This window comes from Candoia aspera, chromosome 16 (genome assembly GCF_035149785.1).
Source record: "Candoia aspera isolate rCanAsp1 chromosome 16, rCanAsp1.hap2, whole genome shotgun sequence".
NCBI classification, from domain to species: domain Eukaryota; kingdom Metazoa; phylum Chordata; class Lepidosauria; order Squamata; family Boidae; genus Candoia; species Candoia aspera.
Window position 1 is genome coordinate 2572474 of NC_086168.1, and position 130223 is coordinate 2702696.

General features: G+C 46.6%; 7 protein-coding genes across 12 annotated transcripts; 5 read left to right on the forward strand and 2 right to left on the reverse strand.

The window, feature by feature from the left end:
* The first annotated feature begins 2826 nt into the window (after positions 1–2826).
* Positions 2827–9332, forward strand: SET (SET nuclear proto-oncogene). Of its 3 annotated transcripts, none has more exons than XM_063316243.1 (8): positions 2827–2990; positions 4277–4334; positions 4919–5061; positions 5348–5451; positions 5754–5867; positions 7001–7171; positions 7250–7396; positions 8383–9332. In XM_063316243.1, exons 1-8 carry the CDS (start codon positions 2918–2920, stop codon positions 8404–8406), a joined length of 834 nt encoding a protein of 277 aa, XP_063172313.1. In that variant the 5' UTR covers positions 2827–2917; the 3' UTR covers positions 8407–9332. The 3 variants fall into 3 exon arrangements, with proteins under 3 accessions (XP_063172313.1, XP_063172314.1, XP_063172315.1); XM_063316244.1 differs by having other exon boundaries at positions 7250–7355; XM_063316245.1 differs by having other exon boundaries at positions 7250–7340.
* A 6755-nt stretch (positions 9333–16087) lies between these two features.
* Positions 16088–48746, forward strand: PKN3 (protein kinase N3). The gene is made up of 22 exons (XM_063316439.1): positions 16088–16201; positions 20262–20544; positions 22374–22525; positions 24312–24441; positions 25434–25588; positions 25884–26070; positions 29556–29744; positions 30647–30756; positions 32264–32407; positions 35260–35335; positions 35633–35816; positions 36836–36938; positions 38134–38192; positions 40820–40886; positions 41851–41942; positions 42561–42737; positions 44505–44567; positions 45028–45104; positions 45210–45352; positions 47192–47299; positions 47386–47466; positions 47877–48746. Exons 1-22 carry the CDS (start codon positions 16178–16180, stop codon positions 48087–48089), a joined length of 2817 nt encoding a protein of 938 aa, XP_063172509.1. The 5' UTR covers positions 16088–16177; the 3' UTR covers positions 48090–48746.
* A 1849-nt stretch (positions 48747–50595) lies between these two features.
* ZDHHC12 (zinc finger DHHC-type palmitoyltransferase 12) lies at positions 50596–61864 on the reverse strand. The gene is made up of 5 exons (XM_063316246.1): positions 61760–61864; positions 53830–53966; positions 52578–52664; positions 52008–52174; positions 50596–51435 (listed from the first exon to the last, which is right to left on the reverse strand). Exons 1-5 carry the CDS (start codon positions 61857–61859, stop codon positions 51123–51125), a joined length of 804 nt encoding a protein of 267 aa, XP_063172316.1. The 5' UTR covers positions 61860–61864; the 3' UTR covers positions 50596–51122.
* Positions 61865–62114: 250 nt separating this feature from the next.
* On the forward strand, positions 62115–65546 carry LOC134506292 (zinc finger protein 883-like). The gene is given in 4 exon segments (XM_063316440.1): positions 62115–62165; positions 62251–62706; positions 62857–64081; positions 64250–65546. Coding segments are annotated over 4 exon segments (1830 nt in total). The 3' UTR covers positions 64348–65546.
* Positions 65547–71822: 6276 nt separating this feature from the next.
* ZER1 (zyg-11 related cell cycle regulator) lies at positions 71823–97296 on the reverse strand. Of its 3 annotated transcripts, none has more exons than XM_063316213.1 (16): positions 97139–97296; positions 91088–91387; positions 88851–89001; positions 87318–87748; positions 85510–85686; positions 83686–83800; positions 83451–83597; positions 81595–81768; positions 80452–80667; positions 78693–78734; positions 77017–77136; positions 76078–76193; positions 74742–74930; positions 73459–73556; positions 72544–72646; positions 71823–72022 (listed from the first exon to the last, which is right to left on the reverse strand). In XM_063316213.1, exons 2-16 carry the CDS (start codon positions 91243–91245, stop codon positions 71965–71967), a joined length of 2295 nt encoding a protein of 764 aa, XP_063172283.1. In that variant the 5' UTR covers positions 91246–91387; positions 97139–97296; the 3' UTR covers positions 71823–71964. The 3 variants fall into 3 exon arrangements, with proteins under 3 accessions (XP_063172283.1, XP_063172284.1, XP_063172285.1); XM_063316214.1 differs by lacking the exon at positions 97139–97296 and adding an exon at positions 96863–96995; XM_063316215.1 differs by lacking the exon at positions 97139–97296 and adding an exon at positions 95911–95928.
* Positions 96926–121330, forward strand: TBC1D13 (TBC1 domain family member 13). Of its 2 annotated transcripts, none has more exons than XM_063316234.1 (12): positions 96926–96988; positions 104058–104131; positions 106339–106379; positions 108009–108070; positions 109689–109788; positions 111445–111527; positions 111804–111963; positions 112663–112864; positions 112950–113113; positions 114902–115062; positions 117102–117159; positions 118261–121330. In XM_063316234.1, the coding sequence occupies exons 5-12, from the start codon at positions 109717–109719 to the stop codon at positions 118324–118326; spliced, it is 966 nt and encodes a 321-aa protein (XP_063172304.1). In that variant the 5' UTR covers positions 96926–96988; positions 104058–104131; positions 106339–106379; positions 108009–108070; positions 109689–109716; the 3' UTR covers positions 118327–121330. The 2 variants fall into 2 exon arrangements, with proteins under 2 accessions (XP_063172304.1, XP_063172303.1); XM_063316233.1 differs by lacking the exon at positions 96926–96988 and adding an exon at positions 102197–102346.
* Positions 121331–125152: 3822 nt separating this feature from the next.
* ENDOG (endonuclease G) lies at positions 125153–128980 on the forward strand. The gene is made up of 3 exons (XM_063316166.1): positions 125153–125845; positions 127200–127309; positions 128247–128980. The coding sequence occupies exons 1-3, from the start codon at positions 125201–125203 to the stop codon at positions 128530–128532; spliced, it is 1041 nt and encodes a 346-aa protein (XP_063172236.1). The 5' UTR covers positions 125153–125200; the 3' UTR covers positions 128533–128980.
* The last annotated feature ends 1243 nt before the right edge of the window (positions 128981–130223 follow it).

Genomic DNA, 130223 nt, shown 5'->3' on the forward strand with positions numbered 1-130223 from the left:
GGATGTGCTTTGCCCTTGCCTCCTCCTCCTTCCCAAGGCTGAGAGAGAGGGACTGGCCCAGCTGGCTTCATGCCCAAGGCAGGACTAGAACTCACCGTCTCCCAGTTGCTAGCCAGGTGCCTTAACCACTACACCAAACTGGCTCTCAACAATGAATTAGTTAATATCTAATACTTATAATACCCAACAGATCATTCAGTTGTATTAATCCGCGGATTAATCCTCTCGTGGAAGAACATCAGACGTGGGTGTTCATAAATGAGAGATTTAGATTGTAGTTCAGCATGTTGTGCAGAGTTGTGAGCAGCTTGCTTCTCTGCCCTGTCCCAGAGCCTTTCAACACACACACACAATCTCCCCATCAGAACGAGCGCCTTTCTTTCTTGCAATGGCCTTGGGAGACCAGGATTCAGTTGAAGGATGCGTGTGCGTTTCCTCTCTGCCAGCAAAAATGTGACTTATAATCACTGCAGGAGTACTTTGGTCTTCCGGGGTTCCTCTCGGCCTCTGCGCTGATGGCTTGTCCTGCAGAGCCAGGCCGTGCTGGAGCACAATTTAAGTGCTTGATAAAGGAAGATCACCTTCTTGTTATCTAGAAGAGGGGGAAAAAATCCCCTTTTGGCTCAAGAAGGCTTTTTGCACAAGAAGAAACACAGCCCTTACTCCTCTTGCAGGAGTCACTCACTTCACCCTCGCATTTCACATTGTATTATGACAGAGGAAAGAAACAGCAGAGCAACCCATAAACTCCAGATGTTAATTGCGTAGGTTATGTCGAATTGCAGCACTGTTCTCTGGTATACTCAAAGAGAGATGGGATTGCACCACATTGGACAAGAAAACACATTCAAGAGATTCCAGGATGATCAAAACTCTTAAACGAGTGGGGGAAATGTCATTTTTTGGGACGTTATCTCATCCACTGTTCTGCGAGGCCTGTTCCTGAGCAAGACCCACCGGCTTCAGAGTTGCAACCAGTAGAATTTTATAGGTCAGCCCTACCCGGGGCCTCCAAACCATGATTCTTGCTTATAAGCACAATTTCCAAGATATCTAACTTAGGCAGATTCTGCGATGGGCATTCATTGTTGTGGCCAGAGTTGGCCCCCAAGCATGGTGCAATCAGCCATTTCCCCCTCCCATTGATGTGATATAATAATAGATTCAATTTGTATGCTACCTGACACCCCACCCCCCCCAATGACTCTGGGCAGCCCAATTTAGCTTGAATTCCAGGCGAACTTTAAATCCTAAACCAAGGAATCAGTTCATTTTCATGCCTAACCGGTGCCACGAACTCCCACGGTTATGCTTTCCGAGAAAACTGGGTCGAGAAAAGCAGGGTTCAGCTAGCCACAGTTTGGCGACTGGCGCAAACGCAACCCGGGGGCTGCCTCGTCCTGGGCATCGTGAAGACCATTTTTGCTGCAAGGGTTCAAACGCAAGCAGGGGTGGCACCAGGAAAGGGGGTACCGCTGCTGGTGGGCAGGCCCTCAAGAGCAAGCCCAGGGGGCCTCCCTCTGTGGAATCTGCCCCCAGCGGACCTGCTCCCAGATTGGCACTCCCCGAAGTCTTGATTCTGCTTTGCATTTAATGGGAAAAGAACGAAGGAGCAGCAAAGCTTGAATAATTTCCATTTTCACCAGGGTTCCCTTCAGCCCCCAGAGGCAAGCAGGGGGGGGCTGCAGCCTGGGCATGCTCTGCCTTCCGCTGCAAGGGCATGCCCGCCCCAGGGGTGGCCATTTTGTGAGAGTGCCCATCACTTGCTCTCCCACAGACCCCCCCAAGCATGGGGAGGGGGGCTTTCTGCACCAGCTTGTGCTTCTTGGAGGAAAGGCGGGATGGCTGCATGCAACAGCCCGAAAGCAACCCGAAAGCAGCAACGCTCCCCCCCAACACGCAAAAGGGAAAGTCCCGCACGCTGCAGCCTTTCTCTGCAAACGCATGAGTTCCCCGCCCGCGCATGCGCACCCGCCGCCCTACTTTCGCTCGCCCCTGCGGGCATGAGGCCTGGAAAGAGCCTGCCCGCCCCGCCCACTCCCAGCCCCTATTCTGCATATTCCAACCCTGGCAACCAATCCAGAGCGGAGGGGGCGGGCTCTGCGTCCTCAGCTCCGCCCCTTCCCTTGAAGACGTCGCTAGCTAGGGAAAAAAATGACCCGTGTGCTTCAAGAAGGGAGGGGGAGAAGCAGCGCCACTGCGCTTGCGCAGATCGTTGCTCTTCCTGAGCTGGGCCGCTTGACCTCTCTTTCTTCCATTTCCCCCGTGGGGGAGGAGGGCGCCCGTGCGCTTGCGCAGGAGGCCCGACGGGCGGAGGGCAGGAGGACGTCCCTCCCTCTCTTTCTCTCCCCCGCTCTCTCTGCCGCGCATGCGGGCTGGCTCGGCTTCATCCTCTCTCCTCCTGACACCCGATTGGGGAGAGGGGTTACAGGGCCCGCACGCGCCTGCGCGCTCCCCCGCGGGCCTTCGCCCGCCGAGGAGGGGAAGCCGGCCGCGCGTGCGCACCGACCCCCCTGCCGTCGCCCTGCGTCCGGGAGGGGCTGCGCCTGCGCCTGCGCGCCGCAGGGGGCGGGAGAAGCAGCCGAGTGGGGTCCGGCTCTGCGCAGGCGCCGTGCGGTCCTTCAGTCGGCTGGCGGCCGCGGGAGGGCGAGGAGAGAAAGCGCTTTTCTGCGCCTGCGCAGCGCTCGCTCGCCCCTCGCCTGGAGCAGCCTGAGGAGGCGGCGGCGGCGGCGGCGGCGATCGCGTGAGGGACCCGGGCTCGGCCACCACCGCCGCCTCGGTCGACGCGCGGCCTCGCGGGCGGAGCGCAGCCGAGAGCGGGCGAGCAGGAGGCGGGCGGCGGCGGCGGCAGCAGGAGCGGGGCCGGACCAGGCCGGTCTGAGGCGAGGCGAGGCTCCGCGCGCCCTCCTCCCTCAACATGTCGGCGCCGGCGGCCAAAGTCACCAAGAAGGAGCTCAACTCCAACCACGACGGGGCCGACGAGATCTCCGGTAGGCGCGGGCGCGGCCGGGCGCGCGGCCGGCCTGCCTCCCCCGTCCCTCCCTGCCCTTCCTCCCTTCCTTCCTCCTTCCCTCCGCCGCCATCTTCCCCGGAGGCGCGAACGGCGGGAGGCGGGGGGCGCGCGGCCGGATGTGCGGCCTGCCCGCCGCCTGCCCCCCGGAGGCCATGTTCGGCGCCCCTTTTGTCTGGCGCCGGAGCGCGGCCCGGCCGGCCCGATGGCGCCGATCGCTCCCCGCCCCCCCGCCGCCGCCGCCGCCGCCGCCGCCGCCATGATGGCTGCGCTCGCCGCATGGCCGGCCGGCCGGGGGCCGCGCTCGCCGGGGGCGCCACGTGCGCGCCCCTCGCACGGGGCCGGCCCCCGCCGCCGCGGAGGGGGGGCCGGGGCTGCCGCCCCCCCGCGCGCGTGTGCGCAGCGCCTCCCCCGCCCCCCGCGCGCAAGCGGCGCACGTGCTGGGGAAACTTGGCGCCCGGCAGGTGGTTTGGCGGCGGGGGGCGGCCTTTCCCTCCGCCCCCCGGAGGAGGAGAGGCGCCTTCTGGCTCGGCGGGGCCGCCGCCGCCGCCGCGCGAAATGGGGGCCCCGGTGGGGGGGCGTGAAAAAGTTTGGTGGGGTCGGGAGGGGACTCCTTCCCGCCTTTGGACGGGCCCTGGATGCTGCTGCGAAGTTTATCTTCTGGGGTGGGGGGTTACCGGAGGGGGGATGACCGGAAGCAAGGGGACAGGGCTGCTGCTCCTATTTATTATTATTATTATTATTATTATTATTATTATTATATTTTTATCGCACCTTTTTTATACATCACTCAAGGCAGCAAACGTGCCTAATCCCCCCACCTCCTCTTTTCTCCACAACAACCCTGTGAGGTGGGTTGGGCTGAGAGAAGGGTGGGGACTGGCCCAAAGGCCCCCAGCCTGGCTGCTAGGCGGAGGGGAAGGAGTGCAATAGGGCGGAAAGTGGCTGCCCCCAAGGAGCATGCTCCTTCCTGCGGGGACCCCTTAACAGATTTTGCGGGGAGGCAACGTGTTTCGACTGCAGGGGAGAGCCTAAGACTTCCTGTGGTTTGCACTTCGGTCTGCTACTGGAAGAGGCCCGGCAAGGTGGAAATTGAAAGGGTTCGGATCTTTCAAGGGTGCCGGATTTCAGCCGCTCTGGACGCTCAGTGGAAAGTATTGAAAGTCCAGAAGTATTGATGCAGTGTGCGATACTACAAAACATTGCTTTGCCCCGCCGTTTGAGCCTTTTTTGGGAGCTTCAATAAACTTTCCTTTTTCTCCCCAGACAAAGAGCAACAGGAAGCAATTGAACATATTGATGAAGTACAGAATGAAATAGACAGGTAAACTCTGTCTTGAATATGCTTTTAAAGGAGACATGAACAGTGTTTTATTGAAAGTTTGCCATCCTATAAAAGGACTGTATTGTAAATCTCTTTTCCTTATTTAATAATTGCCTATGAAAAGATGTAAACTAAGGAGATGGTTTTTAATACAGAATTTCAACGTCTAAAACTTAACTTTTATATGGAATTGGTTGGGGGGGAAATCCCTTTTTTCATTGTAACTCAATTTGCCTGTTTCAGTTCTCTTCCCACCCACTTTTTTGAGGATTTGACATAAACTGTAACGTTTCTGCAAAGCAAGAGCTCTCATGCAGAACAATTAAAACAGATTAATGGGAACTCGCTCGGTTTATTTCTTTTGCATACTGTGGAACATTTCCGTTATTGAGCTGAGACTTTCCAGCTAAGGCCAAAATAGAACCTGTCTTTAGTAAATGTTGTGTTTTATGATGAAAGAGTGGATTTGGCATTTCGCTGTGTGAAAACTTCCATGTTGGGTTAAACCCTGCTTAATGCTCTAGTTTTTTGTACTGTGTAACAGTTTTGCTTGTTTTTACTTGTGTTTAAATCTCGTGCTTCAGACTGAATGAACAAGCCAGTGAGGAAATTTTGAAAGTAGAACAGAAATACAACAAACTCCGCCAACCATTCTTCCAGAAGAGGTCAGAATTGATCGCCAAAATCCCCAACTTTTGGGTAACAACATTTGTCAACCATCCACAAGGTAAGCAAAGTTACTTATTTTCTAGAAACTTGCAAAACAAAACAATTCCTTAAAGTGACTTGCAGTGTTTCAGATCATATGCAAATGAAAGTTTTGAAATGCAAAGGTCGGTCCCTTGAGTTAGCTCCCATTTTGATTGTTTTCTTTTAAATTCAGCATTCCAGGACAGTTAAGGAGAAATTTAGTAGGAGGGAAGCATTGGTTTGAGAGAAAAACAGGTCTTATTAGTGGGATAATGGCTCCCTGTGAAATCATTTGTAACACAGATTTCATCTCTCTGTCACAGTATCTGCACTGCTGGGGGAAGAAGATGAGGAAGCACTGCATTATTTGATCAGAGTCGAGGTGACGGAGTTTGAGGACATCAAATCAGGTTACAGAATAGATTTTGTAAGTATGGGTGAATGACGTCAGTTTTGCACGTTTATCCGGTTATGTGATTTTTCTGGCAAATGCCGTTCAGAACAAATTTTCTACACAGCATACCCCAAAATATCCTCCAGAGGGTGGGTTGATCCTTTGCAACCGTTTTGAGGCGCTTGTGGGTGACGGGGGGAACAATCTGCACTGGGGTTGTGCTGGGGGAAGTGTTCAGGGTTAATGTATGGATGGTAGGAAATTTATTTTAGATGCCTTTTTATACCATGTGTAAATTTCAGAGTTTCTATTCTTGCATGTTCCCTTGACTGCAGTATTTTGATGAGAATCCATATTTTGAAAACAAGATGCTCTCCAAAGAGTTTCATCTGAATGAAAGCGGAGACCCGTCATCCAAATCCAGTGAAATCAAATGGAAATCTGGGAAGGTATTTAACACCATTAAATCTAAAATTACCATAAGTAGCAGTAAAAAGCCAGGAGGAGTCTGGTAGCAGCAGCTCACAAAAGCTGACGCCTTTTAATAAAATGTGTGAGTTGGAAAAAAGTGTTCCAAGACTCCTAATTTTTTACCATCATACACTAGCACAACTCTCCTACAACGTCTGCATACGTAACTGTCATTCTGGTTTGATTGTTGATTCAAGTTATTAACGCGGCATCTCTGGCCAGAGTTTGGAGCAGACAGACTGTTTGATTGATGGACTTAGCAGTTGGGAATTGTTTCTTAAAATTCTTGGCAGCATGTCAGATTTAATGCAACCCTGTAATGTGGAGGGGAGGGACTTAATCTGAAGCAAATACCAGCCTGCCAGAGGCGAATGGGAACAATGGGAGTGTGCAGAACCTTCTGTCCAATTGTACTGAGTTGGGTTACTCGCTGATACTGTTACCTTTGTGCTGCCGTCCTTTCAGGGTATTCAGAGCAACATTTGTGATTCTCCTCTTTAACTTCAGAACAACTTTACGTGGCAAAGTTGGGCTCTGATGGAATGTGATGGGCCTAGGCCCTATGCAGAGCTGGTGCGGACAAAAGTTCTGCGGGGGAGGGACCCCTTAAGAACAGTAAAATCTGCATTTTTCCTGCAGTGGAGGTGGGCATTCTGCAATGCGTTGCCTCTGGAGGCAGGTTCAGATCCTTTTTTTCCCCACTCATGGCGAGAGGAAGAAGGTCACGCCAGGCGGCAGTTGCCCCTTTTGTGATGCTTAGAAGGTACACCTGGCTGCCGTGTTCGTTACTGTCCTAAGCAATTCCCACCAGGGAGCTCTGTTTCCCTCCCTCGTTGTTGGCCTTGGTGCTGTGATAGTGGGCCAGTGGAGCTGCTTGAGAGAGAGAGAGAGAGAGAGGTGGAACTCGTCCACATGTTTGAGCAGAATTCAGCTTCCGAATTGTAGCGTAAATACTTGCATAGGTCAGATAGGTCTGTTATGGGGGGCATCTGACTGCTGACTTCTTTATAACAAATCAGGTAGGCTTGTCGTAGCCCAAATAAATGCGCAGGCAGTTGTGGCAGAAGAAAAGCGGACGGGAGGGTTGATTTTCTGTGTTTTCCTGACCAAGGATCTGACAAAGCGCTCTAGCCAGACGCAGAACAAGGCCAGCAGAAAGCGGCAGCACGAAGAGCCGGAAAGCTTCTTCACCTGGTTCACCGACCATTCTGACGCGGGGGCCGACGAGCTGGGGGAGGTCATCAAAGATGACATTTGGCCAAATCCACTGCAGTACTACTTGGTGAGTGGTCTCCACGGAGGCTGCGGGGCTGCCGAGAGGGCGTCGGCCCACACGCTGACCGTCTTTGTGCCCAATAAGGTACCCGATATGGATGACGAAGAAGGTGAGGGAGAAGAGGACGACGACGACGACGAAGAGGAGGAGGGCTTGGAGGACATTGATGAGGAAGGTGATGAAGATGAGGGTGAGGAAGATGAAGATGATGATGAGGGAGAAGAAGGAGAGGTTAGAGCTCTAAGATTTCCCTCTTGGGATGGCAGTTAGTCACCTTGCATTGTCCTGAACTTTACCAAGCTCAGAACAGAACTAGCCGTTGAAGATTCAGCTGGCTGAATACTTCGCCATAAACGACTGTTCTCGCTGCTTCGAAGTTCAAATTCGGCTGGTCCCAAAGTTTAGTTGCAGCTTGACCAACTTACGTGAATAACTTGCATTCGGTCAGTGAGCGGGAGAATGTTAAAGTAATTTTGCAGCTAAGCCCCGTACAATTTAAAATTATATATGCAGGGTTTGATGAGCACACTTAGCTTATTGGTGGCACTTGAATGGACTGGGAGGAAATGTTCCCTTTGCTGCCATGGGCTAATATACTGCCTCCAACTTGGGAGAGAAGTGCCAGTGGGCAAGTTGTATAAGCGCTGATTAATGGTTTCCCTCCTCTGCGTGGTATAACCCGCTATTCCACTTAGGTCTTACTGTGCTCCAGAGTCTGGCTGGGGAATTCTGGGAGTTGAAGTCTGCACACCTTAAAAGTTTCTGAGGTTGGGGAACCTTCTCCAGAGGACCTTTATCTTGAAAATTATCTCAGATTCAGTGAGAATATGACAGTAGTGCTATTTTTTTCCCCCTTCCCTTCAAACCTGTATTGGGTGGAGGTCGTTTCAAACTCAGCTTCATCTTTTAGGAGAATATAGTGTTTGCTGGTGGTGCTATGCCAATGTGTAAGGTTAAAGAAATTCAAACGAAAAGCCCAAGAGCCGATAATACAATTCGTAATCCAAACATGGAAAGCCGCTGAGCACGGTAATAGACCTAGATCACGTTCATTCAAGCACCATCCATCCCCTTATCCAAAGCTGCTTGTTTCCATTTTTCACCAATTTCAGGCTGACTGTTTCAAGAGCTGATAGATTGTTATGTGGAGGAAATTGACAAGCAGATGTTTCACTGACTCAATCATTTATTTGAAAATGTTGCTTTTCTTTCAACAGGAGGATGAAGGGGAAGATGACTGAACACTGACAGATTCCAACCACGGTCTATCCCTCCTTTTCCCTCCACCAGTCCCTGGGAGCAAATTGCTGTCTTATTCCCCCCCTCCCCCCCCATCCACCCTTTTGTGCTCAGTCGCATTGTTCTCCTGAGGTCTTTTTTTCCTCTCCTCTTCGCCATGGTTCACAAATAATTTTGGAGAAAATATCTTGAGCAGAATACAGTGGAAGAGAATCTCGACCCATTTCAATTTTTTTATCCCTGTTTTGAAATGAAAAAAACAAACTGTCAATGGCATCAACACACTGTGTTCTGTGGGGAAGAACGAGAACCTCCTGCTCCTGTCTCGTCTGCTGGAAGCTGAGGAGTGCTAGGCCCCTGTGTGGTAGTGCATAGAATCTAGCTTTTTCCTTTCTCTGTATATTGGGTTCAGAGATTACACTGTGTCTCTATGTGAATATGGACAGTTAGCATTTACCAACATGTATCTGTCTATTTCTCTTGTTTAAAAAAATGAAAAAGCTAAAAAAAATGGGGTTATAGACAGGGTAAGCAAGGGTGGGTTTCAGATGTTGGGGTGGGTTAAATGGGCATTTTGACAAAACATGGCTTCTTCTCCTTTTGGCATGTTTAATCGTGATGTTTAACAAACATCTTTGCAGTTTAAGATGACACTTTAAAACAAAAAGAAATAATAATAAATTCTCTCCTAATCATTACAGTTGAGCCCTTCCACTTGATGGAGAATCAGCAGAACCTGTAGGATCTTATTTGGAATTTACATTCTCTACTGTAATTTTGTTCCTTGTTTTGGGTTTTTTTTTTCCCCCCAACTTTATTTTTTATTTTTTGTTTTGTTTTTGTTTCACTGGAAAAAGAAAGATGCTCAGTTTTAAACGTTAAAAGTGTACAAGTTGCTTTGTTACAATAAAACTTAATGTGTACACAAGGGGGCTGATAGTCTTCACTGAAAAAGCATGCTTTGGACCCATCCCGTTCAGTTTGGTTTTCCACATACAACTTAGAATCGTTAGGGCAAAATATACCACAAGGGACACAAAGCAAAAAGGTTGGTTGTACAAGCAGTTGCAACCCCTCTCCCTCTCCGGTACTGGCTCCTCTTGCAGAGATCTGTTCCGCGCTGGTGGGGTTCAGGCAGAAGAAACAGTCACCCGTCGTTCTTTTCGAAGGAGTTGTAGCTGGCTGTTCCTCCAGGGTGGAAAAACACGGCAGTCCGCACACGAACCGATAGCCAAACTAAAGAGCCGAGCTGGCTGGTTTTCCAAGCAAGATTCCTGGTCGGCTTGCGGGGCCAGGTAGATGGGGGGGCTTGATTGCCAAAGGCTTTGAGATCATCCAGCATGATGCTTTGAAAATGAATTCAGTGTAGGAAGAATTGTGTAACTTTATCTGTTGGTATCAATAAAGATCATCACTGGATTGGTCCTTCAGAGTTGCTTGAATTTGGAGCTTGGTTTCCCTTGGGAAGAGGGGTGGCAGAAGTTCATTGGCATGACTTTTCCTTGGGAGCCTTTGTAGCACTGGACCAGTTTTTAAAGCTCTGTTACATGATGTAGATAAGTTGATGTTAGTGAAAAATAGCTTTAACAGGATGGTTGAGAAGTCCAATTGCAAACGAGACCAACTTTAAGCTGCGCTTGAGAAGGAAGTGTATTGGGCTGAAAAACAAATCCCATCTCTTTTTAAGGAAGGACAGTCTCAAAACATGATGAAGCATCACCTGCTAAAAAAATAAGATAAACTTGTTAACACTGGTGCAACCAATAAAACTCAATTTTATTAAGGCCTTTTCTTTATAGGACCTTTCACCCAGAAAAAACATTTTAAGTTTCTGTTGAAGTAATGACTCTTCTGCCCTCTTAAGAAACTACCTTAAAATAGGCTTTTTATCTGGATCCGAGCTGAAACTAACTCAGACTTGATTCCCAGGAACAGTTCACGGGGCCCAGTTAAGAAATCCCATTGAGTGCAAGTTGGATGTTGTTAGAATGTTTGCATTGTGATTGAACCGTGAGAATAGTTTTTCCCAAGATTAAAACCAGGTTTACAATGAGGATTTAGGTTGCACCAAAAAGTTTAAAGTGGACGCTAAAGAAGGGCCAGGAGCTATAGAAGGGCCAGGAGCGTTCTGACTGTTGAAACAACGAGCAGCGATCGTCTTCAAGGGACACCGTGGATCAAGGCATGATGAAGGGGCAGATTTATTGGTTAGTACTTGATTTCTGCTGAGCACAATCCTCTTCGTGGGCGAGCATCCATCCATTTGGTGGCCTTGCTCAGCCATTCAATTCCACCTCCCTGTATATGCTCTGGTGGGGTGGGCGGGGGCATAGATTTTCTCGATACGTTAGCCGAGGACTGAATTGGCAGGCGGGGTGCTGATTTAAAATAATAGCATTTTCTACAGTCTCTGAGCATCCTGCAAAATCAGTCCCACTCTAAAACATTGTCAACCGCAGCCACTTTTAAGATGGGTGGACTCCAACTCCCAGGATGGCTGGCTGGGGAATTCTGGGAGTTGGAGTCCATAAAGTGGCTGCGGTTGACACACGCTTTAAAACAAGGTTCATTCTGTGCATGCTTTGACTTTAAAAAACCTGAATCCTTCAAAGTTGGTTTCTCAACTTTGGTTTGTAGGTGCCCTACAGGAGGCTCTATGCCTAGTCTAATCTTTTATCAGGGGATATTCATTGGGCAGAACCAGGTGGTTGAATGTTCACAAACCAGAGTTCAAAGCAGCAAAGGATCTGTATGTAAGTGTCCCTGGTATATAATAAAACACTGCAGCAGCAGAAAGGTTGTTGGAATGCTGCCCTTCCAGTATTCGAAGCATCAGTGGCCCTGGACAGGCTCCAATACGCAAGCCCTCCCTGGTCACTGCTGATAGAAGAGAAATCGAAGAGAGTATTTCCGTCCAGCCCGGGATGGGGTGTTAGTTTTGGGGTGGCCCAAGAGTGCGGAAATATTGCGCAGTCTCTCTCCAGGCCTCTGCAGCCTCCTGCAGTTCCAAAAAAGTGGAAATCCTCATCTGGACCATCTTTAGCAAGTTAGGAAGGCTGTGGGGTGAGGGTGGGGGTTACAACAGACCCCTCCCCAGAGCACCCCCTCCAGGCATGCGCAAAACGGGGGAAATGTTGGGCTTTGAAAGGAACAAGCCGTCGCATTCCAGAAGATCTGCAGAGCTGTTTATGTCAGCAGGGGCGGAGTAGAAGACCCCACTTGGCTGGCCTGCCCTCCCTCCCCACCCACCCAGCAACTTCCTTCCTTCCTTCCCACCCACTCGCCCACTCCCCTGATCTTCCCAGTGCCTTCCATCCTCCCAGCTGCCGGTGCCTTTCACTTTCCTGTTCCTCCCCGCAATTTCTCCTTGGCCCAAGACAGTTCTCTTTTAAGCCATACTCACAACTTAAACCAGTGTTTCTCAACCTTGGCAACTTTCAGATGTGTGGACTTCAACTACCAGAATTCCTGAGCCAGCTTTGCTTTGCGGGCTAGGGAATTCTGGGAGTTGAAGTCCACACATCTTAAAGTTGCCATGGTTGAGAAACACTGCTGTAAACACTCCAAACTGGTGTGGGCCAGTTTGGGGACCATCCCTCCTCAGATCAGCTCATCCCTAACCCCTGCTAAATTCAGAACCCACCTTTCCTCCAAGGCAGACCCCACGTTGGAATGGAAGGCAACACCTAACCCAGAGTTATCTCATTCAGCTTTCATGCCTTCATATTTCTCCATGATTCTCTTTTTTTTAAGAAATTCAACTTTGGGGCATGCAACATCCCCATCCATTTTGCCATTTTGGGATGCAAAAATCCCCCATTTCTCCAGGGGAGCCCACAAATTTGGACCCTACAGAGTTCTGGCAAACTTCCTTGACATCATCAGCCCCTTTGCCATTGGCTGGGAAGCCAGTGTAGGGGTGGCCACTTCAGCCAATCAGTGTTTGGGAGATGGGCCTGCAAAACGTACCAGAGAGTTCAGAAGCTTGTTTTTTTTATTTTCAGCCACTCTATTCCGTAGCTCTTTTGTCTGGAGGACCAGATGGGCAAAAGAGTTCAATTGATTGGGTTTAGATGTTCCATGACACAACTGATTGCATAGTTTAACCCATGGATGACCAGGTCAATTCGGTGTTAAATTTAACCCCTGTGGGGTCAGTGTTTCAATGATATACTGGCCTGGTTGTGCTGTGCTATATTATTATTATTATTATTATTATTATTATTATTATTATTATTATTATTATTATTTCTAGTCACTTTATTCCTTTTTGCATTTTGAAGTCAGTGTTGGGAAATTATTTATTTGCACATGTTTTTGCAGCAGTTTACAAAACAACTGACAAAAATACCCATCATGGTTAAAAAGTCTGCGGGAAACATCAATATGTTAACCCATAACCAATCAAGGTTTACATCATGAGGATGAACTATAGAAAATGAAAAATGAAGCATTTTTAAGAAAAGAAAATCAAATGCGATAATATCCACAATTAAATCAACCTAAATCATTCAAAGTACTATCAGTTAAAGGCGGTGGGAACAAACCATTCCACCAATAATGTCCATCTTCAGTGGTTTTGGGAAGGTGGGAAGGGATGGAACACGTCTTATTTATAAGGGGAAGGTTCTTCATTAAAAAAAAAAAGGATGACTTGGCCTCTATTTTTTATTTCATTTCATTTATTTATTCATCCAATTTGCATGGCTGCCCATGTTACAAAAAAGCGATTCTGGGCGGTGTACAATAAAACAATTTTCCTTATTTCTTCAAACCTCCCAGCAAGAATTTCCTGAATGGGCCAACTTGTACCCCAAGTAGATAAATTAAAGATATGAGTTCAGAATTATATGTGAAGACCTGGTATTAGTGCACCCCAACACTTGAGAAGAAACGTTCTTCCTTCCTGGTGCAGGCAAGCCTTCCCCAATACAGGTGTTGTTGTTTATTCATTTAGTCGCTTCTGACTCTTTGTGACTTCATGGACCAGCCCACGCCAGAGCTTCCTGTCGGTCGTCAAGACCCCCAGCTCCCCCAGGGACGAGTCCGTCGCCTCTAGAATATCATCCGTCCATCTTGCCCTTGGTCGGCCCCTCTTCCCTTTGCCCTCCACTCTCCCCAGCACCAGCATCTTCTCCAGGGTGTCCTGTCTTCTCATTATGTGGCCAAAGTATTTCAGTTTTGCCTTTAATATCGTTCCCTCAAGTGAGCAGTCTGGCTTTATTTCCTGGAGGATGGACTGGCTTGATCTTCTTCCAGTCCAAGGCACTCTCAGAATTTTCCTCCAACACCACAGTTCAAAAGCATCGATCTTCCTTCGCTCAGCCTTCCTTATGGTCCAGCTCTCGCAGCCATATGTTACTACAGGGAACACCATTGCTTTAACTATGCGGGCCTTTGTTGTCAGTGTGATGTCTCTGCTCTTAACTATTTTATCGAGATTTGTCATTGCTCTTCTCCCAAGGATTAAGCGTCTTCTGATTTCCTGACTGCAGTCAGCATCTGCAGTAATCTTTGCACCTAGGAATACAAAGTCTTTCACTGCTTCTACATTTTCTCCCTCTATTTGCCAGTTATCAGTCAAGCTGGTTGCCATAATCTTGGTTTTTTTGAGGTTTAGCTGCAAGCCAGCTTTTGCACTTTCTTCTTTCACCTTCATCATAAGGCTCCTCAGTTCCTCTTCAATACAGGTAGTCCTCACTTAACAACCATTTGTTTAGCAATGGGTTGGACTTACGATGGTGAAGAAAAAATGACTTACAACTGGTCCTCACACTTACAACCATCAGTGTCCATGTGGTCACGTGATCACAATTCCAGTGCTTGGCAACTGGTTCACATTTATGACCGTTGCAGCATCCCGTGGTCACGTGATTGCCATTTTCAACCTTCCTGGTTGACTTCTGGCAAGCAAAACCAATGGGGAACTGTGTGATTTGCTTAACAACCATGTGGTTCACTTAATGCCCATGGTGATTCACTTAATGACCACCACAAAAAAGGTTGTAAAATCAGGTCAGATTCATTTAATGAGTACTTTGTATAGCAACCAAAATTCTGGTCTCAATTGTGGTCATTAAGCAAGGACTACCTGTAAGGTTGACTTGGATGGGTCAACAATGAGGTCTTCCTTATGCATCCAAGTTCTCTCCTTCTTTGGTGTATAAGGATTTCTTCTTGGAGAGAAATGAAAATGGTCACCTCCATGGATTTCAGTCCAGCTTTAGGCTTGGTTTAGGGACTCTGGTTGACCTCTCACACAGTGTTCTGTGTCAAAAATTGGAGAAGGTCCCACAATGCCATTTAATTTGTTCTCTTAGCCAAGACCATCAGGAGACTGAGACGATACAATGATCAGTATTTTAATGTATGACATTCTCATATTCTAGGAACTAAACCATGATGTGGCTTACAGCTGAGTGTGATGTGTGAATTCACTCCCATTTTCCTAAAAAACATGGCTTATGCCACAACACAATAAATGCTGTAGGGGGGGAACTGTGTTAATCTATGGTGGCCAAAAATCAGGAGTCTGGTATCACCTTTTCCAGCTAACACCTTTTTTAAAAAAGCAGAAGCTTTTGTGAGCTCCAGATTTATAATAAGATTTGTTAGCTGAAAAAGATGCTACTCCTGACTTTTGGCCACAATACCACATGCCAGCCCGGGATTAACCTTTTACCCCTTCTCATTTTGCCTGACCCAAACATGTGGCTAACTCAAGAGTCTGTGCATTTTATAGCTTGGTCCTTTCGAAGTATTGCCCTCAACTGGAATTTCACTGGATGCATCCAGAGATTGGACAGTTGTCCAGCTTTAATTAAAGCATTTAATTACATTTAATTAATGCTTTAATCCAAATTCCTGCATCGAGCAGGTGAATCTTTCTAATTCTATTAGTCTTAGTTCAGATATAGTGATACTAACATTCGTGTCACAATAGGACAGATTTCCACTTCAAAGTCCTTTAAGACTTGGCTTCCCAAGGTAACCTGGTTATTCCTAAACCTGTATCTTGCTTCGGTCTTCTGAATGTTTACTAACCAACCAGCAAGCATTTGGCGTTTCCCGGTTCCTGTCCTACTGTTCCTCAGACATTTGCCCACCATTTCCTAAATGGCTCCGGGTCCTTCCCGCTGCCCCCGATGGGGGTTAGAACTGGAATTAACATAAACAAAATAAATGAAAGTTTCGTGGTTGCTTCACCGCTTGGCCAACGCGGATGCTGCGAGTTTGGCGCCGTTCCGCGAGGAAGCGTGGGAACGCGGACTCCATAAAGAAACGGCTTTGTCCGAGCGGCTGAAAAAAAGAGGTTCACAAAGCAGGCTTCCCGTGGACCCCGATTTATCCCGGTTTCTGGCTTCACGCGATGATTCTGAATCCCAAGGAGCTAAACTTTGCCCCCCCCACGCACTTTAGCCGCCCCCCATGCGCTGTCCCGCAAACACATCTGGTCGGCGCCGGCTCGTCTGCACGCGGGGGGCGAGCATCACTGCCTTCATACGGACGCGGGTCTACCTCCAAGGGCCGTTGTGGCCGCAGACCCCGAGGCCACGCGGGAAAGCAAGCCTCGGGAAGGCGCGGCTGCGGAGCCCCAAGGGGATGCAAGCGGGGCGGCGGCGGAAGGGCTGCGGGGGGCCGCCGGGGCTGGGCGGCCGGGCCGGGCCGGCGAGCCAGCAGAGGGCGCGAGATCCGCGCCGCTTTTCCCCCGCGGGGCCGGGCCAAGTTTGAAAAAGTTCCCCGCCGGCGCCGGGCGGTCTCCGGGCTGCGGCGATGGCGGCCAGGCAGATCCAGCAGGTGAGCGCGCAGCAGGCGCCGCGCAGCCCCGGCGCGCCTTCGCGGAGGAGCCCCGCTGCCCCGCGCCTCCGCCGGCCGGGGCGGGGAGCCCTTCCAAGCCGGGGGCTGCAGAACGAGCCGCGGGCTCGGGGCGGGCGAGCCGTTCCGACGTGCCGGCGCTTTCGGCGCGCGTGTTGGGGTGGCCGGGGAAGGTCCGAGCCGCTGGCTTGGCTTGTTGGTGGGGCCGAGCGTGGCCGAGTCCACCCACTGGGGTCAGTCGAGCCGAGGCTGGGTGTAGCGCCCCAGGGGCGCCTCTCCGGAGAGACATCCGCATTCGCAGCGGAGGAAGCGATTCGCAGGTCTGAAGGCTGCCCGGGCGCAGCTGCTTGGCTGTGGGAATCTGGCCCGTTCATTGATCTGCTTCTGTATTCATTCTATATTCATTCATTGATCGGGTTTTCTTTGCACAGCCCCTCAACTCAACGCCCGACTCCGGGCTCAGAAAATTGGGGGAACGGGAGTCAGCCCTGTTGGGCAAACCCACCTTAAACGTTTGGACAAGGAACCAGTTTCTGCTGCTTTCCTTCCCCACCGTGGGTTAACTAGGCTTATGCTCTGTTTGGGTCGGCTTCCGCGTGTGTGTGAAGCGTAGCGGGCTGCCTGAATCCGTTCCGTGTTAGCCTAGGCAGCCAGCTGTGGTTCAGGTGAGCAGGGGAGGAATGCAGGTCATCAGGTGTTGGGAAATGATCTGTGTTTACAAGAAGGGACTATGGTGTAATTCAGAGGCTGGCTGGGGGAATTCTGGGAGTTGGAGTCCACCCCTCTTAAAGTTGCTGAGATGAGAAACACTGGCATAATTGAAGGCGGAGACAAATTAATAATAAACTTTCTGATTCTGATAAGATGCATGTGTTTAAAAAACAAAATGAAGCAGTAACTTAGAGAGAGGGTAAATTATGAATGCATTTATAACCACTGTCAAAAAGATTGGAAGCCACTTCTTTATAATCTTTTTTCTTCCTTACTCATTCACTATTCTTTCTTATTGTCTTTGTTTCTTTTCTAATATTTCTATTGTTTTTAGCTTGTTAAAAATTTCCTCAATCAAGTGATACTTAAAAAAACAAAATGGAACAAAACACCACCTTTTCACAAGATTGGGGTGTTGACAACACAAATCTCCCAAGCCTGTAGTGGCCTTCGTGGGTTGCAACCAAAACAGCACAAAATTGTCAAATGGGCAGGGGCGTAACTTTGGGGAACTGCAAGGTGCTTTATCAGAGAATTTGGATTTATTGACGACCTGTTTGTGGTAAATTTTCTTTTCTCTCTCTGTTTTTGTCAATTATGGTTTGCGGTTTTGTTATTTTCATTAATGTGCTGAGATTTTCTTGTTTTTTTTAAAGGGTTAGGAATATACCCAAAGGAGAGGCTTTTCTTTCCTTTTTAAAGAATTTTATTAACTTTAAAATAAAGATTAAAACTACAAAAAAGCAAAAAAAAACCTACAAAAAAGAGAAAAAGAAAAAAGTGAAAGAACAGAAAATAAAAAAGGATTTTTTGAGAAATTACAAGATGACTTGTAATTTCAACAAGAATATACAGCAATTTCCATAATCAATCCCTTACTCTAGATCTAACCAAAATCACATTATTTCCATAAATCATTCCATAAACACATCACAAAAATCACTAAAAACAATTGCCCTTCCCCTTATATATAAAGAAAAATAAACATATAAACCTCTAAATCAGCTTCCCCCCCCCAAGGAACCCATTTATTTAGATATTTCCCTCCTACCGCTATTCTATACATTTCTGGCCACTATAATAAAAATCAGATTGTAAAGACATCTAAATTATCTACTTTTATACTTAATAATGCTATAGCAATCTTAACCCTATTAAACCTAAAACCAAACATTTAAACCTAAAACCAGAGAGGCTTTTCTCAGGGTATTCAACTTCAGAAAGTTCTCCCAAAGTATTATTTTCCTTGGCCTGATAATATCTTGCTGGATCTTAATTGGATCCGGTAAAATTGAACTATTTTTTCCTTTTTTTTATTGGTTTTCCTATATATTTTTCCGGGGAAAGATTGATAATTAATAGCAGCTAATCAACACCATTAATGATGTTTAATTAATTAGTTAATAACAGAAATGGTATGGCAGCCATTTCAATCCTTCCATCCATTTAGTTGGTCATTTAGTTTAGTTCCTTCTTTTTTGGGATCATTGGAAGCATGAATCAATGGAAGCATGAATCGGTTCTGTCTAACCAGCGACTCTCCAGATTAGTGGTCTTCAAGGCCTATCATCCCCAGCCTTTACGAATTTGGACCCTGGCACATTTGAGGGAACCCCTGAGAAAGCTGAACTAGCATGTTTATGACACCTTTATCTAAATCTTTGGATTTTAGATTGCAGGTGACAAAAGGGGTCGTTAGCTTAAAGCAAGTGGAAAAGGAAGGTTACGTACTCTATGAGGACTAGCAGTTTGAGAGATCTGCAATTAGCTAGGCAAGTACAGATTTTATAGATGTTGGCGATTCTAGGAGAACGAAGGAGGGGCTGTTAATTCTGCTTCTTTAGTTATTGATTTATACGTTCTGTCGTGTGCACCTGGTCTTCCTTCATTTTATCCCCCTAACAACAACCCTGTGAGGTTGGTTGGGCCAAGAGAGAGAGCAAGAGAAAGTAGTGCCCCCCAGCCCCCTAGAGAGCTCCATGGTGCACTGGGGGCATGAACCTGGATCTCTCCATACTTAGCCCCACCTCTTGCCAATTCCTCAGCTGTCTTGATCTGCAACAGCAACCCTGCAAAGTAGGCCGGGTTTAAAACCACCTGTCTTGCTGAGCAGGGACTTGAACCTGGGTCTTCTTTGCTTGCTGTGGCCACTATAAGTTCCTTGGCCCAAAGGATGAAGAATGGGATGAACTTGACCCCCCAAATCGCCCTCCCGCCCCGATAACTCCTTTGCCCTCGGTTAGCCTGGCACCTCCAGGACTCGGCCGAGCTGCGTTTCCTCCGAAATCCGGATCCCGTTTCCTTGCCAGGCAAGACTTTCCTGCATCCAGGACTGTTTGTCCAATTTCCAGTAGTTGTTTTTTAGGAGACGGGAACCCTTCCCAGATTTCCGGCTTGGCTGTTTCTGCTGTGGATATCTCATTTCCACACCCGTCCTTTTTTAACTTCTTTGGCCTTAAGAACTAAATAATGAAGCATCACAACAGATCGCAGAGCCTCTGTCGTCTTTCAAAGCCAGCGAGCCATAGCTGCCTTCTCTTAGTTCATTCCGTTTCTCAGGACATTCCAGCATATTTCGTTTTCTGTTCAAGATTTTAGAACTTTTTCCTTTGGCTCATTCACTTTTCATTCAACTGTTGTGCTTTTTTTTTTTGCTTTTTTGTAGGGAATGGGATTTTTAGCCTTTTAAATCAAATCAAATCAAATCTCTTTATTACGGTCTTTGACCAGCCTTTACAACAGAAGAAGAAAGTCCAACAATTTGTTATCAGGGAAAAAAGGAAAACAATAAAACAGTGAAACAACATATCTAATTAAAGTTTTGTGCAATTGTATAACTTGATAAAAATCTTTGGCCACCTGGTGTGTAAGTGTAGAGTCAGCATCCCTTAAAAAGAAATAAACATTTAAGCCATTTAAAAATTAAAAACAAATCTGTTCCTTGGCTAGATTTATATCTTTTTCCTCCGGGAGATTAAGGGAACTTTGCTAATGCTCAACTCCCAATTTTATCTTCACAACAGCCTTGTGAGGTGGGTTACACCAAAAGGGTAAATTAGAAGTTGGGTTCTCTTATCCTAAACCAGTGTTTCTCAACCTTAGCCATTTTAAGATGCCTGGACTTCAACTCCCAAATTCCCCAGCCAGCATATATGAACTTCAACTCCCAGAATTCCCCAGCCAGCCAGATTGGTGTTTCTGAATTTTAAATTTTGTATTTGTGTTTTGATTGGTCTGGGACCATAAATAAAACAAATGAATGAAATTAACTATGGCTCCCTTAATCTGTGCTCTTGGGCAAATGTCTCTGTTTGAACTCGGATGGTTGCAGGGCAGCTGTCTCTACCTGTTGAGCAACGGGCTGGAGGTCCCGGATCCAGGGATCCAGCAGAAACTGGAATCCGAAAAGGACGCTGTCCGCCGGGCCATTCAGAAGGAGCTGAAGATCAAGGAAGGGGCTGAAAATCTGCGGCGGGTGACCAAGGACAAAAAGAATTTAGCCCACGTGGACAATGTGCTAAAGTCGTCCAGCCGGAAGCTGGACCAGTTGCACGGCCAGCTCAAAGCGCTCCAGGCACGGATTGTCACCGGGGAGCGAGGCGGTGGCCAAACAGGTGGGACGGGGAAGTGTGAGTGTAGAGGGAGGGGGTCTTTTGTGCATTGGGGCTAACACTAACTGATGTCAGTGGAGTGGAAGAACAGAAGGGGAGTAGCGCTAAAGAATCGTGGAGTTGGACGGACCCCTTAAGGCCATCTATTCCATCCCCTCTGTAATGGCATGTGGGAAGGACCTTGGGAGATGGGGTGAAGAGACGCTGCCTAGGGAACGGTCAGATAAGAGGGAGCATGGCCCACAACTGGAGAGTGGGCCAGGCAAGAGGCTCAGAAGGGACCCTCCCTAGTTTCTTGGGCTGTAAAAGGAGATGGTGGGAGGATTGTACTTTCAGACTTGCAAGATTGATGTCGGCCGTGCAGGGTAAGCCAGACAGGAATCACAACCAGATGAGCTAATTCTACTTTATTCTAAAGCTACAAGGACAGAATCTTATAAGTGAAACTTATAAACAGAATCTTATAAGCATATAAGTACCAATCGAAGCAAATATTTGTAGCTCAGGGTTGAACTGGGGAGTCCTTGGTGCTCTCTGAGCCTCGTTGTTTTCTTGCAGACGTTTCAGTGCCAGACTTGGCAACATCTTCAGTGCGAAAAGGGAATTTATATACACAGTATATAAACAGAGAGCAAGGGCCACTCCCTTTTCGCCCTGAAGATGCTGCCTAGTCTGGCACTGAAACGTCTGCAAGAAAACAACGAGGCTCAGAGAGCACCAAGGACTCCGCAAAGCATATAAGTGGCTTAAAAAAGACAATAAAACATCAAAAGAGATCTTTACTATCTCCATCCCATCTTGGAAGTGAGATTCCACAAACCTTGTGGAAATTGGCTATCTATTTCAGCCATTGAAACGTTTAAAGCTGTGTTTGGGTCTCCTATGCTGTGGCATGGCTCGTATCCAGCTCCGGGAAAGCTTCCCAAGTCTGGTATTACTGCTTTGAATTTCCTGATGGTGACCAGGAGCTTTTGCCTTGGGAGGCCTGAAAAAATTTGCACATGTTTTATGGCCTGAATCTTGCTTGTTTTAGGAACAGAGGTATTTGAAAAATTCCTTCTAGTTATCACTAGAGGTTGATGTGATCTCTGTCTTCGTGCCTGGAAGGGAATACTCTACTGTACTGAAATTTTAGTGGATGCTTTGCACTACTAAATGCTAAGCTCAAGTCTTAAGGCACCAGATGAACAAATTTGGCAGCAGGTGCCGCACCAAGGAACGGAGCCTTCCTTAAGGGGCAAAATTGCTTTATAATTGCATTTCTTCCAGGAAATAAATCTGCAGGGACAGCGGTGTACCCAGAACCCAAGTGCAGAGGAATAGGAAAATGCAGGATTAAAATTAAATGCTGGGCATCTTTTGTACAAAAACACAGAAAAGAATTGTGTGTAGAGATGATATTATTCTGAGTTTGTTTGTTTGTTTGTTTTGCCTTTTCTGGTTTGGCCAGAAAGTTGGGGAAGGGGCTTTGAGGCGGGAGGGTTTGACATGGTTTTAAAAGGGAACTATTGAAATTTCTGGAGAAGAAGTCTGTTAAACACTTGTAAACCATGATGGTGAACTATAGCCTTTGCAGACAGGGTGTGGTTGAATCTCAGGGCTGTATAGAGGGCATAAGCTCACTTCTCTGGATTTTCCATGGGTGCTGCTTCAGAGTAAAAATATCCTTGAGTTGAGTTTTTGACTTTTTGGGGGGGACTTCTCAGTGTAGCTAGATGACATCCCCAGGATCTCTGAGTGGTCTCCCATCCAGGTCCCACCCCTGCTACAGAAGATTGAGCGGCTGCTGCTTAGCCAGCCTCTTAGCAGATGGGCCTTTCTGTCACCCCCAGATGCAAACGGGTCACCCGATCTCAAGCTTTGGGGAAAGGACCCCAACCACATTTCGAAAAGGCTGGAGGCCTTGAAGAAGCAGCTTCACATTGAGCTGAAAGTGAAGCAGGGAGCTGAGAACATGATCCAGATGTATTCCAGCCCAGCAAAGGTGAGTTGGGCAGCCTTTCTCAGTCTAGGTGGCACGAACCTGGTTCCCGTGGGGAGCTGCGCAGTGCCCGGTCACACCTCTCCGCCTAAGGATGCCTTATGCTCAGCATTATGGAGACAGCAGAATAGAAGAGAACACAATGGGAAAAATCACAAAATGCAAAGACTTGCAAACAGAACTAGAACGACTGGGGTGAAAGAAAGCAAAGATGGTACCCATAGTAACAGGCACCTTGGGTGCGACTCCAAAACATCTGGAGCAGCACTTGGCACTGACAAAATCACCACCAGTCAATTGCAAAAGGCAGCTTTACTGGCACAGCTCACATCCTGTGACAATATATTTAATACTATTAAACAACAACACCTGCCTATCCCAGGTCCTCAGGAGGGACTCGATAGGTGGACAAACATGCCAAATACAGTCTAAACATCTGGCAGACTGTGTGATCAACCATACTAATAATAATAATTCTGTTGTTGTTCAGTCGTTAAGTCATGTCCGACCTTTCGTGCCCCCATGGACCACAGCACGCCAGGCCTTCCTGTCCTCCGCTGTCTCCCGGAGTTTGCTAGATTCATGTTCATTGCATCGGTGATGCTGTGTAACCATCTCATCCTCTGCCGTCCCCTTCTCCTTTTGCCTTCAGTCTTTCCCGGCATCAGGGTCTTTTCCAGTGAGTCCTCTCTTTGCATTAGGTGGCCAAAGTATTTGAGCTTCAGCTTCAGTATCTGTCCTTTCAATGGGCAGTCAGGGTTGATTTCCTGTAGGATTGACTGATTTGACCTCCCTGCAGTCCAAGGGACTCTCAAGAGTCTTCTCCAGCACCACAGTTCAAAAACGTCAATTCTTTGGTGCTCAGCCTCCCTTATGGTCCAACCCTCACAGCCATACATCACTACTGGGAAAACCATAGCTTTGATTATACGGACCTTTGTCGGCAAGGTGATGTCTCTGCTTTTTAATATGCTGTCCAGGCTTGCCATAGCTTTCCTCCCAAGGAGCGGGCGCCTTTTAATTTCATAGCTGCAGTCACTGTCTGAGGTGATCTTGGAGACCAAGAAAATAAAATCTGTCACTGCTCCCATTTTTTCCCCTTCTATTTGCCAGGAAGTGATGGGGCCAGATGCCACGATCTTAGTTTTTTTAATGTTGGGTTTCAAGCCAGCTTTTGCACTCTCCTCCTTCAGCCTCATCAAGAGGCTCTTTAGTTCCTCTTCACATTCTGCCATGAGGGTGGTATCGTCTGCATATCTGAGATTGTTGATATTTCTTCTGGCGATCTTAATTCCGGCTTGTGATTCACCCAGCCCAGCATTTCTCATGATGTACTCTGCGTGTAAGTTAAATAAGCAGGGTGACAATATACAGCCTTGTTGTACTCCTTCCCCAATTTTGAACCAATCAGTTGTTCCATGTCCGGTTCTTACTGTTGCTTCCTGACAGGTTTCTCAGGAGACAGGAAAGGTGGTCCGGTACGCCCACCTCTTTAAGAATTTGCCACCATTTGTTGTGATCCACACAATCAAAGGCTTTAGCGTAGTCAATGAAGCAGAAGTAGATGTTTTTCTGGAACTAGTAGTAATAATAATAATAATGAACTATCGGTTTCTGACTCCCCGCTTTGCTCATTTGCGACATTTGTATGCATTCAGGCCCCCTTAAAAGTCATGTGGTTAGATTTACCATCTGGCGAGATGTGTTGTCCATACGAGAACCATCCTGGCGTAAGAATTGATGCCCCTCTTGATGTTCCTGACGTCAGATCCTCCCATTCCCTCCCCAGGAGCGGAAACTCTTGGCCGCTGCTCAACAAACTTTTCAGGACAGCAAGACGAAAATCGAGCTGATCCGCATGGAAATGGTGAAGCTGTCTCAGGCGGCAGGTGCTGCAGGTGACCCCCTCACTCCAACAGGTGGGCTGCAGGGCTTGCAAACAGCAGGCGGTTCCCCCCTTGTTATCCAGCGATTCCTCCCTGCTTTTCCGAATGGAAACAGGACAAATTTTGAGACTGCTGGTTTGGCTGGAGCAATGCTTGAAGAAAGGGTTTTGCATCCAAGCAACCCGAGACTTCTCCCCCGGGGAGGGAGGATCTGATCCTCGTGCATTTATTCATCCTGGTTATAAATTGTCCCTTATTTGATGTGGCAAGGAAGCATGCAAAGTATTTCAAGGGAGATTAAAACAGATCTTTGAAACTTTTTGAAAGCAAAGGCCTAATGTGCAAATATTCCAAGCATTGGCATAGTTTGTTGTATTTCTCCAGAGGGGACATAAATTAATGTTAAAAGAGCTGTAGCCTACTGGTAGCTAAGTTATAAAATGCAGGCTGTTGACAGATGTTTCTCCCCCGCCCACTGCAAAGACAGTAAAGATGTTGGAGCTCAGTTTCTGGTGAATTCACAGACAAATCTGGGGGATGGAACAGGAGGGTTTGTCTTCTGGGACCTGTTTTTACTTCCCTGTCTAACCTATACCTCGGGGATTTCTTGGTGGCCTCCCATCCATTCCTGATCAGGCCCAACCCTCTTAGGTTTTGAGCCCAGAGAAAGGTGGACAACAGATATTATTGATTGGGTTCACTGCGTAGAAGATATAGAATTTTTTTTTAATCTTCCTCCAATTCTGTTCTCCAATGTTCTCTTTATCAGCTCTTGCCCTTGCAGATTAAAATTGGATTGCTGGTCCCAAGGATCTGCTTTACATACTTGTAGTCAATATGGACTAGATGCTTGCTTTTTTTTCTTTCTCTGCAAATCAACAGAACTGTGTTCTGTGTACGAAAAGGGGCAGGAAGCCTTCTCCACACAAGGTGGCTGTGTTCCTGTTTCAGGTTGCAGAAGGTTGTTCAGAGTGTGGGCTCTTGTGTTGCTGGATCACCTCGATTATCCCTTTCCACCTCTGCAGGGATGGGAGACAGAGGGCCCTTCCTACACCTGGAGCTGCGTCTCGAAGAACTGCGGCATCGCCTGCGCGTGGAAGCAGCGGTGGCCGAGGGAGCCAAAAATGTGGTGAAGATCCTTGGTGGCCGGCGGGTGCAGGACCGGAAGATGTTGGCAGAGGTAAGGGGAGCTTTGTAACTGCACTGAAGAGGTTTGGCAGCCAGAGGGGGTGACTCTGAACGTTACTAGTCCTTGTGGAGGATGGAGGCTGCAATTCAAGGGGTCTTCCTCCACCTGGCACCCTCCAGGTGTGTTGGATTACAATACCCAGTATCCCCAGCAAATGGTAGAGTTGGGGAGAATTGCAAGCCAGCCTGGGAAAGATTTTGAAATATTTATTTGTTTGTTTATGAAATAAATATTTCCAGTCCTTTTATACTTCAAACTTCTTCCTCTCCTTTATGTTTTGCTCTAGGCACAGACTTGCCTGCAGGAATCATCTCAAAAGATCGATCTTTTTCGGCTGTCCCTCGAGCACCTTCTGAGCAAGCTTGCTCCAGATCACCCAAAACGGGGGCTAATCAAGCAAGAAATAACGAACACCTTCTCCCTTGGGGCTCAACAGTTGCCCCCAACTTTGATCAAGCCCACGGCTCTCACAGGTATCTTTTAATCTTTGCTGTGTTCCATGAAGGGGACCAAGAAATCCTGGAAAGAGGGCAGAGAAGAGCAACACGGATGATCAGGGGCCTGGAGGCTAAATCCTATGAAGAACGGCTAAAGGAACTAGGCATGTTTAGCTTAACGAAGAGAAGACCGAGGGGAGCCATGACGGCATCTTCCCATACTCGAAGGGCTGCCACAGGGAAGAGGGCGTCGATTTATTCTCCATGGCACCCGAGGGTAGGACAAGGAGCCATGGGTGGAAGCTCATCAGGGGGAGATCCAACCTGGAAACGAGGAGGAATTTCCTGACAGTGAGAAAAAGCTTGCCTTCAGCAGTGCTCCATTGCTGGAGGTTTTCAAGAAAAGATTGGACAACCATTGGTCCAAGATGGTAGAAGGATTCCTGCCTTGGGCTTGGGCAGGGGGTTGGACTAGAGGACCTCCAAGGTCCCTTCCAGCCCTAGGATTCTATGGTTCTAAGACATGGAAATGAAGCTAAACAACAAGAAGTCATTCTTTCTCTTTTTCAGTTTTAACATTTTATTTTAGACGCAAAAGAGAGGAAAACAGAGGTGTTTACAAACAACCCCCCCCCAAAAGTAAGGGTGGTAATCAAAATTAGTCTTCTTTATAATTCATTCCATAGTAATATTTAATGTGTAAATGACTGTGAGGTGTCTTAACAATATGAAAAAGGGACACTGGATATACAAATTAGAATATGCCAACTGGGACTCTTGGTGATAAAATGCTTGTTCAAATTTAGAAGGAGAAGTAAATCTTTCATATAATTATACAATTAGTGGCAAGCTATTCTTCCTCACTTGAAATGTATATATTTTTTCCATATTTAAAAGGGTGCAATATTATTTATATATTTTTATTTATTTATTTATTTATTTACTCACTCCCCTTGTTTTTCTGTTAGTTTCCACACTGTTGCTAAGGGCAAAAACCAGTAAAGCTTCCAGAACAAAATGGATATATAAAATAATTTCTTTTCAAAAAGGAAATCCCTGTAGCAGAGCCTGCATTTTAACACCACCTCTCCATAAGATGTGCCAATGTCTTCAGTTCTGCTGGCAATTGCACCCAATAATTTCCTCCACTTATTTGCACCCCCTGATTTTCACTAAACAGCTGACATGCTGATCTTATCTCTGCTTGATTTTATTTCAATATTTGTGTGTATGTTGATCAATCTGGCGAATGCAAAACTTGATGTAAGACCTAAGGCCGGATGTAATTATTGGACTGGTAGGGAGGAAATCAATTTGAATGAGAGGAAGTGACATTCCAGAATTGTGTGCATGGAAAAAACTGGACAGAATGAAATCTTAACTCTCATCTGAATTACAGAGCTGTGGATATTTTTAAAAGGAATCAAGAGTTTCCCTTTCTAACAACATACAGACTTTCTGGCAGCTATCAAGATTTAAATGCAAGTGTGTGGATTTGCTGGTGCTAGTTAAAGTCCACTGCATCAGCCCCGTTAAATATGATTTTCCATTTGAGCGTGTGTGCACGCAAATGAAAAGAAAATAGGAATTGTGCAATCAGAGATTATTGAACGCAAAGAATACTGTACAGATTTTGTTGTTCTTACTAAATCTACACTGGCCAGTTACATTAAAGTTTTGTAGATTTTAGACTTAACCATCATTTCACAAACAGTGCTGACAATGAAAACATTGTGGCATTTGTAAACAGATTAACTATGTTTAGTAAAATACCAAAGTTATCTCACTCATCTGCAGAGGGTGTGTGTGTGTGCGTAAACACTATGTTAACTGGCAACAGAGTTGTGCCAATTTCCACTAAAACTTCAAAGTACGCAAAATAAACAGAAGCCCCTTTTGTGAGTGCTGTAACTGGAGCAAAATTAGCCAAGGAGCCGGTATTTCAGTTCAAACCGAGAGAGAGAGAATCTAATTTCCTTTAGATCTACCTTGGCTAATTCATGCTGGAATTTCCCTTTTAAATTGGGAAATGATAACTGATTTGAATTATTATAATCATGACAGTTCTCTCGTTCAGCAATATATTTTGAACATTTTTCCTTACGATCTTGCTGAGCAATAATTTTCCTGTGCTCATTAAAATTGCTCTTGGGTCACTGAGAAATTGGGTAGGATAAGTTAATGCAAAGGATTTTGATGGATTTTAACATTTCCCCTGCAGCGTAATTTCCCATAACTGCAGTGATGTCATGGAAGGTGAAGCCCAAGAGCTTAAACTGTGTTTTGACAACAATGGCCAAACTGCATGCATCTCTCAAGGGGCTTACATAACCATGCACCAATTAGCTATCCAGCTGCTGCATTTTGGAGCCGTTGAAGCTTCCAGCTGTTCATAGACTCCTAAAGTTGGAAGGATTCTTAGGAGTCTTCTAATCCAACCCCCTGCCCAGGACAGAAATCTTCCTACCATCCCAGATAAGTGCTATCCAACCTTGCTTGAAACCCTCCAGTGATGGAGACCTCACAACTCCAGGAGGCAGGCTGGTCCACTGCTTCATTCTGCCTTTGGATCTCCTGTAAAACTTCCACCCATTCTCCTTCTCCTTGCCACAGGAGCTATGCGAACAGAATCATAGAATCATGGAATCCAAAGGGACTTGGAGGTCTTCTAGCCAACCCCTTGCCCTGGGCAGGAATCCTCAGACCATCCCATGCAAACGTTGTCCAACCTTTGCATGAAACCCTCCAGTGATGGAGCTCCAGAATTCCAGGAGGCAGGCTGGTCCACTGCTTCATACCTCTCATGGTCAGGAAATTCCTCCTTATTCCAAGTTTGGATCTCCCTCTGTAAAGCTTCCACCCATTGGTTCTTGATCTACTCTTGGTCATTATGGAGAATAAATCTGCATCCTCTTCCCTGGGACAGCCCTTTGAGGGTTGGAAGACAGCTCTCATGTCCCTTTTCCATCTTCTCCTCTTTAGGCTAAACAGACCCAGTTCCTTTAACTGTTCTTCAGTGGATTTAGCCTCTAATACCCTCAGCATCTTTGTTGCTCTTCTCTGCCCTCATTCTTCTTCCTTGGCATCCTTCTTGTCCACTGTAGTGACCTGAATTGGATGCGATATTCCAGGTGTAGTCTGACCACAGTGTGCAGTGGGGCTATCACTTCTCCTGATCTTGACCTTAGGCTTCATTCTTCAACTCCTTATTGAGTGTCCACCAGATTGGGAATGGGAAGGCTGTAAGCCAAGTGTGCCCTCTAGATCTCCCTCCAGTAATGTGGGTCGGATAGCCTTGCTCCTTCTTGAAACCCACCTGAACATGGCAGACAGGAGCAGGCATCACCCAACCCTCCAGAAGTCGGGACACCCTTTCCTAGGACGTCTCACTGGCCGGTCCCCAGTGTTTCGAGTCCCGGATAGATGGAAAGATGCTGTCTTCAGGGAGAAACAAAGAACTTGAATTGCATGTCTTTTGCTGTGGTTGTTCACACTTTGTGGTTCTCCTCTTTGGCTTGCAGGTAGCCTTCAAGTACGTTTGATAGGCTGTGAAGACCTCTTGGAGAAGACCTCAGGCCGCTCCCGTGTAGCCACTTCTGTTCCCGTTTATACAAGCCCTGATGACTTCAAGCCCTTGACTCGGACATGGGTTGGTGTCAACATCCCTGGCCGGGGGTCTGCGGGAAAACTTCGCTCTGAGGAACTCAGTGGTGAGTGTTGAAGATCCTTGGTGGAGTCTCTCTGGGGAGACACGAGGGGGTCCTGTCTCACAGCCACCTTCAGTCCCCCCCCCCACATGACAGAGAATATGCCCCAAGTGGCTGGTTCTCCTCTCCCACTCCTCCCTTAAGCATGGGATAGAAATCGCAACGGATAGAGCTGAATCACGTTTATTATCCAAGTAAAAATGATCGGGAACCACTTCAGGGTGGTGACTTGGGTAATGGAGTAAAGATATAGAAAAATGTTTTAAATTAAGTGCCCTGCAACCTATCATCTGCTTTTCTAATTAAAAACAAAACAAAACCTAGATGCTTTAGATTCCTGAATGAAATCAGGGCATAATAGCTTCCCAGAAAAAAACGAAAGGAAAACATCACCTGGTAGGTAATTAATACGTGGAACTCCCTGCCACAAGAGGAGGCTAAGCTGTCAGCTTCTCTAGGAGAATGAGTGAAATCTCATGGACGGAGCTATCAATGTTAACAGGATCCTGGGGAAGACATTGCGCTGAACCACATTTTGGGAGCCTTCACAAAGAATTGGATACCATGGGAAGCAGAATTCTGGACGAAACCGAGCTTTCTGATCCTTTAGCGGAATTGAACATTTCTTTCAATTGCAAGAAGCGATGCCATAGGGTTCCCTTTGATCAAGACCTTTTCCAACCCTGCCAGTTCCAAATTTATTTCTGTTAATCAATGGCTGGAGCGTAGCTCAAATTCAAAATTCAAGGAGGAGCATTTCCCTGAGCCAGATCCAAAGGCCACGTGCTCTGTGGCCTTGAGCTTCTGCAATACTTGCAGGGGGCTTGGCAGAGTCTCCCCCCCAAGAAGATATGGGACCCCTAAGATCTGGTGTCACCCCTGTTTCTTCTTTCTTCCTTCGGCAGGCGAAGTCCTTGCGGTCCTCAAGGTTGACAACAAGGTCGTCGGCCAGACAAATTGGGGGCCGGTTAATAGGCAGTCTTGGAACCAAACATTTACTATTGAGTTGGAAAGAGTAAGTGTGTATTTGAGCACCCTCAAAATGTGGGCACTGGTTGTTGCAAAAGGAGGGGACCTCAATAGACTCTCGTGCAAATACAGTTTTTTTTCTACCGTTCCTCTTTCAAGGAGGGGCTGCCCAACCTAGATCTGAGTGGGCTTTCTTTTTAGAGCCTTAAATTTTTTATTAAGAGGGTGGGAGGCTGTCTTGCTACGACGCAGAAGCGAACAAGCAAATGGGCTTTTAAAGGTCACAGGTCCCAAGTGATTTCCAAGATTCATTTGTCCCCGGTTGGTGGAAGCAGCAGTAGCATTTAGCCAGGAGAGTAATTTGCAGTTTGAAAATCTGGCCCTGTTTATCAGGCATTGCAGAAACCAGCTGAAATCCAAAGGAATGAAGAGACTTCTGCCTTTTAATAAAATTTGCAAGTTGGAAAAGGTGCTACCAGCCTGCCTCAGATTTTTTGCCCCTCTAGACTAACACAGATCTCCGCCTAAATTGTGAGGATGTCACAATTTTGGTGATTTGCAATTATACCTGCTGTTTCAGCACGTACTTATAGCAGCATTTATAAGGGTCTGCCTTAATAATGGCCATCCGGGGAGCTAATAGGGCATTTGGGGTGTGGCCCTTTATCATATGTCCCTTATTAATATTTTTTCATTGCTTATTGTTCAGCTGGTTTGGGGCTTTTGAGCTGAGCTGTGGGGTTAAGGGGTGGAGAGTAAAGGTTGAATTCTCTCTTAATTATTTTCCTCTTTCATTTTCATGAAGGTTTTCTTATATCTGTTTTTTTTAGGTTGGATTATTTTCTTGTATTATACTTACAGTGCCCGTACGTCCTTTATTATAAAGGAGAGTCCTTTATTTAAAAAAGCTGTCCTTTAGATTTACTTATTTTTTAAAAACTCACTTTTGCCCTTTATTTTGGTCATTTAACTTTTACTGTACACATACTGTACCCCTTAATGCACAGTCTTTCCCATTCCTGTGAAAAATATGGACATGGAATTGTCTTTTTAAAATACATGTCCATATCCTGTTTGATTTTAGATATCTTTACTCGAATATGCGTTTTTGCACGTTTTTCTTGGTTTTGCTCCTGAATTTTCCTTTGTGAAGCAAAGGGATAGACATAAACAATTTACATTTTTGGTCCTTGTGAACCCCTTTCAGGCTGGTCCCTTTTTCAGGCTGGTCCTTTATTTTCTGGAGAACCCCAGAAAAAATGGTCACCGTTACTATGTTTGATCGTAAGCTGCTGGAGTTGGAATGATTCAGTTGCCTTCAGATTTAGTAAATATAGATGAATTTGTCCCTGGACAAAGGGGGCTGGCTCAAATTCACCGTGTCAGGCCTGCGATTGGGGCTGGACAAGAACCCAGCATCCCCCGTCTAGGGTCAACCCCTTAACCGCATTACTGCAGCGAGCAAGTCAGATGCCATGTCGAGGAAGGCTGTTCTGGGATTGGAAATGGATCCTCTGTTGGCCCTGCTGATTTCTGTTCCCTTCACCCTCCAGTCTCGGGAGCTGGAAGTCTCAGTCTATTGGCATGATTGGCGCAAACTCTGTGGGGTGACGTTCCTGCGTCTGGACGGCTTCCTTGATAACGCCTGCCACAGCATGGCCGTTTCTCTCGAGCCACGAGGGACGCTCTTCGTAGAGGTAAGGGGAAGTTGGATGCTCTCCTTCTACTACTGGGTAGCATCTCCACTGGGACTGTTTCGACAGGGGCAAACCCCCCAAGGCGTTTGCCATGGATTTGGAGAAATCGCCAGTTTCTCACCAGGTGGACCAGGCCAGAAATCAGCCATGTTGGAAAGCTAAAACTACTCTGGTTGAGATTGGCTCTAATAACAGCACCTTGCAAGTCTGTGTTGGACCTCCTCCCTTTCTATAATGTCCGTGGGAAGGACCTTGGGAGACTGAAGGGAGAGCCACAGACTGGACAACCGGCGTGTAAAAGGTATCTCAGCCCACAGAAAGAAAAGGGGTGTGGGAAATGTTTCAGAAGGGACCCTCCCTAGTTTTCTGGAGAGTAAAAGGAGAGGAGGGGAGAAATACTTTCAATCTTGCAAGGTTCTCTTAACATAACCTGACAACAAAGATGGAGCTAGTAATCATTGTTGTGCTTCTTGTCTGGGCTACCTCAAAGGCCTTACATCAGCCTTACAAATGTGAAAGTCTGTCAGCCTTCCCAGGTAGACCAGACAGGAAACACGACCAGATGAGCTAATTCTACTTTATTGTAAGGCTACATTAACAGAATCTAGCAAGTCTGAAAGTATAGTCTCCCCCCGTCCCCTTTATAGCCCGAGAAACTAGGGAGGGTCCCTTCTGAGCCTCTTGCCCCGTCCACTATCCAGCTGTGGGCTCTGCCTGCTCTTATCTGACTGTTCCCTAGGCAGCATCTCTTTGCCCAGTCTCCCAAGGTCTTTCCTGCATATCATTACAAAGCTCTTCTCCCCTCCTCTCCCTTTACTCTCTGGAAAACTAATTGGATTGGATTCCCATTTCCAAAATAAAGTAGTGAATTTGCATTCTTTCATGCACCGCAGCCTATTGCAGCATTGACAGCAGATATCAAAGAACCCAGCCTGACCATTACGTTGCCAACCATCTTTAGAAAATAAGCAATTTGTTTTAGCCAACAAGACTGGGGTAATATACCAATGATAAAACATACCAGTTTTCTCTAGGTAAATTAAATTCAGGGTAAACTTAATTTTCTTCTTCTGTTGACCTTCCCATTGTTGCATGTCTGTTACGCCAACTAAGTTCTCCAATTGTTTAATCGTGCGGTCTTTAGCTGGTTTAGTTGTCGGATCCTATTTCACCCCAATTTATAAACAAGGCCCAACAATTGCTCCAGGTCACCTTTTGTATGATTTTCAAATTCTGTTAAATCTCTGGGGAATCTCATGCTGGCTGGGGAATTCTGGGAGTTGAAGTCTTAAAGTTGCCAAGGTTGACAAAGACTGCTCTAAGTCTTTCCCCAAGGTTCTGTAATTCTTTTAATACGCTACTACTTATTTGAAGATCCTGAAACCAATCAAGTGGACAAAACACTGTGAAATAAGAATCTCAACAGATTTTATCTTTGTTTTATTAATCACCAAATCTCATAATCTGTAGAAATTATCTAACCACTGGACAAATTTCTTTAAGCTTTGTCTTTATGAAAATAAGCAGTAGTGAAGCAAGAAGGGATAAATCTTGGCTACCTCTTTCAGAAAGGAGTATGATCTGGATTTGGTGGTGTCAGGAATCAAACCCTGGATTTGTGGCTCACGGTGTAGATGTTCTACCTCTGAGGCACCAAGTCAAACTCAACGCACACTAGCAGCTTCTTTTCCGGGTTTCTCCTTGCGTGTGCACAAAATAGGGAAAATATTTTGCTGCAAACTCAGAACAAAATCATCACATTCCAGAGGTTCAGCTGGACCATTCTGGACCAGCCACGATTCCAGGATTGAGAAGTGGGAGTAGAGTACACTTGGCCATCTTCTCTTCCCATCAGCATTTCTAGCACAATGTGTTCCATTTGTCAGCCTGGTCGGCAGCCTGAAATTCCCAACACTTTCACTGCCTCCACCAAACTGCTGATGTCTTTAGTTTTTCCCCCCATTCCCCCCGCCTCCTGAAACCACTTCCGGTTTTGTTCTGTGCGGAACCAAAAAGCCTAGAATGTGCGTATGTTCAGGCATGGACCAGTTGTCTCATGCATGAAATAGTTTGGGCACTCAACATTTTGCGAAGAAAACAAGTGCCCTCTTACCAAATCATAAGAACCTAAGCCATGCCATGGTGGATTGGACCCCTGGCCCGTCTCGTCCAGCCATCTCTTCTCGCAGTGGTCCACCGACTGTACAAGGAAGCCCACCAGTCTCACAGCAGATGCCTTCAGAGGGAGTCCCACTACCATAAAGGCTGACAGCCATTGATCCAATGGTAGTCACCAACTCAGACCACCCTGTCACCACTGTCTTACTCAACATTCCCCAGACTGACTGGGAGAGGTCTGATATGGGGCTTCCCAAACCTGATTTGGAGGTGCTGGAATTGAACCTTCCCCATCTTTGCAGAAACCTTTGAGAGCAAAATGTACAGTCTTGAGGGTGAAACAACCAACCAGGGATGTGTGGCACACCGGATTCAGAAACGAAAAGATTCCTCTGAGTCTGCGTATGATATCTATCGGCCCCTTTTGAAAGCAGCTGTGTCTTTCTCCCAGAAAAGACACAGCTGCTTTCAGAAGTTGTCAAGATGCTCCAAAACGTTTCATAACTTCAATTTTAGTTCCAAACAGATTTTTTTTTCGATCTCCCCAGGAACATCCTCATCTTCCTTGCCCTTAAAACAGCCTAGTTTTGAGCCCAGAACACCTCCAGTGAGATTCGAGTGATCCAAACCATTGAAACTTTTGCATATCACTCAAAGCATGGACTGCATCTGGAAACATAGCCTTGCCCCCTGTAAATGTATCATTTAGAGTCTTTTTCTTTCTCCCTCCATAGGTAACGTTCAGCAACCCTGTCATTGAGACCCACTCCAAGCTGCAACGCCAGAAGCGCATTTTCCCCAAACAAAAAGGTAGGAGATCTTCCGTGTAGGACACATGAACAGCATAGATGCCAATACTTTTCCCTGCATTAAGAATTTCCATTGCATCGCCCCATGATGCTGGTGGTGATGGTTGAAAACTGAACAGCTTTTCTTCATCATCAATCAGAACCCAGTTGAGTTCTCAGCTGAACACTTGAGTTTTGAGGGGAAATGCTAGAACATGACATCCAGAATCAAGGATGACACCGGTGGTGGCCAGCCACCAAGGAGACCCGAACAGGCCACCATTTGAGAATCGCTGGCTTTGCCTGTCCTTCCCTGCAGGGAAAGAGTTCCTCCGAGCTTCTCAGATGAATGTCAACATTGCCACCTGGGGGCGCTTGATGATGAGCCTTCTGCCCCCTTGCAGCTCCTTGAACACTTCAAGCCCCCCTTTCCGAGAGTCCCTACGTCCAGATGTTTCCTCTGCAGCTGCTGCTGAGGACAATTTGGGGCCCGTGCAGGCCAGGTGAGCTGATGTTTGAGGGCCTTCACATGGAGCTGTTTGCAAATGCATATGTATACAAGGCAGAGTTTTGTTTAGTTCTGTTTTTTTTAATTTAATACAATATGTTCAATCATTTGCTGGGTGATCTAGAAGTGGAATAATTGTCACACTTTTCCAGGAAGAGAGAATACCCCACATCCCAAGAATACCACTGCTGGATCAGGCCAAGGACCTCTTAATCCAGCATACTGTTTCTCCATTGGCCATCCAGATGTCTCTGGAAGATTCCCAAGCAGGAGATGGAGAACTTCTCCTCTTCCACTGTTAGTCTCTTGCAAGTGGGATTTGGAGACAGACAGCTCCCAACCTGGAGGTAACATGGAGTCCTCAATTGGCCTGTCCTCCATGAATTGATCCAGTCCCCTTTGAAACACATCCATTATGGTCTTGTGGCCATGAGTTCCACAAGCTGATTCTGCACTGCAGGAAGGTTTTCTTTTGTCTGTTCTCCATCTCCTTCCAATCAGCTTCGTTGGATGACTCCTGGTTTTGAACGAGGAAAGAAACTTCTCCCTGTTTGCTTGCACTAGGCATAATTGTGCACACCTGGATCTTCTTCCCCCTTGCTGACCTTTTCTCCAAGCGATTAGAGCTTTTTCCAAATATGGTGGCCAAGTTAGGAGACACGAGAACTCAGATGGTGTGTGGAACACCAGAGAACCTGTTCTTACCTAGCAGAGGCTGGAGAGAAATTTCTTGGGGATGCTTTGATTTGGATTCCTGCCCCGAGTACATGGTTGGACATGAGGACCTATCCTATGTGATTTTGTGATCCTATAAACCAAGGAATCCTAGACCTTTGGAAGAGACCTTGGAGACTACCTAGTCCAGTGTTTCTCAATCTCAGCAACTTTAAGGTGGACCCTGGGAGTTGGAATCCCAATCCACCATCCGAGGATGTTGAGCGGACAAGGCTGATGTAGATGTTTGGAGAGAAAGGGAGAGTTTTAAAAATGTAAAAATGTCTCTTCCAAATTCAGCACCTCCCCGCCAGCGAAGTTGATTTTGGGAAGTCAGCCCCCACCCAAGCCCCCACGCCTCTTTCTGCCGTTTCCTCGCGAGGAGCCGGCCACAGAACCGACGGTAAGCCTCTTTCTGGTCTGTTGGTCATCTGATTCTGAGTTTTCAGTCCTGTTGGTTGGAATTCTGGAAGCTGTCAACTCCAAGCGCCTAAGGGCGTAGAGTTAGTTCATGTGATCCACACAGTCCTTTTCTCAAATAAAGGAAAAACAGAGGGATTCTGGAGGAACAGCTGTTCTGTGGCATTCTCTGGCTTACTCTGCTTAATGGTAGAGCTGGCCTTAGTTAAAAAAAAAAAAAAGAACTTTGTTCATCCCGAGTAGAGCCAAGCACGGGAATTTTAATTCACAAGGTCTGTTAAGGCTTACAGCTCTCTCAAGCAACTGCTGGACCTAAGAGTGGGACTACAATGCCCATTGCTCATGGCCAGTGGTATCCAGAGAGCATCCTAGGATGTGCTTACAGCCTCTGAGAGTGAGAGGTTTTGCAAAAGGGCCGATATACATAAGAATGGCTCCCAGCTAGAAAGCGGTGAGTTTTAAAGAAATCAAATTTCTCCAGAAAGGCAAAAAGCTGTGAATCTCTTTTTTTTGTATGGTTCTCAGGGTTCCCTCCAATCACAGGGCCCAAAATGGAGGCAGCACTGCCTATCAGTACAAGCAAAAAGCTTTTAAACAGCAAAAGAAGTCCCAAATTTCCCCCCCACACCAATTCTTACCCACCATCAGCTCCCAGACTCCCAAACGAGCATATAAAAAACTTAAAAGCTGAAAGGCTGTGGAAGATGGGACTTGTAGTGGGGGGAAAAGACTCCCTAGTGTCCAAAGCACCAGCAGCCACTGGAGAAATAATGCCAAACAAACACCTATTTACTTACATTGGATGCAACATCAGCAAAATCCCAAATCCTTTTTCCTTAGCAGAAGGTTCGGGTTGGATATTTCCTGGTGTTTTGGTCAGGATGAGATAAATTTCAAGGCTACCCCCTGTCCCCAGATTTGGTTCATCTTTTTTTTTGGTGTGGGGGGAAGCCTGCATTGCAATATTTAGAAGCTGTTCCCATCCAGGACCTGGAGGTGAGGTGGAATAAAATTATTTCTCTTTTTGTAGGCTAAAGGAAGCTAGGTGGTTCCTCCAGTTTATGGAGGGAGGGGCTCAGCTGAAGCTACTTCGGTGGTTCCCTTCTGCTCCTCCAAATTGCCTATGCGTTTGTTGATCACCCAGTGGTCTCTCCTTCTTCCTTGTGTTTTGTTTTTAGAATCAGAAAGCTCCCCCCCTCCATGAAAAAGCATGCAACTTGCAAGAGGCTGACGTCAGGTATGAACCAAGGAGTGAGAGAGAATATTTGTAGCTCAGGGTTGAACTGGGGAGTCCTTGGTGCTCTCTGAGCCTTGCTGTTTTCTTGCAGACGTTTCATTGCCAGACTAGGCAACATCTTCAGGGCAAGGAGGGAGGGGGCCTTGCTCTCTGTTTATATACGGTAGTTTGTCCAGCTTGTGTTGGTGGGGGTGTTGTTCTCTCCTTGGGAGTTCCTTGATTGGGCTCAACAAGGCTCAGAGAGCACCAAGGACTCCATATATATATATAATCTATATATTATAATATGTATGTATAATACATACATATTAATATATATGTATGTATGCATATGTGTGTGTGTATATATATATATATATGTATGTATGTATGTATACATACAGTATATGTATGTGTATATATACATACATACATACATACATACATACACGCACCAGGCTAAGGAGAGGCCAAGAGGATAAACACTCTGCTCGCCAAAGAGCCATCCAAGGCGCATTCCCAGCTGCACAGCAACAGCAGAAACGGAACAGCACCAGAGGAACACATAGGAGAAAGAGGAGACAGATAACACCAGTGCAAAGTGGCTGCAGGACCTGAGAGCGGACCACAGCAATCTCCCGGAGCAGGGACCGGTCACCATCACAGTAGCAGACATCCAGCAGCGGCTCAGGAACAGGAAGGGCTGGACAGCAGCTGGGCCGGACATGATCCACACCTACCGGCTAAAGAAACGGCAGCAGTGCATGAATGCCTGCAGCACAGATGAACCAGGCTCCCACCCAGACTGGCTGACACAAGGTGGGACGGTGCTGATCGTGAAAGACCCCAACAAGGGAACAGCACCATCCACCTACCGGCCAATGACCTGCCTCCCCACAATATGGAAAGTCCTATCAAGCATCATAGCCACCGAGCTGCAGGACCTTATGAGGACAGCTCAGAAGGGCATTGGGAACAACACCGGAGGCTCCAAACACCAGCTGCTCATAGACAGAGCAGTTGCCCGGGACTCAAGGCCTAGACAGACCCATCTGAGCACAGCCTGGATTGACTACAGGAAAGCCTACGACTCAATGCCCCACACATGGCTCTGTGGATGCCTGGCACTACACAGAGTCAACAGGACACTCAGGACCTTCCTCAAGAACTCAGTGGGACTGTGGAAGACAACACTGGAAGTCAACTCAAGGCAGCTTGCACAAGTGGCCATCAACTGCGGCATATGCCAAGGTGACGCTGGACTAAAAGACAGCACTGAGGCACTGATCACAGCAGCACAAGAACAGGCACTAAGCGCCAGATCCATAAAAGCAGGGGTCTGCCACACTAGGCAGGGCCCGAGGTGCAGACTGTGCAGAGAGGCCTCAGAGACAGCCCAACACACAGTGGCAGGGTGTAAGAGGCAGGCAGGAACAGCACACACTGAACGGCACAACCAAGTAGCTGGCATTGTGCAGAGGAACATCTGCATGGCGTATGGGCCAGACCCTCCCAAGTCCAGATGGGAGATTCCACATAAGGTTGTGGAGAATGACAGGGCTAAGATCCTGTGGGACTTCCAGATCCAGACAGACATGCAGGTACTGGCCAATCAACCAGACATCGTGGTAGTAGACAAGGACCAGAAGACAGCGGTGGTGACAGATGGAGTGGTGCCAAGTGACAGCAACATCTGGAAGAAGGAGTGTGAGAAGCTGGAGAAGGACCAGGGGCTGAAAGAAGAACGAGAGAGGATGTGGAAAGGGAAGGTCAAAGTGGTCCCAGGGGTGGCAGGGGCACTGGGGGCTGTGGCTCCCAAGCTGGGAGGGTGGCTCCAGCAGATCCCAGGAGCAACATCAGAGCTCTCTGTCCAGAAGAGAGCAGTGCCAGGAACAGCTCAGATCCCTCAAACTCCCAGGCCTCTGGTAGAGTACCCCGGGTTAAGGGAGACACATGCCACCCATATGGGTGAGAAGGGAATTTTTTAAAATAATATACTGTATATAATACATAGACACATACACACTAAGTAACAATACAAGGGAAACTTTAATCAGTAACCAGCTTAACATCAAAACCTCTAGTATATAACAATTATTTTGATGTGAGTCATAGTGGTTCTTTTTCAACGTTATGCTCAACTTTGGATGAAAAAGCCAAATAATGTTATGCGTGTAATACTGACACCCTAAATTGTTCATTAACATTGACAGAATATTTTTTCTTTCTCTTTTCTGTTCTCAGTGTTCTAAGCTATGTAAATAAGTGTTGAGAACTTTGAAACGTATTATACAAACCCCAGTGTGTTGAAGCTACACAGTGTACTAAGACTTATAATAACATTAAAAAAAGGGGGGGAAATGGGTTCATTTTATCCGCAGACGGGCTTATCCATGAGTATATACAGTAATGTTTTTTTTGAAGGGCCTTTATATGGTCACGGATAAACCCATCTGCCTATAAGCCAACCCTTGAATTTTTAACCAAAATTCCATGAAAAATGGATATTCCGTGGATTACCCACGGATAAGTCAATTGTGAAAATTAAAGCAGACAAAAATTTTGAGGGTCACCATGTGCAGATGGTGTTACCTGCAAGTATGTTCCATAATACAGAATGCTCTTCATGTTTTTCTCTTCCTTCCCAGGAGGAGAACCCTGCAGCTTGAAGACTTCTGTTGTATTGCGGTGTTGGGTAGGGGCCATTTCGGAAAGGTAGAGCTGACTGCACATGTGCACACACACACCGCTTCCCTGTCCCCATCCAACAGTGTGATAAAAACATCCTGTTTCTTTTTCACCATTGCAATATTCACCAAAAGCTAAATGAAACTTGGGACCCTTCGGTGCTAACACCATATTCCAGAGTCATCCAACCGTCCTTGTGCCGAAAGAACAATACAGCTAGTCCTCATTTAGCAACTGACTCCTTTAGCGACTGTTTGCAGTTACGATGGTGATAAAAAAATAACTTTGTGACCAGTCCTCGCATTTATGACTTTCACAGGTCTATAAAGCAAAAAAAAGCTGAAGTGAGATCATAAGCCCAGTAACGGTTTCACTTAGTGACCGTTTCACTTAACAACCAAGTTGCCTGTCCCAATTGTGGTCACTAAATGAGGACTACCTATAACTCAGACCATCCCTTGTAGACTTTTTGCGTGAAACAGAAAAAAACGATCTTATGATTTATGGCTTTGATGATTAGAAAAAATAGATAAGAAAAAGAGAGCTTTTCTTTTTGTAACCATTGAGTAAAAGGAAATTTTGCAGTTGCACTTATATTTTCTGCAAAGAAAATTGGAAGCTACTTCCTTCCATTTCTTTTCATTCTTCCTTTTTCCCCTTTTTGTCTTTTGCCTTTTTTCCTTTCTCTTCTTTACTTTATATTAGTTCTTAGTTTTTATCTTCTTCTCTAAACTCCTAATAAAAATTATATACATATGAAAAGAACAATAACGCAGACTGATTTCAGTGATGGCGGAGTGACGGCTTCAAGGCACCAGGGTGCAAATGACCTTGACGTCACTTGTCAGCAAGAAAAGTAGAATTGACGTGAATTATTTGCTCATTAAAAAACGATTTAGTCATTCCAGTCCCGATGGGGCAGATGAGGAGCTGTTGGGGGAAACAGTGTGGTCACAGCCTGATACCAAGAAGACTGGCTCATTATGTTTAGGTGTTGCTCGCTCGTCACAAGGCCACCAAGAAGCTCTTTGCCATCAAAGCCCTGAAGAAACATGAGATAATTAGCCGGGACGACTTGGACAGGTGAACATTGATTTATTTGTGAGATTTGTAATTTGTCCTTACTCCAGAAAGAGGCACGGAGTGGTCCTTCCAACAACCACCTTGTGAGCTGGGGCAGATGAAGGAGGCAACTGGCCTAAAGTTTGTGTGGTTGATGGTGGACTCAAACCCGGGTCTCCCTAATGTTAGGTCACCTACTTAATCATTACAGCCTTTAGCCTGGTGAGATTCTTAACAAAACAGGTGGCCAGCTTATTCTCCTAGAACAGTGTTTCTCAACCTTGGCAACTTTAAGAGGTGTGGACTTCAGTTCCCAGAATTCCCCCTGCCAGCATGCTGGGAATTCTGGGAGTTGAAGTGCGCACCTCTTAAAGTCGCCAAGGTTGAGAAACGCTGACCTAGCACTGTCAGAGTTAAAAACACAGAATAATACAACAAAATAACCCAAAAATAACAACAAGGCTCATTAAAAAAAAACATTAAAAACCATTTTAAGAAAGGTGCTAGTCCTCATGGTTATTAGAAAGGTGAAAGTGGAGGGAAAAATGTACTTGCATGTGTCTGCTGTTTTTATTTAAAAAGTAAAAAAGGACACCTTTATTGTCTTTTGATGTTTCCTTGAAATTTTATCTCTGGTAGCTTGAATTGTGAGAAGCGTATTTTTGAAGTCATCAACTCTTCTGGTCATCCCTTCCTGGTCAACATGTTTGCCTGCTTCCAGAGCCCGAGCCACGCATGTTTCCTGATGGATTATGCTCCCGGCGGGGACCTCATGATGCACATCTGCTCCAGCAATTTCTCCGAGGATGCCACTCGGTGGGTTGATGAAAAATGTTATCTCTTTTAGACAGATAAATGACAGATGATAGATATCCATTCAATCGTGTCTGATTCTCGGAGACTGCCTGGACAAGTCCCTGCAGTTTTCTTGGCGAGGTTTTTCAGAAGTGGCTTGCCATTGCCTCCTTCCTAGGGTTGGGAGAGAGTGGCTGGCCCAGGGTCACCCAGCTGGCTTTGTGCCTGCGGTGGGACTAGAACTCATGGCCTCCCAGTTTCTAGCCCAGTGCCTTAACCACTGCATCAAACTGGCTCTAATAGATAGATAGATAGATAGATAGATAGATAGATAGATAGATAGATAGATAGATAGATAGTTTTAAGAACAATAATAAGAACTACAAACTAAATTAGAACAGAAAAAGTGAAAAAGAAAGAAAAACAGAAAAAGCTAAAAGTGCAATGAGAAAAGAAGATAGAAAAAAAGAACGAGATAAAGAGAGAGATAAAGGCATAAAGCAGCAGCTTCCAATCTTCCTCACAGCAGTTATAAATAAATTATATGTTAATCTCTCTCTCTAAAGTCACATCGTGACTCTGTTCTTTCTACTGTCTATCCCATCTCACTATCAAAGCCACAAATCACAGTTTGTAGTTGTTCATATTATTGTTCTTAGAACTTTTAATAAAAAATTGAGTGTGTGTGTGTGTGTGTGTGTGTAAAAAGTCATCTCTTGGTTCCAAAAGCTGCTTGACAGCCTCAGGCAGGATTAAGTTGGGGTCTTTTAGTGAGGGTGGGCTTCTGCTCAAAAAATGAATTCTCTTTTACACAAACTGTAAATGCTTTAGGGGTAAACATGGTTTCACTCGACTTCTGTGGCCCATGGCAATCTCTTGCCTTCTTTTTCCAGTCGCGTTGCCCACCAGACACGTGTCTCACCTACTCCTCAGTTGTCCCACGGTTGATCCTCACCTTGGCGTTCCCCAGCTGCGTCCCCCGATTTCCCCAGAGCCACTCACACAGAGAGCACCCCCTTTTTCAGTCCTCTTCCAACAGAAGACAGACAGAAGCGATGTTCAGGTTGCATCAACACGGATCAATTTCAAGACTTCCTGGGAAGGGCTGGAAATGCAGCGATGGAGATCACCTGGTCATTTTGTGTCCAGATATCACGGCGTCTCCCCTCTTTGTGGGAATGCTTCCTGCTGACAGTTCTGCCCTCTGAAAGTTGCTGCAGGTTTCCCACTTGTCTTCTCCAGCTGGCACAAACCAGCTGTGTTTGGTTGCTACCAGCAGCTTCTTGAGCAAGGAGATCTTGATCTCCTGCCATCCAACCTGCAGACATTTTCTACTTCTACAACCTTCTGTTTCCTCCAAGTAGACTATTTTTTCCATTCTTGTAAGCCCTCCTTGGCTTCATTTCTGTTAACCTGCCCCACTTGTGTTTCTGTTGCAGGGAAAGCTGTGTTCCCAGTGCACTTGGTTTGTGTTGGTTTATCCCAGAGTTTCTCAACCTTGGCAGCTTGAAGTCATGAGGACTTTGATTCCCAGAATTCTCCTTGCTGGCTGTGGAATTCTGGGAGTTGAAGTCCACACATCTTCAAGCTGCCAAGGTTGAGAAATGCTGGTTTAACCAAAGCATTGGATTTTCTTGAAGTGGATTAGCATTGGGGTCTGAAGGAGGAGGCTTGGCCTCTAATCCTTGTGCTTTTAATTATGCTGTATTTTTGACCACATTCAGTCCCTTCACAGGGATCGATCCCATCAATCCATGTTCAGTCCTTCCCTGTTCAATCCCTTCACAGGTTCTACTCTGCCTGCGTTGTCTTAGGACTTCAATTTTTACATGAGAAGGCAATCATTTACAGGTAAGGCACCTGAAATACAAGAAGAATTGGAATTGGAATAGGATGAGGATGAGGACAGAATAGAACAGAATTTCTCCAGGTTCTGTGCTTGGAGAATTTTCAATCAGTTAATCAGGTTTAAATGCATGTCTTCCAGTTTTAAATGGTAGCATTTTAAGCCTTTTAAGTTTAGGCAGCCTCTCTTCCAGGTGTTAATTAAAAAACGTGGGTCATTCACAGAACAGGGGCTAGAAGTCATTTTTCTCTGGAAGCTCCGGTGGGTCAGGCTGATTCTGGTTGAAAGAAATGGTCCGGCAAGCAGATTCATCTTTAATAGTGAATATTCGTAACCGCTGCGTGGAGCAAGTGAGATGCTTGGCAGCTTTTGCAGAGCTGACATTGATGGCGGTACCTGTCTCCTTAATCACGGAGTGTCCCTTTCTCCCTTTCATCTCTGTTTTTCCTTCTGCTGCCTCTCCAGAGATCTGAAAATGGATAACTTGCTCCTAGACGCTGAAGGGTTTGTGAAGATTGGCGATTTTGGGCTTTGCAAGGAGGGTGAGAAAAAAAAACACCCGCGGTTGGCAGGGAGGGTGCGAGAGCTGTGTGTATTTCCAACCAAGTAACAGACCCGCTTGCTTCCCATTTTATCCCGCGTCCCAGGCATAGGTTTTGGGGACCGGACCAGCACCTTCTGCGGCACCCCAGAATTCCTGGCTCCGGAAATCTTGACGGATCCGTCTTACACCCGGGCCGTGGACTGGTGGGGGCTCGGCGTGCTCATTTTTGAGATGCTGGTGGGAGAGGTGAGCGCAGCATCTGATGTTTGCCCAATTTTGGGGGTGTATTTTGGCACCTAAAATTCTTGGCTTATCTGCGAGTCTATATGAATTCAGTAAATACATTGGGAACAATAGAAAAACTTGATTGTGTTGTCAAGGACTCTTCCGTGTGCTTTTCTTAACAGCAGCACGATCATCCTTGGGTCTTGCCCTGTTAAGGGCTACCTTGGAAGGCTTGCCAGTCTAACCTATAGTCCTGGGAATCACCTGGTGGTCCCCCATCCATGTATTAACCAAGACTGACCCTGTTAACTTTTCTGAGATTTTTGTATCATAGAGGAAGAGTTGATTTTGTAACTGAACTTCTATTTGCCGCAGAGGACATTGGAAGTTTATTCTATTTCTTTTTCTTTCTTTTTTCTTCTTTCTTAGTTCCTTCTACTCCTTATTAGTTTGTCTTAGTTCTTATGTTCTTTGTAAAATTTTTCATAAAATATATATATATAAAAAGAAGAATCTGGGCAACACTTTGGCAGTGATTCAACTGGGAACCCAGTTCTTGGCACAGGAAAATTCCACCCCATCTTTTGTGGCATAATATAATTCCAGAATGAAAAACAGGACTTGGAAACAGAGTTCTGACAATATATACGACGGAGGGAGGGCAGATTTACATCTTTCCAGGAAAGCTGCCAAAATTCTCTTTCAGAAGAAGGTGGAATGAGGCAGTTGCTTTCATAGGACCTGCTTCTTTGTTGTTTCCATTTTTTCCTTTTATTTAATGTAAATCATGATACACTGTATTATTTCAGTGTAATTTCAGTGCAGTAATGTTTAGATAATATGATTAAAGATGATTAACATTCTATTATTTAAAAGATCTTAAAGTATTGAAAATAACAAGAGAAAAGTAAAAATTCTATCAGTATTAATTGCCATTTAGGATGTCAGTGTTACAAACATCAGTTGATTTAACTTGTCATCCAAAGTGAAAGAAAGAACCACTGCAATTCACATCGGATTAGTTAATGTCATCATAGGTTCAGTCTTGAGCTAATTACTTAATACTAAGACCCAATTCTTTGTGGGAGACCAAGCTTCCTGTTTTGTCTTTTAATGTAAAGAAGGTGAAAAACTAAGACCAGGTAGAGGAGAGAACCTGCTGGAGGCCAAGGCACATATAGGGAGACAGGTATCAAATTGCTGTTAGATAAATGGGGAGGTAGTGTGGTGTAGTGGTTAAAGGGTTGGACTTCTTGCCCCAGGAAGATCCAGGTTGAATTCCTCTTAGACAAGAGCCTGGGTGACTTTGGGCCCATCAAACTTTCTCAGCCCAGCCTACTTCACAGGGTTGTTGTGTGGAGAGGGGCTGTTTTGACATTCCTTGGAAAAGGTAGGTGTAATGGTGTGTGGCAGTGACCTCGAGAGGCAAAGGGAAGTGATGCTGCCAGGGGAGCAATCAGGTAAAAGGGGGAGGAGCCCACCGCTGCATAACGAGCAGAGATACTTAGGCGGGAGATTTGTTCTTTCAGACCTGCAGGATTCTGTTAATGTAGCCTTACAATAAAGTAGAATTAGCTTGTGCTTCTTATCTGGTCTACCTGGGAGGCTGCCATCAGTCTTGTAAGTCTGAAAGTACAAATCTCCCGCTGTCACTTTTACAGTCTGATGTGTTATGGCAGATCCTTTTTAAGTTTCTTCCTCTGCCTGTGATGCAGCTGCGGGCTCCTCCCCCTTTTATCTGACCGTTCCCCAGGCAGCACCTCTGCCCTCCGTCTCTCAGGGTCATTCCCACATACCGTTAAGTAGGTGAGAAACCCAATAACTAGACAATCCAGAACTCTGTCCTTCTGTCCTTCCAAGTCTCCATTCCCTGGTGACACCGAAGAGGAGATTTTTGACAGCATCGTCAGCGAAGATGTCCGTTTCCCGCGATTCCTCTCTGCATCCAGCACCTCCCTTATGCACAAGGTAGAGTCATGAGTTCATTGGGGGGTCCCACAGCAAAGTCTGTGCTGGATTGGGACCCAGCCCCAGTTTTTTTTTTTCCTTGACAGCTTCTCCAGAAGTGTCCTGAGCGACGCCTCGGAGCAGGAGCAGAAGATGCAGAAGAGATTAAAGCTCACCCTTTTTTCAAGGTAAACGGTCCATCCACGCCTGGCTTCCGACAACGCGCTTCGCCTGAGTCCTGAAGTGATTCCTTTTCTTTCGTTTCCCATCGCTTGGGAATCAACAGTGGTAGGCTGAGCCCAGAAAGGAGTAAGAAAGAGTGAGCTGAAGAAATGCAAGGCAAGAGATTAAAAAAAGGAAACGGCAATGTAAAATCTTGGATCCTGGATCTTATTGATGCAAGGGACATAGAATACCCAGCAGGGTTGGGGAATGTGGGCAAGACTACTGAAGTTCTCCAGAGAGTGGCTTTTGCTGGGTTCTTGCAATGGTATGCTGCCAGATCCCACGGTAATTCTGGCCAGCGGAGATAAGCAAGTTGGGCGAATACAGCTTTGTGGCTGGCTCCTGTTTGTCTCTGTCTCTTTCTTTTCCCCAGGAGATGGATTGGGGTGCCCTTTTTGCCCGAAAGCTCAAGCCACCTTTGGTGCCCAGCTTGAAAAGCGCCACCGACGTCAGCAACTTTGACAAGGAGTTTACGTCTCAAAGGGCAGTCCTGACGCCTCCGGATGATGCCGTTCCTCTCACTGTGGAAGAACAAGCCCTGTTTAAGGACTTTGACTTCATCTCCCGACACCTCCTGGAGGTCTAACTTGGGCTGAGGCCCTGCACTGGCTGCTAGAGATCCCCCCACCTCAACTGCTGCTTAAGAAAAGCTTTAACCCATCACAGTTTGGGGAAAATGACCTTTCCAAGCACAGTTATTTTTTTCAAGGCAGAAAACTTAGTCCTGAGAATGGACTGGGGCAGCATCTGGAAACTGCTCGTCTAGAAATTGGTTAACTTCCATCAGCTCCCCACTAACTCTGGATCGTTGGGGTAAAATATAGATTTTATGCTGGATAGTTGTGGGTCATGGAAAGAAATGGTGACTTTATTTGCAGCCCCCTGGAAGGCTGACAAGGTTCTGCTGGGAGAGGGAGGCCCGCTGTTTCTGGTTTGCTTTGAAATTTCATCCAGTCCGGAAAGTTTTGCTGCTGCTGCTGCTTCCAGTGGTCTAACGAATAAACTCCCCGTTGGAGAACCATTTGGCTGTTCTCCTACCTCAGCCAGGATGGACCCTCGGAAAAATCGTTGTAAGAGCGAGACCGTTGTATGTTTGGGGCCCTGGGCCCTGAAAGATGCTTTCTGGGTGGTCCAGAAGCCTCATCTCTGCCAGAGAAAGGCCTAGCGACTTGCCTGCGATTTTCAGGCATGTACGGACAATGTTGAGAGCCATGCTCGACGTTGTTTCTGATTGGTATTTGATGTTGAAGGAAGGAACCTGGATCTCCAAAGACGTACCTTTGTTTGAGAAATGTAGGGTGTAGTTTGCACTAACTAGGTCTGCGAGGCACTAGGGTTTCCCGCACACATCACGTGCGTGTGAATGAAAGGATGGGGAATGCCTAAAGCAGCCTTTCTCAACCTTGGCTTCTTTAAGGTAAGTGGACTTCAGCTCCCTGTGCTGGCTGGGGAATTCTGGGAGTTGAAGTCCACCTATCTTAAAGATGCCAAGGTTGAGAAACGCGGGCCTACAGGATGAACAGTTTGACCCCCTTGGATCTCCCCATCCCGCCTGCAACCCCCTTTTCCCTTTTCTAGGGAAAAGCCGGCACACGTTGGCTCTCATGGCTGGAAAGCCTGCACAGCTGCCCGAGCGGTCTGTATCCGTAGGGGACTTCCAGGTGGGCAGGATGCGGAATATCGATGGGCAGGACGCACGCTCCGCTTGGCCCTTTTCTGTGTGCAGTTTGAACTGCATTCTCACACAGACGAATGCCTCAGAAGTCCAGTGTTGCTTCTCAGTTGGGTTGAAAACAAAAAGGTTCTCTTTTCTTCCCATGGCTTTGAAAACAAAGCTGGCAGTCTTCTTGTTCTGCCACCGGGCAAAGGGCACAATGCCCCTTTAGAGAATGTCACCACATCAGCACTCAGCTGCCTGGACTTCCACATCTGTTCTGCCTCTGGAGATGGCCCTTTAGGGGCAGTACAATGAGTTTATGTGAATTCTACTTTTTTTCCTTCCCCTCTGCCAGTCTCTGCATCAGCAAGAGTGCAAATTCCACCTTGTGCGGGAGGGAGGAACAGAAGAGAGAATGCACGCGGATGGAAACCAAAGGCAAAATGCGTCTCACCTTTGAATAATCCACTGTGACTTAATATTTAAAATTAAAGAGTTTTGAATATGAAAGTAGAGCATGAGAGTGTTTTCTAAGGTGACTAGGTTGGAGTTTGGAAATCATCTTAGCCTAGGTCAGCATTCACAAGCGGCATGAAATTTTTTTCCTTGGCAAAGCCGTGCCCTGCCATCCCCAGTCCCGTTGTGGATGATGGGAACTGTAGTACAAACCTGGGAGGGTCAGGTTGGAGACTGCAATGCTGAAGACCCCCATGTGCGTGCTGTCCTTTGAGTTTGATAGGACACAAAAACATTCAGTAGGCTTGAATAGTTTTATTGCAAGGAAGTTGTGGTGCAAACAAGGGAAATTTGTGAGGTTGTTAAAAAAAGGCTGCATCTTGACTTTTTTGTCCTCCCTGCAGATGCCCCTCGTATGGAGGGGGGGTGGGGTTGGAGCTGGGACTGAACTGGTCACCAGATACTTGTCAATCGAGTTTTCTTCTGTTCCAATCCTACCAGCCCGGAAACACAGGCCTTAATTTCATTATTTCAATTAACACTTTAGTGCCAGTTTTACTAACGCCCTAGCAGATTCACGTCACCCTGCACCCCATCGGGGTTTGGCTGTGGCTTGCTGGCAACATGCAAACCCAGCTATTGGGAGTTTACAGAGGGAGTGTGGGAAACCCAGGGTGGTTTTAAACCCATGGTTTACATTCCCTAGCACAGGGTTTCCCATGATACGTGGGAACGATCTTGGGAGACTGAGCAAAAAGACGCTGCCTAGGGAACTGTCAGGCAAGAGAGGGCTTAGCCCACAGCTGCATAATGGGCGGAGAAAGAAGCTCAGAAGGGACCCTCCCTAGTTTATCAGGCTGTAAAGGGGACGGCGGGACGACTGTACTTTCAGGCTTGCAAGATGGATGTCAGCCTTACCAGGTAGACCCCGCCCTCCATTCATTTGCACACACACACGTCCTGCAGACAGAACGCATCCTTCCATCCAAACACTGGTTTTTTATTAAAATTAGTGTTGGATTAAAACCATTTTTCTTCTGGCTCTGTCCCAAGGCACCATGTGAAGCTGCCTTGTTATTTGCTTAGGAAAAACACCTGACTTCCAAGGAGCACCTGTTGTCTCTGGCATTAATTTGATACAAACATCCTGCTAAAATCCACCTTGTAGTATTTCAAGCGGGGGGCTCTGGACCTCTTAATGTTTGGCTGCCTGCAATTTCTTCTTCCTGTGCTGACGCCGTATGCCCCCTTTGGTTTTTCTCTCTAGCAGCTGCCCAGTTGGCTGAAAAGGAGCTAGATCTCCAACATTATGGTTAGGATCCCTGACTGGCTGACCCCAACCCAACCCATCAGATTTTAGGCTTTGGTTAGAAGAGGTGATGGAACAGGAAAAAGGCCCTTCTTTGAATTGGGATGACGATCTGCTGCTTCCGCGTCATCTCCAAAGCTTCCGTTGTGACCTCAGCAACCAAACCGCCCGACCCATCTCTCGAAAGCCTCCTGCCATCACACTAAGTCGCTTTCCTCTGTGGGGTACAGTTTTTCCCACGCCATGAGACGACATGCACAGAAGAATCTCCAGAGGTTGACGAAGACCCCTTGGTCAAAGGGGTTCTCCACCTTGCAGTGTTTCAGGTAGGAAATGCGATGGCGGGACATGAATTCCCAGGTGGTGGTGTTACAGGACACCAGGTACAGGTGGGAGGCCAGCAGCAGCATCGCAACCACGGTGCAGACGATGATCAAGAGGAAGGAGAGGAGGAGGACAAGGTTGCGCTGCAGCCACGCCCAGGAAAACTGCTGGAAATTCAGGCCTGACCTTTGGAAGAGGAGAGAAAAAAGGAAACGTGGGAATACCATGGCCTCACTTCCTGTCAGCCCTCCCAGGTAACCAGACAGGAAACACAACCAGATGAGCTACTTTACTGACAGGCTACATTAACAGAATCTCGCAAATCTGAAAGGAGGTATCTCCCACCGTCTCTTTTTGCAGCCTGCTAAGTTAGGAAGGGTCTTTTCTAAGCTGCTTTCTCTGCCCATTCTGCAGCTGCAGGCTCCTCCCTCTTTTATCTGATCATTCCTTGATTTTTGAGCTCTTTGGTACCTCTAGAGCAGTGTTTCTCAACCTGAGCAACTTTCAGAGGTGTGGACTTCAACTCCCACAATTCCCCAGCCAACCTCTGGTAGTTCACAATAGTAGGCAACCTCTTAGCCTGCAATTGCAGTTTGGATCTATGTATACGACGAGGTTTCCATCGTTCCTGTCATTGGAGTGATGACATCACGGTCAGGGGCAACCTGCCATTTTGATGTCACAGAGAAGCCACCGCCCACTTTTCAGACTTCAGGCAAGGATCCCCGATCCCTGGGCGCGCCTTGCCTGTCACTTACCAAGCCACCTGCAGAGCCCAGAGCAGAACGCCGAGCTGCACCCCCAAATACAGTACGAAGAGGGGGTGATTCCTCTCCCCAATGCAGTTCTCAATCCAAGGGCAGTGATGGTCAAAGCGGTGGACACAGTGCTGGCAGGCCTGGCAATGCTTGGCTCGCAGAGGCTGCTGCAAGACCGCAAAAGGCATTCTGTCACGCTGGTTTCGCCTTCGCTAGAGGCGTTTCCACCCCTCTGGGCAGCCGTCTGCCGGGGATGCCATAGTAACAGGTCCCTGCCCTGGGCCGGGGGTTGGACTGGATGATCTCCAAGGTCCCTCCCAACCCTGGCTTTCTACCACCGTCTGCTAGCTGACTCCCGCTCCTGACCCTGTTTTCCCCATCCGTAAATGCATCCACCCCCGAAATCTCTGCGCAAATTCCACCTTCCAAATTAGGAAGCGAGTGGAAAAGCTGCCGGAATCTGTTAAGTGGAACTCGATGCTTCTTCCCGATGGGACGTGACGATGCCTTTGCAACATTCAAAGTTTCTATCTCGGGCGATCCCACCTGGGGGCTGTTCACCCGGCCCACCTTCACCATGCAGTATCCGCAGCGCCTGAGACGAACGTTGGGAACCTGCGGGAACAGCGTGGCTTTCTGATCTCCGTCCGGTGGGCCCTATAAAAATCACAGGAGGTACCTCAAATGATCCTAATGTTATATTCAGCAATAATTGCATAACCTCAGTAATTACCTGTTCATTCCTAGATACCATTTTTGAAAAAAGCTTTATTTTAAACAAAACAAAAGGATAAGACTAAAAAAATAAATAAATAAAGCACAGAGTACAGTGGATGTACCTTCTAAAAGAGGGAAATGTACAGGACATCCTTGTTTTGCGACAAGTATACAGGCCACCCTCGTTTAGTGACCACAATTATACAGGCCATCCTTGTTTAGTGACAACAATCGGAACCAGCTGCTTAGTCGTTAAATGAAGTGGCCGCTAAGTGACACCACAGCTGTCCTTATGATCTGACTTCAGCTTTCCTTTGCTTTACAGACCTGTGAAGGTTGTAAATGTGAGTATTGCTTGTAAAGTTACTTTTTCATCAGCATTGTAACTGCGAATGGTCGCTAAATGAGGCAGTCGCTAAAAGAGGACTACCTGTATATATCTTTGTACATGTTGTATTACTGCTAAATAAAGTTTTTACTGTTAAAAAAAAATTAACAATAAGGGAAGAGTAAGATGAGAAAAGAAAATGCTTTGGGGTTTGTGCGGTGTCTGAAATAACAGTGCAGAGTATTTTAGATATTCAGAAAGATGAATTCAGTACCACGCTTCCTGTATCTCATATCTTTTGTTGCATAATTAAGCGTGCTCTAACTTTGCAGCCTCCGACATTTTTAGGCTACAACCCCACCCCAAATTACTAGCTACAATAGCCATTCAGGGAACAAAATCATTTGGGTGGAGTCGGTCTTCCAAATCTAACAAAACTGGACGTTGTATGAAAATCTTCAAGATACAAGCTTAGAAAAAGCTTCTGTTGCGTATTTTATATTTCATTTCATTTCATTTCATTTCATTATAAAGCTGTCCATATTTAATAAAAAACCCTGGGTGGCGTACAAAACAGTAAAAACAACACATCCCCCAAAACAAAAAATAAAATCAGTAAAAACGGTATCTTTTTCTGTGTCTGTACATAATACATACACCTTTTTTTGACTGTCCGCTTCAATCTGCTTTGCATCCATCAAGGCTTTCAACTTCATACCCTTTCAAATCCAACAGCGCCCAAAGCATTCCCAGGTTTTCCCCAGGTGACCAACCAACCTTCTCATCCTCGTTGTCCTCAACGTAGCCTGGATTCATGAGAGACACCACAAAATAGAGGATGACAGAACAGAGAACCAGCGAGATGAACAAAAAAGGTTGAAGAAGATCTCCCTGTTCAATCTGCCTCTGCAGATCTGGAAGAGGAAGACAAATTGTAAATAATACAAACAGGAGTAACAGCAGCAGCAGCAGCAACAGCCAGAGAAACCTGGCCAGAACCATGCCCAAGATGTGCATTCATAGCTTGGAGCAAAAGGTTGTCTGTTGTCAGGAAGGGCTTATCGTGGTGAACCATGAGGTTTTCCGTTACAAATAGTCCTCGCTTGATGACCATAATTGGGCCTGGAATTTCAGTTGCTAAACGAAGTGGTCATTAAGAGAATCTGACTGTCATGTTCACTGTTTCAATGTGCACTGTACATCGTAACGTTTCACATGCCATGGCGCTGACATGCGTTGCTGTTGGGAGGGAGCTGCTGGGAGACCTTGTGCCAAGCTCTGTATCTATGTTCGGTTTAATGGGATGTGTTTGGGTTATGTGCTCGGCTCAAGGACTTTTCCACCACATCATCAGAAGCTGTTGGGAGCACCTGGGATTGTGAGCCTGGGAAGATTCTACAGGGGGAGGGACCTCGTTTGTACCGAGGGTTTTTTAGTTTGCATTGGGCGCGCTTTTCCCATTCTTAGCTTTCTTTGTACTTGCATACTATTCTCAAATAAACCAGATTTTACGAAGCTCTTGCTTGTGAGTCTGAGAGTATTTTAGGATAGGCAACCATTACATAAAGCTGAGAATCTCCAAAGTACACCACTAGCTCCTACCAAGATCAATTCTTGTGAGGGAAGCAGTTAGTGATGGCAGAGTCGAAACTAGCTTGAGGAGCTTGAGGAGCCAGCTAACCCATTACCCGAGTCGACAATTCGGAGTAGAGAGCCGAGCCCCCCCCCGAACTTTCATATTACCCGAAGGAGTTGAATTCCAGCCCTGAGCTGGGGGGATCTAGTGATGGGGGAGAGCCAGAGCAACTGGCACCGTGTGGATCACCCGCGGAGCTGATCACCTGGGATACGATGGGAGAGCCCCAGACAGGGACGTCCCAGGCATCATGGAAGCACCGTTTCCCGCTGACCCCAGAGGTGGAATCTACCACGGTAGCAACGGGGAGGCAGCCTGGCGTGCGACAGAGGGAGGAATCTCAAACCCCTGAGAGGCTGCGAGTACTGGAGGCGAAAATGGAATCGGTGGAGTATCTGCTAAAAAACCTGTCTTTGGCGATGGGCGGCCAGGCGAGATACGATGGAAGTCCTAGCTTCACACAACCATCACCCATCCTCCCCCCTGAACCGCCGGCGGAGCGGGGCCACAGACAACTCCGGGATGGATCTCCACCCCGAAGAGGAACCACTACCGTGACCTGGGGTCCCACCACTCGACCTGCCGCCAGTTCCGCTCCAGCAGGAGGGGCGGTGAAGGACTTTTCTGTCAAATTTGATGGGGATCCCACCAAGCTATCCTTTTTCCTAACTAATGCGAAGAGCTACATGGAGCAATTTGGGCCATGCTTCCCTTCCGAAAAGACTAAGATAACGGCAGTGGCCACTAAGCTAAAAGGCAGAGTGGCGGACTGGTATGTCCAATTAACGGAGGCTGACGCCCCTGAGCTCGAGTCCTTTGAAGACTTCTTGTTGGCATTAAAGCTGCATTTTGAGGATCCTCTGGCCAGGGCAAGAGCTAAGGAGGTGCTAAAGGATCTCATCCAGGGCCCCAGGTTGGTAGCCAACTATGCCCTGGAATTTAAAGCCTTGGCAGGCAAGGTCCCCGACTGGTCTCAGTCAACCTTAGTAGAAAGGTTTAAAGACAGGTTCAATCGGGATGTCCTAAAATGGGTGCTATGCAGAGACGACCCAGAGTCGTTGCACGACTGGATCTGTCTGGCCGGGAAGGCAGAGCATGCTCAGTGCACCTACATGCAAGCCAGAAGGCACGAGAGACCACCAACCGCGATGCGAGGACCCCGAACCAGGGCAACTGCTACCCCATCAGGCTACTGAACGTGGGACGAGGAGAGGCAGCGACACTACACGTGAGGCCAGTGTATCCGATGTGGAAAGGTCGGACATCGAGCCGCAGACTGCCCAAAAACCAGGGCTGGAGATCAACTAAAGCGGTGACCAAATCGCCCCCCCCCATCGCGACGGATGACAGCGGCCAAGGGGGCTACTGACGTCAAAGAAGAGATTTACTTCTCAGGAGAGGCTGATGTTGCCTCTACGGAGCTGGCGGGAAACGCCAACCATCTGCCCTGAAAAGCACCTGTGGGCAGGTGGAGGAGGATGGGCGCGAAGACGCTATGATGAGTGCCGACTGCCCCACTCTAGCAGTGAAAGTGAAGTTGAGCTCCCGCACTAAGACTACGGAAGTCTGGGCTCTCGTTGACTCTGGGTGTTCAAGGTGTCTCATCCACCCTGATCTGGCTGCTGCATTGGACTTGCCTAGCTTTCCTCTCCAGCAGCCTTTGATCTTCACCCAGCTAGACGGGTCAACGGCGGGTGGGGGTCCGGCAACTCATTTCACTGGAAATGTAGCAATGCAAATAGGCAGCCACAAGGAGGCTTTAAAATTTATCGTGGCGCCTGTTGGCAATCCCATGGTAATTCTGGGAATTCCCTGGTTGACTTGGTGCAGCCCATATATAAATTGGGAGCACTGGACTGTCACTTTTAAGGATGGGTTTTACCAAGCTCCTACAGCAGAGAGACCTTTACGTGTAGGGGTGGGAAGAGCTGCAATCGCCATGCCGCGCCCCAGCTTACCACACTTAGAAGGCTTGCCCAACCTATACCGAGACTTTGCAGACATCTTTGGGGAAGTGGAAGCTGACCAGCTGCCCCCCCCATCGAAAGACTGACTGTGCAATAGAGTTGGTTCCCAACGCTCAATTGCCCAAGCCGAAAATCTATCCAATGACCCAGAAGGAGCTAGCGGCATTGCGGGACTTTATTGACAAAAATCTGTCAAGGGGGTTTATTGAACCTGCAAATTCCCCAGTTAGGGCCCCTGTCCTTTTCCGGGAAAAGAAGGATGGCACGCTTAGACTTTGTACGGACTATCGGGGGTTAAATTCCGTCTCGGTCTGCAACAAATATCCCCTGCCTCTAATGAAAGACATGTTAGCCCATCTGTCAATGGGTAAAATTTTCTCCAAGCTCGACCTTCGCGAAGCTTATTTTCGCATCCGCATACAAGCTGGGGACGAGTGGAAGACTGCTTTTAATTGCCCATTGGGGTCATTTCAGTACAAAGTCCTCCCTTTTGGGTTAGCCGGGGTGCCAGGAGTCTTCATGCAATTGATTAATGAAGTGTTACATGATCATTTGTTTAAAGGGGTCCTGGTTTACTTAGACGATGTTCTCATTTACACTGAAACCGAGGAGGAGCATGAACACCTCCTCAAACAGGTGTTAAGCAAGCTTAGAGATGCTAAACTCTATGCAAAGCTTTCTAAATGTGAATTTCACAAAGCACGTCTTGACTATCTAGGCTATAGGGTATCTGATAAGGGCATTGAGATAGACCCTGAAAAAATTCAGGCAATTTTAAATTGGGAACGCCCCTGCACCCGGCGGCAACTACAAAGTTTTCTGGGGTTCAGTAACTATTATCGCCACTTTATCCAGGGGTTTGCTGAGATTGCTCTACCACTCACTGACTTGCTACGCACCAAGGGTTTGGGAGAGACACGCAAGGTGAAAAATCCTGGGGCAGTGCTGAATTGGACACCTGAATGCCAGACAGCATTTGAGAGGTTAAAAACCCTCTTCACTGCTGAGCCTATTTTACAGCACCCTGATCCTGAACGCCCCTTTGTAGTCCAAGTTGATGCTTCTGACTTTTCAACTGGGGCTATATTATTACAAAGAGATTCTGACAATCACCTAAAACCCTGCGCGTATCTGTCCAGAAAATTTTCTGAAACTGAACGCCGGTGGCATGTTTGGGAGAAGGAGGCTTTTCTGTAAAAGCCGCTTTGGAAGCCTGGCATCACCCCCTAGAAGGCGCTAAATGCCCTTTCTAAGTGTGGACAGATCATAGGAATTTGGAAGCCCTCCGCACCCCCCGGCGTCTCAGTCCTAAACAAATTCGCTGGGCTCAATTTCTCAATAGCTTTAACTTTCAATTAAAGTTTATTCCGGGGAAGAAAAACTTTCTGGCCGATGCTTTGTCATGTCTGCCTCAGGACTCTGACCACGTGGCAGATATAGTGGGGACTGTTCTCACTGAACCACAACTAGGCTTGGTTGCCGTCACCCGGAGCCAGACCCGTGCGCAGGCAGCCCCGCTCCCAGCCCCGCCTGGGAAGTGGAAAATGCAAGTTCCTTGTCAGTTACAGAAGGACTTTCTCCAGGCACTGAAATCTGACACTTGGTTGCTAGCTAATAGGGACAATGTTTCTTTTGAAAATGGTCTGGCGTGGGTAGAACACTGCCTTTATGTGCCTGAAGATTTGAGGGCTGATGTTTTGCAGCGTTCCCATGATGACAAACTTGCTGGACACTTTGGTTTCGTCAAGACCTTGCATTTGGTTAGGCGTCAATTTTGGTGGCCGACCTTAAGGTGCGACATGAAAGACTATGTTGCTTCCTGTCCTGTTTGCGCCATGTCAAAACGGAAAGGGGGTAAACCACAGGGGCTTCTGCAGCCAGTGGCCAGCCCATCCCGTCCCTGGGAGGAGATTTCTATGGATTTTATTGTGGACCTACCTCCCAGTCAGAAAAAAACTGTCATCTGGGTTGTAAAAGACTTTTTCTCCAAACAAGCCCATTTCATTCCATGTGCTTCCATCCCGTCAGCCCCACAATTGGCCCGCCTGTTTCTCATCCACATCTACCGTCTCCATGGTTGCCCCTCCCGTTTGGTGACTGACCGTGGGACACAGTTCACTTCCCAGTTCTGGAAGTCATTTTTAAAATTGATTGGCACCAAGCAGGCGTTGTCCACATTGTCACATCCCCAGATGGACGGATCTACAGAGGTTTTGAACTCTACACTTGAACAATTCCTTAGAGCATATATAAATTACCATCAGGACAATTGGGTTGATTTGTTGCCCTTCGCTGAGGTGGCTTACAACAATGCTGTCCATCAGAGCACTGGACAGACCCCTTTTCATATAGTTCTGGGCACGACTTTGTTCCCATCCCTGAGCTACCACAAGCCCCTCCCCAGTCTTGTTCTGCCTCTGACTGGGCTGTTCAGCTTGCTGATTCCTGGCTGGTGATTAAGCAGGCTTTGGCTGATGCCAAGGCTGCTTACAAGTTCCAAGCCGATAAACACCGGTCTGTGCAGCACGATTTCAAAATTGGGGATCAGGTTTACCTTTCTACCAAATTCATAAAGTCCCCACAACCCTCCAAAAAACTTGCTCCCAAATTCATTGGTCCTTTCCCCATTATTGGTCTTGTTAACCCGGTTACTGTTAAGCTAGATTTGCCTCACAATTTGAAACGCTTGCACCCTGTTTTTCACTGCAGCTTGCTCAAGCCTGTCCATCAGTCTTCACACTGGCATCCCCAACCTCCTCCTCCTGCTCCTATCATGATTGACAGGCAACAACACTTTGAAGTCAAGGAGGTTGTTGATTCTCGCAAGCTTTGAGGCACTCTCCATTCGCTGGAAACACTTTCCCCACCCTGAGTGGGTGCCTGCTCGCCACGTTAATGCTCCTGATTTAGTAAACCGTTTCCACTTAGCTTACCCTTTGAAGCCTTCTGCTTAGAATTTTTTTGGGGGGGCAGTATGTCATGCTCACTGTTTCAATGTGCACTGTACATCGTAACGTTTCACATGCCATGGCGCTGACGCATGTTGCTGTTGGGAGGGAGCTGCTGGGAGACCTTGTGCCAAGCTCTGTATCTATGTTCGGTTTAATGGGATGTGTTTGGGTTATGTGCTCGGCTCAAGGACTTTTCCACCGCATCATCAGAAGCTGTTGGGAGCACCTGGGATTGTGAGCCTGGGAAGATTCTACGGGGGGAGGGATCTCGTTTGCACCGAGGGTTTTTAGTTTGCGTTTGGCGCGCTTTTCCCATTCTCAGCTTTCTTTGTACTTGCATACTATTCTTAAATAAACCAGATTTTATTAAGCTCTTGCTTGTGAGCCTGAGAGTATTTTAGGATAGGCAACCATTACACTGACCCAATTTTATGACCTTTTTTGTGGTGGTTGTTAAGCGAGTCACTGAGGGTGTTAAGTGAACCACATGGTTGTTAAGCGAATCACACAATTCCCCATTGATTTTACTTGCCAGAAGCTGTCTGGGAAAGTCGAAAATGGTGATCACATGACCATAGGACATCACAATGGTCATAAATGCAAACTGGTTGCCATGCACCCAAATCATGATCACATTAATGTGGGGACGCTTCGATGGTCATAAGTGTGAGGACCAGTCCTAAGTTGTTTTTTCCCAGCACTGTTGTAAGTATGAACCCTCACTAAACGAATGATTGTTCAGCAAGAACTATCTGTATAGATAAAGGAACCCAACTTTTCCTTCTAAGAAGGTTCAGCAATTCTGTTATTCTACCAAGTAACTACCCCATGGAAATCGTAAGTAATTTAGCTTAAGACCAACACCTTTATTATAAAACATACCTTGATGCATCCACTTCCCTCATTTTTTCATTTCAATGTTATATTTAATTTTGAAGAAAAAGTCAAATAATAATAATACTTGTAAAATCAAAAGCTGAAACTATAATTAATATGGAGAGGCTATCCTTTCCTCCCATCTATATTTAATACTCTTCGACACCTAAATGATAGAATATTATGAGTCTAAGTATATTGTAAAAATATCATTGTACTGAAATAACACATTGTACCAAAGCTGAGAAGCTGGAGCAATAGATGGTCTATATGGCTGGATTTAATAATACGTTAAAGGATCGAGCTAGTTCTGTATTTACTTTACAGATATATTTTTAGTTTCTTCAAATGTCTCTCATCTAATCACTATTCTGCATATTCTTTTCTGATTTTTTAATATTTTATATGATTCTTTTCATATCTTGTCATTATACGCCACTAATAAAACATTTTTTAAAAAATTAAGATCATGTTATTCTACTCTACTACAACAGAGCATTCCTGAAATCCTTGTGGTGTCTGTTTCTTGACCTGGCCTCCCTCAAAGGGCGGATGGTTGGTTTGGGGGTGGGGGGTAACCCTGAAATGCAGGTAATAAATAATTGCAATGCATCAATAAACCAATGGCCCAAAGGCTGCCCCCTCCCTCCCCGGTCAAAAGGCAAGATGGCCGAAGATCCAGAGAAGAAAATCAGGGAGGGGGGAAAAAAATAAACCCTCAGAAGCTTTGGGAGAATCTGGAAAAAGGATGTTCTGCCCTCAAATGCTGATTCAGCACTCCCAGGTTGGGTTCACACAACCACAAGCACCCCTTAAGCTGGGTTAACCGAAACACAACTGCCGCTTTCAGGCAACATTCAACGCCCAAACCAGATCGGACCCTAACAGGGATGCGCGGGCTCAAAGCACACAGAAAGATGCCCACAAGTCCCCGGACCGCCACGTCCAGCTCTGCCCAGCCAAGTGGGCAAACTCAGCTACTTTTTGAAAAAGGGGGGGAGGCACAAAGCGGCGCTTCCCACTTGGCGCTAAGCCGTAGAGATGGGTCGCCTGGTGGTCGCTCAGCGCAGCATGCCGATCCGTGGACGGGACTTCGGGGGGACAGCGGGTGGCCGAGCGCCGGGCCAATCACGGGGGAGGCGGCAAGCGGGGCTGCACCGATCGTGGCTCAGAGTCCACAAGCCACGATTGCGCTCGCGGGGACTCGAACGCGGGTCGCCCAAACCTCCCTGCTCGGCGGCCCGCATCATCCCGCCCCGCAGCGTCGGGGGCCTCACCTGTGCCGTGCAGAAACAGCCCCGCCGTGACGCCCCAGCTGAGCCCCGTCTGCGCCGCCCGCGCCGCCCACCCGCCGCCCGCGGGCGCCCAAAGCGGCATCCTGCCCGCCGGCCGCGGCCCCCCGGCTGCCCCAGGCGGAAGCGCGGAAGCCCCGCCTCCGCCGGGAGCAGAGCGGGATTGGCGCGCGAGAGCGACAGGGGCCCGGCCCGAGGCCGCTGATTGGCTGGACGTGGCGACGCTCCGAAGCCGCGCTTCTCAGCCGTGCAGTTCCTAATTCGGAGCTCCGAAGCTACGAAGAGCGCTTCCCCCCCAGTGGATCAGGCGGGCCAAACGGAGAGCAGCGGTCCGGAGCCGATGCTCGGGGCAAACCAAAAATCAATGATCAATACCCCTCCGAGCGGCGAAGTGTGGCCGGCCGGCCGGCCGCCCTGACCGGCGAAGCGGGGCGGCTCTCTCCGCCCTGGGCGACCCGGGAAACCCTCCCGGGAAGGTTCCGGCGCCGCGTCTGAAGGCCGCCTCCCGTCGCTCGCTCCCCGCTCTCCCACCCGACGGAGGCCGGGACCGCCTCCCAGCGCCGACACGGCTCGGCCGGAAGCACGTCGGGAGGGGCATCCAGGCGGGTCGCGGGAAGGCGCCGCCGGCCCTCCAGGGCGCCTCTGCCTCGGCGCGGACGCCCGACCAGCCCCGCGGCCCAGGGGCGACGCGCCCAGGGAGAGGCCCCGCTCCGGCCCCGCCGAGCCCCCTTCGCACGTGCGAGCCTCCCCGCAAGCGCGGCCCCACCTGGGACCACGTGACAGCCCCCCGCGGGGCCAGGCGCAGGGAGGACCCGAGGCGGGAGGGGCGCGGCGCTTCCTTCCTGCTTCCTCGGAAACGGCGCGAAGGGAGGTCCCACCCCCACTTCCGGAATCCGTTCCGCGGGGCAGGGAGCATCGCGGCTCGGCGGCAGGTAGGGCGCGGGGGACGCTGGGAGTCGCAGTCCGGGGCGGCGCTGCGGGGGAGGCCGGGTCCGCCTCCTGCCTGCCTGCCTGCCTGAAGCGGGCCGCGAGAGGCCGGAGGCTTCCGCCTTCCCCCGTGGCGGGCCTCGGCCTCCCCTCAGGGAAGGGAACGGAGGCCCCGCCCGCCTCTCCTCCTCCTCCTCCTCCTCCCCCCCCCTTTGCCCTCTCGCCCTTCAGGGGGACGGCCGCGTCCGGCGGAGGAAGGAGGCGAAGCCGAGCGGAGAGGAGGGAGCCCGCACAGGAGCCCCCCGGTCCGGGCCGCGGCGGCGGGAAAGGCGCGGCCGCTGCGGGGCTGCCGAAGGGCCGCCCAACGAGATGATCCAGAGCGAGGAGGGACCCCCTGGAAGGAGGGTGCCCGGGAAGCGATGCGGGGCGGCGGAATAGGCGGGAAAATTCACCCAGGAGAGAAACCCTATAAATGCCTGGAGTGCGGAAAGGGCTTCAGTCACAGGGGAAGCCTTAATACACATCAACGAATCCATTCAGGAGAGAAACCCTATAAATGCCTGGAGTGTGGAAAAGCCTTCCTAACAAATGGAAATCTCCAAAACCATCGAATAATTCACACAGGAGAGAAACCCTATCAATGCCTGGAGTGTGGAAAGAGTTTCGGTCAGAGAGGACATCTCAGTCAACATCAAAAAATTCACACTGGAGAAAAGCCCTATAAATGCCTGGAGTGTGGAAAATCCTTCCTAACAAATGGAACTCTCCAAAACCATCAAAGAATCCATTCCGGAGAGAAACCCTACAAATGCCTGGAGTGTGGAAAGAGTTTCAGTCAGGGAGGACATCTCAGTCAACATCAAAAAATTCACACGGGAGAAAAGCCCTATGCATGCCTGGAGTGTGGAAGGAGCTTCAGTGAGAGGGGAAGGCTTAATACACATCAAAGGATCCATTCAGGAGAGAAACCCTATAAATGCCTGGAATGTGGAAGGAGCTTCAGTCTGAGGCGAAGCCTTTACAGACATCAAAGGATCCATTCAGGGGAGAAACCCTATAAATGCCTGGAATGTGGAAGGAGCTTCAGTCTGAGGGGAAGCCTTTATAGACATCAAAGGATCCATTCAGGAGAGAAACCCTATAAGTGCCTGGAGTGTGGAAAGAGTTTCAATCAGTTAGGACATCTCAGGAGACATCAAAGAATTTACACGGGAGAGAAACCCTATCAATGCCTGGAGTGAGGAAAGAGTTTCAGTCAGGGAGGACATCTCAGTCAACATCAAAAAATTCACACTGGAGAAAAGCCCTATGCATGCCTGGAGTGTGGAAGGAGCTTCAGTGAGAGGGGAAAACTTTATACACATCAAAGAATCCATTCAGGTGCGAAACCATATAAATGTATTGAGTGTGGAAAAAGTTTCAGTCAGTTAGGACAAATCAGTCAACATCAAAAAATTCACACAGGAGAGAAACCGTACACATGCCTGGAGTGTGGAAGAAGTTTTAGTCTGAGGGGAAATCTCAGTGAACATCAAAGAATTCACACAGGAGAGAAACCACATAAATGCGTGGAGTGTGGAAAGAGCTTCAGTCACAGTGGAAGCCTTTATAGACATCAAAGGATCCATTCCGGAGACAAACCCTAAAAATGCCTGGAGTGCGGAAGGAGCTTCAGTGTGAGGGGGAACCTTTATACGCATCAAAGAATCCATTCAGGAGAGAAACCATATAAATGCCTGGAGTGTGGAAAGAGTTTCAGTCTTAGTCGAAGCCTTTATACGCATCAACGAATCCATTCAGGAGAGAAACCCTATAAATGCCTGGAATGTGGAAAGAGTTTCAGTCTTAGTCGAAGCCTTTATATACATCAATGAATCCATTCAGGAGAGAAACCCTATAAATGCCTGGAATGTGGAAAAAGTTTCAATCAGATAGGAAGTCTCAGGATACATCAAAGAATTCACACAGGAGAAAAGCCCTATAAATGCCTGGAGTGTGGAATCGGCTTCAGTTGCAGTGGAAGCCTTTATATACATCAAAGAATCCATTCAGGAGAAAAACCCTATAAATGCTTGGAGTGTGGAAAGAGCTTTACTCAGACTGGACAGCTCAGGCTACATCAAACAGTTCACACGGGAGAAAAACCCTATAAATGCCTGGAGTGCGGAAGGAGCTTCAGTCAGAGTGGAAGCCTTGATAAACATCTAAGAATCCATTTAGGAGAGAGACCATATAAATGCTTGGAGTGTGGAAAGAGTTTCAGATCGAGAGGAGAGATCAGGATACATCAAAGAATTCACACGGGAGAAAAGCCCTATAAATGCCTGGAGTGTGGAATTGGCTTCAGTTGCAGTGGAAGCCTTTGTACGCATCAAAGGATCCATTCAGGGGAGAAACCGTATAAATGCCTGGAGTGCGGAAAGAGCTTTACTCAGACTGGACAGCTCAGGCTACATCAAACAGTTCACACGGGAGAAAAACCGTATAAATGCCAGGAATGCGGAAAGAGCTTCAGTTGCAGTGCAAGCCTTTATAGACATCAAAGCCTCCATTCAGGACAGAAAGCATAAAAATGCATGGAGATTCAGTCACAATGTGGGTCTCAGTAAACATTATAAACTTCACACAGAGAAGGAAGTTTATAAATGCACAGAGTGTTAAAAACCCTTCAGCAGAAATGGAAATCTCCAGAACCATTTTAGAGTCCACACAGGAGAGAAACCATAGAAATGGATAGAGCGTGTTTGAAATCTTCAGTAACCAGCAAAGTCAGTGCAGTCCTGGATGAGCTGCACAAGGGTTTCTCAAGGGCTAAACAAGTCATTGTTTACACACAGACTCTAATTACAAACCAAGAAGGCACAGGTGTGCATATTTACCCTTCATTGCCATCTCAGCTTGAGCCTATGCTGTGTTATGAGCACAAACATTGCAGGGTATGCAAACTCCTGAACGGGACCCTTTTACTACTTTCTTCGTTGCTGTGGTTTGTGTGATGATTGTGCCATTCGGTGAAGCCTGATAGTTCATTTTCAGTCACATTACAAATAAATATATCTTCTGACTGATTGCTGGTGTTTTCTTTTAAAATAGTCCTCATCTTACAAATTCTGCAAGGGGGTATGTAAACTTATGAGCGCAACTGTATTTAATTCCACATACTAATATCATCACAAATTTATTCAGTCAAAGAGCAGAACAATGTGGTTGTCTGCTGTAAAGCATGTGGGCCGTAACCTTTCCCTCACACAACTTCAGTGCTGCAGGGATACATTCCTTGCCTTGGGTGTGAAAGAGCTCCTCATTGGAGATTGTTTCATATAATCTCTATGGGTTTTCCAAATGCCAGCATCTAGGACCATCCCCAGATATCTGAAACCCTCAACTTGTCCATTGGATTCCCCCTATGGTCTGCTTATGATGTGTTTTAGGCTTTTTAGCAAAAACCTCTACAAGAGACTGCCTAAGGCTGACTAAGGTTTATGGGATAATAGCCATGTCATTGGCATATAGTAGTAGTAGTGCTGGGCGCACAGACTGAGGCAGGTGTAAATTGGAGACACTCTGGTGACCTGTTGCGGGGTGTAGGGACACTTAAGTACAAGTTCAGGGCTTCGATACTGCCCCATCAGACTTTCTGAGCACATGTTGGGTTGGTTAGCACATTATATGAGTTACATGTGACTCTGATAGTAGGATTTCCATACAATCCCTGAACAAGAAAAAGTAAACATCCGAGATTCAGAAGCAGCAGCATCACCTCCATCTTGACTTTTTTGACCACCCCCTGCAGACACCCAATTCACGCTCTTGGCTACAGGGATGGCCAACCACACAGGAGCACCTTCAGGTCCCATCTCTTCCCTGGTGTCTGCATATGCTGGCCCCTTTACTAGCTTGACTGGCTTGAACTACTAATCAAAACGGGCCGATTCCCAATGGAGAGGGTCTGCCTAGTGCTCAGGAATGCGCGCACTGCACGATTAAGGCCACGCTAGCCTTGCTCAGCCCCCATCTGGGACCTTTGCAAGGCCAAAGAGCTTTGATTGAAGCTGCAGATGGTGCCTTCATGCCTGAATGGTAATTCTCTTTCTGCCCACCAGGTGGCAGTAATGGTGCAAATAGCCGGATGGCCTTCATGACAGAAAAGCGGATTCTGGCCGAACGTTTGGAGGAGGGGGGCGGATGGGAACACCTACCGATTCTTTGTCGGCGGAATTGGGCAGCTCTAATACATTTAAATAACTAAATATGAAACAAATGACCCAGAACGTTTCTTTTCATTGAGGAAGCTGAAGCAGAAAACGGACCCCCTGCTGCCTGGGGGGTTTTAAGCTGGGTTCCCACAGGAAGCAGAGATTTGTAAATGGGTGGAAGTATCGTACATTTTGAGTGGAAAAATCTGGAGTGTTTTTACTGGAGGAGTCGTAGGTGTACCAAGCACCCGGGTTTGTGTCTGGAGCAAAAGCAAGGGGTGTCTTGAGATTTCTTCTGCCCAAGGTTTCCAGGGAGAGTCCCTTGGATGAGAGCCCCCAGCCCCTCTACGCTGGAGCCGTTTCACCTGGGAGGAGGATGCGCAGGCTCTGCGGTAGGTAGGATGGACCGGAGAAATGGCTTTCTGAAAGAAAAAGGAATTAAGAGCCACATCTTACGTAGTTCAAAACCAAAGCCAGTGGTTCGGTTGATTGTGAATGCTTGTTTTTGAGGATTAGCCAGACTGCTCTCAGCATCTTAAAAAGGCCACCCAGAGTTGAAGTCCACACATCTTCAGAAAATGAGAATTCCTCCACAGCAGTATTTTTTAACTTGAAGAGGCCTGGACTTCAACTCCCAGAATTCCCCAGCCAGCGTGGAGCTGAAGTCCACACATCTTCAAGCTGCCACGGTTGAGAAACACCGTTCTAAAGGCTGCCAGCTCTCACATCTGATGGACTGGACTGGATTAGATTATAGGGGAGAGAAGGGATTTAATCTTATGGGCTTTATTTTAATAATTCAATTTCTAACTTGCAGGAGAAATGCTAACTGTAATCCTTGGAACTGCCCCCCACTGTATTACCAAATCTGCAAGACATCTTCCGTAATTACTCCCCCACCCCCGGGCTTCACTTCACTTTCCATCATTTGTCAGGTTGGGGGAGACTGGATGGCAAAAGTTTTTTTTCCACCTTGCATTCTCTTTCCCAAGTTTGAACAAGCTTTGGGGACTATTTAGTCAGTCTAGTAGAAAATCTATCTCGTTTTAAATTCTTTATTATTTCCTTAATTTATATTTCACAAAGCTTGAAGTTATCCAACTATGGACTTTTTAAAACAAAATTGCCATCAAGGCCCAATAAAGCTATTATCACACAGTCAGGAATTTGGAAGGGATCTTCATTGTCATCTAGTCCAACCCCAGGGCAGAATCCACAGAAGGCAACAAAGAATGAGTTCACCCCTTGCATAAAACACACTTTTTTTCAACCTACTGGTGACTTCTCAGGGTTTCAAGGAGGGCAATGCAGCAGAACCATCTCCATATAGTGCCTTGGAAAACACATGAAGATAAAGGGAGTTTGCACTCCCATTCATTATTCAGAAATCAAAAACTGCACAGCTGTAATTTCAAGTTATTTTCTGCTAAGCCCGATTCTCTTTACGTCAAGGGAGAAATCCATGTCATCAAAGCCTTCTGACTTGACATTCATTAAAAATCCCCATGAGAAATTTGACTTTTTATTGGCAAGATGTTTAAATGCTTTTAGAGCATCCTAAGGACCTCATAGCTCTTGTTGACAAATACAACAGATATACTATACTTAGCAAAAAGGAAGACCTCTGCATTTCATCAGCTCTCCTGCAGCCAAAGAAAAATTAGGGAGAAAAATCTCTCATCTGACTCTCTTATCCTCAAGATAAGGGAGTGAGATGAGAGATGAACTTAAAGAGTTTTATTTGGGCGTGGGGCACGAGCTGCACCTCTTTGCCTCATCTGGAAACCGTTGCGGCTGCTTTAACAAGTCGCGGTCCAAGGCTGCGTTCCAAAGCACCGCTTCCGAACTGAATTCAAAGTGTCACACCGCCACGCGTAGGAAGTCCAGCTGAGGGGAGACGGCTTGAAAAAATAATGGAGTAAATCAGCAGGAAATAACTGACCGGTTGAGAGCCTTTACTCATACTGGTACCGGACTGCTAATCTGCAGAGCTGGGGTAGCTGGTTCCATCTGGCCCAGACCTGCTCAGCTTCCACATGTATCGGGCTTCCTCGAGATCATCTACCCGGCTTTTTGGCTTGGTGAAGGCAACTATCTTCTGTACCATTGTTCCCCAACTTGGTGCCCACCAGATGTGTTGGATGGCAGTACGCATCATGCTTAGCCCAGTAATACATAAGACTGTTAATTAGAACACGCTACAGGGCTCACTTTCAAGCACACAGGTCAGAAGATGTGTGGACTGGGGGAGGAATTCTGGGAATTGGAATCTGGGAATCTGGCTGGCTGGGGAATTCTGGGAATTGCAGTCCACTCATTTTAAAGTTGCTGAGGTTGAGAAACACTGCCTTAGCGTTCAAAGTCTTCTCTGAAGCCAAACTTTTCTGACTATTCTCACTCTGCCACTGTAGCATTCACAAACTGCATTTTTCAGGGCAGATATTATTTTAATGGCTTCCTATTTATGTGTTATTCATATTTTTAGCCCGTTCTAACTCCAAAAACAGCTCAAGCAGCTTTCCGTAGGAAGCATTTGAAAAAAAGAAGTCAGGAAATATTTATTAGCACGTTCTAATTAGAGGTTTCAGTCGTGGCGAGAAATCAGCTGTTCCTTGGGGCAACATCTGGCTTTCCTGCAGCCTCAGGAAACTACTCAAAAGCAGTTTGCACCTTCAGCTTGTACAAAGTAGCCTCTGATGCATTAATGCTATGCTTTACGGTACATTCAGTCCCTAACTTGACAAACATGCAGAAATGGGCCACGCAGCAGCTGTTGAGAGAAACGGTCTGCCCCTTCTCCACCCTCTCCCTCCAGTCCAATGCAGGCTTCTGAAGTGCAGTTTTTAATTGGGCAAGAGAAATAATGTTGCATGAAATAGCTGTGTCTCACATTTGTCTGCAAAGGGGCTCTTAACCACCCTGTCTCTCCTGGAACTTGTTCAGTTTGGAGGAACCAAAACCGGGAGGGAGGGAGGGACACAAGGCCAGGCTTGGAGATGCACCTGGGCCTGAACCCAGGGCCTTCTGCCCACCACTGCCCTCGGCCTGGCCACCTCTCTTGCTAGCTTTTCTTCCCCAGGAGCTCAGATCAAGGACAGGAGAGCATACTGGGACCCAAACTTTCACTGTTGCATCGAATTCTCTACCACGGCTGTCTGCTTTAAGAAATCCTAGTTGATTCCTTGCATCAGCTGTAGACCAGGAATCAATCAACTGCATTTCATAAAATCATGACCTCAGAGGTCATCTACTCCAACTCTGTTTCTGAATATAAAAAACAAACAAACAACCCACTATGGTTGAACAGAAAAACCACAACTAGCGTGCTCATTTGAACCGAAAAGAGGCATTTTTGTTTGTATGAGAGAGAAAGAAAGATTTCTTTCAAGAAAGTACCATCTGCATACTTGTATTAAAACCATGAACATTTTTTTTAAAAGGAAGCCTGGTTAATAGGGGGAAAGGGTGTTTTCTATGGATTTAAAGTTTGGAAGCCAGTTACCTAAACCTCCCATCCAACTTCCTCCATTTGTCAAAGAGAATGTCTACAAGGTGGCCAACCCACCGGCCCGCCCACATTCGTAAGGACGTTCTGTTTCGGATTCTGCCACCCTGCACGCTCGCTGCTGGATCCCTCCAGCCTGGGATGGAAGGAGAATCTTCTCCTTGCAGCCCAGGGAAACTAAATTTGCAAGTTTTTACACCTGTCTTGGCTTTCTGATAAAGACGCTCAAACAGCTTCTAACCCTGTGTTTCTCAACCGTGGCAACTTTAAGACGGGTGGACTTCAACTCCCAGAATTCCCGAGCCAGCAAGGAGTCTGGCTGGGGAGTTCTGGGAGTTGAAGTCCACCCGTCTTAAAGTTGCCACGGTTGAGAAACACTGCTGTAACCTACAGAAGAGGGAGAATTTGCATTCTGCTGGCCAAAGAGGCCCGTGGCTTCTTTCAGTCTGTCTCAGCAAAGCTCAAGTCATAGGACAGATTTGCCTCAACCCCAAGAGCGTTTTCTTGCCTCATCCATGTAGTGAGCAGCGGCCTCTGTCCTCTCACGTTTTCAGAGTGCAACAGGTCTGGTTTCCAATCCTAACGCCTTTGCATAGACCCTGCTAACACTAACCCCATCTTTATGCCCAAGCATCTGGTTACAGCGTGGAGAGATGCTCTGTCCCTGAAGGACTCACTGCGACGTGATGGGGATTTGGTGCAAAAGGAAGCCATTTCCCCCCCAACCTGGCCTGCTTCTTAAAGCTCCCAAAGCAGCTTCTAACAAACACCTTGTGCTGAGGCCTTCTGATATATCCTAAGGAGGGGAGAGGGTGGATCAGCTTTGAGCTGCTCAAATACTAACCTACCCAAATTCCTCTGCAGCTTGCAGGGCTAAATTGTGAGGAAGAGGGGCGATTTTAAAAAAAGAATCCCTCATCGGGAAAAACAAGACCACCAATTCATCCTTCCGCTTAGTGTTATGACTGGGTTCTCCGAGGCCATTCAGATGGCTTGACCGCACCCATAACCCCCAGCCTGACAGTCCTGCCTGCCTGGCCTGGGATCACCGGCTTCGCCCTTTCTGAATCTTTTCACCCCGTCGGCATCACCAAAGGGAGAACTGACTGCCATCCACTGTAAGGCTGGGCCGTCACGCAGAGGAGATCTTTGCGTTCTGTGTGAAAGGTCCACAGAGACACGTCACCATGGATTTTCATTTTATACAGTAATTATACACGCACACATGCACGCACACGCACACGCACACACAAACACCAATCGGTACATTTTAAACACCGCCCCCCCTTTCCCCAAAACTCCACTCTTTAATGGGAAGCAAGTTCGGTGTGCAAAAACGGTCCCTCAAAGACATCTGTTCAGGTGTGGTTTCTCTAGGCCCCTGCTTCCCGAGCACCTTTCTTCTTGCCAAAGATGCCCACGTACGCATGCTCCTGACACCCCCCCGCACACCCCAGGATTCTTCCAGGAGCAAAGCTGGTGAGAAAGTCCAACCTATGTACACGTGAACTCGAGGGAAGGCGAATGCAGCGCTGGCTGGGCCTGGGGCGCCACAGTCGCCTCTATCTGGAGGTGTCCATGTTCTCGTCCGTGAAGTTATTGCAGTGCTCGATGACTTTCCTAGCACGGAAGGAAGAAAACTGTCTAAGAAGCAGCTGAGGAGCATCACCTGTGCTGGGGAGATTCTTATTTTAGGATAAAGGAGGAAGATGGGGCAAAACTGCAGGATGATGGAACGGTCCAGGAAAAAGGGGCCGATTTCAAAGTTTAATTCCTCCAGCTGGATGGATGAGAACCGACATTAGTAAGAAATGCCCCAGATGGGGGTGTGACGTGGTCCTGCTGCAGCTTTGGGGGCCCCCAAAGGGAGGAAAAGATGGGCCTCCAAGGCTCCGCCCACAATTACAAGCTCCACGGACTTGGTACTTGGGCTGGGTATGGAGACCCTTGGCTCACCTCCCCCAACGGTTAAATGTGTTTTACAATGAGGGAAGGGAAGGGAGTAAATGAACAAAGGAGGGAAGGGAGGAAGGAGAATAGGAAGGGGAAAGGAAAAGCGGTAAATGAACGAGGAGGGGAGCGGAGGGGAGGGCAGCACTCCCTACACCCCTGGGAACACACCTGTCCCCAAGACAGCTTACCTTCCCATCTCCTTGGTTTCTGGCCGTGCTGATGCCATTTGAATCATGTCCTGCAGGAGGAGGAGCCCCCCTTCTTTGATCAACAGGGGGCAGTATTTGTCAGCTGGACGTGAGAGGGAGAAAGAGGAAGTGGTGAGGACTGGAGGTTAACCTGAGAAACTGGCTCCGTACCCCCCACCCTTTGGAAGAAGCCCCCCCCCTTTAGATCCAGCTAACCTCCACTGTGGCGGAGAATGCAGTGAACACAGAGACAACCCTTTGGAGAGGCACCTCAAAGGCCCGCTTCCTATCTGACCTACAGTGGGCTACGTCAAACTTTACTGAAATTTTTGGCTGTTTATGGTTGTTATTCTTTTGATGAGTTGATTTACCAACAATCTCAAGAGGTGGAATTAGGGCAGGACAGAGAAACTAGATATCACTGGTAAGGTTAATAATGCCAAGAGGCATCATTGCCATAAAGACCCAGGCTTTCTGTCCCGATCCAATACAGGTAGTCCTCATTTAACAACCACAATTGGAACTGGAATTTTGGTTCCTAAGCAAAGTGGTCATTAACTGAATCCAACCCGATTTTACCTTTTTTACAGCAGTCGGTAAGCGAATCACTGCGGGTGTTATGCAAACCACGTGGCTGTTAAGCAAATCACACGGTTCCCCATTGATTTTGCTTGCCAGAAATTGGCTGGGAAGGTCGAAAATGGAGATCATGTGACCATGGGATGCTGCGACAGTCATAAATGCGAACTGGTTGCCAAGTGCCCAAAACGTGATCACATGCGGTGGCGGTTGTGTGAGGACCAGTCGTAAATCAGTTTTTCAGGGCCGTCCTAAGTCCGAACTGTCGCTTAACAAATGAGTGTTAAGCAAGGACTACCTGTACTGGACCAACATACTAGGTAGGAGCAGACTTACGGTAGACAGAAACGAGGTTGTAAAGGGCCCACGTTGCCCAGTGTTGGCTGACAGGAGAGATCCCTTGAGGGATGAGTCTCAGAATTGGTTCAAAGGATCTGTTCAAATAACCATAAAAACCCAGATTCAGGTGGAAGCGGGAAGAAGGAAAGAAGACCGGAACAATAGATCTGCTCCTAGGGAAAGGACATCCCCCATTTCCTATCTTCTCCAGTGCCCGATTCAGACATACCGTTTATCCCACCGAGCCCAGCCCCTTTGTTACTAAGGTTATCCGCCCAGCCGTGGCCCGCATTTATAAATGTATCTTCTGGAATTCAAGCAAAATGACGCAGCACTGGCGGAACAGACGGCTTCCCAAAGGGGCATCAACAGCGTTTGAGAGAGGGAGTCTCGCCTGAAAAGCAAGCGGGACAGGTGGCCGTGGACTCAGACAAAGGCAACGACCACCACCGACCGCTATGGGTTGTCATATGATCCACAGGCAGGAAACAGGACACTGTAGGGAAGGGAAGTAGAAGGGAGTCCTGTTGGAACAGGGAGGGTTGTATGGTAGGCACTGAAGACAGGACACTCCAAGACACCCATTTTTGTTGTGGTTCCCGCTGGGCAATGGCTCTTTGCCACGAAATGGCGTCTTTGTGCTCAAAGACCCCAGTTATTTATTTTTCCCCAAAGGCTGGGAATACAGAACTCCTCCAAGAGACCAGCTGCTGTAAGGCAGTTTCTCACAGACACTGCCGCTTTCTGGGGAGGCCGTCCCACCCCCTGGTGCTTTCCAGATGCCCTAGGGATCGGCTGCCTAGTTGGGTTATTAATTTTATCATTATTGTAGCTGAGCTACTCTTTTTATGCTGTAAAGACCAGGAGCAGCAGCAGAGAAGGAGGGTGTTTTAAAAAATAAACACCTGGACGACTGGGAACTCGAGGATGAGCAGTGCCTGAAGGGTTCCAATCTGGAGAAAATTGGCAAGGGGCTGGATACCTTCCCTGAGAGGCCAGTGAAAGCCACGGAGGAGCCTTTCTGTTCTTAAGCAAGCGACACGCAACAAAAAACACAGTTTCCCTTAAGAGAAAGTACCTGAACTGTTGATCTGGACACCCCAAAATGACTAATGAGGTTTTACCTGGGGGGGGGGGGACAGCCACAAAAACAACATAAGCAAGATCAATTTTAAACCACAGTGGGGCACGAGAAAGCTGTTGGGAACAGAAAAGCTCATATTCCTGATCAGAAGTCGAGATGGACCAAGGTGGTCTCTTTAGACTACTAACCTGCTTACCTGTAATTAATGTTTCGCCTGGAATTGACATCCCAGCGTTGAATTGCTGCCCACATTCGGTTCACGACCTCCTCCCGGGGGGGCTCAGCGATCATCCAGGCCTCTGGCCCATCAAACATGATGTGGGAAAGGACCCCGCAGGCGTTGTACGATACTTCGATCCCGTCAGCTTCGCTGTCCAATAAGTTGCTGTCGCAAAATGTGTTCCAGAAGTCAGTATTTCAATCTCCCAACAGAGCCCGGTCAGGATCCCTTAAAAATCATCCCCACGTTGTTGCACAGCCCGATACAATTGCCAAGTTGGAAGGAACTGCAAAGATGGATGGATGTCAACTCCCAGAATTCCCCAGCTAAAAGGCTGGCTGGGGAATTCTGGGAGTTGAAGTCCACCCATCTTAAAGTTCCCAAGGTTGAGAAACACTGCTTTATTGAAACCACCACCAACCACCATTTTGCCTTTGAATTCTCTTTTTTCCTACCTGCCCTATCTCACATTTAGCTTCAGTTGGTGGACTTCAAAGCATAATAAAGGGATAAACTGAGAGCTTCAGCCTGAATTAGTTTCAGGAAGAGAAGGGAAGGCCAATAGCCTTGAATGTGGCACAGGATTTCAATCCATGCTATAGGTAGTCTTCAATTTACCACCATTCATTTACTGACCATTTGAAGTTATGACAGCGCTGGGAAAGGAGACTTGTGACTGGTCCTCACACTTATGACCGTCAGTGTCCCTGCGGTTACGTGATCAAAATTTGGGCGCTTGGCAACCAGCATGTATTTACAATGGTTGCAGTGTCCCTGGGTCACATCACTACCATCTGCAACCTTCCCAGCCTGCTTCTAACATGCAAATTCAATGGAGGAAGTCAGATTCACTTAACTACCACCGCCGCAAAAAATGTAAAATTGGGTGTGGTCGTGTGATTCCTCGCTTGATGACTGCACCACTTAACGATGAATTTTCCAGTCTGTACTGTGGTCGTAAGTCGAAGACTAGCTATACATAGGATTTCTGAAGTGCTGTAACTGAACTGGGCAGTGAAAAGAAATGTAGGAAAAATAATTGCTACACCCTTAGCCTTTGAAACGTCCTGGAGGCCGAGTAACATATTCAAAATGCATTTTGAACTCTTATCTCAACATAGAATGTTTAGATCAGCGGATGGTGTAACTTAAAACTGCATCCTAAATGCCTTGGCAAGGAACCCCATCTGAGGCACGCTTAGAATTTGACCATTGCAACACTTCTGGCTACGAATTAGCTTCCCAACTCATTTTAAGCCCTCGGATGAACAGCTGCCTTTTCACCCCACCGCGACACAATGGACGCCATCACCTGAAGACACTGATGAACTGGGATGTCATAAGCTGAGGACGGAGCTCCTGCACTTCGGCTACGTTTCCCAAAAGGCCCAGCATGTTGCGATGCAGTTCCTGTTTGTTTGGAAACTCCTACGGGAAAACAAAACAGAATCTGCAGCAGCCCAGATATCAGCCAAAGGCAAGGAAGTCTGGCTCTGCCAGAGGGGAGTGACCAGCAATGCTCCCAGTAATTCTTAACCCGTTTTTAAACTTTTTCAGGGTGCGGAATCTGTTAAAAAAAACCCATCAAGCCCCCAGGGGTTCCAGGAAATACAGTACAGCAGGTCCCTGGTTTAAGAACGTCCATTTTACAGATGACTCCTGGTTAAGAACGGTCTGCCATAAAAAGTATTATATTAAAAACTCGAGTTAAGTACAATGTTTCAGGTTAAATACACAATAGCACTTTGTGTATTATTATGTTTAAGATGTTTTAGTGTATTTGGAAGTGTTTCGAAAGTGTTTTATATGCATAGAACGGTAAAACATATACTATATGCTAAGACACACGTTTGACTAACTTTCCAACTTCCATACAAATTCGACTTAAGGACAGACTTAGGAGCGGAATTCATTCTTAAACTGGGACCTGCTGGATGAAAAACCTGTTTTTCACAGTGCAAACTGGTAGCCACCGGCAAGAGCCCCAAAGCCCTGCAGAGCCAGCTCTAATGTTTGGTTGGCAAGGGCCACCAGAAGCAGTCGTCAGAAAAAACAGTAGAATGAAATAGGAGTGAGAGACTTCATTTATTTTAATTTGTTTTATTATACCAATTTATAGGCCGCCCAACTCCCACAAGGCAACTCCGGGCAGCTTACGAAACAGAGCACCCCAGGATCTCGGGGGGATGGAGAAGGAAGACCCCTGCATTGGCAGAATAAAATAAACAAAATCAGATAAGACGTCCCTCACCTTCAGGCACTCCAGGAAGAGTTTCATGCCGCTATAGTTCAGGAACATTTCGCAGTTGCTGGGGGTCTCGTCGGTGATGTTCCAGAGGGCGCTCCAGGAGAACTCCATCACTTGGTCACACTGCCCGAGCCGAGGAAGAGAAAAAGAAGTTCAAACTCGCCAGGAACGAAGGGCGCCTAAGACAGCAGAGCCACGGGGAGCAATCTTACAGGACGGACTGGAGTGCACCAATGTCTTAAAACCTGGGGGATTCTGGGAGAAGCGGTGTGGCATAGTGGTTAAGGTCTTTGGACTAGGACCAAGGGAGGGGTTGGTTCTAGGCCCCCGCAGCCACGGAGGCACCCTGGGGGACCTCACGGCATCCCCCTCTCTTAGCCCAGCCAATCTCACGGGGTTGTTGCGTGGGGGAAAAATGAGGGTAGGGGTGCTGTGTATTCCCCTTGCCTAACAAACCAACCCCTAAGTGGGTCCTGCTCCGAGATTTCAGCCAGTTATTATTCTTTCTTTATTTTGTATCCAAGTGTTCGTTCAGTCTTACAGGTAGTCCTTGACTTACGACTGCAATTGGGACCGGAATTTCTGCCATTTCTGTCGTTGGGGTTGTAAGGCGAGTCCAACTCTTTTGTGGCGCTCATTAAGTGAATCGCTGCGGTTGTTAAGCGAACCCAGCTTCCCCAATGAGTGTTTTTTGCTGGAAAACGGCAAAGAAGTTGCAAAACGCGATCATGTGACCATGGGACGCTGCCACCGATCATAAATGTGAATCAGTTGCCAAGTGCCTTAAATGCAACCATGTGACCATGGGGGGGCACGTTTTGCAAAGCCAACCGTAAAGCACCCATTCTGAGGCCGTCTCAACTTTGGACCGTCGTTAAACAAACAGTCGTAAGTTGAAGACTACCTGTACTTTCTGGTTTTCCCACCAGGACCTGGTGAGACAGGTTGGAGTTGAGAGCTGTCCTAAGTCTCCCCGCCCTGCCCGAATTTCTGTGCCTGAGGGGCAAACTGAACCTGGGTCTCCCCACCCTTAGTCCAGTACCTTCCCCACTGGACCAACCTGACTCGTGGGCTGAGGGGGAGGGACTGGCCCAAAATCCCCCAGGAACCTTCTCTGTCTGAGAGGGGACTAGCCCAGCACCATCCCGCCCACTCCACACTGGCCTGGCCTCCTTTCGTCCAGTACTTGAACCACGACACCACCATGGTTCTCCTTGCCCTTACTTAGTTCAGAGCTTCCGAAGGAAGGATTTAGGCACCATCCTGCCTGCAAGCCCCAAGTTCCCAATCCCTCGTTAAGAATCCCGAGGCGCACCACGGAAGCAGAGGTCGCGTGGAAAGAGACAAGGAGAAAGGGAGAACAGGACAAAGAGCTACAAGTATCGTAAGGCCCCCAGCAGTCCCAACCTGCTGAAACTAACTACGTTCTTCTTTCCACACAGGGCCGAAGTGGGGATCGAGGGGCACCGGGCAGGGCCGGCCAGGGCAAGCTGGGTCCTGTCTGATGGGTCACCAGCTGAGAAGCCCTGGGCCAGGGTGGGCTTCCCCTGCTTGGGGTCCCTGCATTTCACTTCATTTTATTCTTCCACTTTTATTACTTTTCGTCTTGCCCGTAACCGGGAAAAGCAACCTGTTTGTTTCTCTTGGCTCTCCAGTCCTTTGGGGAATCCAAAACTTACTGTTTTATCCGCCAATTTCTTCTGAATTAGCTTCAGCATGGTCTGTTGGAAGAAAACAACAAAGAGCTGAGTTACAGACAGGTGGCTAAATTGCAGAGGAAATCAACGGGTGGGTTTCGAGTTAGCCGAAGAGTTCCTTGGATGGTCTTTGAGGATCAACTGCTGTGCGCTTTAATAAGGCCAAAACAAAGTTCCTTACAGCAGGCGAAATCTATTAAGCAGCTCTTTAGATTTTTTAAAATCTCCTTTTCGTTCAGCCAATATAAAATCAGCAGCTTTTCTTAAGACCAGGGATGTGTGTAAATACATTTTTTTTTCCTTTAATGGGAAAAAAAATAGTTCTAAATGCTCCGTCTTGCCTAAGATTCAACCGAAGAAGGAAGCATTGTTGGTAAATTATCAGATGATAGTAGTACAAGTAGTCCTCAACTTACGACTGTTCGTTTAACGACGGTCCAAAGTTACAAAGGCCTGTAAAGCACTTCCGAGCGTCACAAGAGGTTGTGCATGCCCACGCAGTCACACGATTGTACTTTGGGTGCTTGGCAACCGGCTCATGTTCACAACTGGTTGCAGCGTCCCACAGTCATGTTTTTTTGATGTTTTTTTACTGTTTTCAGGCAAAAAAAAGCCTATTGGGGAAGCTGGATTCACTTAACGACCACCGTAAAAATGGCTGTAAAATCGGGTCCAGTCATGTGGTGACTCGACTTATGACTGCAATGTCTTATGATGGAAATTGCGGTCCCAATCGTGGTCGTAAATCCAGGACTATCTGTAGAGACAACCCCACGAACCCTTTGCACAACGCCATTTTAATCCTGGCTGGCAAAGGCTTGACATCAAAGATCTCGTTAAGCAATTAGGCAACATGAGGAACAAGAATCCTCCGCTCTATCTACCGAGTTAATGACAATGTTATTGATTTTTGGCTGTGGCTCTCACAAGTTTTGTGAGACGCTTTTGAGCCCAAAGGCAGGATATTGGTATTTTAATAGGCGAGTCGAAACACTGACATTCCCTCCCTCCCTCCCTTTTTTTAACAGAAACACCAATGTTCTTAGGAAAGCAATCAACGCATCGCAAGCTTGAAACAGGCCTCGGCGCACAGAAACGGCAAATCGTTAGGCACCGCAGTCACAGCAAAATCAGGACCACCCGTGATCTCCCAGGGAATCCCTAGTGGGTTCTCGCACAGCCCTAGGGTGCCACGGAACCCTGGTTGAGAAACCCTGTTCTAGGTTATTAGCTACCTCACTGTGCTGTTTGTGTCCCTACAAAATGCTTCGCTCAGATATTAAACTAACTCCTTTTTGTGGTTTGCACGTGACCTTCAACCATCAACTAGCCAAATGGCTGGGTTTGTGCAACCTGCTAAGCCCGCAGTTCTCAACCTTGGCGACTTCAACATGGCTGGCTGGGGAATTCTGGGAGTTGAAGTCTGTCCACCCATCTTAAAGTCGCCCCGGTTGAGAAACACTGCGCTAAGCCATAAAAATTAGCCAGGTCGAAAATCCACCGAGTTTAGCCCGTGGTGTTCATGCCAAGCATTCAACTGAGCTGGCTGACTCTTGTGCAAACCCAGCTATTTTGTGCAAAGCGATCAGCAGTTCCCCCCCGCTCCCTTCTTCCTGGTCACGAACAAAAACTGCTGAAAGTCCCAGAATGGCCCAACCGTATCACTACCGCCACCCGCCCACGGCAAGAAAGAGGGACAGAAAGGCCACCCTCGCTCGGGCTTGTGTCCAGCCACACCCACCATGACGAACCCCATCCGGCCGACGGCCTCCTTGTGGTCGTTGTCCACCTGGCAGACCAGCGCGTTGCAGAGGTGCACGGCGATGCGCTGGATCGATTCGTCCTGCCGCGTCGGGTTCAGGATGTTCAGCAGCAGCTCGTTGACCCGTCGGTACTGGAACTCCAGCTCTTCGGGGATGCTGAAATTGCACAGGGTGAGGCAGCAGTTCCGCTGCACCTGCGGAGGGAGAGTGGGGTGAGGCAGCCCGCCGGAGAGGCGGGCCCGGTGCTCGGGATGCCCCCGTCCCTTCCAACTCTCCTTGAAAAGCAGCCGGTAAGCCAGTGCTGTGGGGTTTTCTGAGCTTGGCTGGCAGACGTTGCATCGCCCCGCTGGGTAACATCTCCAGTGCGAGGGAGTGTGGGGTTTGCTCCCTGTTTATAGATAGAAGCTCTATGAAACTACTGGTGATGTTACCCAGTTGGGTAATGCAACACCTGCAAGCCAACCACGAAGCTCAGAGAGCGCCGGGAACTCCCCAGTTCAACCCTGAGCGAAAGACAATTAATTCTCTTTGACCGAAATCCCCAACTTCTTGTCAACGTGTGGCAACACATATTCTGTGGCGTGCTCTTGAACAATTACTTTTGGAAGGGATAAGAGGGAAAGAGATCCTACAACGAGTGCCAGGCCAACGTATGAGCAACGAGAGGAAAAGCACCAACCGCACAGATGGGATACTGTGAATCCAACACCTCTAACCAACGGGTGAACTTCCCTGAGGAAGAGGTATCCCTTCAAAATGCACTGGGATTTTGGGGTAATAAAGAGCCCTGTTTCTCCCCATAACAAATTTTCCTTTTATTTTACATCTTAGCCCATCCTTTTCTCAACCAGACGCTTTAAGAGCACCACGGACTCCACAGTTCAGCCCCGGGCGACGGAGATTCTCTTCCACGGCAGCCTCTCCTGCCTAGGCTCCGCCCTCTTTACCTCCAGCCCCGCCCCCAGCTGTCAAAAGTTGGGGTCTTGGAGATGCTTCCCACACGTGAGCAGAACAAGGCAATTGCTGGTGAGGATGAGAAAGGCAGAGGAAGCAGCAAGGACCAAATTCAAGGAAACGGGGAGTGAAGACGGGCCCCTCAATAGGACCGGCAGCACACTCACGGTGACTTCCTGGTAGGACTCCATGCCGTTCAGCACCACCTGGATGACCTGTTGCCGTAGCCTGGCGCTCTGTTCCATGCGGTACTCGGTGTTGGTGAGGTAGAAGAGCGTGGCACTTCCCGTGACTTGGATATTTTTGTCGTATTTGTGACACTTGAGGGCAGTGATGACCAGCTGCAGAACCAGGACAATAAATGTTGGTTACCTGTATTTTCCCCTTCTTTAATCCATTCAGGGCAAGGGGAAGAAAAGCCGGCATTTGAAAATAAAGAGATTGGCCTATCAAAATTAGCAGGCTATTTCTGATTTTTCGACCAATGGTGGGAGTCAACAAGGACTGACAAACTTTCTTAAAGGATACAAGTAGTCCTCGCTCAACAACCACCATTGGGACTGAAATTTTGGTTGCTAAGCGAAGCAGTCATTAAGTGAATCTGACCCAATTTTATGACCTTTTTTGTGCCGGTTGTTAAGGGAAATCACTGCAGGTGTTAAACCACGTGGTCATTAAAGCGTGGTTATTAAAGTTCCCCACTGATTTTGCTTGCCAGACGCCAGCCAGGAAGGTCGAAAATGGCAATCCTGTGACCATGGGATGCTGCAAAGGGTTTTTTTTTTGTGTGCGTGTCAGAAGCACCTACCAAGGCGCTTCTGTATTGAAAGGATTTGCCAGTGATGTCACCGTTGCCTGGGGGATGCCCGAGGGGGCGTTAGCAGGAGGTTAGCAGGAGCTGGGACAAGTTTATAGGAGCTCACTCCATCACGTGGCTAGCGCTCTCGGGTTTCGAACTGCCGACCTTTATTGGTCCTCTGACTCAGCGTCTTAACCACTGAGTCACCGTGGCCCTGCTGTGAAGGTCATAAATGCGAACCAGTTGCCTAGTGGCCAAATTGTGATTGTGTGACCATGGGGACACTATGACGGTCATACATGTGAGGACTGGTCATAAGTCGGTTTTTTTAAGCACCGTTGTAAATCCAAACCATCACTAAATGAATGGTTGTTAAGTGAGGACTACTTGTATACACACATTAGGAAGAAAGTGCATTGGAAAGCAAAATAGACTTGCTTTCCCAAAATATGTCTGGGACTTGCTGTATCACAGCCCAAAGGAATTGAGGGGAAAATAAAAAGGCAGGTACCTAGGATTTTACTCGGTGGCACATTGAGTAAAAATGCGATTAAAGTGCCTGAGCTATGGAACAGTCTCCCCTGTGATATCCAATTGGCCCCATCCATGTTGGCCCTGAAAAATCTGATTCTTCCCCCAGAAAGATGAGCCTATAGTACAAATTGTGTTGTGTCAGCTCCCTGGCAGAGACATTTTTCCTTAATACATTTTATTATTTTTTTTTATCATTTATCCTGGATGTTCTTAACCCTTGTGAGCCACCCAGAGTCGCTCTGGAAGTGAGCAGCTATATAAATGAATGGAATAAATACCGCATATATGCACAAAGAAGCTGAGAATTTTAGGTGCCAGAATTCACCCCTATAATTGGGTTCGGCTTATCCATGGATGAGTTTAACTACAAGTCTACACGGCAATATGTTTTTTAAAGTATATTCCGTACAGACGTGTGGATAAGCCCATCCGTGGATAAGCTGACCCTTGAGCTTTTAACCAAAATACCATGAAAAACGCACCAGCTACAGATAAGCTAACTGCAAAGATTAAAACACACAAAAATGTCAAGGGTCAGCTTATCCACGGATGGGCTTATTCACGCATCTACCGTATATGGTAAATACGGTATTACTTCTTTGTAAAGAAATCAAATCCAAAGAGCCAGGACGCCTGCCAACCTGGTGCCCGGCTGCAACCGAGCGCCCCTGCCAGCCACAGCCAACCCACCTTGAGGGCTCTCAGGAGCTGGGTGCAGCGCTCAATGCGGGCGATGTCGAAGAGGAGGTTGATGGCTCGCCACGTGATCTCAGGCCGGTGCTCGGTGTACGCCTCAATGGCGTTGAGGACCTGCTCTTCGTTCTTATCCCCCGTGACCTGATGTTATTAAGAGGGGGGATCAGAGGACAGGAAGAAGACAGCGTACGGAAGACGTTCGCTAGAACTGGCTCAGCTCTGCATTTACCTTGTAGGCTGGGATGTGCGAGAGATGGCAAAGGGAGACTTCAAAAAGGCCCAAGAACTGCAGGGGTTTTTTCAGGTTCCTGAACGGGGCAATGCTGCTCTTTGCCGGGTTGGTGCTGAAGGAACAAACAAGAGAAATGAACAGGCTGTCCAAGGAGAGACGGTGGAGGCTGGCTCCACTGCTGAGGGATGGTCTCTCGTCCTCATCCTTATATGGGCTAGGGAATTGTGGGTGCTGAAGTCCAATACACAGGTAGCCCTCCACTTATAACCACAACAGGGACCATAAAATTTGTCATTAAGTGGTGCGGTCAGTAAGGGAGGGAGCATGTGACCACACCCGATTTCACAACATTTTTTGTGATGGTCATCAAGCAAATCACAGCGGTCATTAAGGGAATCACACAGTCCCCCATTGATTTTGCTTGTGGGAAGCTTGCAAATGGTGACTACGTGGCCCCAGGACGCTGCAACCGTCGGAAATACACGCCAGTTGCCAAGCGCGCCAATTCTGATCACACGACCACGGGGATGCTGCGATGGTCGTAAGCATGCAGGCCAGTCCTAAGTCACTTTTCCCAGTGCTGTTGTAACTTCAAACAATCACTAAATGAATGGTCGTAAGTCAAGGACTACCCATATCTTCTCTTTACTCTTTTTTTCCTCTAAAATTGCCAAATATCGGAACTTTGGATTCTATTTATTTATTTATTTATATATTCATTGTATTTATGGATTGATTTTCCCCCCCCCCCCCTCAAGGAAAGATTGCTGTTGCCCCTGAAAAAGGGAGTAAGAAAAGTTGTGAAGGTGCTGACGTTTAAAAGAGCAAATTTAGGAGCTCAAGGAGGCTGGCAAAAACTGGCTTTGAACAAAGGGGATCTTCATTCAGATCTCTTCCCTGTCTTCCATTTACGCTGAATTGTTGCTTATCTTTCTACTGGCTCTGTATGACCCCATCGTTCTGAAGCAGAGTTTCTCAACCGTGGCGACTTTCAGATGGGTGGACTTCAACTCCAAGAATTCCCCAGCTCCCAGCTCAAGAATTCTGGGAGTTGAAGTCCACCCATCTGAAAGTCGCCGAGCTTGAGAAAGAGTTCTGAAGGTAAAACTGGGCAAAATTGGGCTGAAATGCGAGACACGTGATGTTTTAAGCTCATCGTTCTGTTTAACCCGCGTTGGCCGGCCCTGCAGACTGGGACTTTTCCCAGCCTTATGGAAGATGGTGAGGACTGAAACCAGGAGGCTCCACTAACACAACTGCCCCATTCCTAAACTATTACATCCCATCCCGTCGCAAACGTTCAGCCTTGTTTTTCTTGCAAAAAAAAGGAGGGAGGAGGGGAGGGCAGAACGGGTAACAAGTTTCTCAGATATCCTTGACCAAAAAGGGGGATTAAAAATGCAATAAAATCTCTGCTCAGTTTGGAAGATTGTGGGGAGGCTGGGAGGGGAATGGAAGAGAGAAGAGACATCAACCATCTGGAGAGAGAAGGTGAGCAAATCCATTTGCAACTTATCTCAGAAACGGCAACTCGGCCCAGGAAGGCTGGGAGGAAGCATTTCTAATCAAGGCGACTCCGCCTTAATGAGCTCACTATAAACGGGGATGGGAAATGCCTCTTCCGGTTTCCAAGATTCGGTTTCTACCCCAAGGCTAGCTTTAAAGATACTTGACTGATGTCTGCAATGTCTGTTTCCTCGACCTTGACTGCCGGACTTGACAAAAAGACACAGCCCGCCCTTGTCCTCCAGACCAGCTAAAGACTTTGGCAGCGGTGCACCCAAAACGGATCCCCCTCGTGGTCAGCCCTGTCCGAGGCACCTGGTCTGGTCTGCTTTCTCGTCCAAGCAGGCGACGGTGCAGTTCTCCAGCATGGTGTGCCCCGAGATATCCAGGGAGGTCAGGCTGCCCAGGTTCTCCACGAAGAGGTTCAGGACTTTGCGCGTCACCTTGAATTTGTAATAACTGGACAGACGGTCTCGGGAGATGTCTAAATGTCTGGAGGCAAACAGGGGGCAGCTCAGTGCCTGCCGGTAACTCTGATTCTGTAAAAGGGGCAACTGGAGAAAAGTCTTGAGAACACCGTGAAGCCTCAACAAGCCGCAATAAATAGGTTAATGATCTTTTAAGGAACTCGGTTTTCATTTCTGACTTTTCTTTTTGGTCATTAATTGCTTTACTGTATTATAAGAGGCAGACACATTACGGAGTTCAGGTATTTGCTAGGTACAGCAGTACAGGTAGTCCTCGCTTTACGACCACAATAGGGACTGGAACTCCCATCACTAAGCGAGGCGGTCGTTGAGTGAGTCATGCACGATTTTACCTTTTTGCCACGGTCATTAAGCAAATCATCACAGCCGTTAAGTGAATCACATAGTTGTTAACTGAATCTGGCTTCCTCCATTGACTTTGCTTGTCGAAAGCTGGCTGGGAAGGTTGCAAATGGCAATCACATGACCCCAGGATGCTGCAACCGTCATAAATACATGCCAGTTGCCAAGCGCCTGAATTTTGATCACATGACCACAGAGATGCTACAACAAACGTAAGTTCGAGGACTGGTCACAAGTCACTTTTTCAGCGCCGCCATAACTTTGAATGGCCACTAAACGAATGGTCATAAGTTGAGGACTACCTGTATTTGTACAGTATAAACTAAAAATTGCTGTTAGATAACTTAAACCTTTAAAGATAAGAAGAAAAAAAAGTTTACATTAACATTAACTATAATTTTGAAATGTTAATGAACATTGTTGTTGTTAGTTGCCGTTGAGTCGTTTACAACTCATGGAGACCCCACGTATAACAGAACGAAATGCTGTTCGGTCTTGAGCCAAATGCCTGACTGTTCCAATGTTTGCATCCCTTGTTGCTGTGACTGTATCAATTAAGACTGCTTAAATTGTACAACTAAAGCTAAGTGTGGCATTGATCAATTGCAAAATGCATTACCCTGTAACATAAGGATTTTTATCTGTAGCTTGCTACCTCATACTGAGATCTCCACTGTATTATTATTTATTGTTGTTTATGAATATGAAGAGGAAAAAAGAAACCAAAGTAAAGAAAATCACTTGCTTTTTTTCTCCTCCAACTTGCAGAGAGGAAGAGATTTCAAGGGCTATTCTAAGCTGTTTGCATAGCACGCCCACAGCTCCCAGCCTTGGAATGTATTGCTTTTGACGTGCAGAAGAGCAAACAGCGTACTCTTTTGCCATCCCTTCCTCTCCAATCTCTGCTCTGCAAACGGGGGGAAAAAAGAAAAAAACACAGGCCAGGACAACACGAACTGACTGTAATGGCGACCACATGGCTGAGGGATGCTGCGAAGGTTGCAAATGGCTGTAAATGGGCCATAAAGTTATTTTTCAGCACCGTCGTAACTTTGAATGGTCACTGAATGAATGGTCGGTAAGCGAGGACTACCTGCAATGAAATATTGGAAATTCTTATCTAACAGATCTCGTCTTACTGATTTTGTGATGCTTGCCAATTTCTGGTTTATCCTTTTTTTCTTTTTCTTTTGTGCCTCTCTGTCTCTTTCCCTTGTTTTTCTTTTTTTTTTCTTTTCTTCCCTGTCTCAAAAATGTTTAGTAAAAATGTGATAATTTTAAAAAAGGACCGACCTGAGCTTGTGCAGCTGTGCGATCACCTGAATGTGCTCCTCACAGAGGTCCACGTTGTACAGCACTAAGGAAGCAAGGCTGTCCCTCCACTGGGTCAGGAAGTGGATGTCATTGAGCTGGATCCCAGAGAGATCCAGGGCAGTGAGGGAGGCCAGCGGCCGCAGGAGGCTTTCCACATTGATCCCTTCGATCATCCGCCCCAGGTTGAGGAAACGCAGACGGCGGAAGCCTTCAAAGGTGAAGTCCTTCACCAGGACCTGCCGGGTGGGGTTGAAGTCATCCTCGCACCCGCCTGGGTTCTCCTCTTCATAAAAGAAGTTGGTGCAGCCGAAGAGGCTGAGCGAGACCAGGGTGGGGCTGAAGCTGCCCAGGGTCTGCAGGCTCTTGGCCGTCAGTTTCTCGCAGTTGGTCAAGAAAAGCTCAACCAGATCCTGCAAGTTGAACAAGGGGGACTGAGGAAGGCACATCGCTACCCAACTTCACCTCTCTTTGGCTAGGGAGGCAGCTTGGGCGTGGTGGTGAAGGCAGAAGACACTTGGAAGTTTACAGAGTATGTCGTGAGCACGCTCACAAAAAGGGTCCCGAGATGGGTGGGATCAGTGATTTATTGCCCACTCAGCTCTCGACTTTTGTCCAGAAGGTTGTGCCCCCACTGTTTATTTCCTCAGAACGCCTCTGGGGCGCGTTCAAGGCGGAGGAGCATGCTTGCAAATCAAGATGGGGCTGCAGGCTCACGCTCTGCACCAGGCTGGATTCCTAATTAACGTTTTCAATTGACCAAATAAGTGAAACAGGACTGAGGGATGCCAAGGGTGGTGCTGGTGGGCATAATGGCACCCATGGGCTCCATGCTGCCTACTCTGCCACATCAGCAAAGCCACAAGCTAGTTGGTTAAAAAGAAATATCCCTAAAGAAATATGCCTTTGCTTCTTTATTAAAAGTTCACTCATAACAAATTAAAGGCCTTGACAGGTAGTCCTCGACTTACGACCACAACTGGGACTGGAATTTCTGTTGCTAACAGTGACAGTTATTAAGTGAGTCATGCCCGATTTTACAATCTTTTTTTGCCATGGCTGTTCAGTGAATTACTGCAGTCATTAAGTGAATCACATGGTTGTTAAGTGAACCCAGCTTCCTCCATTGACTTTGTCAGAAGCCAGCTGGCAAGGTTGCAAATGCAATATTGTGACCGCAGGACACTGCAACCATCGTAAATACATGCCAGTTTGCCAAACGCCTGAATTTTGATCACGTGGTTGCTGCGGTGGTCGTAAGTGCGAGGACCAGTCGTAAGTCGCTTTTTCCAGCACTGTTTTAACTTTGAACTGTCACTAAATGAATGGTTGTAAGTCTCTGGACAGGTAGTCCATGGAGATTCATCTTCAGGCTCCCTCCTGGTTTTACACTGAGCCCAGATTTCCAATCACCAGAAGCCCACAATCTCACTCAGACAGACTTCGTAACGCGAAGCGGTACAGACAGACTTTCAATACGATATGCAGATTTATGAAAAAGAAAAGGGACGTCACCTGCTTCCGAATGGCTTCCAGGTCTTGATCCTGCACGATGTCCTCTCGCAAGTGGATGCGGGCGAGCCGGGTGCTCCGAGGATCCGAAAAGAGGGTGAAAAAGTTTTCACTGTGTTCGAAGAGGGTGTCTGCGTTTACTAGGTCCACGTACCTAGGAAAGAAAGAGGCGTCCAGAGAGCAACACTGTGTTCTTTGCTACCTGAGTCCACCAGAAGCTTCCCTGGAGGAGGGAAGACCCCAGAAAGGGATGACCTTGGGGGGAAGTATGAAAGAGCCCTTAAGGGGCAGGGGGGAAGGAAGGAACCCGCCATTAAGGAGAAGCTTGGAGAAGACATTGCACAGACTAGGGATTGAAGGAAGCGTGGGAAAGAAATTCAAAACAACTTCGCCTTGATTTTGTTTAGCGTAAGGTGAGACAGAGAGAAACAGGCTTTCAAAACGGTCATCAACCCTTTGTGGTAGGCCAGGTCAAGAAACAGACACCGCAGGGGTATTAGAAACGGCATTTTATTGTTGTCAGGTAGAGTAACAGAACCGTGAAAGTCCCTCCGTGTTTCTCTCTCTCCCACCTTATTCTAAACAAAATCAAAGCTGGATGACTGGGAGTTTCTCACCCGTCCTTCCATTTCTGGACTGTCCGATCCCTTTTCTGAGTCTCTCCTTAACGGCTCACTCCTTCCTTCCCCCCTTAATGGCTCTTTCATACCCGCCCCAAGATCAGCTCCAAATCCCGTTACACTAGCCTTCCTCAGAGGGGTGTTGCAGGGATAAGGCTGGGTGCATGGGGAGAAAAAACCACATCTGCTATCCTAAGAGAATCAGTATGGGGTGGTATAGTGGTTAAGGTGCTGGACAGCTTCAGGGACACCCAGATTCTAGTCTACCCTCAGCTAAAAGTGAATTTTGGCCACTCAATCACTCTCAGCCCAACCTACCTTGCAGGGTGGTTGTTGTGGGAAAAATAGGGAATAGGGGAAAGTGTATGCTGCTTTGAATCCCTGAAGGAAAGGTGAGGTATAAATCGAACAAATAACATAAAGTAAGTAATTATCTTGGAAGGCATCCTACTTCAGACACGTTATGGAGAGACTTAGTTCTCCCTGGAGAAGGCTCTGATGCTGGGAAAAGTGGAAGGGCAGAGGAGAAGAAGAGGATGGCCAGCAGCAAGGGGGATAAGCTCAGTTACAGTGGCGATGGGGGTACTGTTGGAAGACCGGAAGGACCAAGCTGGGGCAGAACCTCCTGGAGGAAATCTATCTATGGAGTCACTAAGAATTGGCAGCAACTTCACGGCACTCCATCCATCCATCCCTATCTGGAAAAGTCATACAATTCCTAGAGAAGTCCATAATCCTGGGAAAGGTGGAAGGAAAGAAGAAGAGGATGACCCACAGCAAGGTGGATGACTCAGTTACAGTGGCAATGGGGGCAAAGTTGGAAGACTTGAAGGACCAGGTTGGGGATAGATCATCATGGAGAAAATCCATCTATATGTTCGCTAAGAGCTGACGCTGACTCAGTGGCTCCTAATCAAGTCAATTAATCAATGGGAAGAAAGAGAAAAAGAGGATGACAGTAGCAAGGTGGATAGGCTCAGTTACAGTGGTGATGGGTTCACCGTTGGAAGACCTGAAGGACCAGGTGATAGAAAGATTCTCCTGGAAAAAAATCTGTGTGGTCACTAAGAGTTGACCCTCATTTGATGGCACATAATCAATCAATCAAATCAATCAATCAATCAATCAATCTCTACCTGGCCAGCTATACAATCCCCAGAGAAGTCCATAATCCTGGGAAAGGTGGAAGGACAGAGAAGAAGAGGATGACCAGCAGCAAGGTGGAGGGACCCAGTTACAGTGGCGATGGGGGTACTGTTGGAAGACCTGAAGGACCAAGCTGGGGCAGAACCACCTGGAGGAAATCTATCTATGGAGTCGCTAAGAATTGGCAGCAACTTCATGGCACTCCATCCATCCATCCGCTTCTGTCTGGATAAGTCATACAATTCCTAGAGAAGTCCATAATCCTGGGAAAGGTGGAAAGAAACAGAAGAAGAGGACACCAGCAGCAAGGTGGGTGGACTCAATTACAGTGGCAAGACCTGAAGGACCAGGTTGGGAACGATCATCCTGGAGAAGGTCTACTATGTGGTCACTAAGAGTCAACACTGACTTGATGGCACCTAATCAGTCCATCAGTTCTGGAAGGGGAGAGAAATACAAATATGTGTAACTTACTCATTGACCAGCCTGTCGCAGATCTCACTCGGAAGGAAAATATCTGTGTGGAGTTGGATTGTTTCGTTGTCCAACAGGTAGCAGAGCGTCTCTTCCAGGTTGTGAAGACAATAATGTATGCACAAAGTCATCAGTGACTCCGGGCTGTCGGAAGCCATCTTGTGGCAGTGGAGGATGGGAAAAGGGGAAGTGAGGGAAGGGAGAACGTAAAGCAAACTTAGCAATTCTTCTTCCGGTGTCTTCCTGGAATGTCCTTCCAAAGAGATTTCTGAGTGGACTTTGAAGTATGTTTCAAGCCAACTATGGTCAAAAGCAAAGAGAGTAAATCAGCTCTTTTAAAACCCAACGTCTAGCAAGAGCGTCCCCATCCTTAAGCAAAGCAAACAACCTGTTTTTAATTACCCCACAACAGGAACAAAACAAGGAAGAGGTAAAATTCAACCTCAGCTAAAGCCTGGGGGAAAAGAAGAGTTAAAAACAAGTAAGCATGTGAAAAGAGGAAGAAAGAGAAAAGGTGACATGCAAAAATTAGGGCACCCTGTGATTTTATTTCATTGTCATCCTGCCCTTTCTCCAAGAACTGCACGGCGTGGTTTTAGCATGAAAACACCACTCTGGCCATCCGGCTTCCCCCAGCAAACAAGGATAAAAATAGGGCAGCGGTTCATCTCATTCCTGCTGTGAGTTTATTTTTAATGATTAGGGCCATGACTTGATTAAGGAAAACTTCAGCAACAAGCTGAGTGACTTTTTAAAGCTAGTGATGGATTACTTCATTCGCTCTGCATAACTTTGCACAGGAAATGAACGCTCTCCAAAGAGACAGAAGAAGAAGAAAAAACAGATCCCAATAAGCAAACGGCAATAAACGCCGCTGACTCGTTTTCCCCAACAGCTGATAATAAGAATTATATTGCCTCTGGCACCAGAAGTAACAGACTTCATGGTCCCACTGAAGGTGATGGTCACTGGCATGGCTACAAGGGCAAAAATCCTTGATTCCTTTTCACTGATCTGAAATCTAGCTTCAGTTTTAGAAAAGGTCAACCCTTCCTCCTATGAGATTTAAGTCCAGCAAGTTTGGAAGGCATCAGCCCAGAGGTGGTCTAAGCAACAAAACTGCTCAAGGGACAGACTTTGCACACAGTATTCTAGTGGGAAAATGTTGGCTAGCAATGAAAGTTGGATACCTTCTCCAAGACTTTATACAGTAGATATTCGTTCCTTTAAAAAGCATCCTGTATGTTCTGCAGCATAAATGTGATTTATGTTCCCTGCTCAGGCGGCTTGATGCTCAAAGTACTTCACGCAAAGGATTTTGGCTGTAGAATCTCAGAGTTGGAAGGGATCTTAGAGGTCATCTAGTCCCACCCCCAATGAGGACAGGATCCACTAGAGAACTCTGACAGGTATCATCTTGCCTCTGTTTAAAGATCTCCAGCAACAAACTTGCCATGTCAAGTGGCAACCTGTCCCACTGGCTGATGGCTTGTTCCATCAGGAAGTTCCTCCTGAACTTCCTTCCTTGTAGCTTTAAGGTAGCTTTGCATTGAGTTATAATATTAAATGTTAGGTGATGCTTTACCATGGAAATCTGAGCCCTTGAGTACTCAGTATCCTGCAAATGCATCCTAGTTAGTGGGATGCAGGCCACAGAACTGGGAATCTCCATTACAGATCCCAGCGTGAACGCAGTAGCATGAACAGGCTTGGGATAAAACTGGACTTGTGTTGTGTTTGGTAGCCCAAATGTGTCCAAATTGCCTGGCGCTGTCCTCACTGCTAGCAAGAATCTTGCAAGTGGTAGAGATACGACCAAGCCTGGAAAGCTCATCTATGTCATTTGTCTTAGAGATGATGTCTCTATCCATGAAGGAGAACTCACCCCTTCATGTGGCAGCCTGTTCCACCGGCTGACTGCCTATATAGTCCGGACGTTCTTCCCGATGTCTACACTGAAACGTCTTTTAAACCCACTGCTTTGGGACCTGTCCTCTGGGACAAGAGAGAGTAGATCTACCCCTTCTGTGGGACACCTTCAGATAATGGAAGATTGCTATTGTATCTTCCCAATCTGCTGTAGGTGAAGCATATCCAGAGCTTTTGAAAATTCCCCACTGGATTTGCTTTCAAGGCCTCGCACTATCTTGATAGCTCTCCTAAACTTGCTCCACTTTGTCCCTGTCCTTTTTAAACTGTGATGCCCAGGACACCAGTCAGGATCTGACCAAGGCAGAGTAGAATGGAACATCCTATATACTTTTTTTTTTAATCTGTTCAATCGTGTCTGATTCTCAGAGACTGCCTGGACAAGTCCCTGCAGTTTTCTTGGCAAGGTTTTTCAGAAGTGGTTTGCCGTTGCCTCCTTCCTAGGGCTGAGAGGGAGTGACTGGCCCATGGTCACCCAGCTGGCTTTGTGCCCAAGGCAGGACCAGAACTCATGATCTCCTGGTTTCTAGCCTGATGCCTTCACCACTGCACCAAACTGCTCACCTCATATACTTACTTATCTGCATGCAATTTTTCGTTAAAGGTGTTTAGTTTCATTATATTTGAGAAAACTGAACAGAATTTAAGATTGGGTCTACTTAAAAGACATGAGTCTGGTAGAACCTTTTTGGACTAACAAACGTTATCAAAAGGCAGAAGGTTTCGTGAGCTACAGCTTTCTCCATCAAATAGGAAAAATAACAACTGCTTCTTTTAATGTAATTCAAAATCCAGGTGAAACTCATCTGCCATGTTAAAAAAAAAAGGAATTCCCATTCCATCTAAGGATTACTAAGGGGTTTTGGTGGAGACTAAAATATACTTTCAAAAAAATCAAGGTAAGTCCTATCAAAATAGCAAAACTCATATGTTATCTTGTAGAAAAGCAATTCCCATTCCATCTAAAATTAAAAGCAAAACACCCCTTTTCCTTCTATCTTTCCAGATCAAAAAGAAAATAAATAAATAAAAGTATTGTATATATAGAAAGGTATGAGAAAGGGGGTCTAAATTTTAAAGAGCAAAATAATTTGTATCAAGGTATCCACAAGTAGTACATCCTCGAATGTCAGATTTATGCTTTCGAATACTTCATTTTGCCCCAAAAGGAACCATCCCAGATAAATCGCTGCTGATGACATCCAGTTTTGAATTCTCCTACTTACTACTAAAAGTTTCAAAGAAATCGCTGAATTAATCTTTGACTCAAACCCAGGCAAAAAACCAAAAAAAGATATAATCTAATAGTAATTTAAAAAAAAACAACCTAACCAGTGTTATTATTATGTAAGCTTTTGAGGATCCTGTCCACAAAATGATTATTTTATAAAATTATTACATAATAAAATTATTATACAATTATTAAACAGTAACAAAACTTGTTAGTCTTTATGATATTACTTTTTTTTCACCAGATTAAAGACATCTTAAACTATCAAGAAAATTTTAACTATCTTATTAAGATCTACATATGACTAAAAAAAATAATTTCAAAGACACATCTGACACATCCCTCTTCTAAGAAAGACCTCACCATCTGTTGTTTTAGGAAGTGTTAAAACAAAAAAGAAACATTTGAAGAAAGAAATAGTTTGGTCAATTAACAGCAGATGTTCCTTGAGAACATTAATACACAGTGAGTTGATTAATTGGATCAAAACTTTAATAATTTGCCCCAAATGAGACTCTGTTATGCCTGCTGCTTCTCAAGAAAGACCACCACTATGGAACAGGAGCTCAGCATGAGAAAAGTAGGCTTTCTATTTTTCATATAATGAAAAAAATAAGTAAGACAGTGCCAAGTCCAAGTTAACTGGGAGTGAAACCTCTCTGTACCTTTCTAGCAGCCCAGATTCTTTTTTCAAATGTCATTACCTTCCTAGCCAGCTGCACAATTGCATTCTCACTGATCAGTGTGGCAGCTTAACCAGGTATGGAGAAAAATATTGAACAAAGCACACAGAGAGGCCTTTGGGTCACAGAACAAGCTACATTTTAAAGGAAAAAGGCATGGTTGTTCTGGATGGCAAGCAAGAAGAAACTCAACATGAAATAAGGCACACTCCAATCTGCCACTGCTTGCGAAGCACAGACTTACTTTCACTTGCACTGAAATCCATGCTTCTCAGTAAAGGGTTAGGATGATAACATGAACACCTGCCTGGTCTATTTCTCACCACCATCCAAACCTTACCCTCACATGCAAGCTGGGCCCTCGCTTGGGTTAAGTCAGAATTTAGTGCTATGCAGCCAAATGTCCCCAAGCGTGAGTGATGCCTGGGATTCACACACTCGCTTGGGTCCTGCTGCACAATCACAAAGAGAATTTAACCAGACTCCCATTTGTACAATTCCGGGCTTGACACTAACTATACAGCAGCGTAGTTGCTGTAGACCAACAAGCTTCTACCTGGCTGGTTTAGCACTGACTCGAATTTGTTTTCACCTACCTCCGACAAGCTAGAAACCATAGAAAGCAAAACTAGATCCTGGTTATTTCCTCCACAAAGAAGGAAGTAACATCCGTCGGTACAGGGTCGTGCTAAATCATAGGCTAGGCTGCATTCACTCATACGAAGCCCTAGAGGATTCTGTTTGAGCCTAAGGCAACAAGTGAACCCACCTACTGTAGTCTGTAAGCCAAGGTTCACAGTAAGCAACCTGTGGGCTGAGGCCTGCATTTGAATATAGTGCCAGGAATGGGTATCACATACCAAAGAGTATGGGTACAGCCAAAGAAAAAAAATAAATTTCATTTCATTTCATTTCATTCATTCATTTAAATTACAATTAAATAAAATTACTCTAGTTATGCATTTGATAATTAATCACACCTGCTGAAGTGAAAATTACAATCTGGTAACAGCTTCTGGAGCAGTTTTGAAGCTCACCTTCAAAGCATTCTAAGGATTTCTAATTTGCCTGAGGTAAAGTCAGGCAGCTGAAGTTTAATTAATACATTAGGATAAAAGAAAACAAGGTTTTTCATAACGTGTGAACCCAACCTTCGTGTTAAGTGTGACTACACTCACTGCTTCCAAAGGTGACCTTTATGGGTCATTAATCATAGCAGAAAATTAAGAAGTGACATAAAATGGTGATGATAATTGTCGAGGTTGCCTTTTAAGCGTAGCATTTTAAAAAGCATAAACGTTTTAAGGGCAGAGAAAATCATTTCATCAAAAGAAAAGATCAAAGTGAATTTACATTTGGCCTCCTAAATAAATTCTCCCGGCTGAAGAGCCAATATCACAAGGTAAGTTGTGCCGAATATAAATCCAGCACCTCAAAGAGGGCACTGGAGGCGGTGGTTGATGCCCAATTAGGAAAAACGTTATGAAGTTCGCAGATGAATCCCACCTCTCCAGCTGCCCCAGTGTTTTTCAAACTTGGCAACTTTAAGAGCGGCGGACTTCAACTCCCAGCTGAAAAACACTGATCTGACCTTTCTCACCGGGTTATGACAAGGATGAAAAGCTTTGCTTTACTCGACCCCCCCCCCTTTGTTTTGATGAGCCCAGAGACGTTTTTCTAAGAGGTTTTGGCTGCACATCACCCCTTCCTTCTGGGTGAATTTATCTCCCTTTTAAAAGTCCGGCTTTTATACGTAACTGCCCCGGTTTTGATTTTTCACGATTTCTGTGGCCACCTAAAGAGCCCCCTTCCGCCCTGAAAGGGGTGGATCAGAAGAAGAACCAACCCTGGGCATTCAAGATCGACGGCCCCCAAAGGATCCCACCAGATCCCTTCCTGCCATGGGCTTCCCCTGCCAGGAAGAGACCAGACCTGCTTCTCCTTCGGGCTCAGCCAAGCTGGGGAGCAGCAGGAGCCAGACGACAACTCCCATCCTCCAGGCCCCGCCCCGCTCCCGAGAGCCGAGGGGGGTCTTCACCCCCACCCCAGGGGCGCCAGGTTGGGGAAGGCTGCGGGGCCACCGCGCGCGGGGAGGGGGAGCAGGGGGCGGGGCCGGGCTTCCCCCCCTCGGTCGTCGTCAAGGGGGAGCCCGGGGGCGCCTGGCGCTGCTGCGGCGCCTCCCCCGGCAGCGGCCGTCCCCGAACTCACCGGACTCCCAGCCTCGCTGGGGGGGAAACAAAGCTCCGCCTCGCAGCTGGTTCCGGTTCCGGCGCGGAGAGAGCGTGGTTCCCACCGGGGTCCGCTCCCCCCGTTCTTTCCCTCGCGCTCGCATTGGCATCGGCCGCCGCTGTCAACAAACCCGCGCGTCACTTCCGGCAGCTTTTCCCCACCTCTGGGAACCGCGCGAGGAGCCTTCCCCTGGGAAACAAAGGTGGTCGGCATGGAGTTCCGGCGCACTCCCCTCCTTCCCCAGAGAGCAGCCCGCATCGCCTCCCTGTTGGTTGAGGGTGACTGATGGAGCTTGTAGTCCAACCCCTCTAGTGGCCCTGAAAGGAGTTCTTCACCCCATGATTATGGGTTCAGGTGCTTAGGGAATCCTTGTGCTACAGGGAAGGAAGGCAGGCAGCCTGGAGACTGTTGTAGGCAAATAGAACCTCCCAGTCCCATGGCAGTCTATCTCTGCACGACTAGAAGCCAAGGGGTCAACACAGGGAACCATCGGCTAATCAGGCTAAAATGGGGTTGGCTACTTTATAGCCCATACTCCACCTGGGAATTTTTCACTGGAATTAAGTCATTAATCCTTACACACAAAAATATATTTCTTAAGTGCTGTAATACTGCTATATAATTTGGAAAGGATAGGGAGAAACACTTCAGTGGATATTAGAAAACCTGGCAGAAGAATATCAGGAGAAATCTCTAATAGATGACTGTAATTTAATTCCTTTGATTTATACCCCATATTTATGCTCTGGCAGCACTTAAACTGGATATAGATTTTTAAAATAATAAATTAAATTAAAAATCTGAATAGAAAAGAAATATACCCGTATATACAGGGTGTCCCAAAAGTCAGGCCCCATAGGCCAACCACAATATGTTTTATTAATTAATCTATTTTTTGGAGAAAAGGTTACCCTACTTAGGAATGATCAAAGTCCATGCGTCCAACCAGTAAGGAAATGTTTTGAAGAAAGTGGCAAACAATTCAAACATTTAATGTAATTTATATAATAAATTGTCTTGACTTTTGGGACACACACACACATATATATTATGTTTGTTTGTTTATTCGTTTAGTCACTTCCAACTCTTCGTGACTTCATGGATCAGCCCACGCCAGAGCTTCCTGTCAACACCCCCAGCTCCCCCAGGGACGAGTCCGTCGCCTCTAGAATATCATCCATCCACCTTGCCCTTGGTCGGCCCCTCTTCCTTTTGCCCTCCACTCTCCCTAGCATCAGCATCTTCTCCAGGGTGTCCTGTCTTCTCATTATGTGGCCAAAGTATTTCAGTTTTGCCTTTAATATCATTCCCTCCAGTGAGCAGTCTGGCTTTATTTCCTGGAGTATGGACTGGTTTGATCTTCTTGCAGTCCAAGGCACTCTCAGAATTTTCCTCCAACACCACAGTCCAAAAGCATCCATCTTCCTTCTCTCAGCCTTCCTTATGGTCCAGCTCTCGCAGCCATATGTTACTACGGGGAACACCATTGCTTTAACTATGCGGACCTTTGTTGCCAGTGTGATGTCTCTGCTCTTAACTATTTTATCGAGATTTGTCATTGCTCTTCTCCCAAGGATTAAGCGTCTTCTGATTTCCTGACTGCAGTCAGCATCTGCAGTAATCTTCGCACCTAGAAATACAAAGTCTTTTACTGCTTCTACATTTTCTCCCTCTATTTGCCAGTTATCAATCAAGCTGGTTGCCATAATCTTGGTTTTTTTGAGGTTTAGCTGCAAGCCAGCTTTTGCACTTTCTTCTTTCACCTTCATCATAAGGCTCCTCAGTTCCTCTTCGCTTTCAGCCATCAAAGTAGTATCATCTGCATATCTGAGATCGTTAATGTTTCTTCCAGAGATTTTAACTCCAGCCTTGGATTCCTCAAGCCCAGCATGTCGCATCATGTGTTCTGCGTACAAGTTGAACAGGTAGGGTGAGAGTATAAAGCCCTGCCATACTCCTTTCCCAATCTTAAACCAGTCCGTTGTTCCGTGGTCTGTTCTTACTGTTGCTACTTGGTCGTTATACAGATTCTTCAGGAGGCAGACAAGATGACTTGGTATCCCCATACCACTAAGAACTTGCCACAATTTGTTATGGTCCACACAGTCAAAGGCTTTAGGATAGTCAATAAAACAGAAATAGATGTTTTTCTGAAACTCCCTGGCTTTTTCCATTATCCATCGGATATTGGCAATTTGGTCTCTAGTTCCTCTGCCTTTTCTAAACCCAGCTTGTACATCTGGCAATTCTCGCTCCATGAATTGCTGAAGTCTACCTTGCAGGACCTTGAGCATTACCTTACTGGCATGTGAAATGAGTGCCACTGTTCGATAGTTTGAACATTCTTTAGTGTTCCCCTTTTTCGGTACGGGGATATAAGTTGATTTTTTCCAGTCTGACGGCCATTCTTGTGTTTTCCAAATTTTCTGGCATATAGCATGCATTACCTTGACAGCATCATCTTGCAAGATTTTGAACGGTTCAGCTGGGATGCCGTCATCTCCTGCTGCCTTGTTATTAGCAATGCTTCCTAAGGCCCACTCAACCTCACTCTTCAGGATGTCCGGCTCTAGCTCACTGACCACACCGTCAAAGCTATTCCCGATATTGTTATCCTTCCTATACAGGTCTTCCGTATATTCTTGCCACCTTTTCTTGATCTCTTCTTCTTCTGTTAGGTCCTTGTCATCTTTGTTTTTGATCATACCCATTTTTGCCTGGAATTTACCTCCGATGTTTCCAATTTTCTGGAAGAGGTCTCTTGTCCTTCCTATATGTATTATATGTATAAATATATATATATGTATATATATATATATTATACATATATATATATATACACATACACACCCATATAAACATATACTGTACATGCATGCATACAAAAATACTACATACATATATATATGTGTGTGTGTAGTTTTATATGCATGCATGTACAGTATATGTTTATATGGGTGTGTATGTGTATATATATATGTATATATATACACACACACACACACACTTAAGGTTACATACACACCCACCCAAATAAAGTGATATATAAATATAATAATAAAATAAGTATAAAAACCATACTATACAGCATTTACAAGCTTGGAGAAAGGGCATTGCAGTAGTCCAGCCACCTTTTGCTTGATCCTGCTTTACAAAAGCTTCGTCAAGCGTTTCAAATGTTTGGGGGGTACATTTTGGGCAGCAGCACCATGACACACACACACACACACATTTTTACCCATCTGATATTTACTTTGTGCTAATCTGGATTTTTCTTTGGGTTATTTTTTTCTCTGCTGGATTTTGCCCTGAGTTTGTTCTGCTTTAACTGGCTTGGCCAATGACAAACTACTTGGCATATTTGCCTCTGTGCGGCATTGAATGAACACAGTGCATTGTTACATTATTATAACAACTTAATGATCTGTATTAGCAGACACCACAGTGCCTAGGTAGTGTACAAAAAGCAATGAAAACAGAACCTGCAGCCATATCAATTATCTATGATTAGTATTATGCATATGATGTATAATTAATACATAAATTGTAATGCGTCTTATATAATATGTAAATTGGGCAACTGCTATCTCTGCAGCTCCAAAAAAAGATGTCTGAGGTGTCCAGGGAGGGCCCCCACTTCCCCCTCCAACCGTGACCCCCAAATAAAGTTCTCCATCCCTCCAGGGTGGCTGGACTCCTTGTCCCATTATCCCGCGTAAAAAGCCCTGGCTGTTTTTGTTTTATAATTTAAAAGGAAGCATTTATTCCTCTTTGCATAAAAGCAGCTTGTAATATTTAATACCAAGAGGACTCACGAAGTCAGGTTTTAGATTGCCCATCATGCTTAGCTATCACATGGTTTGTTCACACGTAGCTCAGTGTGCGGTTTAAACCCAATGATGGTGGCTTGGGAACCATGGTTAAGGTCTCCTGGCCACACCAGTCCAGCTAAGATGGTCCTGTTGCATCAAGAGGAGAATAGAACTGAACGGCTTTCATTTGCATTTATGTATATAATTTCACATTTGAAAGCAGAGTAACTGGCTGGAGTTTTTGCGTTCTTCCTTTAACCCAGTGTTTCTCAACCTGGGCCTCTAAGATGTGCGGACTTCAATTCCCAGAACTCCCCAGCCAGCCATGGGGCTGGGAATTCTGATTGGGGAATTCTGGGAGTTGAAGTCCACTCATCTTAAAGGGACCCAGGTTGACAAACACTGCCTTAACCTTTTTCAGAACAAATCATATTAATCTGAATTCAGAGATCATAGTTTCTTGGCTATTGGTTGATTGTGGGGGGGTGTTCAGCAAAGGGGATGGAAATTGTAGTCCCATGTTCTGGAATGGAAGTATGCGAAGGAAGGAATGGCCATGCTGGGGGGAACTGATGGGAGTCATAGTCAGCCTGTCTGGAGAGAAATCTGGTGCAAAAGGGAAGCTGGAGGGGCTGATGGGAAGCATTGTGCAACATAACCAGGTTGGGAAGGGGGAGATCATGCTGGAGATGGACCAATGGGTGTTGTAGTCCAGTATCAACAGGAAGATGAAGACAATTTGGGTTGGGGGAATTCAAAAGGCTGAGTCAGGGAGAAAGGCAATGTGGGTTTGAGGATAATGGGCAATGGAGTCCAACAGGCTGCACAGGACAACAGGGGAGGTTATCTATACTGGCGGGGCATAATAGGAGTTGCAGTCTAAGTGGCCCCTAGGGCAGGAAGGGGGAATCCTGCTGGCTGTGGAGCATAGGCACTGGAGCTCTAGCCACCAGAAAAGAGGCTATGCTGGCTGCGGAGCATAGGCAGTGGAGCCCAGGCTCCCCAAAAGACAGTGGGGACTTTGCTGGCTGTGGGGCATGGGCCCTAGAGTGTAGGCTGCCCACAGGACTGCGGGCGAGGCTGTGCTGGCTGTGGAGCATGGGCCCCGGACTGCAGGCTGCCCGCGGGCCAGCGGTGGCGCATGGGGCCTGGAGTCCTGGCGGCCGGCGAGGAGGGAGGGGGGCAGGGCGAGCCGCAAGCCGGGCCGGCGGGCAGCCGAGCTCCGCCTCCGCCTCCGCCATTTAGTCCTTCCCGGCGCCGCGCCGGAGCGCCCGGGTGAAGCGGCGGGGTCGGTCCGCTCCGGTGCCGCCCGTTCCGCGCGGGGCTGCGCGCCCGTCCGCCGTCCCGGCACCATGTCGAGCCTGCACCGGAGCAGGTAGGGAGCGCCTCCGGGACCCGCCCGCGCCCTGCGCCGCCGGCCGCTGCCCGCTCGCGATGCCCCCGCCGGGGCTCCGCTTGCCGACCGCCGCCCTCGCCCTCTGCTCCCGCGGGGGAAGGCAAAGGCGGTCGTGGGGCGACCGCCGCCCTCCCCCCCCGGTCCTCCCCCGGGGACCCAGCCCCGTGGGCGTTTTCAGCGCTGGTCTCCGTGCGGCAGGCCCTCGCGGCCGCTGCAAAAGTTTCCGTGGGTCGCCTCCCCGCCGGTCCCTCTGAGGGCTGGAGGGGGTCCAAAGGGGCCTTTTTGCCCGGGGGAAACGCGGCTCGGCCCGATGCAGACAGTTATCTGTAACCCGGAGGAAGGAAGCCGCGGTCGAGGGAGACGTTTCCCTCTTCCTCTAATGCTGGTATTTCCATTGCGTTGGGAGAAACCGGGACGGGACTCTTAAAAAGCACTTTACTAACCCCCGGTGGAGGGAGAAGGATGTCGAGAAGCTGTTAGATCGATAAGGTTGGGATTCCTTTGTTCTTTCTTCAGCTGTTCTTTTTCCTTGTTTGTTTCATTCCACAACTAAAGGCAACAAAGAAACAAACACAAAAGGAAGCGTTTTCAGGTCCCGGAGTGCGGCGTATTTCCCATTTTTTCAGAAATTAAACCTTTGGCCTGCCTCTGGACTCCTGAAATGACTGCCACTGTAGAACTAACTCATATGTACACTCCAGCCCTTTGCTGGTTGTTTAAAAAACACAACAACAACGGGACCGGCTCCTTTCCAAATCAATGGCCTGTTTTAATTTCTAGCTGCTGGGATGGCTGGTCTGCTGTAGAAGTTAAACACAGCAGATTTTTCCCCTTGTATCAAACCCTCGGAGGGATGTGGTCTAGGCTGAAGAGGGCTTTTATTTGGATTTTTATTAACGAACATTAGCTAAGCATCTCCCCCATTGCAGGAACAAATTCCTTAGTAAGCTGAAGGAAAAGGAGTATTGATTCTTACATAGAAAATTAGGTTTTTAGTACAGAAGGCTCTTGCATTGTGGTGCTCATTTAAAAATGGAAGCCTTTTCAAACTCAGCTTGATTGGATTTGGAAGAAGGGGAAAAGTTTTTAAGCTGCCCAAGGACCCAGCAGCTGGAGATTTCTGAGTTCAGGCAGGGGGGAAATTGCTCTGGTTTTGGTCAAAAGCTTGCTGGGCCGCAAAACTGTTCTTCCCAATGCTTGACCAACTCTGTTTAAGGATCTTCAGCGTCTCTGACAGCTTTTTCCAACCAGACCTTGTTCAGGTGTATTGTCCCAACACACCTGGGGGACATCAACTAGGGAAAGATGGATCTGGGGAGACACTGGAATTGCTGCAGCTGTTGCCAATACATCATTCATGTGTTTTTTTGCACTTAAACTTGGTCTTTGTTCAGATAAAGGTCCTTATCAGAACGCTGTGTTTTTCTGGCTGTTGATAATGGGCTCAGCTAGGTCTCGTGTGGCCTTGGAAAAAAATAATGTTGAACACTGTCCAAGGCTGGGCTTTATCTCACAATGAATGGGGCCTGAGAGAAACTTTATACGCACTTGGCTTAAACCCCAACGAAGCGTTCTGTCTAATAATATTTTATCAGCCTGCAGGTGAGAATGCTTTTGGCACCACAGAATGCTTTCCGATTTTGGTGAGTGGGGTGTGCTAACTGCTTTGTCTGTGTTGTGTTTCCTGCAGAATTGCAGAATTTGAAGACATCCTGAGCGAGCCCAACATTGTGCTGCAGAAGCTGCGTGAATTTTGTTTCCATGGTAAGGGCGCTTACTCTTACAAAAGTCAGGCCAAATTTGCACTGAAAGCTGATTAGGAGAGGTCAGTTTCCACTGAGAGAACCTACCGAGAGAAACAAAATTGGAAGTGGGTTTCGCCAGATTGCCACTTCTCCTGATTTGCAGAATAGAATCCCTATGTTTTGAAGTTTTGATGTATGTGGAGCTGGACCTGCATTGGGGAATGGAGAGGAAAACCGTGTCAGAAGCTTCATACACTTTTCCACCTTGAAAAATCAATTATTTGGAGCTGTGATTGCCATACTCAACCATAGTCAGCTGGCAGTGTTTTTAGGATACACTTTTAGCTCACACACAGTATTATCATGCCACAGGCTTTCCTATTATCCTAGAATTGAAGTGGGCCAGCCTTTCTGAACTTTTTCACCCTGGAAGAACCCTTGAAATATTTTTCAGGCCCGTGGGAACCCCTGCACGTTCAGGCTCAAATATAGGCCAGACGTTACAAAATTATTATATTTGTTTCATGGGTAGGTCTGAATATATGCATCAGCAGTGTTCTGAAACTAAAAATAAGGAATGAAACTTACCTCTTTAATGGAAGTTGCCTGAATTTGAAATAATTACCACTGAAATACGATTATTTGAACTCTTCTAATACTGAATCAAATATCTATCCAATGCAATTAATTGCAATTCATTAGTTTTCCCCCAAAACTCCAGTTCCTGTATAAAAACAAGTTTTCTTCCCCTTTTTGGCATGAAATTCCAAGTAGGCTTTGATAGTACTGGGCCAATCAGTGTTCAAGGGCCAAAGGTCACTGAATCACCACTTCCATAAATATTTAACAGAAAATGTTCTTGCAGGCTTAAAAATACCCATGCATCAAGTCCTTTCTTCTCCTTTTTTTCTGTATGCTGATGTGGAAATGCATCAGTCAGAGAATGATGGTGTGGTGTGATGCTCATTTGTATTAGATTGGATTATGAGGATCTAGATTAAAAGATATAGCCAATGATGAATCTCTTTAAAGCTATCATGCCTGTTTAAGTTTATGTTACTCACTACATCATGGTGTGGATAAAGAGGAAGCAGAGAATGCCAGAAGGAGTGGAAATTGTTTTAAGTACCTAAGCCATGCCCTGCTGGATTGGACTCCTGGCTTGTCTAGTCCAGCCACCTGTTCTCACAGTGGCCCACCAGCTGCCCAAGGAAGCCCACCAGCCTCCCAGCAGATGGCCTTCAGGGGTAGCCTCACTGCCCCCAAGAGCCCTCGATCCCCAACTGGTCCAACCCTTTTTGAGGCTGGCCAAGCTGGCGGCCAGCACCACATCCCAAGATGGCGAATTCCCAACTTGAATTATGCATTGCACAAAAAGATACTTCTTTTTGTCTGTCCTGATTCTTCCCAGATTCAGTTTCACTGGGTGACCTCTGGTTCAAGGATTTTGGGAAGGGGAGAAGAGCTTTTCCTTGTCCACTTGATCCCCACCATGTATCATCTTATACACCTCCATCATGTTCTCCTCTCATTCGCCTCCTTTCTAGACCAGAAAGCCCACGACGTCACAACCTGTCCTCGTAGGGGATCTGCCCCAGCCCCCGGATCCTCTTCATCCCCCTCCTCTGAACCTTCTCCGGCTCCACCACGTTCTCCTTGAGGTGTGGCAACCAGGACTGCACACAATGTTTCAGATGCAGTGGCACCACTGATTCATATCAGGGCATTGGGATACTAGAGGGCCAGTTTGGTATCAATCGATCAATCGTTTATTTCAGTCTAGACCAGTACAAGGATGATACTCTGTGAAAGTATGCATAGTCTAACTTAAAACGATAGCAACCTAAGATAAAATTAAAAGTTAAAATAAGAGTCAATTTGGTATACTGGTTAAGGCACCAGGCTAGAAACCAGGAGACCGTGAGTTCCAGTCCCGCCTTAGGCAGGAAGCCAGCTGGTGACCTTGGGCCAGTCACTCACTCTCAGCCCTGGGAAGGAGGCAATGGCAAACCACTTCCGAAAAACCTTGCCAAGAAAACTGCAGGGACTAGTCCAGGCAGTCTCCAAGAATCGGGTATGATTGAACGTATAAAAAAACCACATCCCTGCATTCTTGGAAGTGCTGAATTATCTTCTGGAAGTGTGCATCTCTCCTCTTAACCTGTCTGAGCCTGCCGTGTTGAAAGGGGCCACGTTTAACCACCTCCCAATTCTTTCATTTCACAGGAATTCCTTTTGAAGGTGGTTTACGCTGTCTCTGCTGGAAGGTAAGGTCCTCCTTATGAAGTAGAGTCACCTCAGCCCCTCATTTTATTCCCCTTCGTATTTTTTTAAAATTTGTTTTATCATATTGTTACGACATATATTGTACATTAGATTATTTGGAGACGGCATTTATACACCACTGACTAGAGATGATTAACACTGTAATGTTTAGGTAACTTAAACCAGCAGTTTTCAAAGTGTGGTCTGGGGGTCCACGAAGTTAAAGAAATACATATTTTTAAATTTCTCAGTTTTAATTTCTAATACAATGAAGAGTGATGGTGGTAACCCACATCAACCAAATCTCGTTGAGGTCTTCAACCATTTTAAAGAATTTAAAGGGGTCCTGAGACCAGAATGTTTGAGAACCACGTAGCGCATTAAAGATAAAAAGAAAAGTTTAGGGTTAGAGTTAGTAATACAATTTATATATTATATTATGTAACATTACATTTTTATTATTAGAGTTTATGAAATATATGTATTAGATACTTATTAATATTGTTAATATATTAACATTTATTCATTATTTTATATATGTACAGTGTATCATATTTATATAGTTATATCTATCTATCTATAGTTAGTTATATCAGTATTAACTATGCTTTGAAATGTCAATGTTAATAAGCATAAGATTATTTAGATTTTACATCCAAAGCTGGATATAACATTAATAAACAACCGCAAATTACATCCAGATATTTTACGTACAATACAGTAAAAGTTTCGGTCTTAAGCTGGATACTCCGCTGTACTTGTCAGTTTCCTCCGATCAAAGGGTTCTCAGAACCCCTTATCGGAGCATCTTCCATCACTTCCTTGTCAGTGGGGCAGACAATCTGTCGCCGGATGGGAGGGGGTGTTGGGTTGGAGTGTGAATTGCACTATTATGGCTACAGAGTTATGGTGGTTACATCAAGGCCAGTCAGTAGAGATACACCAGCAACACCACCTGGATGGGAAAGGGGGTGAGATACTTTCGTGGGAAAGGGAGGCAATCAAGGGAATGTAGTTTTAAATGTATGTTTTAGCGGGAATTCTCCATTCGCAGCTTTACCTCTGTCCTAGTCATTTCGCTTCAATAAACAGTTAAAGGATCCTGGGCTCCTGGCTGTCACTGTGTGAATGCTCGAATGGTTTAGTGCTGACAGTACTGTTAACTTACGATTCTTGCGGATGTTGAGAAAAAAGGAATAGACAAAGCAAAATAGGAACAGCCACTGCAAATAAAATAGGAGGTTGGCCTGAATCTTAATGATTTTTGACAATGTCTACCGGAAGGGCAGCCTGGCCCAGCTATAACATAGTTCTGCAAAGCTGGGTTCCTTGGTGCCAGCCTCTCTCTAGCCCAGGTTTCTCAACCTTGGCCACTTTAAGATGTGTGGACCTCAACCCCCAGATTCTGGCTGGGGAATTCTGGGAGTTGAAGTCCACACTTCTTAAAGTGGCCAAGGTTGAGAAACACTGATCTAGCCTCTTCTTCTGCAGATGTTCTAGACTGGATGAAGCCAATTGTCCTGAATGAAGAAGGGTTAATGGTCCTGGGCTGGGGAAGACTGGTTAGCAAACTGAGATCAGAATGCTTTTTTTCTCCAGTGCAAACTCTTTTCTCTGTTTACCTTTTGCAGATCCTCTTAAATTACCTTCCTGTGGAAAGATCTGCTTGGAGTTCCCAGCTGAAAAAGCAAAGGTATGTCGAACCAGTTGATTTCTCTCTATCTTTCCTTCTTGGCATAGGAAATATGGACTGTTCCTTCTCATTGCTCGGAGTCCAATTGCGAAGCAGCAGAGAGAGCTGCTGTTTTAGATCTCTAGTGATTTTTGTTAAAAAAATAACATCCTGTCGCTTTTCCACCTTTCTACCAAAGGTTTGGGCCAACTAGGAACCTCACCCGATTAACTTGAAAGCTTGCACGTCCGACTGGATCATTTTAGTTAGTCCTTACAAAGGCAAACACAGGAGAAGCTCTATGTGGTTGCTGAGAGTTGACACTGACTTGATGGCATGTAATCAGTTAATCAACAAAGGCATTTCCTTCCTGTAGAGCTGAGATTTGTTTTCCCCATTGATTAACTAAGCTGCAGAGCTGATGAATCAACAGAGACAGTGCTAACGCCTCCTGTCCAATTTTTAAAACTTTAAGCTAACTAAATTGGAGAAATTATGACTAGGTAACACACGAGAGAAAATGTAAAAGTATAATTTGAGTTTCTTTGGAGATATATTTAAAGAGGTTGTGATTAAGGAAAACATTCAGTCAGTTGGACACGGTTGATGCAAATTTCTTTCCCCATTCCTGATTTGGGCATCTTGTGAACAAAGCCAGGTGGGTACACTGGATATTTGTGGGTCTATGAATGTGGTGCTAGGATAGTCTTTTTGGTTGCTAAAGACATTACATAAAAAAAATAAAATTGGGGTTGTGTCCCTAAGGATTCTGCCTGGCCAGGTTAACAGATGTTGCTTTTCATAGTCAGCAATTGCCTTTTCCAATAGGAATCCATTTAAAGCAGTAACAGTGGACTACTTTAAAAGCAGAGATCAAATTGACCGTGCTTCTTAATAATGCATGGAATTCCATAACTGTCCGTGGTTGGGGAATGGCATCCTTTGCATTCTCCCTGGCAAATCAGTTCAAGGCAACCGGACTTTGTTTTTTTCCCCCCTTTTTGGCAAAAACAACCATGTTACGCCTCTGGAAATCATAAAGAGGGTAAATAAGAAGGAACATGAGGGAAGACATTTGTCCGATATATACAACCCAAATAATTTCAGATTTGATAGGTCCAAAACAGTATGTTTCAGTTTTGCCCTAAAGCTCGGGGTTTAGCTTCATACAGCTTCTGAAATCTGGGTGTGATAAAGTGTATTCTGTATCCTGTCCAAATATTCTGGCTCAGTGGGATGGGCTGGTTCACACAACATGCTAAGACAGAGTGCTCAAAGACAAAACTTCCCATTTTCACCTCCTCTAACCAATTCATGCCATTTCACCTCCCTCCCTCCCTCCTTCCTCTTTCTCTCCCCTCGCTCCCCTCCCTTCCCTCTCTTTCCCTCCCTCCCTCCCTCCCTCCCTCCCTCCTTCCGTTCTGTTCTGTTCTGTTCTGTTCTGTTCTGTTCTGTTCTGTTCTGTTCTGTTCGGTGTGTTTGAAATGAGGTTGGCTGTATATCTTGTGTCAATTAATACTCAGCTCTGCTAGCTTTTGGAAAACCTAAAAATGCTGATGGGGGTTGAGTGCAAACCCTGTTCCTAATATGAGATTCTTTTTCGATTGTCGCCTTCCCCATCATCACCTACTCCTTGAAGAGAACTATATGCCCAGTTCTTGAAGGAAATGATTATTCAACCAGGAATAGCTAAAGCTGAACTTGGAGTCTTCAGGGAGGACGTCACCTTGGAGGATCATGTAAGTGGACCATTGATTGGAAGTTTTCCTCTATCGATGGACATCTCGATTGGGGGCTTTATTTATTTATTTGATTTAGATCCTGCTTCATCTAACAAGCATTCATGGTGGCATATATAGTGCTTCTGTTTTTTCCCCACAACAACCCTGTAGGTAGGTTCTTATTCTGATGCCTTAACTACACTTTGAAATTTTTCTTCAGAATGTAATTTTGAGGTCCAGTTTGCACATCTGTCTGAGAGTAAGCTTTGTTTGACAAAGCAGAAAGGACTTTTGAAGACGCCTGCTGGGAGGCAACGTTCATGGGCTTTCAAACATATATTTGCAGTGTTTAATCTATACATGACTATGAAATCTTTATTGGCAATATGTATCTTTAGGGGGTTTCTTAGAAGTTAAAATACACACAGGGCATTTCCAAGGCACAAAACTGCAGAACACAGAATTGTAGCAGAAGAGCAAGTCATTATGGCAGCTGGCAAAGATGTAATTAAAAGGGGAAAACCAAGGCTTGATTAAAAATTAGCAAGCAAAATTGTATCCAGGAAGGCCTTTCCGAAATGAAAATAATCTCCCACAAGTTTCAGGAAGGTTGCTAATGAGGAACTGAAATTTGTGTCTGGAATTTGGAAAGATGGAATTAAATTTAATTTCTGGGTTAGGAATCTCATTCGGTACTGTGAAGCCAAGCGGGCAATGCTGGTTTAGAAGGACCCAAACCTTGGACAGATCCCGGCTGATCTGAATATTTTTGACTTGGAAGATCTTCCCCCATCTGGGTGCCCTCCAGATGTGCGGACTTCAATGCCCACAATTCCTTAGTCTTCGTTTCCCAGAATTCAGAATTCCCAGCATGCTTTGGGACTTTCTGCCTGCAAATTATCTGCTGTGCGTTGGAGTTGTCCCACTCCGCTCCACCCCACTGACATGAGAAAGAGCTGGAATAAATGGAGCAACACACTTGGAGGTTCCCATTAAGTGCTGCATCTTTATTGCTGAGTTGAGAGCTGGAGAGCCAATGTTGGATTGGCCCCAGAGAGATCCAGGTTCTACTCCCTCCTCTCTTAAGAATCTCCTGGGATGACTTGGGACCTCCCAGCCTACCCAACACGATTGTTGTTGGGAAAAAATAGGAGGCAGGAGCAGAGTTGATGCCATCTCATCTCCTGAAGGAGAGGCAGAATGTAAATCTAGTAAGTCAATAGTTATTTATTAACAGAGAGGGAGATACTGCTGTCTGTAGACTCAAGTTATTTTGATTTTCAGCATCTTTTTTTTTTTGGCTGTGGGGATCAGGTGATGTCAGCCTGCCCAGGTAGACCAGACAGGAAACACAACCAGATGAGCTAATTCCACTTTATTGTATGGCTACATTGACAGAATCTTGAAGGTCTAAAAGTACAAATCTCCCGCTGTCTCCTTTACAGCCCGAGAAACTAGGGAGGGTCCCTTCTGAGTCTCTTTCTCTGCCTATTATGCAGCTGTGGGCTCAGCTGCCTCTTATCTGACTGTCCCTTTAGGCAGCATCTCTTCTAAACAAGCCAAGTGTTTAGACCCATGGCTTAGTTCCCTGGGAACCATTCATGCCAGAAGACTGCATTTCTGCTCTCAGCCTGCTTTTGACCACCTCTTCTCCCAAACACTTCTCTTTTGAAGCCACTGAATCCAAACCCCAACAGCCAGTGGAACACTTACTTCAAGGACAACGAAGTGCTGTTACAGATTGACAAGGATGTCCGGTAGGTAAAGATGCTGGGTTCGCCCTTCAACCTTGCTCAACCCACAGTTTCAGGAATAAACCTCCCTTGGCATGGTTCAGGTGGTGTAATCAGCAGTAAGCCGTGATTGATAATGGCTAGGCTCACATAACTTGTTAGCGCCAAACTGTAATGGCTCTGAACCCTGTCTGTCAACCCAGGCGTGGGGCGAATTTGGGGAGGAAATGTTTGAATTGGTTCTTCTCTGGGGATGCAACAAGCTTTCTTTGAGAAACCTGGTTTCTTTTGCCCACATAGGAGGCTATATCCTGATATGGCCTTCTTCCAGCGTCCAACTGAGTATCCTTGTCTGTTGATCCTCGACCCCCAGAACGACTTTGAGACCCTTCGCAAGCGAGTGGAACAGACGACCCTCAAATCACAGACAGTGGCCCGAAACCGGAGCGGGGTCACCAACGTAAGAGAATAACTTTGGGTACAGATTTGGGGGGGCAAAACTCAGCCGCCGAGCTTTTGGAGACTAGCAAGCACGCTCTGGATTTGGGGAACATGTCACAGGTGCTCTCCCAAGGTGATTGCTTGGAGCCAGCCGCCCAATACCCATTTGTATTGGGGGGCTGGTAAGGAGGTAAACTGGGGGGGGCTTTTCTTCAGTTCCCCCCAAAAAACTTAGACCATCATACCTCAAATTGGCTTTTTTGCTTTACAGCACATGAACATTCCAAATAATAATAATAATAATAATAATAATAATAATAAATTAATTTGTGTGCCACCCAGCTTTCAACAACTCTGGGTGGTGGCTCACAACAATCAAAGAAATCACCATCAAATCAATTTAAGAATCTTAATAAAAAGTATCTTAAAAAGTCATGTCAGGTGGAGCTTAACGGGACCAAGGGAAGTGTCATTTAGCAGGCATGTTGGGGATCGTTGTCAGAGGCAAATTCAAAACGGGGGATTCTTGGATTAGGTTTTAGCTGCTAAAACCAGGATTTGGGACTGGGGGGAGGGATGACATGTTTGATTTTGTTTGGGTGAGGATCCGTGGCTGCTGAGCTTGGAAAAGAGTAGAGAAGGAAGTGGAAATCACAGAACTTCCCAGTCCAAGTATCCATAAAAGGTGGTGGGTACCATTTTCTCTCTGTTTTTCCAGGTGAGTTCACCAGTTAAAACACCAGTGGTGGGCGAATATGAAGTTCTGCCTGATGGCTCAGAAGCCCACTGGGAAGTAGTAGAACGAATCCTCTTCATTTACGCAAAGCTGAACCCCGGAATTGCCTACGTCCAAGGGATGAACGAAATTGTTGGGCCTCTTTATTACACGTTTGCTACAGACCCCAACGGCGAATGGAAAGGTAAGTTGGGCCAGCATGTTCCTGGCATGTTGGTGGCCAGCGTGACCCGGGCAACGGAGCTGACGGTGCCCCTTTTCACGCCCAGGGCACGCCGAGGCCGACACCTTCTTCTGCTTCACGAACCTCATGTCTGAGATCAGGGATAACTTCATCAAAAGCCTGGATGACTCTCAGTGCGGCATCACCTACAAGATGGAGAAGGTCTACATCACTTTGAAAGAGAAAGATGCAGAGCTTTACATGAAGCTGGTGAGAAATTTGCAGCCTGAGCTGTGGCCCTTTGGAGAATTTAAGGGGGTTTCCTTAATGGGCAGATCTGTCATGGCCAACCAGATCAGAAATGTCCACCACTTATGGCCTATTTGTGGAGCTCAGGTTTCACGGCGATGGAGAACCCTATGCTCAGGGTCCTCGGTGTTCTTATGCGAGGGTTTTGGGCTTCCAAACGTGACACGTCGACCCTTTCCACTGTAGCTTTGCGATGTAGTCACCTGCAGATATATTTTTCCCCTGCATCCTGCAGAACCCATTCAAGTCCTTGTAAAACCCAGTTTGGAAGCACATATACAGGTCGTCCTCATTTAACAATCATTTGTTTGGAGATGGCTCAGATTTACAACAGTGCTGAGAAGACCGACTTATGACTGGTCCTCACGCTTATGACCATTGTGGCATCCCTGCAGTTGTGTGATCTCAATTTCAGCGCTTGGCAACCGGTTTGCATTTATGACCATCTCAGTGTCCTGTGGTCACAGGATTGCCGTTTTCGACCTTTCTGACCGGCTTCCAGCAAGCAAAATGGGGAACCACATGATTTGCTTAACAACCGCATGGTTCACTTAAGACCCACAGTGATTTGCTTAACGGCCGCCACAAGAAAGGTTGTAAAATCAGGCCAGATTTGCTTAATGACCACTTTGCTTAGCAACAATTCTGGTCCCACTTGTGATTGTTAAGCAAGGACTACTTGTACGCCAGGGATAAGTCTTTGTCAGGCAGAACAGAGACAGACGCACTAGAATGTTACTTAAACCCACTTTTTTGCCACATGGAATTACAGTAGTGGCTTTTGGGGGTTCTTCCCCGAGCAAAGAGCTGTGGGGAATCTGCAGATCGCCCACGATGATGCCTAACTGATATTTAAGAAACAGCAATGTTCACAATTCAGCTATCGCAAGATCAGGAAATTCTGCAGCGCAACCCTAAAAATTCTCCTGTGTTCCGTGAGGTTGGCTCCAAAGTGATTGCAGCATGTCTCAATTTGCATGGACTTTTGTGGATCCGGTGAACACCCGATTAAAGCTGTGCTTCTGAAGCAGACGGCTGCTTGTTACCTCTTTGTTTTAATGGGTGTAGACCAAATCTTAGGAGGGACAGGTCCTCTCATGAGAAAGAACAGCGGATACAGCCATCTGCTTAATGACTTGTCAGACCTCAAGATTAAGAGGAAGGAAGCGCTACCGATCGAAAGCCGCAAGTTTCCTTTGGGGCGATAAAGTGGTTAAATAAATTAAGATGCGTACGTCTAGTCAAGGGATCCTTGCTGAGGATTAACTGCCTTGCCATTTGTAAGAAGCCTTTATTTTCAAACAGCGCCAAGCCATGAATTCAGGTAGTCCCTGCTTACTAACCATTTGTTTAGTGACAGTTTGGACTTACGACAGTGCTGAAAAAACCAACCTACAGCTGGTATTCCCACGACTGTCGCAGCGTCCCGTGGTCACATGATCACCCTTTTTGACCTTTCTAGCTGGCTTCTGGCAAGCAAAATCAGTGGGGAACCACGTGATTCACTTAATTTCCGTGGTGATTCCCTTAACAACTGCCACCAAAAAGGTCATAAAATTGGGTGAGATTCACTTAATGACTGCTTTGCTTAGCAACCAATATTCTGGGCCCAATTGTGGTTGTTATGTGTTCATGTGCGTGAGGACTGGTTGTAAATTGTTTTTTTCAGCATTGTCATGAGTCTGAACCGTCACTAAATGATTGGTCATTAAGCGAGGTCTACTTGTATTTTATTTTCTCTTTTCCCAGCAAGAACAGAACATCAAACCACAGTTTTTTGCTTTCCGCTGGCTAACACTCCTGCTGTCTCAAGAGTTCCTGCTGCCCGATGTCATTCGCATCTGGGACTCCCTCTTCGCTGACGACAATCGCTTTGACTTCCTCTTGCTGGTCTGCTGCGCCATGTTGATGTGAGTCCCTGCTTCACCCAGGGTGGGACCTGTCCAAAGTGCTTCCCTTTTCCTTGTTTCCTTCTGATTCAGTACGAGGGGCTGAAGGTAGCCCAAAAGGCGGGAGGCAAAGGTTGGCCATGGCCATTTGGCATATGAACCAAATGGAGCCTCCAGGTGCAGTCTACCACTTACAAAAACTGGCACTCCAAAGTAAAAAAGAGTAGCCTCAAACGGGTTATGGGATGAAGATAAAATTCAGTTTGGTGACCACCTTGCGTGAACCTAAGGATTTGGCCAAAAGGATGCAGAATAAAAAGGGGGTTTTGGGTGCCAGCAGGTTTCCAGACTGTTCAAAGTGGTGATCAGTGGCAGCTATGAAGGCTGACATTTCCATGTTAGCACCTCTAGCAAACTTTTGTTTGGCTGTGCAAGGCCTCATTTTCCTGCTGGGAAAAATACAATGTTCTGGGTGTAATTTCTTTCTTTCTTTCTTCCTTTTTTTTCAGTTAAAAATTTATTTAACAATAATACAGCATATACAGGTATGCAAAGATAGATAGGTCTTCATTTCCCTTTTAAGAAGTGCATCAGCAATACTCTATGCTTGTTTTATTACTATTCTTTTAGTCTTATTATAATCCTTTTATTTTACTTAAAACACAGGTGCATTTTCAAAAAAGACATTATCTATGAATGCACAGATAATTACTGAGGTCATGCCATCATTACTCAGTATAACATCAGCAAAGATTACAAGCAGAGTACATGAAGTTGTTTTTATTTATAAAAAGGTACAAATTTTTGAGCTTAATGCCAAAATCACCATATTACTGTTTATAAATATTTAAAAAGAAGAAGAAAAAAATCCTTGGGCTCGCAAAATTCTCTGGAAATTCTCCTGGAAGAGAAAGAAGCATCATTTTCCCTTAGGAGTGCTGAGAATGTACAATGCAGGTCCTGTTTTGGAAGGGTGGATCAAAAGGTTAGATTCATACAGCACACTAAACCTGGATTAAGAAAATAGTGGTTGTGTTCCCATTGTAGGCTCCAAGAAATAGACCATATAACGGTGGTGGATCTGATTCACCCAAGTGGAAAAGACTGTGGTGAGCTTTCCACCATATGTGGACCCACAATTCCATGTCATTTAGTCTAGCCTAGCAAAGCCAGCCTAACTTTCTAGAGCTTTCTGTCTCTTGAGCCTAAATTTCAGAGGACTCTCGGGGTAGGAGGAGATGCTGACCCAGGCTGAGAGGGCCATGTAAATGCATCCTTGAAGATCTGCTGATGCTTCAGATGCAAACAAATCCAGAAATTAGGAAGAAAGGCCAACAGAGACTCAAGACAGAGTTAGTCCTTGAAGGAAATAGGCATATCCCAATAGGAAATAATTGATGATCGGTAACTTCTGTACAGACAGCCAGTTTGGTGCAGTGGTTAAGGCACCAAGCTAGAAACCAGGTGACTATGAGTTCTAGTCCCGCCTGGGCCACAAAGCCAGCTGGGTGACCTTGGGCCAGTCACTTTCTCTCAGCCCTAGGAAGGAGGCAATGGCAAACCACTTCCAAAAATCTTGCCAAGAAAACCACAGGGACTTTTCCAGGTGGTCTCTGAGAATCGGATATGATTGAATGGATTAAAAAAAAAACTTCTGTACAGCTGGCTCCCATAATAATTCATAAACACTTTGGGAAGCTCTGTCTCTGTATGGCAGAAACAAATCTGTGCTTGGGGGAAAGCACAAGGCAATAACCAAAATAGTGTTCTTTAAAGTTGGCCGTTTTAAGATGGGTGGACTTCAACCCCCAGAATTCCCCAGCTAGCATGCTGGGAACTTTGGGAGTTGAAGTCCACCCCTCTTAAAGTTACCGAGGTTGAGAAACACTGGTCTAACTGGTATTGTTTTTTTTAAAAAAGAGACTCTCTGGGAAGGGAGTGCAAAAGGCTAGGCTCTTTTTTTCATTTCTGACTCTTGCATCGTCACCCGCTTTCAAGCACCTCTGTTGAAGCCAGCGGATCCAAGCCAAATCATCTTTTCCTCTCTCGTTATCCTACAGGCTCATTCGAGATCAACTGCTAGAAGGAGATTTTACTTTAAATATGCGGCTTCTGCAGGTAAAGCAAGAGGGGAAAACAGAATGCTTTTCTTCCTGACTAAGAACAGCCCCAGCCACGGCTGCATTCACATCAAGCCAACCTTTGTTTTAACCATGGCTTGTTGAACAAGCCACACTTACTCCTACCAATGGGCAAAATCATTGTGGCCAACTTTTACTTTGCTTCTGATTCTGGTTATGTTTTTTTCAAGGCTACTGGGTGGGATCCTAACAGCTTCCAATGGGGTACTTCTACATTGAATAAGGTGGATTTCATCTGTGAATTCCATTTTTTTTTCTGGTTTTACAGGCATGTCCTAATGAGATGTCCAACTTAACTCCCTTTGAGCCTTTTGTTGCAAATAGCTTTCTGAAATCCCCTACTGTATTGTCCTTCTTTAGCAACAATATGCCAAAAAAAATGTCTTGAATGCATAATGTCCCATTCCAACCTCACAACTGCTCCATTTCCTATGCATCCCTGGGTTGAAGTGGATTGTTTTGAGCTGGAAACGTCTGTTCCAAGTTTGAAAGGGGGTCGTTTCAAATTTGGAATGTTTCCTGTAAGGTCACCGGACACCTCTAAGCCTCATTTTTCTCTCTAGCTGGGATCTTCATCAATCTGGGCATCCTCCAGGAGCGTGGACTTCAATTCCCAGAATTCTCAGCCAGGGGAAATCTCAGCCGCCTTTGTGATCCTATCCCTTGCCTGCTGTAATTCAAAGAAATTATGCACGAAGCACGATGAGCCCCGCTCGATTGGGTTAGACGCAGTGGCGTAGTGATGTCAGCAAGTGAAAAGAACGTGTCTTGAATCTATGGCAGGGAGGCTTCAGATTTTGTTTGGAATTTTGTGATGGGCACTTCTGCAAAATGGCTCCTGTATGGTCTTTTCCATTCACAGAAATGAAAAACGAAAAAGCAGACTCGCTTCCTATTTTCAATTTGTAAAAAAAAAAAACTGTAAAAAATCAAGGGAGACGAGGATCACAAAGGCCACTTGCAGGCCGGTGGGTGTCCAGGAGTTGGGGACGTCGTACATAAGTGGTTCGACCCTGTTGAAGCGTGTGTTGCCTGCAGTGTGTAAATTCAAAATCTGTATTATTCCTTTTTCACCTAGGACTACCCCATCTCTGACGTTCACCTGATTTTGAAGACAGCGAAGGACCTTCAAGACTCTAAATAGCTCACCAAGCCAAAGGGTCTGTAGATGTGATGGCTGCTTGTCTCCTCTGTGGAAGACCTCTGAGTAAGTCCTGAGGAAATAACATTTCGTTTTGCCAGGCCCCAGTTCTTCTTCCTTTCCTCCATCTTCTCAGCTGGAAATGACTCCTCCTGGTAATATTGTTTTTGCAAGTGACTACACAGGGAGATGAAGTCCAAGCCACGTCTTTCTGAAAGGGGCACGACGGTCCAGAAGCGGGTCTGTCTGCCCCAAATCCAGGTAGGACTGACCTGGAATTTGACTCGATGGGGGAGAACGAACCCCATTTAGAACTTCTTCTGCAAGAGGCTGCCAAAAGCAGACTCTGCATGTTAGTCTTTGGGATCAGCTGTTCTTCCCAGTTGCGTGGTGGTTCTCACTCTCAGTTTAGATACCAGGACATTTAGTCCAACGGCTTCCTTGTTGGATTCCTCCTTTCTTTTTTCGGAGGCCGGCTTTTCTTGGAAGCTCAGCCCACGAGGGCAGAAGAAAGCTTTTTGGAGTGATGCTGGAAATGTCTTCTTATCCATTGCCTTAGAGTGGACATATTCCCTCCGTTGCAGCTGAAATATGGAGTACTCTAGAGGTGGACGTTCAAAGGCAAAACCATGTCCTTGCTTCTCAATTTAGGCTTTCTGTTGTGACCCTGTTGTGTTATTTTATGATGTGTGAGCTTTCAGGCCATGTGACAATGAACTAGATGTACTCTGCACACACTGGCCAATGGGCCAGGGGCCAACCACGGGGCATGTGGTGGAAATCTGTTGGAAGGGCCAAACTCTGTACAGGTTGTTGATCCATGAAGATGTGGATGGGAAGATACAACAGCTTGCAAGAGTTCTTCCCCAGGGGAGTTGGGCAGGGTCTGTCCAAAATTGTTGGCACTGAATGTTCAGTTTGTTCCTAGTGCATTTCCATCTATTCTTTAACCCAAGTGAGAAAAAGCTTCCAGAGGCCCATAAGCAATATTATAACGGCTTCTATTCCTCTCCCCCACTGAAAGCGAAGCTCTGGAGATGAAAGCGAGGTGACTTAGAATAGCTTGAGGTCATTCACGGAGTTTTAGAAAACTTTGGGAGAATTAGCTGCCAGAATTAGCTGCAAGAGAAACAGCTGCTGAGATGAAACGGCAGCAGAAGGGACTGCTGGTTTGGATTGATGCTGTCTTGGCTCTCTCTTAGAGCATTTGGTATTAAACTATGGCCTTTCTCTTTTTTTTCTCTCTCTCTCTCTAGATCAGTGTTTCTCAACCTTGGTGACTTTAAGATGTGTGGACTTCAACTCCCAGAATTCCCCAGCCAGCCATGCTGGCTGGGGAATTCTGGGAGTTGGAGTCCACACATCTTAAAGTCACCAAGGTTGAGAAACACTGCTCTGGATAGATATAGTGTCATCACAAGTCAAAGCGCTAACTTTGAGCTTCTATTCCAACCCTGCGGGATCTCAGTTGTCCAAGGGTTGGAAGAACATTAAGGGGTGGGGACCCGGTGTGAATCTCTACTGCTTTACTAGCCTAAGGTCCTTACTAGCTTACATTGGGGCTCTCCTACAAGCCTCAGGCCAGGTTCAGACAGCCTGGGCCTCTTGATCCATTGGGTTACAATTTCCGTGCCCATAATCCGAAAGGCTGGGGTTTATTGGAGCTGTAGTCCACTCCTGTAGCAAGCTTGAAGCATCACTCCATGTATTGTTCGTACTAGGAGTTGGGAATGTTGGGTTCACAGACCCAATCTAGCCAGGAAAAGTTCTCCATTTGGTTCACAAGACATTGAGGGTGATGCATCCTCACCACCAAGACCACCATCACATCTCTAGGGAAAAGGAAGAGCTGGTATCTCCCATCAACAGCTGACTGGAGACAAGGACATCTTCCTGCCCCCAAGCCTTAACATAGTGTCCATTGCATACAGTGGTAGCTTTCTAGGCGCAAGAAGGCTTCTCATGAGAGGCCCATCCTGGCTGTTGAGCCTCCATCACCTGTATCCTGGTTCAGTAGTACATCCCTTCCAGATGGATCATCTTGGTGAACGCTGGGCTCAAATGGACCTCTGGGCTTTGAGTTCTGCTAACAGCTCTAATCCAGATGTGCCTGCTGTGTCTTGGGAGGGGTGCTCAGTAAAACCATATCCTAACCCTCCCCTCCTACTTAGATCTTCAATATTCTTTCCCTGCCTATAATTGGCTGTTTGTAGCACCCAAGCCCACCATGATGCTTTCACAAAAACAATGGTGGCCACCTCAACATTGTTCTGATTAAATTTGGATGAGCTGGTTGCAAGGATTCCCTCGGTGTGCACAAATTAATACATTGATACAGACCACAGCAAAGACCATGGCTTGGACCCATATCATAATAAACAAGCCCAAATGGAAACACCCTTCTTTGGGTGGACAAGAATCAAGATGTGGGTGTAAAAAATGCTGTTTTTGAGAATAGGAAGTAGAAGGTAACTCAAAGAAGTTTCCACGTGATCGGCCTCTGTCAGCCTCCTTATCAGATTTAAAAGAGGAAGGTTGCCATGACATCTAATTCACAGATAAATACATTATTCCCATTTAAAGTGGCAGAACCATATCCTTGCCTGCCTATACTCTGGGAAAGCCTAAAACTAATAATTTAGGGAAGGAAGGTTTTTCCTTGTGCTAGTTTTCTGCTTGCAGGAAGAATTTTCCCCTCCATAGAACATGGACGAAAAGTGATTACTTTCTCTGGCAGTTAAAACTGCAAGAGCCTATTGATCACTTTCAGAACTCTGCCGCGATAATAGCATATCATTCTGGATTAATTGGGGTTCACAAAAATTGACTAGGCCTTTGTGACATTAAGGGACATTTGTGACATTTCCTCTACGGTAAATGTAATGTGTTGGGCGGGGGTGTTACTGTTTTCCTTGAATATAATGTGGAAATTGAGAGATTAGATCAGTGTTTCTCAACCTCAGCAGCTTTAAGATGGGCGGACTTCAACTCCCAGAATTCTCTAGCCAGCGAGCTGGCTGGGGAATTCTGGGAGTTGAAGTCCACCCATCTTAAAGCTGCTGAGGTTGAGAAACACTGGGTTAGATGTAGGATCAAGAGTCTGGAAAAGTACAAAGGGGACAGATTGTAGCTGGGCAAAGCAGGATTTTCTTTTTCCTGGTCTGGATTTTGATGCCAATCGGAGATTTCTCATTTTAAAACCAAAAAGGGCCCTGTTTTAAGACTGTCCTACAGAAGTCAGGTTTTACGCTGTCTCTAAAGAGAACTTAAAGTGGGAATTCTGCTTTTTCCAGAAAGGATGGGGAGAAGATTATTCCCTCCCTCCCTCTCATCCCACTTCTGCCACACACCATCTTCCGGAGGTGCATTTTATGGCTTCTTCAATAATGCATGAAGGAGTCAGAAAGCAAGAGAACGTATCAAAAGATTTCTAAATTTAGGCTTAAATAAACCGTGGCCCTAATGGAACACTGTTGCAGGAGATACATCCTTTGCTTTATTGCAGAAAGAATAAGATAAGCAAGATTGGCATTTCTAAAATTATACTCCATAGCTCTTCCCTTGTTATTACTTAGTAGCTTGATGGAAGTAAATTGCTTTTAAATAAGGGGCATGTTGGGCACTTTTGAAGACTCCCTGAAAATTAGCCTTACAGCTTTTATACAGCATAATCACTGCCAAATCCTAAAGCTTTTTTTCCTACCTCCTTCCAGGGAACAATCTTAGAAGACAGCCCCTTAGCATTTAACATTGCCAGTAGATGGCAGAAAAAGACAGCTTGCAAAAAAATAGACTTTTTTTTTCTCCAAAAATCCAGATTGGGTTTGTAGCAAGACAGAAATGGCACAGCTGTCCTCCAACTACTTTTTGCATATTCTCTGGAGAACTGACTTTCTTTATTTTGGTGGCTGCCTTGTATTTGATGCGACGTGCGATACTTAGCAGCTGGTTTGTGCATGGCCTAAAATTTGTCCTGCCAGTAAATTGAATGTAAAAAATGTTCAGATTATGATATTTAAAATGTCATGTTGCAGCAAAGGGACAAAAAATCTTGGGACATTTGGACAAATTAATTGAGATGAAGACTTTTTCTAACTAAAAATAATTCCAGTTTCTTCCACGTTGGCTTCGCATATATGTCTTTAAGATTTATATACACACACACACGCACACACACACACCCCATATATATATATATATATATATATTCCATATATATATATATATATATATATATTCCATATATATATTCCATATATATATATATATATATATTCCATATATATATTCCATATATATATATATATATATATTCCATATATATATATATATATATATATATATATTCCATATATATATATTTGCATTCCAAAACTGCCTTGAATCATTGCACCCGTCATCATTTCCAAGTTCACAATTTGTAAAAATGCTTTGCTCGATGCAGAGAGAAAAGGAAGTGCTGGACCTTTTTCTAAAGCCTTTAGTAGATCTGATCCACTCAATTTGCTGCAATTTTGTTTTGCTGTCCTGCCAAACTGTGGCTTCGTTCTTTTTTACATATTCCACTACTTTCTGAAGTAGCTTTTTATTTATACTGGCTAAATGAAGTTTGGTTCCCAGTTGTAACATCAGATGTAAAATTATGTAAAAAAAAAACGTTGATGGGGAAAACAAGGGATAGAATAAGGTGAAAATTGCCAGTGAAGTATGTAGTGATACACAAGAAGTATCTTGACTCAAGAGTGAGTTCACAAGTGTATAATTTGTATAGGAGATTCTCTACCACCTCTTTGTTTATCTGTATTTTTTTTAAAATTCTATTTTTGGGAACAGTGGAAAGATGTGTTGTTTTTTTTAATATAATGATTGAGTAGAGAGCAGCTTCCAAATACAAAACAGGGTATTTCGTGTTTTGCTTTTCAGCCCATCCAGCATTCCTGCACATGAGGAACCAAGCCAGGGCTCAAGGTATTTGCCATGTTTCAGTGTGGGGGTATCTGCAGGGTGTGGTCAGAAAAGTCAAGATGGCAGTCACAACAGTGCAGTGGAAGCTCAGCCTATCACCTTGGCTTTTTTGACCACCCTCTGCTGACCACCTTCTGTCAGTGGTAAAAATCCTGAGCAGGCTTTTCGTTGGGGACAGACTGAACCACAAAGGGATTCTGCAGAGATGTGTGTAGAAGTTTTGCACTAGCAGTTTGTTCTAGCAGATCGACTGCAGTATTGTTTGGAACTCTTCCACATCACTCAATTTAATTTTGTTTTTGTTTTCCTAAATAAAGATTCTCCTTTGTAAAACCTGTTTGGACTCTCCTGTCTGTTGGGGGGTGAAGGAATTGAATAGCTTCGCCTTTTCTCCCCGCGTTACCATTAACGTTAAATATTTATTTATTTTCTATCCCGCCTTTATTATTTTTTATAAATAACTCACGGTGGGGAACATCCCTAATATGCCTTCCTCCTCCTATTTTCCCCCCAACAACAACCCTGCGAGGTGAGTTGGGCTGGTCACCCAGCCGGCTTTCATGCCTAAGGCAGGACTAGAACTCACAGCCTCCTGGTTTCCAGCCTGGAGCCTTAACCACTAGACCAAACTTCACATTAAAGAGGTAAGTTTCATTCTTTATTTCTAGTTTAAGAACACTGTTAATGTGTAATACAGGCCTACACATGAAATGAGTATAATTTTGTAACTTCTGGCCTGCTTTTGAACAAACGAATTAAAATGGACAAACGAATCAGACTTCCGTGGGAATGTTTTTTGTTTGCTATTTGTTTGCCATTTGAGACAAAAAAGACAGGAAGACAAAACAGGGAAAAACGGGGGGGAAGCTTGCTTTTTGGTCTTTCCCTTGCAATTGGGACACTTTCACTTTTGGATTATAATATAGATAGACCTCACTTAATGACCATTCATTTAGGTATGGTTCAGACTTATGACGGTGCTGAAAAAAACAACTTGCCACTGGTGCCCACACAACCGTTGCAGCATCCCCGTGGTCAAGTGATAGCAATTTGGGCGCTTGGCAACCCGTTCATGTTTATGAACCTTGCAGCATCCTGTGGTCATGTGATTGTCATTTTCAACCTTCCCTGCTGGCTTCTGAACAGCAAAATCAATGGGGAACCATGTGGTGTGTTTAACGCCCACATGGTTCATTAAGCTGATTTGCTTAATGACCGCTGCAAAAGTCGTAAAATCAGGTCGGATTTGCTTAATGACCACTTCATTTTGCAACCAAAATTCCAGTCTCATTTGTTAAGTGAGGACTATCTGTATTACAGTGGCAACCACCAGAAAAGTGGCAAAAACAGCAGAGGGGAGGAGAGGATCACTAGAACAACGGGCAGAGAAAGGTTGAATTTACTCCAGCAAGCTGGCTGGAGAATTCTGGGAGCTGAAGTCCACACATCTTAAAGCTGCCAAGGTTGAGAAACACTAACTTGAACCCTATTTCCGATATCCCTCGAGGTCCAAATATCTGCAAGGACAGTTAGAGGGCGCGAAAGTCCGGGAAATAGGGAGGTTCCTTAAAAGGGCAACGCCCGGTAGATTGCACGTCTAAGATCCTGTTTCCAGGGCTTAAGCCGGTGCATAGGGCGGCTTCTCCTAGCTTTCTTCCCATCACAACAGCCTTGTGAGGTAGGTTGGGCGGAAAGAACAAGGCACGCGAACATCGGGGTGGAGGGGGGATTTTCAGCTGGCTGTCCCCTGCGCTCCCGAGTCTTGTCACATTCATATGCTGGTCTACGACGGTAATAAAGATTCGATTTTGCCGCTTCCACCACTTTCGCGACTCGCCAAAAGGGCAGCGCGGAGAGAGGCAGCGATCCCGCTCCCACCCCAAAAGGCGGAGATGGGCGAACGTTGGTCCGAATGCCCCTGGCCCCACCAGCTCAGAGCCGTTGCCCCTTTAAGAAGCGGCGAGAAGGGACTGTAGCGACGTTCCATTCCTTTGATCCCGGCGCGTTCCATCCGGACCCGGGAGCGGCGTTCGCCCCCCTCGACGGGATGCGGCGCTGGTGGAGCAACCTGGCGCCCGCGGCGGCCTCGCTGGCCCTCGGGGTGGGCCTGGGCGCGGGCTGGGCCCGCGGGCAGAGCCGGGGGTCGGCGCCCGCGGAGGGGCTGCTGGCGCGGCTCCCCGTCCTGCCGGTGGCGGCGGCGGCGTCCCTGGAGGTGGCCCGGGGCGGGGGCGGGGGCGGCGGCGAGCTGGCCAAGTACGGCCTGCCGGGGCTGTCGCAGCTGCGGAGCCGCGAGTCCTACGTGCTGTGCTACGACCCGCGCGCCCGGAGCGCCCTCTGGGTGGTGGAGCGGCTGGACGCCGCCGCCCTGCGCGGCTCCTCGGAGCGCGCCGCCTGCGAGTTCCGCGAGGACGACTCGGTCCACCCCTACCACCGCGCCAGCAACGCGGATTACCGGGGCGGCGGCTTCGACCGCGGCCACCTGGCGGCGGCGGCCAACCACAAGTGGAGCCAGAAAGCCATGGGGGACACCTTCTACTTGAGCAACATCGCCCCCCAGGCAAGCGGAGGGGGGGGGGGTGGGAGCGGCTGGATGACCTCCCGTCCCCCAGGCGGAGTTCCCACTTGACTCGGTCACCGAGGGGTTCCTAACCCGATTTACGGGGGCTTCTGGCTGTCTCCGGGCTCCTTGCTAAGAATGATTTTAAGTCCCTTTACTTAACCAATCTTTATGGTAAAAATTTCTACTTAACCTAAAGATTTCTAGTTTGGCTCACTTCTTTGTGTGATTGTATCCTAGACCGGGGGCCCCTCAAAGTGGGCTCTGAGGACCCTGGGAGTCCCCAAGACTCTTTCAGGGGGTCCGCGAAGTCAAATACATAAATATTTTAAAATATATCGGTTTTAAGAACACTGTTAATGCATCTATACAGGCCTACCCATGAAACGAATTAACAATTTGTAGCTTCTGGCCTCTGTTTGAGCCTGATGTGCAGGGGTTCCCCAGGGCCTGAAAAATATTTCAAGGGTTCCTCCAGCATGAAAAAGTTGAGAAAGGCTGCCCTGTGCTTGAAAGACACTAAGGAGTAATATTTGCAAAGCATCCATTCTTAAACATGCAGCATCTGCAGAAATTTTAGCAATGAGAAATCCTGTGTTCCCAGTTGTTCGTAACTTTTTTAAAAAAGGGGTGTTCTTTATGTTTTTGAGATACTCTTTTTTTTAAAAAATTAATCATTACTTAGTAAAAAAAAATTTTCTTTGTTTCTTTGTTTTCCAATACTGTTTCTATGAGTGAAATAGATTCCCAGGAATTTTTCAGTGATGATGGAGCAGAAAAGGGCCAGGGGCCGGGGAGTGATTCAAAACTTGCACAGGAACAAAATGAATGGCTTACAAACTCGTCTTGAAATTCACATACAACAGTGCCTAACGGTATTTTCGGTGGCTGTTTCTGTGTCTGCAGAATCTCGCTGTGGAATTAATCCATTTTCTGACCTGACTTGATGTTGATGATGTTCTGCAGTTGGATCTTGCCTCCAATTAAAAATTAGTTTTCTAAGGGTCAGATGAAGATGATCCTAATAGAATTAAATTATACATGGGGGGAATGGATTGTGTGCTTTTATTCCAGCTTGTAACAGAGGATTCCAATTTGGATACACCCGTTTAAAAAACGAAGCATCCTTGCAAGCAGAAAACCAGATCAACATTTACCAGATACTCTGTACTGCTAGTTTTCTATTTGCAAGGTGTTTTTAATCATCAGATAAAAAAGACGGGTCCTCTGGCTACAGTTGAAATAGAAATGGCTATTTGCTGATGCTGCAAACCAAACTTTTGAATTTTTAACATTTTTCTTCTCTCCCCTTTTACCTAACCTGTTGGCTTTGGGGAATGGATTTGACTTCTAGCATCCTCACCTGAATCAGAACGCCTGGAATAACTTGGAAAAATATTGTCGGAGCTTAACGAAGAGTCACCAGAATGTTTACGTCTGCACCGGACCACTTTTCCTAGCCAGGTACCTGTTCCTCAGTTTCCCCCTTCTACCTGGTAGCAACCCCATCTGATGCATGATTCAGAGGAAAAGGTGCTCCTTTATTTTTTATTTTTACCATGTGGTTGGTCAAAAGACACAAGCACATCTTAAGTCAGCCTCTCCCGTTGCCATGGAATAGAAAAACAGAATTGGGGTGCAGAATAAAATGTCTGTCTGCAAGGCCTGTAACAAACTCAGCCTGCGGGGTCGTTTTATGGGTGAGGGCAAATGCAGAAAATTGATTTAACGCCGTGAAAGGGTGGGTGTGTTATGCAAACGTTTGTATTTTTAATTTATTATTTCTTTTCTTAAAATTTAGCTTATACGTACCCAACTAACAAGACAACCTTCGATCTTAGAGTTTGTATTTTTAATTTTTTTCAAATTTTAAGTTTGTGGAAAAAGAGAAAAACATCTACTTTATATTTTATACCTATCAGTAGTCACTGGTTTACTAATGAATTCACTACAATAACATGAATAGAAAATATTGCTGTAAGGCAGTTTCTCAACCTTGGCAACTTTCAGGTGTGTTGTGGATTTCAATTCCCAGAATTCCCCAGCCAGCCATGGGAGTTGAAGTCCACACATCTTAAAGTTGCCAAGGTTGAGAAACCCTGGCGTAAGGCATTACAGGGTTCAGGCAAAACTTAAGCTGATATTTTTAATTGATGTATTGCGGATATTCTCTTCTATTAAAACATAGCTGACTCAAAATTAGAGGATGCGCTGTGCTAAGCCTCAGACTGGTTTAGAATTCATAGTGCCAGGAGTCACAGGCCATGCTTCTCCAGAGAAATTGAACTAAACATATTGCAGCTTAGTTTGATGTGCAAATCCATATGAGGACTAGAACCTTACGTAAGCTTTTGGGGCGAGGTTGCGCACACGTTCTCTGTAATGGTGGTTCTCCCTGCAGGATGGAGGCAGATGGGAAAATGTACGTGAAATACCAAGTGATTGGGCAAAACCAGGTGGCTGTCCCCACCCACTTCTTCAAGGTGCTGATCCTAGAGAAGCCCAGTGGGGAAGTGGAACTGCGGTCCTACGTCATGCCCAACACACCTGTAGATGAGAAAGTCCCCCTGGAGCGTTTCCTGGTCCCCATCGAGAGCATCGAGAGAGCGTCGGGCCTCCTCTTTGTTCCCAATATCATGAAAAGGACCAGCAATTTGAAAGCGATCACAGCTGGAAGCCCTGCCTGACGACGGTTGTGGCGATGGACTGCCGTCAAGCCCTCGCGGCTGGCGCCTCAACGGGCTCAACCAGAAGACCCAACCAGTGGCATCTTCACCGTTGACCTAACAGGGTGTCCCCAACCAAGAATGGGACATTTAAGACACCAGTTGAGTTCAGTAACCGCCACAAGGAACTTGTAGAAGTGAAGATGGGAAAAAAGAACTGGCGGAGGAACCTGTAGGGATGGGGGACATTTAGCTTCTGCTTCAAACGCCATGAAGGAAATTTAGGACTTCCCCAGTCCTATGGCACTTTTGCAGGGGGGATCAGCGGGGCAGAGGGGCGCCTGCCTCATCTCGGGGAAAGCAAGATGCAGTTCTTCGCCCAAACTCAGCTTGAGGGTCACATTTTGGGGCAGGGAGAGACAATTGACACCATTGGATTGGCTCTGCAAATAAAACAAGATGAAGTGCTTGGAGATGGTGTGGGAATTTTGTTTCAAAACCCAACTGCTGATCCCTACATTTCTGCCTTGTTGTATAAACATCCTAAAAAGAGGGGAACACTCCCCATGTGATAGCTTAACTACAGGTAGTCCTCACTTAACAACCACAATTCAGACCAGAATTTTGGTTGCTAAGTGAAGCGGTCATTAAGTGAATCTGACCCGATTTTACTTTTTTTTGGTGGCAGGTGTTAAGCAAACCACATGGTCGTTAAGCAAATCATTCAGTTCCCCATTGGTTTTGCTTGCCAGAGGCTGACCAGGATAGTCGAAAATGGTGATCACGTGACCACAGGACGCTGCGATGGTCATAAATGTGAACTGGTTGCCAAGGGCCCAAATCATGATCACGTGGCTATGGGGATCTTGCAACATTTGTAAGTGTGAGGACCAGTCATAAGCGGATTTCCCAGCACCATCATAAGTCTGAACCATCACTAAACGAATGGTTGTTAAGCGAGGACTACCTGTAGAATAGCACTTATGCCCTATGTTCCACATTCGTTCATTTTGGGGTTCAGTATGTTAAAGGAGCCCAACCAAGGTTGATTCCATGAACCGTGGTAAAGCCAACCATGGTGTTGGTTTAGTGGAAAACGGGGGATCCTTTGAGGGACACAGAAGGTGAAGCTTGCATAATCCACCCTGCCCGGCTCCATCCACTCCCAGCCTCTGACTTTCAAACGGGGGTAAAAAGGCTGCAATGTTTATACTTACGTATAATTATAGAATTATAACACTTTCTTTAGTAATGGGGGAAGGAATGCAGAGACACTCCTCCTTAAACTATAAGGTCATGGGGGGAGAAACTGCCCCTTTCCCCCTTTTATTTCTGCCAAGCAAATAAGGCTTTAAAAATGCAGCATTTTTTCACCAATGGAAACAATGAAACAGCATCTCCTCATTCCAGCTTCAACTGCAGTTTCCTTTTTGACTTAGGCTGTTCCCTCCATCGTTATAAATACTTAAAAAAATACCAACATTAATAAAATATAGATTGGCCCTCCCTCTTTTGGGAGGGGGCCCTTGCTGAGCTGCAGAAATCCTGGGGCAGCCCTCAGACCAACCAAGGTCACACACTCCTGTAAAGACCGAATGTGGTTTGTTGGTGACTTAGCATGCACGACCACAACCACTGTGGTTTATTAACCACTGTGGTTTATTAAAGCTCAGCGCCCGAAAGCCACCCGATGTCAATGGCGTTTCCAGAGG

Bases quoted from the DNA above. Each gene is read 5' to 3' on its own strand.
- SET (XM_063316243.1), top strand. From the start codon at position 2,918: ATGTCGGCGCCGGCGGCCAAAGTCACCAAGAAGGAGCTCAACTCCAAC. The intron at 4,335-4,918 runs GTAAACTCTGTC...CTCGTGCTTCAG, and splicing joins GTACAGAATGAAATAGACAG to ACTGAATGAACAAGCCAGTG. The intron at 5,868-7,000 runs GTATTTAACACC...TTCCTGACCAAG, and splicing joins TCAAATGGAAATCTGGGAAG to GATCTGACAAAGCGCTCTAG.
- PKN3 (XM_063316439.1), top strand. From the start codon at position 16,178: ATGGCGGCCAGGCAGATCCAGCAG. The intron at 24,442-25,433 runs GTGGGCTGCAGG...CCACCTCTGCAG, and splicing joins TGACCCCCTCACTCCAACAG to GGATGGGAGACAGAGGGCCC. The intron at 30,757-32,263 runs GTAAGTGTGTAT...TTCACCCTCCAG, and splicing joins TTACTATTGAGTTGGAAAGA to TCTCGGGAGCTGGAAGTCTC.
- TBC1D13 (XM_063316233.1), top strand. From the start codon at position 102,324: ATGTCGAGCCTGCACCGGAGCAG. The intron at 109,789-111,444 runs GTAAGTGGACCA...TCTCTTTTGAAG, and splicing joins ACGTCACCTTGGAGGATCAT to CCACTGAATCCAAACCCCAA. The intron at 111,528-111,803 runs GTAGGTAAAGAT...TTGCCCACATAG, and splicing joins CAGATTGACAAGGATGTCCG to GAGGCTATATCCTGATATGG.
- ZDHHC12 (XM_063316246.1), bottom strand. From the start codon at position 61,859: ATGCCGCTTTGGGCGCCCGCGGGCGGCGGGTGGGCGGCGCGGGCGGCG. The intron at 52,665-53,829 runs GTTGGTTGGTCA...TGATTTTTATAG, and splicing joins AGGACAACGAGGATGAGAAG to GGCCCACCGGACGGAGATCA. The intron at 51,436-52,007 runs GTAAGTGACAGG...CCTCTTCCAAAG, and splicing joins TGGGCTCTGCAGGTGGCTTG to GTCAGGCCTGAATTTCCAGC.
- ZER1 (XM_063316213.1), bottom strand. From the start codon at position 91,245: ATGGCTTCCGACAGCCCGGAGTCACTGATGACTTTGTGCATACATTAT. The intron at 89,002-91,087 runs GTAAGTTACACA...TTTCTTTCCTAG, and splicing joins TGCGACAGGCTGGTCAATGA to GTACGTGGACCTAGTAAACG. The intron at 73,557-74,741 runs GTAAGCAGGTTA...TTATTTGAACAG, and splicing joins AGGCGAAACATTAATTACAG to ATCCTTTGAACCAATTCTGA.
- ENDOG (XM_063316166.1), top strand. From the start codon at position 125,201: ATGCCCCTGGCCCCACCAGCTCAGAGCCGTTGCCCCTTTAAGAAGCGG. The intron at 125,846-127,199 runs GCAAGCGGAGGG...TTTGACTTCTAG, and splicing joins TGAGCAACATCGCCCCCCAG to CATCCTCACCTGAATCAGAA. The intron at 127,310-128,246 runs GTACCTGTTCCT...TTCTCCCTGCAG, and splicing joins GGACCACTTTTCCTAGCCAG to GATGGAGGCAGATGGGAAAA.